A 142,988-nucleotide genomic window follows, 5' to 3' on the forward strand; every position below is an offset into this window, starting at 1 on the left:
TTATTCTTTACATTCACCGTTTTAAGTGTTTGAAAGTAAAAATAAAACAGTGTAAGCAGAATAAATGACAAAGACAGAAATCGCATGGATTCAGGTTGTGGTTATGTAAAATCTATTCAGTGTTGAAATACATCTCAGACTGAAGCAGAGCGATGAAGTTGTCTGTAACTACAGAGTGATTTATTTCCAAAACATGGATGTTCAAAGGGACGGGAGATTGTACATTGTGTGTCTCTGTGTGTGTGTGCTCTTATGTGAATCATTAAATACACAATTGTACATTTGTATTCAGTAAACACTTAAATGCAGGTATTTAATGCACCACAATGAAAATTAATAATTTTGAAAATCAAGATGAGCATCCTTTTCTGAGAAAAGATTATTTTTGTAATCATTGCTTTACATTGGGTAAAATAATACGATGGTAATTCACAGATACTAATAATATACAGGAGATGCATTTTCACTTACCTAGAAAATCTGACTGCAAAGGAAACTTCATTGCAAATAAAGAGTTTGCTTTTTTATATTACGCAAGGCTTTTTCTTAACTCTTTAATTAATGATGTCTTTAATTAAGTTGAAGCTGCAGCATGACAAACACTTGCCACAAGTCAAAATGGTCTTGCTGTGTTTTGAAGGATTCCCAGATTGAACTGGTTCTATTTATTGGTCACCTCAACATGTTTTGCAGTAAATGCACATTTTCTACACAGTTTCACCTCAATATGAAAGCATGACATCTGGAACATTTAACAACTTCTGGGAGTTCCTTCCACTTGAAGGATTTGCAAAGCTTTATTCTGCACACTATATTGGCTTAAAATCCCTCTCCTGCAGCTTTGACCACTGGACAACAAAATTGTACTTCCCAAGAAGAGCTGCACTTCCATATAGAGCATGCTATGAAGTTACAGTGACAACATTGCTTGTATTATTAGACAAATACCATTCAGAGCTGTGGCAGAAAAGGTGACACTTACCTCCTTCAGGCACTCGCCAAGTCAGCAGCAGTGACAAGTGACTGACGCCAGAACTGCAAAAAAGCGTGACTTTATAAACAGCAGCTCTTTAAAACTGCCTCTCTATGTATTTGTGCAAGCAGCCTGGCAATAGGTGGGACTAATACACACGCACACACACACCAGAAAAGTGGACACGAACGCTCTAGCTCTCCGTGAAACACACATCCAAAAGTGACCTGCTCTCGCCCGTAATATTGACAGTAAATACAATGGCTTGATATGTGCTGGAAAAAGGTCCCATGTGTCATTATCCTGCCAGCATCTGGTATATATCATATTTAATACCTGTGTTTGGAGGAAACAAAGGCTTGGACTTCAATGTCTTGCCTGTCTGCTCACCTCCAACATCACCAGGATGGACAGTGAAACTTTGTTCAGCTTCCATCTTCTCGTTGTCTCTTTTTAAGACGGTAAACATCTCGGATCTATCAGTCTCCTGAAACCAAGGCCTGAGATATTACAATTAAATATCTAGCTACAACAGGAATAGTCTTTGTGTATAGTTAGTATACAGTATAGAATGGTATGAATATAGATGTAAATAATGCTGCTGCTGGTAGGATAATACAGCCGATCTAAAAATCTCATAGGCTTTTACTTTCTTAGATCTAGTTTGCGCTTCATTCCTTTGAAAAAAAACTTAACAACTGTACAACCATCATTAAAAAAAGTCAGACAGACAGACAGATATATACTGTACATGCAAGTAAAAACATTACTTCCAGATGGAGGTATGTAAATGTACAAGCATCTGTGTGTTTCCATACACTGATAAGTCAACAGGCCATCCTATCCCACATCCTCCGCTGTCTCTACTTGAGGAGCAATGAAAGTGACATATAACACATGACAGCATGTAATTAATCCCTAAATACATCTGCAAAAACCGAGGAATCAGGTGTGTATAAAAACATTTATATTAAGACTCATGGCTATATTAGTTGTTGCCGTTAGCCATCTAATGAGCCAGTTGTGATAACCTGCTCAAAGCTTAACCTTGTTTAATGTCATACAGTGCGAAGGACACTTGTCTGTTTGTTATTAAGAGCTAGGTCTCTTCAAAGCTGATGATCAGAGTGTCTGGAAGAGATTCTCAAGGTCAAATGAAGGGTAAAGTGATTACAGCTGACATCTATGTCTGACAATAAGTACAACAATCCGTCCTCTTTCATGTAATTATTATATATGTTTCATATTTAAAAACTTGATTCTTAATGCTTTCATAGAAATGTAGTTAATTAAAAAGTATGAAATGACAAAATACACAAAAACAAAGAGTACATTACATTTATACACAATCAAATGAATATTCTCGATGTGCAGATGTAATTGACCCGACCCAATTCATTACAGTATATTGTGCAACATAACATTTTATTTATCCACACACAGTAAATAAAGGCAAGCTCAGACTTCTTTACTTGCCCACATAGAGAATTTATGCATGCATCAGCAAATGTAGAGTGTTTAGTATTAAGTATTGAAACAGTATAAAATGCAACCTGAATGCAGGTGTGATCTGTCATTCATTCACTAAGCAGAACAGGAAGATGAGGCATACCATATAAAATCACAAGAAATATTACAATGAACTGGACACTATTCCAATGCCTCTATCATTTGCTTAAACAAATGAAAAAAAACTTGCCCATGTATGAGGCAAATATTTAGAATAATCAGCTGATCATAATGACAAAAACAAATAATGAGAAGATTAAAAACCAGAAGAAACTGAAAAACAAGAACATAGCAAACAAGAAGAAAAATAAGAAACTGATCAGGTATCGCTGGAGCCTATATCTGACTCGAGGCGCGGTACACCCTTGACAAGTTCTTTGCAGGGCCACACACACCCACTCACGCTCAATCTCATCCCTACGGACAATTTATAGTGGCCAATTCACCTACGTTGTACATGTTTGGAAGTGGCAGTAAGCCGGAACACAAAGAGAACCCAGAAGCAAAGCAGCACAGAAAAGTCCCAGTTCTGTTGTTTGCTGCTGTTTGTGTTTAGGGCCTGTCCGTGACATAATTGCGTGGAATTATATATTTTGAAGTATGTTTATCATTTTTACATCCCTAGCCCATGTGTTGCTGGATACTTTTTAAAATGCGTCTGAGTGTACATGAGTCTGGGGTGTAATAGAACACTAAGACGTCCGACACAATGATGAAATATGAAAAATACATTCAGAACACCTTCTTTGAAGAGCAACCCCATAGCACCGGCAAAAAATAAATACATCTCTGGCAACGCTACTGCTTGATGTTAGCTGGCTTTTATTTATTTTTTTAGATATGTCAGACAGGATAATGGTCAGCAGGGGGCAGCTTTGTTTCAGTCTGCAACCTGATTATAATTAATGAGTGTAGACCAGAAATCTATTGACACTGAATAATAATTTGACACATTTAGTTACCAGCTCCTATTGTGATATTAATATTTGACAGAAAGTGAATTAGCAGTTTTGTGTGTGTGTTTTTTTTTACAAAGTACCAAACATTAATTACTCAAAATAATCAAATGTGAGGATTTACTAAGTTCTATCTATTTTGGCTGTTTTAGTTCTGTTTAATTATTTCAATTTTCTGATTCTTTAATTGATTAATCTGAAAAAAAAAAAAAATTAGTTTATTCAAAACTATGTTACCCAACTGCAAGATTTTTATTATAAAGTAAGTACTTTAAATGAAATTAAATCATGATCTGATTTCTATACAGCTGCCTACCCTACACAGCTCTGACAACATCCCCTGGCACAAAAAACACCACACATCTTTATTATCAAAAATAAAACCAGAAATGAAATGCATTTGCACTTAAAGTCACACATCCACCTAAATCAAATACAGGATGGAGAAAGAATGACTTAAAAACATCATCCCTCTAAGGTAGCCTCTTCCCAGACTTCAATCATCTTTAGATGCTTTGGTTGAATCCAAGTTTGCTGTGATACAGTACAACAAAACCTCGAGTCTGATTCCAGTAGATTAATATTGTGGCCAGAGTACTTACATACTGTATATTAGATTCCCATCAGGTACTTCTCAGTGTCTCTAAATGTATAATGGACTGCACTGAGCATCAAAAGCCTGAGGCTAAATTTTAGGTCTAAAATGGGTCTGCTCAAATCTGATCAACACAGGCCTGTTTAAAAACGACCTTCAATATCTGTGGTGCATCAGAAGTCAAAAAGACATTTGAAATCAATAAATTCATTGTTGTTCCATTAGGGACAAACATATCATGCACAAACATATGGGCATCAGTTTGATTAGAAGAGCAGCAATGATTGCTCTAATTATGTCAAGATGCCTTAATCAGGAAGTAGAGCTCATATTGTCTCTGGGCCGAGGACACAGTTGAAAGGTCATATCACAGCTTCAACAGGGAGACACAATCATTCATTCATTCATTCGGTGTATTGGGAATTAGTAAAGCTTATGGCAATTATTTTGGAACAATTTTGAAGATGACTATTCAAGAAATGAAATCTCAAATCATGTTCGCCTTTGTTTCAAACACATTTATTGTATTATGTAGCAAAAATAATTGTAACCATCAAATTTGTCTTAAAATTAATCACTCTGGCCAGTTCATTTCTGGTGCATTTGTGGAACCAATAAATGTACATGGAAATGTTAAACACCTCATTTGGTCGGATGTAACAGTGAACAGGAAAACAAATATTCAAAAAATTCAAATGTACCCGTATTAATGAATCCGATTTTTCAACATATTCAACACATTCTAATGTAATGCTCTGTAACGTGTCTGTGGAAAGCAGTAAACAGAGTATGGAGCTGAAGATAAGAGAGAAAAGAAAAGAGGAACTGATCAGATCAATAAAACTCAGAAGAGGGACCCCCGAGGGAAGAAGAGGGGCTAGTTGCCATCTGGCATGTCCAAGGTTTACTCTGTCACTGTAAAAAATGAAGACAATCTTTTCATCTCCACAGTGTGCAAGGAGATTGGGAATATCTGCACATACCTAGAAGCTTAAACCTTTTCTGCACATAGATGTCACTTCTTTGAACTTGTTTATCTCTTACAGTACGTTAGAAAGGAACGTTTGCAGGGAGATTGTGGATCACATCCCCGGGTGGTTCGTGCTCCTCTGCTGCTGCCGCTGCTGTGTGCCTGACAGGTGGTCTCTTCTTCCTCCTCAGAACATCACTGGTAAAAAAAATAATAAGTAAAACAATGGTCACATGTTGAAGGTGAATGTAAGATCATGCACAACGCTGTGAAATATAAACACGGGGCATAAATACACACACACACACACACACAAAGACCATCTGTTTTAGTGGACCGAGGATGGGTGGTCTTGGAGATTCACCGTCTCATCTCAGGTTCCGAGAAAAGGATTGTATTCCAGGTGGCTGGCCCTGTGGATAAATGTGTGTGCGTGTCTGTGTGTGTGCGTGTGTGTGTGTGTGTGCCCATGTGTCTGAGTACACAGAGTATGGAACTGAGGATACGAGAGGATGTGAACTGTGTCAAAAAAGTAGACAGTTCACATCCCTCTTTCAGTGAAATATCTATACATTTTTGTTTCTCTTTTTCATTATTGTGAGAAAATGCCGAATATTAATAAAAAAAAATATTTTATCATAAAATCAGCAATAGTCATGTTTCCATTTATGTTGCTGCTCTTGTATTTAATGTGTTTTGAGCACCTCTGTCCATTCTGTTTTCCTTTCAGTTGATATTCGAAATCACCTTCTTGGTATCATCAGCTTTTTTTAAACACTCGATTTCAGATGGAATTAATTGCACTCTTTTTTTGGGGGGGGAATTTAAGAGGCCATTCTGAAAATCTATTTTTGGCTTTAATGGTGACTCTAAATATGATTTTCTTTCTGTCTGTCTGTCTGTCTGCCTCTCTGTCTCTGTCATTCATGCATTATTTATCCACCCACACCAGCTCCTCTCTCCTGCCTCCTTTGCCCTACAGTCCTTAGTCCTGAAAGGGTTTATCTAAATCACTGTCTCATGGTGATGATACAAGCAGCAACATTATTCAGTCTTAAACACACATGTGCATAATGGTCAGATAGAGAGCAGCACCCACCGTGTTTGAGGGACTATTTTTCCGGGATGATTGAGGCGCAACTCAAATTTGGGCACAAACGTTTCCTTCATGAGGGCAACAACAATTTGGAATGTTTTTATTAGCAGCGAGGGGTTGAATGGTTCACCGAACACTCTCTCTCTTTATCAAATTTTATAATTTCTGACTCATGAAAATGATCTACCGGTACCTGATAATAATCTGAGCCTGTTTTCAAGGGGGGGTGAAATAAGAAAATATTTAAATGCAAGCCGGACAACCTGGAGAAAACCCACGTAGACACGGGGAGAACATGCAAACTCCTCACAGAAAGGCCACAAGTAGGATTTGATCCTGTGACCTTCTCGATGTGAGGCAACGTCACAACCTGCTGCGTCACCGTGCCCAGGTGAGCTCAGTTATTATTATTTTTTATAAAAAAAACCCACACAAGAGAGAGAAATTCACTCAGTGACGACCATGCACAAACATGACAGACAGTCACAACATTTGCTCGTAAACCTTGTCATTTTTTTTTTCCGATCAACCTGCTGCTCTTATGCACAAAACACACCAAACATGATCAGGCATGATCAGACGTAGGACAAGACATGCTGCTGGGGTTATATCAGGCAAACATTTGGCCTCAGGTGTTATCCCAGATTAAACTGAGTTGCTTTTTATGCATAAAGGCAGCAGTGTTGTCTTGTGATGTCTCTAAATTTGTGCAAATGAATGATATGTCTGTGTGCAAGAAGAGTGAGCACAGCAATCACTTTTTTATGAACCCTTTGGGGACTGGGTTGTGATGGAATGAGGAATTCTGGGCTAGTGAGAACACACTCTTATCCAACATTTGCTTTTCACTTGGCTCTTGAATGTGTACTGCTGCAAATAATTGGATCCAAACCTGTGTGGTGTTCAAATGTATAGATAAAATGTACATTTGCCCGAGACTGAACTATAGAGAATTAATTAATCTCATTGTTTGAAGTTGCTGAAGAGAGGGCGATATTGATAAAACATATTTAATCAGGATTAAATGCATTTGCTGAGGTCTGTCTGCTACATCCTAAATCGATGATTACTGCAAGACTAAATTTGTCAGGATAAATAATATATAAATTATGGTGGTATGTTCGTCCGCTCACCAAGAACATCCTGGGATGTTATGCTGATAAAGAGAGAGGCTCAAGTGTGTGCGTGCGTGCGTGCGCGTGTGTGCGTGTGTGTGTGTTTAGTGGGCGTGGAAAGGGAGATGGTCTCTTCCCCGACGCCTCTGAGGTGAGCGTGCCTGACATATGTGCCCAATCGGAGAAAAGCGCACGGAGCCGAACATCCAATCGGCCAGTCTCGGCGAGTTTGCTCCCCGTTTGGATTCTGCTGGCGATCACAGAATTCGGATTTGCAAAAGACATTCAGTAACGACAAGTCACTTGGATAATTTCTTTTTTTTTTTTTTCTAGAAGTAATCTCAGAAGAAGCGCAAGGACGCAGCGATGAGAGTCCGGTAGGAGCCGCATCCTGCTGCGCTGCATCCGATCTGACTCTCCATTGAAGACACAGGGCAGATACAGGATGAACTCCGTCTTCATAGCAGTGTTACTCGGAGTGGTGAGTAACCTCTTAAAGTGTGAGTTTAATGTTTCTCACACATTTACCGTGCGTAAATCCCTCCAGTGTGCGGACACTAAATGCTAGATAGTGCAGAGAGTTTGTTATAAACTTCAAAAACAATGTGATGATGATGATGATGATGAATATATTTATTAGAATGTTAGAGTACAAGTACAGTCACACAGTAGCATGTATTACAGTACAAGTACAGTCCAGCATACTGTCTCAGAGGAGCATTTCAAAAAAGCCCTTGCGGTCTTATTTCCGTTGAAAGTCCTTCGTACATAAATCATCGACAATTAACAATACAAATAAAACGAATATTAAATTACTCAATTGATGCAAAATAACAATAAAATAAAAATAAATTACGCCACAGGTGCAAAATAATTAAAATTAAAAAGACATAATATGTACAAGGTAGGTGGACAAGAAAGGGGGGGGGGGGTTGATCCGAAGAGAGTCGTGATGACTATCTCCGTTTGTGCCCCCCTGAAAGGTGAATTTTAGGGCCATTTCGAATGAGGCCAAAGAGGTGCATGTTTTGAGGGCAGTTGTAAGTTAAGTCTAAGTGAATTTTTGTACCATAACTGACTTAAAACTCAAATGTTACAAGTTTTTAGTCCATTTTTGACACACTAACCTGAACCTGCACCTGTCCGGACGTTGATACTTTATATTTGCACTTGCTGAGGGGTGCAGTTCCACCCTTCTCAGTAACACATGGTGCTACAGGAAGGACAATACCTCAGCAGTCTCACCAATAACCCGTTCGTTCAGCGATGAGGCTTCCAGTGACCTCCCTGAATTCTTCCAACCAGTCGAAAGGTACAGCAGGAATCTCAAGAAGACACTTCTAATGAGTCACATGCTGATCTGTGTACGATTCTCTTGCTTTGATGCAGGCCCAGGAAGCAAAAAATATTTTCATGCATTGTCTTCTATATCTCGCAGGACGTGACCATTCCAGGCTAGGCGGGGCTGCAGGCCCGGCTAGGTTCTGGTTTAGAAACATGGCTGCATCCGTGATACATGACAGCTGCACCCACTGATGGATAAGCATCGCCTGCTGCCTCAGCACATGCAATATTTATACAGGTCGAACACCACCCCCCTCCTTCCACCTTCCACCTCACCCTCACATCGTCTCCCCCGCCCCCCCCCCATCCATCTGTCTATGCTTCACACAGTTGATTAGAAGAGTCAGTCCATCCATCTTCAGCCACTTACCGGTATATGGATCCGGGTTGCAGTGCGCCCCAATCCACACCTCCTGGAGGTGGTGGATTGATTTGAAGGGTGTTAGCTGCAAATGCCTTTGCCACCTGTGTTATAGCAGCAGTTTGAGTTCACTTTAAATTGGCCCAAGCTTATAGGCGGGCTTGTATAGTGGAACTCTAATGGCTTAACGAGTGCCGACAGCTGAGGTCCAGAGGTTAAGTGCCTCCAACTGAAAATTGACTGAAGCATTAGTGAGATTGGTTGGAGCAGAGAAGTTATGTGTCCAGATGCTTTTGTGCATGACTTTGCATGCACTTGCCGCCCTGCTATACACAATGACCTTTGTGTTTTAGCTTTGGGGCGATCAGTTGACAAAGTCGAAGATCACAGTTTACAAGATCCCCGTAAAACCAATTACAGGAAACATTCCAGTAGAGCAGCAACTCTCTGGGCACCCTGTTCTTTTATTGTGCGAGTTTTAAATCCTATTACCAAATAATTAATCTGTATGGACAGCTCAACGTCTCTGGGACGTTCTGGTGTTGCACCCACACCTGGAGCTACGGTGATGGGGTCAAACAAAACAAAGCAGAAGCCAAAAACCTGACAGCTCCAAGACATTTCAAAGGTGTCAGACAGACATTTTGGAGCAGGTTTGTTCACATGTGAGGTTGTTTATGCACGTGTGAGAATGCATGTAGGCCGATGGGTGTGGACAGTGTGGGCCTATAAGGGGGCAGCTCACACAAAGTGAGAGAGGGGTTAATGTGTGTGTGGTGACAGATTCGATTAACCTCAAACTGTTCATTGCCTATACAAGCCGTGTGCAGGAGAGAGTGCTGCAGTAAATTATCAGAGCAGTCTCACTGTTTTAAAGATCTTATCATCAGTCGTCAGGACAACTAAATAAATATCACGTTTTCATGATTCACATTTTTATTGGTCATGTGAGATTTTGTATTAAAAACCCTTTTTTTTTGCAATAATACAAAGGTTTCAGGGAACAGCTAAATATTAAGACGGGCATGTTGCATGAAACGTCCAAATCAAAGGCCACTGATACATTCTTGAATATGGACCGCATACTTAAACAATACCATAGTGAATGTAAATGGGCCATACCACCATCGAGATCCTAGGAGGGTGTTTGTGATTATATTAAAGCTGACTCAGAGGAGCCTGAGGGGACACTTGATGTTCTTTAGAACATTCCAAACACACCGGAAACCCGATGGTTTAAAGTTGAGTCCAGCTCTCAATGGATACAGATACTCTGAATTGGAGCTGATTGTGTCGCTCTTACAACTTGAAAAGCACGCAGAGAGCGCTGACCTCTGCCAAGCAGGTCATTCCCCTCCTAATTGGATTTAGACCATCCACATGGTGATCTGGATCATCACCAAAAGGTTCTAAATTGTTCTTATTATCTTAATTCACCAACCATGAAAAGTAAAAGTGAATCAGAGTTGATGTGTACAGTATTTGTAACATATTTTTGAATCTGTAAATGGAGTTTTCAATGTTAAAATTTAATATTTTTTACTGACTCCATTATGGATCCGATCCGGATGGAATTCGGTGGTGACAGAGATCCCCACCCTACATGACTGTGTCAAATTCCATAAAAAAATCGTCATTAATCATTAGTCATTAACTTCTGATTTGTCTATGAAAGCAGACCTCTCTGGTTTGGTGTCAGAGGGCGCTGCAGTTATCACGGCTTCCTTAGGGGATAAAGGTGTGTTGAAGGTAACAAAGACCTGTTATTAGCATGAAGTGATATAAAGGTCACGTCAACTCAAAGGTCTCAGGTGAAGACAGAAGGTTGCTAAAGGCCAAAAGTTAAAGCACTCAACAGGTCAATGTTTGAAGAATGCAGACAAGACATACTCCATCTTTCGCTGGTCTAAGTGTGTAATACTATTTGCTTTTATTACTATATCCGTGTGTGTGACTAGTACTTATAAAATACACATATTTGATGCAGGATTAGAAAATGATTTCCAAGCTTTTTGTTCTGCGATCATTTAAAAATGACAGGTCCCAGGCATGTTCTGATGGGTATAAGCAGCAACTAAAGTGTGACTTTTCCTCCGTGCTTTTAGGAAACTGATGAGGATTCGGCATTTAGTATATATTTACCTCCACCAAGGTTATGTTTTTGATGTGTTAGTCTGTTTATATTAGCAGTATTACAGATAAACTACTGGATGAAGTTTAAAAATACACATCAACATGGGAATTAAGCTGGAATAACTGAGAATTCTGTTTTTTTCCCAGCCCACCATTCATTGCACAATCCTTTATATCTGTCTTGCAGCTTTTTGCTGGCCGGGAATGACTGAGCTTGTGGCTCCTTAAATAAATTTAAGGGAATGGAATATGACTCAAGGAAGAAGAAAAGAAGAAACAGCCTTCTTCACTGAACTCTGTTTATTTAAGTGCATTTTTTTATTTTTTTTTTACAATTTCAGGCCCAAGAAAGTGGTGAAAATAAAGGAAAAGCACTTATTTGTTGAATTGCTTATTTCAGAGTGGTATAACGTTGTTATGATTATGACAATACATCCATGTCAGCAATCCTTTGTCCCATTTTAAGTTATTTCTCTGGTGTTTGGCAGGTTGGGGTTCTGGCCAATAAGGAGGATTGTTTGTTGGGCCAGTACACAAGAAGCGGTGAATGCTGTCTGCAGTGCCAACCCGGTGAGGGCGTCATCAAACCATGCGGAGCCACACAGACTGTCTGCTCCCCCTGCCTTGACAGTGAGTCGCACACAAAAAACAACTGTTTGGTTTTCATGTACACAATTTATAAAGTCTGAGTGATGCAGAAGCACAAGAAACGATAGGTACATTTGAAGAGAGCAGAATAAGTAAGTAAGCCCTACGCCTAGATTCACACACACATGCTCATCGCGTCACGTGTGTTTTGAGGTTTTGGTCATGCGGCCGTGATTTAATGCACAAAAGCATTAAATTGCTTAAATTGACAATCTATCTGTAAGTTATTTCTCCTCTCATATATCTTCTCTTGTACTTTCGGGTCAAGCAACAGTTTTGATATTTTATGTCTGAGTCACAAGAATCACGCGGGATCGTAAATTACAATGATTCTTCACGGGTTACGATCCAGAAACCGTGTTGGATTGTAAAACCGTTTATAAATCCAGCCCTTGATGGTTTATGTAGTTTTTGGCAAGCGTCTTGTTTTATATGACATTAATAGTTTTATTAAGTTAACATTTTCTTTCCTGTAGAAGTCATAGCCATTATATTTGTTGAAGGAAGCACTTTATTCATGGCTGTTGGCGGTGTTTTACACAATCCTCTACAATAATAAATGTTAAATGTAACTTTGACTTACTATCTTAGAAACAACATTTTTCTATATAGTAGTTTGTAGTCAGCTTTATAGCTGTCAATGATAATAGTAGTTGCTGCAGTATATTGGTCTAAAGCAGATATCACAGTGATGTCCTTATCCTTATCTCCCAAAAGTATTTGGGATACAGGTGGTCGTCGACTTTGGGCATTTATAACATTTTAAACTGGAAATCATTATTATTATTAACTAACACAGACGAACCTTATCTAGCATAAACGTACAGTGTTTAACTGATTCGGCTGCATGCTAGCAAGTAAACTAAATGCCAGACCTAACTGTTTCAGCATTACTGGCCTCTTCATGGCCCTTACCATGTAGGGAGAGCGGCTGTGTTGGGCTGCAAGACTTCAGGAGAGCGATGTTAAGAGGATAGTTCAGTGGGATTAGTTCCAAATGTTGTTGCAGAGAGAAAACCGCAGAGGAGATAATTATAATTAGATAATCAGGCACATTGCATCACAGTAGTTAGGTTGGTAAGCAGTGACGATTTTGATTTGGCCAAAAGTCACTGAAGGGCTCAAGTGGCTATTTAAGGTCTTCTGTCAGAGGTATGCCTCTGATTGAGTTGAAAACAAGTCCAGGGACCAATGGAGTCTGCAAATGTCAGACTCCACAGCCAGGTCGTGTATGTTTCATAGGGCTTTCCTTGCATAATCTCCCACACTTTCCTGAACCCAGACTAGGGAGTAGTTGTAAACCTCTCTGGGCCAGTGAAGGATTGCAGATCACAAACCAAGCAGCTCCAGAGTCAGAAAATGATTCAGAACCAAGGTCATGGGAAAAGTCAAAAAGAATGTAGAGATGTAGGAAAGCAAAATAATGTTTAGTCATTTTCTTGTATTTGATGGAGCTTCTTTTGAGATTATATCTGTTTAATTTCTATTAGACCTTCAGCTACGGCTCAGAGGTTGTTGTTTTCTGTTGCATGATATGGAGGTTTTCAGTGTGGCTATTTTTCAGTCTCTGTGCTTCTTCTGTCCAGACATGCACAAACACAGTTATCGATGTGCTCTCAAAACTTGTGAGGCCAGACAGGCTCTCCAGCGATATTTTAAGAACACATCAAACATATTGATTAGATTATGATGCAGACTCAAGCGGAACTCTCTCTCTCTCTGTGTGTGTGTGTGTGTGTGCAAAAGCATTTGAACAGCTGCATATTTTGTATCTCAGACATCACTGGGTTATTTAGTCTGAGACTAAACTTCACCTGAAACATTGTAGTTTAGCAACTTTGACTAAATATAAAAGTTCTGTCTTGGTTTTAGCATATCAATGATGAATTGTCTGAGGTTGTAGTAAGGATGGTAAATAAAGACTTTTTAAAGTGTTTTTTCCCCTACAGAGATTAAATTGTATTTCTACAAATCTAAAGAAGAGATTAGAAAGCCTTTTTTTTTAAGAAAGCTCCAAACATAGAATGTGTAACTTATGTTGTTTCAGACACGTAGCCCATTCTTAATCTAATCTGCTCATACATCCATTTTTAAGAGATGGATATTTAGTTTCCAAAAGGCGTTCAGGCTGCATCTGTCACAGATAGTTAACAGGGGTGTGACTGATGTGCTTCAGGGGACTACTATTTTAAACACATGGAGGAGTCTGGATGGATGAACAGATGAGTTGAGATGAAACAGAGCATGTACAGCTGTGCCGCTGGAATGAAGACATGGAGAACTTCTCAGCTGACAGTTAATGGTTCATAGACACACAATTGTACACACAGAAGCAGACACAAAAACTCACGTACACACTAACCTCACGCTGAGTGGGTAAAGTCAAGAATCCTTTTATGGGTGTTGAAAACAAAGCGAAGGGGTGGAAGTTAGGCCAGAGTCTAAAGTACAGTTATGATAGTGTATGCTAAACCCGCAAAAGACCATCTGCCTTCCTCTCCTTCAACTCCCATCCATGCTGCAGGCTGGCGTTATTAATGTATTGACTTGCATTATTGATGCATGGCATTATGATAATGGATCTCAGAGCACTCTTGGGTAGGAGGGGGTTAGGGCAGTTTTAAGTGTGTGTATGTTTGAAGAGAGGGAGGGCAGAAGATAACAGGGAGGTGGGGGTAACACTGTGACTGGACAGGCCCACATACAAGGTTAAGGTCAATAGATTGTCCACTTCCTAAAGATATAGTTTAGAAAAAGGAGAAAAAAGATGTGGTAGGTTCCAAATAAGCATTTGCTTCAACCTACCCCCTTTCGGTTTATCAGGGTCAAAAAGCCTTTGAAATATTATACTTTGTCTCCGTTTCATTGAAAAGTGAAGTGAAATAAAATTCATTCATTCAAAAATGTAAAGAACTCTACCAAGATGCACAAATAGATTCAGCTCGAATGACACAGACTCTCATCATCTGCCCATTTGTCTCGGAGTCCATCGCTCTTCATCGCTGTTTTAATCTCTGCATCATCAGAGCGCTGGTAGGCTCATGCTACACACTGGAAACATGATATGAGACACCGAGCTACAAAGGGTCTAGACCCCCCCCTGTCTCCTACCGCACACAGTTATGGTTGTCTCCTCAGTTTCCACAGTGGTTGGTTGGTTGGTTGTTTTCTTTAGAGTCACTGATGCCAAAATGTGTTCCAAAAGAGTGACCCTGCATTTTGAATGGAATAATGTGATTGGAGGCATGCGACTGACCTTTATGAGTGCTGATTGGTATCAATTGTCAAACAAATCATGAGTGAGATTAAGTTGGTGGTGAGACATTCTAAATGTTTTAATGCATTTTTCATCTATTGTTTAGTTCTACGTATGAGTTAGGAAAACCTACATTTGAGAAAACTGTGAGGAACCTGACAAAGGATCAGCTGTAATTGAAGGACATGGAATTTTAAAAGGATTAAAGAGTTACTGTCAGAGCTCTTTTTTCAAGCATATAGAATGTTATGTTACTTTCATATTATATCATTCTATTCTCCCATCTCTCTCTCTCTCTCTCACACACACACACACACACCACACACTGCTCTTACAAATAGGTCTGTTGCATAATTTAGTGCGTTTCCCAGTTCTCTATCCAGCCGAAACACAATTCCATAAAACATGCAATATTGATTGTGTCCTCTACAGACAAATGTGTCCGAGGAAATCACGCAGAGCTACAAAATATTTATGAAATATATGTGATATATGCAAATGTTCAACAAAAAAACGTAAAAAAAAGATTTTAATACGTATGTATGTTTTTTTTGGGTTCCTGACCAACGTGAACCCACTGCAGCTACATACACACAAGGAAATTACACTAAATACGGTAGGCTTGTTGGATTTAAAAATAAATCACATGCTTTTAAATCCAAGTAAAGATGCATATATGATGTATTCTAGTATCTGAGGCTGGTAATTATTAAGTTATTATTTTAAAAGGGGAAAATGTGTTTGTGACTATTTTATGTGTCTTGTGACTAAGCCAAAAAAGTGCAATGAAAGATATAGACTGTTTAATATTTAAAATGCAATTGCAAAAATTAATCTGAAATAGAAATGTCTGGTTTGTCTGTACGCAGCTAAACTGTGCAGGCAGTCAATTTTCTTTTTTCAAACATCTCTTACTTTATGATAAGTTGAACACAAGATAGAATAAATGCATTCTCCTCTTGAAACACTTTACAAGCAAACACTTAAGGTACTGGTCAAAAAGCCACCATTAGAAAGTCATTAAGAGATATCATCTCCTGACCTTAGATGGATTTGTGGGTCTTACTGATGGTAGTTTAATGTATACATAAATGGTCCTCTATTAAAATATTTAATATCACTAGGCTCAGATTATGAGAGGACAGTCAGTAAAGGTGAGGTGTTTAATGCAGCACAGGTCTTCTGAGTCTGGCCCATTCTGTTCCAGCTGTGAAATTCATGCTGAACTGATGGATAAAATCAACCCAACGCTTCATGTTTCTTAATCTTGTAAAATCTGTAGTCTTTTGATGTAATGTTTTTTTTTTTTTTCATATTTTACAGTCAAATAGACAAATGAAAAGATTCTTGCTCTCTACATTTTTGCTCAAAATGACATGACCGGTGTTTATTCTGCAAATGTGTTCTACAAAGGATGGCTAGTAAAACAGAAGTCTGTCAGATGAAAAAGTAAAATATCTATTTTCTTTCTTTCAGGTGAAACCTTCTCGGAAAACTTCAGTCATACAGAAAAATGCCAGCCCTGTACAGTATGCTCAGGACTGATGCGCATGAAGGCTCCATGCACAGACTCAAACGATGCCACCTGCGTGTGCAACTATGGCTACTACATGAATGAACTCTCACAGCGATGTGAACCTTGCACCAAATGTCCCAAGGGCCAGGGAATGTTGTACAGCTGTGATTTTGACCATGACACGGTGTGCGAGGAGTGCAACGGGGACACGTACTCGGACCAGGAGAGTTCACGAGAACCCTGCATCCCATGTGGCACCTGTGATGAGGGACAGATGTTGAATCTCTGCACCTCTGTCACCGATACGTTTTGTCAAGGTAGGACAGTACGCTCACAGGTTCAATCGCGCACTCTCCTAGTTGAGCTTTGCTCTGTTCAAATATGGGGGAGCTGGTCAAAGAAAAGTGTGATTTTAAATATACAATACATAAAACAGGAAACTTCAAAATCAGGGCATCTGATCTGTCTATTTTAAGATGATAAATGACCTTGTCCTTAGATTTAATTGGTCAGCTATTCAGCAAACGACCGTGGTATGACCGTATCTAAACACTGTGAAAATATATCACGCAGAGGGGCCCACAATGATCCGCGTAGAATCTAGAGTACGTGAGCACATATTCACTATTGAGTATGACAGAGACAGTATGATTTACTGGGCTACCACATCGTTTTTCGCATAATCAGATAATCTCCGTCCAACATTGTACAAATGATTGACCCATCGACATAAATGCCACGGCAAAGCTGGTCTCATTGTTTTCATGGACTCATCCCTCCCAGAGATACAAAGACCACACTCTTTCTACATCGAGGCTTTCGAAGGAGGTCATATCTCCGAGTGGAGCTCTGAATTTCTTCTATATCATTGCACCCTTTGGGTATCATACGCCGAATCACAAATTCCTCATGAATACAGTCACTGCTCATTCCAATGACCTGATGCCTCACAGATTAAATCAATGCTTTTGTGTAAAGACAATGAAAGGATTCTGTTGATCAGCCATGAAATCTGGCAGGGCAGCGGTTTGAGAGATGGTGTTATCACAGTGGGGCAGAGAACAAGATTCAGGCTAAAGGGATTCTTTTGTGCCTCTCCCATGGTCCCATTTGGCCTGTGGGGGCTATCACTTTTGCCCATGAGGCTACTCGAATGAACAATCAATGAGGAAAACAGACAGGGAAAATCGAAAAAATATGTTTTGACTCTTTAAACTTTCTTCTGTTTTTGTCCCGTGTTGAGCATCTGTGAGTTCACATCCAGTAATCATGTAAAGGATGTTATCTTATAGATAACAATGGAAATGTTGCTTCTTGAGCTAAATCTGTTTGTGCATGTGTTTGAATCAAGCTTAGAGATCTACTCTGGAATATATCTCCAGTGATAGTAATCCAGGACAAACTGGAAGTCTCCTGAATTGGTTTGAATTCAGAGGGCTGTGACACTAGCTTAATGGCTTTCATTGATTTATAATGATTTATAACGCTTGCTCTTCCAGAGACAGTTGATAGATGATTCACCCTAGATGGAAATATAAGGAGCCAGACCTCCAGTACTAAAACATCCTTTAGATAAATCCAGTTTTCCTCAGGGTGAATTGCTTGCATGACGGCTCGTGAGCTATTGTGTTTGGGCTCCATCATCATATGTTATTCCTCACTCTAACCTAATCATGGGCTCTGTATTTCTAATGTAATGTTTTTACTGCATTATCAGTACTTACAAATCTGTAGAGCTCCCAGATGTCCATATCCATTAGTATTGCAGAGTCAGGCGACACAGGGCCGAAGGCTAAAAGCTGTCAGCGGGATGAGGGGAGAGGGAGGAGCATACAGAAGCAACTGCCTGTGAGGACAAGTTGTAACTTGAGATATTGGAGGCAGTCAAGGGACGTGAACTTCACCTTAAATGTACCAGAGATGATCAGAAATTATTACTGAAAAGAATCACATTTGAATGTAGGCCTTGGATAACCCCTATGTGCATTGTAAGGTGAAAATGGTGAGATCTCTGGTTTGCATTTTGCAAGTAAAGATAATCAGCAGCTTCATCTCTCAGAATGTAAAGCATGCTTGCACTGCCCAGACTTTGATTTAAGGATCTGAAGGCAAGATGCGTATCTAAAGAAGTGCAATATGACTTCCACGCTTCTGCAGGCCGGCCAAGCAGGGCCAGGGGTTGGAGGTCATGGGAGTCTTGTATTTGGAGGGGTTCTTTGTGGGAAGATCAGTCGGTATGAGTATCCTCTGGGGATTTGCACTGATCAACATGGCATAATTCCCACAATTCCTCCAGGGGTCTCAACAACACAAAACAAGTAAAGTTGTTTAACCACTTTAAGAGTGATGTCTACTATGTTATTGTGTAGTGATACAATCTAATGTTGAGTGGGCCAATCATGTCTGCTCGAAATTATGAAACTACTTAAGCATTTAATTTCTAGCTGATAATATATTTTGAATACATTATGATGTTGTCTGGGGTTTAATGAGGAAATGTAAACTAACATATCTGGAAAGTTGCAAAATCTTTATCTCCTATTTGTTTATATTTGTTAACTTGTATGTTTGACTATTAGTCCGATGCATTCATGCTTAGATCCTTTTAAGCCGATATAGTGTGCAGAATAAAGCTTTGCAAATCCTTCAAGTGGAAGGAACTCCCAGAAGTTGTTAAATGCTTTTTAGACTGCATGTGCTAACCTATAACCCAAAGGTTGGGTTGCAGCTCCTGTGGCAGCAAAGGCAGCGGGTTGCGGTTTGCAGCAGCAGCACATGTGCAGAACTTTGCATTATTCATGCACATATATGTTCCGAGCGAAAGTTTAATCACATGCATGCATAGAGACATTGCAGATTGCATTGATAGTCCTTCCTGGTCTTCTGGACCAGAATCAATAAAATTACTTACTGAACATTGAAGGTCTAACACACTATATGGATTATTGAAGGATGAGTGGGCATCTTTTTGTGAGGAAGCAAGAGGGGGAAGGGCAATATGGCCGAGTGCATTTGGTTATTGACTTGATAGGTGAGTAGGAGGTGGGAGCTATTTCCTTCCTGAGTTTGGTTGACCTTAACGATTGACAGGCTGCCCTCAATAAATCAGAAAATCCAATCTGCTAACCAACCCCATGCATATATCACTCAGAGCCAGGGCACATTAGATAAATTAAGACAGAACGATGAAGGACAAGGACATTTGGAAGGAGAGATGGTTAATTGGACAGTGGTTCTAAGTTTATCTTTTTGAAATGGCAACAGTCTGTTAGATTTTATTAACTAGAGCCAGAAAGATAACTAAAATAATGTTGCCTCTATAAATTGGTTGAAAACACCATCTCTGGCTGGCCTTCTAAAGTTTTCAAGTTCACTCCTTTTATAACCACATACTTTAATATGCACTTAATGGCTACTTACAGTATAAAAGACAGCAAATAAGATCAATACTCTCAACAGTAGATGATCCATGATGTGTAAAGACACAACTTTTTTTTTTTTTAAATGTACTCCAGGGTGCAGATTTCTGCTTTATTGCCTCTAGCGATTGAGGGCTTCATGTGATCAGTGCAGTTTGTTTATTTGTTTGCTATTGTGTTTGTGTGTATTTAACCAGGATAATGGCACAACAATTTAATGCATTAAAAACAATTGTAAAGGTGGGTCTTGTTGGAATAAGTGATCAGATTTTGATGCTTAGGTAGAAAATTGTATGGAACCTGTATTTAAGCATTTTTTAATGCTTGTACAATTCACACAAGATGCATGTGTTTGGAGGTGGGAGGAAACTGGAGCACCCAGAAGGAACCCATGTAAACACGGGGAGAACATGCAAACTCCACATGGCCTCTTTTCTCTTGCGCTCGATGCACACCACTACCAAGTTTGCTGCCCAAAGAAGGGGCTTAATAAATTGCCAATTGCAGCAAGCATCTGCCAGACAGAAAAAAAGGAGGCGACAAACATGAAAAATGACGAAGGCTAAAATGCTAATGGTTTCTGGTTTCCAGCATCCGAAGCATTTCCCCAATAGCTGTGAAGAACCCCCAATCTGAATGTGCATAAATAATTCACTGTCTTTGTTCTGCACAGTCACTCATTGTTAGACTACAGCTTGGTCAACACACATCTCCTGACTAATATCTCTATGACTTGGCTCTATGGGCTCAGTTGACCTTCTCACTTTAACCCATTTGCTCCCTCCTCCACACAGAATGGTCATTGTAATGATGACTGAAGTTTTAAAGTTGACTGTGTCTCTTTATGTGCTGCCAAAAAAAGAATCGACCCCTTGTGGTCATGACTCATTATCCTAAAGCAGTCTGCCACCCCTCGGGAATTCAACCCTCAACATTCCGTTGGAAATCTTCGAAGGTGATTTGGCCAAGGGTGACCACAACACTTGCACTTTCGCTCGTGCCGTTCATTCATGGCCACAAATTATGTTTTGTCACTCGAAGGTTTGTCCCATAATGTATTCACAATTGATATTGGAGGAATGTGCCTTGGCAAGCCAAGTCTTTCTTTGGGCATAGTTTGTCTTTTTATCTGCCATAGCAGTCAAGTGTACAGAATATTTCATAAAATAAACAAACAAGAAAAAAAATGAATTAAAAACAAGCTATATATATAGTCTGTAGCTGTATGATTAATGGTTTTGGTAAAATGTTACAAGTTATTTACAAATGGGCCATTACGGTGACGCAGTGCGGCGCCGTTGCCTCACAGTAAGAAGGTCACAGGTTCGAATCTGACTTGTGGCCTTTCTGCGAAGAGTTTGCATGTTCCTCCTACCGTGGTCTCCTACCGGTGGGACGTGCCTTGAACACTTCACCAGGGAGGCATCCTAAATAGATGCCTGAGCCACCTCATCTGGCTCATCTCAATGCGGAGGAGCAGCGGCTCACCCCATCTCTAAGGGCGACCGCCAGCCATCCTACGGAGAAAGCGAATTGGTTCTTGACTCCAAAATAATCCAATGATCAATGCTTTAAATCTGATCTATAGGCTACTGCTGAATTTAATCATTCAATATTTAAAAATGTCACACATATTCCTTGTTAGAAAGTGAAAGTAACTTCAAAATAATAACAAAATAAATCCATCGTTGAGCTATGCACCCGATGGTTGATAGTTGAAGAAAAGAATTTGACAGATGAAGCTTGAGCGCCGAGAGAGGGAACAGATGCTGAGAACGTGGCGTGGTCGATAAGAGCGATGGAGTTACTCCTCTGCACTCTCAGCTTTCTCTGGTTGACCTCTGCGAGTGCCGATCACATTCTGCCGCAGAGCAGGCACACACTCACACATAGGCGGGTGCACACATGCACGGTGCATCTAACCTACAAACATGCATCCACTTTCAAGGGTGTGTCAGAACTTGTGGCTACAATAATGAGATGGGTCATGCAAGGTAGGAATCGTGACAGAGGCACCGAGAGAAACTGTGGGAAGAGATGGTGAAAGGGAATCAACGAAACTGGGGCAACTGCATTCTTTACTCATCTCTGCTTGTGCTTGTTGAAACAATATACCGGTACCATAAAATGGGTTGCCAACGGTGAAGGCATCTCAATGTTTTTTGGGCAGGGATTGGCAGCAGTCACGGCTGATCTCAGGTGTAATGGCTTACATTAAAGACACATCGTGGCATGCATCGGAAGCCCCCCCTTCCCTCCCTCTTTGAGTCAACCTTTAAAGCACATGAAATAGCAGCAACACCTGTTTTCAAGAGGCTGGAATGGTGAGCTAAACCCAGGCGTGGTTGCTACCCCACACATACAGTACAAACCCTCTCCTTGAACTCAAATTGCTGAGACACACACTCCCACTGTTTGCATTTGCACTCATGAGAGAGCACAGTGCAGCATGTCTTTCTTTATGAGACTTTGATGTTGACAAGTAAACACATGCTCAGATTTCCATCCACAAGGTAATTCTTAATAGACAAAAGTCATGAGGAAAATTCCCGTAATTCCCCCAACAACCGAATAATGCTTAATATTAAATATAGCTAATGGTTTGTTGACAGGAGTTACATTTGTCATTCATGTAGAATGGACACAGAGCATTCAGGTTTGCACAACTATAATTACTTCCACCAAGGATGTTGTGTTTTCATTGCAGTTTGTTTTGTTGTTGGACAATTAGCAGGACGATACTGGATAGATTCCTGTTGGGGTGTGGTGGATCGTTTTCTACTATCTTGAGCATTGTGCATTTTTGATACGTTTCCATTGTATCAAAAAACAATTGTTCTGATTTCCACAGAACTTTGTGGAGGGGTGAGGCATGGGAGAGGCAAGTATGTGTGGGATGGTTTGGCCTGAGAGTGAAACTATCTAGTCCCCGAGTGTCCATATTTCAACATACTGTTTCAAGTTGTGATGTCTGTAAAAACCCGTTTCAGTAATCACACCTTCAGTACTTTAGTAGTAGTAGTAGTAGTAGTGATTTATTTCAGTCAGTATCTTAAATGAGAACAAGGAATTTAAAAAAAAATCAACAACATAACAATGACTGAAAAGGTATTGGCGGAAGTGAAACACTTATTTATGCCAACCCTTATTATATCTTGAATGAAAACACCCAACTTACATAGTAACCTACAAAATGAACTTTCACCCCTAAATGTCTGAGCCACGATCCGGACAAAGATTCCAGCTTTCATTACATTCTCTATCATTGATCCAGTTTGTTTTGATTTGAGATTATAAGTTTGCAAGTGTACTGTAGAACCTTTCGAGACATAGCTACATTCTATTGTCATCATCCACTTGACGAGTGACTGACCAGAACGACGGTCAGGTCATCATATAAGGGAATATTGTCCTTCTCATTTTCTGATGGCATCACATATTTACATTTGACTGCTGCAGGCTGTATCCTCCCCCCCCCCCCCCCCCCCCCCCATTCTTTAAACCTGACACTCTCATCCTCACAGGATGTCAATAAAGGTGTCAGCTTTCATGTAATTTATTTCCTGTGGGATTTTGATTTCTTATTGGACTATGAAATGCCTCATCTTCCTCTCCCAATGGCTCATTTGTAACCCTTTCCTTTTTTTCTTCTCCTTTTGTGGCTTTCTGTTTCTTCCTGTAATTGATCTGAAAATGTGTTTCACACTTGGAACAAATTGAACCAAGGTTCAGTTTTCTGGTCAGTTTCATTCAGATATCCGGATCACTTATGTGTCAGATTGACCTTGGTCCAGGGACGTTTTAGTGCATGAAATCTTTGGTCCAGGCAAAACAAGTTACAAACCGTAACGGCTAAGCATCCTTAGTTGAATGAGCTAAAAGGCTGCCTTAACCTATTCAGAGGAGAAACATCTGATGAAAGAACAAAATAGCTTCCCAACTAGAGTAAATCATGAATGAAATTCATCTAAAACTAAAAATGAATGGCCATCACCCCCAATTGCCTGCGGGCCCATTTGATGTCAGCCAAAAACCAGTGGCACCTGCAGGAAGGAAACAAAGGGCACATGAAAAAAGAAGGATAGAGAGAAACTACTTCTTTCAGATGACTGTTACCGGCTAAAATGGAATCAGTGTGGAAAGTGGTGCTGTGGATAGAAAGGATTGAATGATAAAGAGAGGGAGGAGGCATTTGTGCTGGACAGACAAGATTTCTGTCAATGAATGGATGGTATCTGGTTTCCTTTGTGTGTGTGTGTGTGTGTGGAATGGAGAAAGACAGACAAGCTATGGTGATGGTTTTGGGTTTTTTGTATGGATACGTGTGGAAGGACAAGAAGCCATTTGAAGCGCATCATCAGCTTATTTTTTTTACTTAAATGTATGAAAGTATTTTATGTATTTTGCGTTGCAGTACTTCAACATTTTCGGAAGATGAAGAGACAGTGTCAGAAAATATAAAAGTTAATATAGCAGAACCAAATGTTTTATTTTTTTTATTTTATTTCTTTATATAGGCCTATTTCAAAACCCGTCCAACTAGAGATGCAAGTATGGAATGCTATTAGCAACCAACATAACCTTGAGCCACGAGCTTTGAAACAAGGTGCAGGGTGAGCTAGATCCCTCTGGATCATAAAAGCCAGAGCTCAATAACAGGATGTCATTACGTGTAAAACGGTGGACAAGTCCAGAGTGCAAGCTCTTTGAGGTAATCTGTGAGGTCACTTAACACATCATGAGGAGGCTTCACTGGCCTGATAAGTCATTGCAATATAATCTAGGCAGGCTTTGATGCTAATTACCATGGAGCAAGTCAAAGTATGTATGACAATACTTGACACCCAAAACAAATGTCACATCTAAAAAAAAATAAAAAAAAAACAATTCCTGTAACAGCTTTTAGACTTCAGTTATTGAAATGGCATAAAAATTGCTCGGAGGCATCCTGCTTTAATGGATTTATAGGCAGCCAACTGAATTGGTTCCCTGAGAGAATATTTATTATACTGTATTTATATTGATAATAAAAGTTATTATCCTCTAAATTCATTCAGCTAAAAGCCTCACATTAGCTCGTACATCCGTTTTAAATAAGCCACAATTAAAAATGTTTTTGACCCATGAGTGAAAAATGGCCGGTTTGCATCCAGGGGCTACCCTTGAAAACCAGCAGGAGAATTTCCTGTTGATGATGTGAATAACTGTAAGTAAGTGACAGGCGAGGATAGGTTTCCACATCCGCGGTCAGGAGCTAATATGTTTGCTTAGTGTTGATGGTTGGAGGAAAGTGGGTAGGACTAGATGTACCAACTTGCTCTTTCTCTCCTTAATGGGTCGCTGGGGAGGAGGGCAAACGACCACGTGATATGGGATCTAATGCATGTTGGTGTGTTTGTATGCTTGTGTGCTCGCTGTACGTGTTTGCAGCATGAGTTATATTCATTATTTAATTGGACATACTGTTTGGAAGCTAAACAAAATGGTGATTTGAGCTTGAAAAGAGATGATTTGTCATGCATTTGTTGCCATATTTAAATCTTGGATGCCATTTTTCATTCATGTTTTCAAACTGATCTCCATCTGCTGCTGTCTCAATTAGACAGGAATGCCAGTCTTGTAATTTTATTGCTCGTCTATTGGCATCCCGATATTAAATTGCTATAAGCCGGTTTTAAGTACTCCGTACTTAAAAAGTGAAGATGTTTATACTACGAACAGCAGTGTATGCAGTAACCAGTGCTTGAATTTTTAGTGTCATCTTGGTGTCAAGACTACATTATTTATACATATCCCCTTAGACTCTATAGCCTTGAGCAGAATTGAGGAATTAGCAAATGTCCTGGTCCCGTTTTTAGCATTTGTCAGCTTGTGGTTTTCAAACTAAACCTTATTTTTATAGGTGACTGATAAAGCTCTGATTGGTTGTTTGCCGCAAGAACTCTAACATTGCATTCACATTTTCAAAACTTTAGTATGGTTTCATTTTCATTTCAGTCACCAAACTCTGGTGACTGAAAGCAGTTTATTCAGAACTTGAATATGTTTTGTCTTTATACTTATCGATAAAGGCATTTAAAAGCTGACAAAAGATAAATAACTGATGTTCTTTATTAATATTTACAGGCTGCAAATCGACCACGTTATGAATAATTTCTGCATTAATGTGCACAGTAATAATTATTACTGTGGGACCACTGACAGACTCAAGAATAATAGAGGCACAGCAGTTCTAATGGCTTTTGACCCATTGATTAAGACCAAAAAAACACTGCCAAATAATTTAAATAAATATATGTCATTTATATCCATCATGCACTTCAGGCTGAGTTCTCAACAGTTCACAGTAATTTGAAATTCTGTCTGCTTTGTGTGTGAAGTTTTGATATGAAAGCACATCTCTGAATCTCAGTGTTGTGTTTAAGAAGCTCTTAATAGTTTGAATGTACAGGAAATGATGCAAATATTGAGGAAGTTCATAAAATTGTCCCTTCATGTCGATTCCTTCTTCCCAGTTACTGGTACCGACATTCCGGTGTCCGTCACGCCTGACTTCATGCCCCCCTATGAGGAATTTTCACCAGATAGCCTCCCACCTGAAGGCCCTATGGACAGCACCACCACATCCACCACAACTACGAATGGCGACTCCCAGGAGCGGCTCTATGATGGTCTGAACGACAAACTCATACCCATCTACTGCTCCATCCTGGCAGCAGTTGTGGCCGGCCTCGTGGCCTTTATCATCTTCAAGAGGTAAGGCTAGAAGCCAAATGATGAATGGAAAAAATGTGCAACCCACACGAACAGGATATATAGTGGAAATCCAGGTGTGAACAGGTGTCACATGCATGCTTGTTGTGGCTCTTTATTAGCGGACAGGTGTAAAGAGTGTTTCATTTATGCATTTTATGGATGTTAGAGAACTCAAACGATGAAGAGTCATGATGGTTTCATCTCAAGGGGTTTTATCCTTTCAAATAAATAAATAAATAAATAATATTTCACAGAAGAAGCGGGAATTTTGAAAATAATTAGTTTTCAAGCATTTAGTTTGTTAAAAAAATCTTGGTCTTTATATCAGTGTACATCCCAGTCCTAAGGCTCTGGCCAGATGGTTTAAATTTGTTACTCTGTCTATTTCTAATTCTGTAAATAGCATTTTATAAATGATAAATTCAACACTATAAGGGAAGAGAGATACTATTGGATTCTCATTACAAATTTATATGGACAATGAAATCCAATCAGATTTTGAAATTCAGCACTTTCATATTTAATGAAGTCATCTGCTGCTTTTTTGGATGACAGCTCGACGTTTTCCGGTGGACAACAATATGGTCACATAATAGCGTTCTGTTTCCTAATATACAGTGGCTTTCAAACGTATTCATACCCCTTAAACCTTTCAACAATTTTTCACATTAGGACCACACATATAAATATATTTCATTGGAAATTTAAGTGAACATGGGACACAATTGTGAAGTACAAAGACAATTATTCCTGATATCTTTTTTTTAATGTCTTTTTTTTAACAAATATAAAACTGAAGTGAAGTGTGCAAAACAAATTTTACTGATGTTTTCACCATCAATCTTTTATGATGCCGCTTAGGTGACATATTTGTGACAATGTGATTATTGTGATAATAAAAACAAATCCAAAGAATTGTAAATTGTCAATAATTACAGGTTAAAGTTATATTGTTATGTTTTCTGTTGGACTACAAAAATAATTATGTATAATTAGAACATTTTCTTTGCACAGTTTAAGGTTTGAACATGTGGTGGCTCGCTCTATCCCCACAATATGTTAGGGTTATTTTGATCATTCTCCATTTAATTTACAAATTACAACACAGATACAGATTGGTTAAATTAACAAGTTATTTGGGCATACATTTTCCAATAAGGTACACACTTTGGTTAATGTTTGTCTAAATCATTTACTTACACTGGTTTCTTTCTTGTGAGGTTGGGAAAGAACCAGAGCCAGGGGTGGAAGCCATCTTTAACAGCATGGACTCAACCATATACACATTGACCTGAGGGGGGAATACTATTCCTAAATTAACTTTTGACAAGTTCATTTGTTTAATCACTTTAATATTCACTTATTAATTTTTGCTAAGTTATAATTATTTTTGCTTTGATTACTTTAAGAGCTAATTTCTCTAAATTGGTTGTGTCATGCCTCCCTCTTGTGTTAATTGAGTTACTCCACCCCTATTTAAGAATTCTCTTTGTTTTGTTTTTTTGTCTTCAGTCCTTGTTAAGTTGACCTCGGTTGGGTTGGGCCCATTCTTCGTTATGTATTATTTGAATTCATTTTTGACTTGTTTGCTCACTTGATAAATATTCTTAAAATGCATTAAATTAGAAAATTCTCAACTTTTTAAACACCTTTGTCCTTGCTTTTTTGAATGATCCACGATGGAACGCACAAACAATTATTATCTAGCTGCCAGTACTAGTTCTTAGTTGGGTTAAGGTAAACATCACAACAAATACTGTGCTGAGCTTAAGTGACCTTCTTCACTGTAGTGATAATAACCATACAAATAAATATTGACTGATAGTTCGAGGTGAGACATGGACAATGTAAAACATTTTGCTGACCTGTCAATGATCCCCACTTCCTGTTGTTCATCACTCTATAATAAAGTTGTCTGATGGAAGTCTAGAGGGTATTGTTACTCGAAAATAAAGTTCTCATTTTGAAAGTCAAAAGTTCACATGGCAAGATTAGAATCTTTTTCCCTTGCTTCATGGCTTGTTTTTTTCCCAGATGGAACAGCTGCAAGCAAAACAAACAAGGAGCCAACAACTGTACAGCTAATCAAAACCAGACTCCGTCACCTGAGGGCGAGAAGCTGCACAGTGACAGTGGCATTTCTGTGGACAGCCAAAGTCTCCACGAGCAGCAAGCCCAGACTCAGGCACAGACAGGTAATACGCTGCTACCTGTGCATCAACAGAAGCCACTCCATTCACACGAAGGCAGATTGTTTATTAAGATGTAGCACTTACAACTGGGTTGCAATCACAATTTCATCATTTAAACTCTTTGTTTATCCGGTGCTTCACTCCTCTGGTAACACGTTACTTCGAATCCACAAATCCATCTGTTGGATTTTTGTACTAATGTGTTCTATAATGGGAACGCACCATGTAGACTGAACTGTTCCACCATATCAGTCAAAAGAAAAGTATTCCCCCTTGGGATTGTGGCCCCTGGCGACTCCATCCGCTCCACCAAGAATATAACCTTTCAAGTGTGCGAACAACAAACATAGATTGCAAAACCAACAGGGCTAAACTGTTTTGTTTTTTCTGGCGGCATACGGTGTTCTCGTCCTGTCTTGAAAAACCAGTTTGAGAGAACGTAGGACATTTAAAAAATCACATGTTTGCCCAGAAGATAATAAAGGAAGACCGCAAAGTGAGGGAGGAAATAGATTGTGGAAGTTTTCTCTCTGAGTTTGAACATGATCTTAATGAAGAAATACATGGAATGTCACAAGACTACTATTAACCGCTTAACATGGTTTCTGTTGTTGTAAATACACCCATTGCGTTTTAGTAGTAATTACAGGCAATTAAAAAAATCTAAAGAAGATGAAGGTAGAACCTTTCCCATATTATGTTAGTTAGTCGTCATAGAATGCCTGTATTTACAACATAAAATATGTAATCAGATAATTTCTTTACGTGAACCGTAGCTTCAAGGTAAACATTGTTGTATGGTTTAAATATCACATTATTATCACATTGTTATCACTACATGTTCTTAGAATTAGATAACACATTAAAATATATATATAACCTGAATTTGTTCTTTTAAATTTGCAGTTGTCACCATAGATGAAGAGCCTTGTTTGCTCCTTCCTCTCCAAACCAGAGAGAAAGTAGAGAAGCTGCTTTTCAGGGGTAACGAAGGAGACGATTGCAACCACATGGATGACAGCGACTGGTGCAACTTGGCGGGCCTCCTGGGATATGAGGAGGAGCGGATCACAACTTTCCGGCAGGATGAGCATCCCGTCTGCGCGCTCCTGTCTGACTGGGCAAGCAAGGACAGCGCCAGCATTGACACGTTGTGCACGGCGCTGCGTAAGATCAACCGTGATGACGTCGCCCAGAGCCTGGTGTTAAGCCCAAGTGCTCCAAAGCCGACCGCAACTTCTGTTGTGTGACTTATGCTTAACAGCGAGCAAAACTCCTGAACCTCATCCTTCATAGCTTTCTGTGACCTCCTCTTACTAAACACGTTATGCTTCAACCGCTTAAAGCTATTCCTACTTGATGGCAGCAGACACACGATCAAATATATAAAATATCATAAATCCTGAAGAATCATTTCATATTTAATGAAGGGATAAGACAGGAAGATAGTTGAAAAAAAAAACCCTGAATGATAATGAACTTTTGTAATCAAAGGAAAAAAACTTCACTTAAACATCAGGATTTGCCTAAAATCACTTATCCGCCACACAATGCAAGGTAGCCTGTAATCATTTTATTCTCAGCCAAACTATTTAGCGTCCACCTTACTGTTAGCTGACTTTGCAGCAATGGGCTTTGGATGGAATTTATCAGACATTCCTCACTCTTTTATTCCTACAGCTTGTTCCACTGTATATCTTTATTCTCAAACACGCCAGTCCCCTTTTACTTATAGTGTTCAGATGCCTGAGTTGTACCACTAAATAACATTTCAAAAGTCTACATTACTGAGTGTCTCACTGCCATACCTGAAAAGTGACATTATTAACATGCCGCATTGTGTTTAAGTGTCCATTCCTGCTATGCGATGCGGCCTGCGCCCTACAGCGTGTCAGGCCCATTGATAAACATGACAACCTGATGAAGCGAGCTTGGATGTATTTCAAGCGAAACTCATCTCCCTCAGCTGTGTAAAACCAAAGCTAAATACTCTTACTTTAAAACTTGTATTCGTTTAAAGACACTCAGATGAAGCTCACACGAAAGTAGTTCCAACTTCGGGTTCATCTTGACTGATGTCTGCATGCCTTGCTAAAAGTACTGCTGGCTGAACCCTGTGGGGAAGGTCATTGATCCAGGCAACATGAGACACTATTCTATGTGAGCAGGCCTATCTGCATAAGACAACAGCTTCCACACACATACATGCACGCACACGCACACACCTGTTCCTACCGACCCAGAAAAGGGAAACATTTGGAATTCATAGTTGTCACCCAGTGACAACACTGTATGCAAACAGACAGACACCAGACAGAGACATACACATGCTGTATATACATACCCACATAGACCAATAGTATGTAACCTTGCATGCACGTACTATACAAACAGACAGATTATGTATACACTCACATTGTCATTCATTCAGATCCTGCCATATAGTGTTGAAAACTCTCATGAGGGGACCACTGGTTAATCTCATTGGTACAAGCGGTATAAAGTAAAATCTATATCATTTGCAATGTTTGAAATGATGGTGATATAACAGTAAACAGCATGCAGAAGCTAACAACTACCTGTAAACCAGTGCACACATTCCAGCACAGGATGCATGTAAATACATAACAATCAAGATGTAAAACAAATATTCAAGGTTTTCTTCTTTTTTTTTGCGTCTTTTCTCAGGGCTCCTTGAATGATCGATGTGAATTCACAAATATTACACTTATTAACTCACCCTGTAGAATCCTATGAACAGTCTGTAGACTTTCAAGTGGAGCCGCTTTTCGAACTCAGAGCAGTGATTTTTGCGACCGACAATCCTTCGATCAGGTGCATAAGAAAGCAAAGCAGGCCTGTGCCTTGTTTCCTCATTGTTTGCAACAGTGACATTTGAATAAAAAGCAGTGGAGACTTAAGTCAAAGAAGGAATAATGAAAGCATGAATGCAGACGAATGGGAAGTGGAAACGGTTTGGGTTAAATAAATGTTAAAGCATCTGTAATTTGCAGTAGTTAAAATAGAATCATGCTTTGCTCTCCCAGTGCTCTGCACCTATTTGGTTTTAATATGTTACTTAAAAAAACTACTTATGTCAAATTATTATTAAAAACGACCTCATCACACATTTAATTTCTTTCTTTTTGTTTACTTTTTGAATTCTTGGAGGAAAGTATTTGAAGGACCAAGTAGTTTACGTGCTGCTTCCTGTAGCTTCATCTGTTGCCTTCAGGTATAGATTGTTCCTGTTGTTGCTTTAAATGAAGGTATTTTCACTATAGTTCATTGTATTTTAATTCTAAAATAATTGAAAATGATATATTTCACTTATTGTCTTAGATTGTAGCACTAACCTGTGTAATTGTGTGTGTGTTTTGCATCACAAGTGCCTGGGAACTATTTCAGGTGTCTGCTGATGCTGATATTGTGATTTTGTTTTTGGTAAATAATTTGTTTTTTCTATGTTTTATTTTAGTTAAAGCCTAGAATGTGCTACTGTACAATATCTGTATGAATGGGACATTGTTACTGTATTAATGCTGTCCTAATTTAATATTGTAAAAATGGTAAATGGAGTTGAGGTTCTTTTGTGAGGTACTAGGTGCAATTAAATTAAGCACCTTTAGCAATGTAGTGCATGATTAAGACGGGACATAAATAGGTAAGACACATTTAAAATAACTTTTTGGAAAAACAAAACAAAAGAAGCTTAAACGATCCGTTAAAATAAACAACTGTCACCAACCTCGGACACAATAACACAATTGTATTATTCAAGACCACTCAGAATTTGTATTTGCTGATATGATCAATGTGTCTGCAGGCAGGAGCAGGTTATCTTAGCTTAGCATAAATACAAAGAAACAGCTCTCCTGGTTCTCTCCAAAGTTAACAAAATCAACCAACCAATACCTCTGAGGTTGCTTAAAATGTTAATGAGTGTTAGATTTAGTATCAACCTAAATGTTGGCAATGTGCGTTTATGCCAAACCGTGGTTATGTTGAAACATTGATAGCTTTTCTTCATTTTCAGTTTCATATTATCTCTGTATTGTGCTTAAGATCTGTTTCAGCAGTGAAACCACGCGGACGAGAAAGTATGTTTAGGCTTACCTTGATTTGTCATTGCAAAAAAGGCAGAAAATTGTCTTGTAAAAATCACAGTTTGAAAATGTGTCAATAGTTTTGTTTGCGAACAGTAATGTGTCTCCTCTCTCAGGACATGAGATGCATGAAACGTTTAAGATCAGTATTTAATTGTGCCATCCACAAATATAAAAGCAAAAGCTTATGGTGATACGGATACATTAAACGTTATGTCCCATAGTATAAGAGCATGTCACATAGATTTCAATACACTGTAGGCTACAGTCGGTCTTAAATATGTCCATAACATACAACCCTGAGCACTTGAACTCAACATTAATTGGTAATATGTTTTAAGAGAGATCCAAGTGTCATGAATGTCTGCAAATGATCCACCAGCAAGAATGTTAGTATGTGTGATGTAATGATTATATTGGACCTGTCTGTTACACAAACTGATGTATCAGTGTGACTGTCTGATTACATTTGTGACATTTTGGCTGCTGCAGGAATCAGGGCTGAAAAAGACATTGTAGGGCTTCATCTCCATTTTTGTTTATGACCGATAACATATTAATTTTGTTTTCTTATGGAAACTCAATTTAAGCCATTACCACGGAGCAGCCTTCCCTGAAAGCCCTTTGTTTAGTGTATTATAGCTTAATCAATACTACTTTTAGGGTCACTTATCTAGTCTGGAACTTGGACTAAAGATTGAGGCTTTTCTTTTTACATTTGGGACAGTCTTTGTTTAGCTTCATTGATATGACAGATGCATAAAACATTGACGAGACATTGACTTGTACAGTAAATTGAAGATGAACACCATGTTATTGCACTTGGTGGTAAAAAAGGAAACATGTAAACTGGGGATTTGACTGTGGTGACAAGAAATGGAATGCAGTTTTTGGAAAAGAAGTCCTGGTAATGTAAGAATGAGAGTGCAGCAGGACTAAAATGTATAGATCTATGGAAAACACTGAATGTTCCTTGTATAGTCCTACTAATACATATACTGTACTATACCTAATGTGAACTTACTTCACTCTTACATCAGACAAGCTGTAAAACCAAGAATAAAGCTGAACTCCACTCATCTTCTGTATTGCTCTGATAATGCATCACATGAACCAAAGAATGGATGCACGGGAACATAAGGACACACACACACACACACACAGTAACATGATTTAGTATATGTAATACAAAATAAGTCTAAATGCAAATAAGAAATTGTGAAATCATTTACAAATGATAAATCCAACTATTAAGTAAATTGTTGATTATATAATGCAATCAGTGTTATTAACACTGGCACCAATTATTTTATTAGAACTAAAGTGCCTTTTTACATCATGTTTTTTGTTTTTGTTTTTGTTTTTACTTGCAGTTACCACCCCCATCACATTTCAGCCACTTGCAGGCCCACAGGCTATCTTGAGTTACCAGTTTTAACATGTTAGATCATGTCAGCTGGCGCAACAACCGTTTAATGTTATTTTGAGCTGAGCAGCTACAGGCTGCTGTAAACAAGCACAGCATCCAAACACATTTATTAACTAGTCCTTTAACTGAGCTGAACACGGCAGGAACAGGTTTGAGTTTATTCATGCTGACTTTAACACTTTTAAGGAAGCTTTTTTATTGATACAAAATATAATGCAACATTTAATTACCGGCGGTCATGAGATGAGATGCATTGTAGTGTATTTTCCTAAAGAATCCATCTGACATTTACTCCAAATCAAAGTAGACAGACTGATTAGTGGAAGCTTCAACGGTTGCAGAGGAGAGACTGAAAAATACGGTTGAGTAGTTTTCCTTTAGCTTTATCAAACTGTCTGCATGACTTATGGCATCATGTGTGGCCAATGCAGCAACAGAAACCCAATGCCATTATAATAGATACAATTAATAAATAAATTCACCATTCTTGAATATGTTATCTTGGTATGTGCAGTGTGTCTTGTTTCTGCATCAACAGGCTCTGACTCGGCCCCAGTACCAGAGATCTCCGTTTGTCAGTGAAACTTTTTAAATGGAAAACACATTCCCCAGCATCCTGCAGCTGCCTCCAGTGTGTTGTTAGTAAGGAATGTTTGATGTGTGAAGGGAACCATGTGAAAGAGGAGAGGCCATGTTGAGTTTCTGTTACTCCACTGAGTGTAACTTTGGCAAAGTGAAGAAACATCCACAGTGATTGACCTCCAGTGACTCCCGTGAGTCACTGGAGGTCAATCAGCATTTGTGTGTTCATAGAAAACAAAATCAAAAAAACGGCTCATACACTTCCAATAATGATGGAGATTTGAAACTTTAAAATAGAAATACTTCATTTTAAATACAATTATGATATAAATAGAGTGGGAAAAAAGGAAGAAAAGTAAGGTGCAAATCAGACATCTATCCTGCATAATTAATAACAACTGCAGACAATCTGAATTTTACATTTGACCTTAAAAGCATAGCAGGCCAGAGATGTTAACACAAATAAAGCCACTTTTATTTTGGATCAGTGTCTAAGCTCAGTTTACGAAAGACAAAAACAAAGAAGAGTGATGATACGGTTTGTGTCTTTTTATTTAGACGAGGCTGTAAATAAGGAAGAGAAAACAGGCAAGGTAGTAATCACGCAGTTTAAATATAGGTGGGTGGAGGAAAATGTTTTTTTTATAACAGTGAATATTCATCCCTGCTGCACAGTTCACATGATAACGCACCATTATTAAATGTCCGTGTGCTCCTTCGTTGTACCAGGAGCTCATGGAGCGGGGTGGGTGTTGTTGTTCAAGATGCTTCTCAGTTTCTAAAGCATCCTTCTCTCCATCACTGTCTCTAAGGAGTCCAGCTTCACCCCTACAACATCACCTGCCTTACCGATGACCTTATTGAGTGTCTTTGAGTCTGCGACCCTAAGTCTGCTGCCCCAGCACACTACAGCAAACAGGATGGCACAAGACACCACAGACTCATAGAACATCCTCAGCATCGTCGGGCAGATGATGAGAGACTTGCGCCTCCTCAGGAAATAGAGGCGGCTCTGGCCTTTCTTATAAAGGGCGTCAGTGTTCCGAGCCCAGTCCAGTTTGTCTATGTGTACTCCCAGATTTTTATAGCCCTCAAATCAAAAGTGAACAAAAAGTGTCTACATGAAATGTTATATTTTCCGTCCTGTAGCTCCAGCTAACTGAGTCAGATACAGATATTTTCTTTAATTGCAAATCAGTCCTGCATGATACACTCAGTTACCTCTCAGTCTTTTCCGCTGTGTTTACACTCATTCTGTGAAGGGAACACATAAACCTGTCACGTGAAGTGTGGTTTCCCACTCTGTTCTAGCATTCTGCTCTTCGTCCTCCTCCTTCCCTACATGTCTCTGTTTTCTGGAACAGAGAGAGTGAGGCTCCGCCAGCACTGCATACAATTAAGTGAAGAGTGATGAAATTATATCTCTGGCCAGGGCAAATGGCTGGATGAAGAGGCCAAGTGGGAAGGAGGGAGAGTCCATTCTGCCTCCCTCTGGGGCCAAAGGAAATTCTATTAGTCTGATAATAGAGACATTTTTCACCTCCATCCACATCAGACTGTTATACAATTCCTTCCTCTATCCTGTCTTCTCCGGATGATTGAGAGCATCGCTCCTATTCCTTCCTGAAAGAAAAAAACTTTTCCTTTAACTCCTGTTTCTTCCTGTGTCAACTGAACAAATGTGAGAAACAAAAATTAAAATGGAGTCTACATTTTGATGAATGAAATCAATCAAGCAGTTAATGCATTCCTCAGAAGCAATGTCTTTGCTGACTGAAATGTCTGCTGCTTTGAAGTAGGTGATTAAAACTTAATGAAGGGATTGTGCCTCAGAGAGCATTAATCGCATTTAATGATTCCATTTTCCGCTATGATGAATGTGTTTAGCGGAAAGCGACAGAATGATGAAAATTTATACAATACCCACATCTGTAAAAAGTTTGTAATTGGTGAGGAATTCCAGCCTGTGGCTTTGTGGTGAACAGGAAAGCGTTTATTTGTTTGTCTGAGGGTGGTTCAAGAGGGAAATACCATTAAAATGCTGGTGGTTTAATTGTATTTGAAGTGAAACCTCCCATGTTCCCTGTTTCTATTTATGTATACTGTCTGGTAACCAGGTGTATGGCACATAAAAGTAATCTGTCATCAGCCACTCTGAAGTCAGGGCAAGAAATCCTGGGAATCCGCCGGTTTTAGGAGAACAAATCCAACCATTTCTCACTCCAACAGTTAACCAGGTTGCAGCACGGCGTTCAAAATAATAACTTGCTTATTCATACATGCAAACATTTTGTGCATGCTCCCTTCCTTTGATTTCCTTTCCTCTGACAGGTGAGCCAGTGAAACCAACTGACCCCACATGTCATGTCAATTCTCCAACAACACAAAGTGCTAGCTGGCTGCCTTGGGCCAAAGAAGACTTGTAGTTATTGCCTGTGAGTAAAAGCAGACAGATATGAATGCAGGTCTTGTTGACAGGAGATGTTTCAATTCTACATGGTGATGTGTGATTTTGATCAATACTTTAAAAGTATCAAGTACCACTTCCCAAATTCAGCATAGATCACAGAGGAAACTGTCCTCACATTTAATTTAATGAAATCTTATTAGCCTTCCGAATGCTTCCAAGGACAAACATTGATGTAGTGCGTTGCATACAATATACTTGAGTTTCATCCCAGCCAGCCTTCTCTGCGGTGACTGAAGGTGTAGAGTGATGGTCATGATGTCATATTGATACGGTCACTAAATAAAGGAGTGATGTAATGTTGCGCTGTGGATGTGGAAAAGGACAAAGGAGCAGATTATTGTTCTTCAGAAAAATAATACAGCTCTCGTGTATGACATGGACCTTTCCCACATCTAGCTCGACATTTAAGAAAAAGAAAAGGCCTGTGGGTTTTGATATTTCATCCCTGCTTCTTTTCTTCTTCTTCTTTTGCAATAAAGAGTTTCATACTGTGTTAAGTAAGAGTTTTCACGAAAACATCTTAGAGGTATGGAACGCATTGTGCTGCTCTCTCTCTCTCTCTCTCTCTCTCAATAAGCACTCGCTTCCCTATATGCTCATGGAGCCATCATGCTGTAACATTTTTGGCATTAATTACTCATTTTAAATGGAACTTATATTACAACTGAGGAACATGCACCCCGTTACTCTAACAGATGAACTACTTAAGGATATAACAGTTCGAAGGTCCTAAATATGACGAACCAGAGTCAAGAATCCCAAAAACGGACATTCCTAGTTTCTTTCCACTGTATTGAATAAATGAATCAATCAATCAAAGAAGTTGTGCATGTCATCTGGTGTATTCTGTCTATTCTCTCCAGTATCTAACACCTTAATGACCTTCTTTCATCATACACATATAAAGGTCATATCACTATCATGGCAAAATGATATATATGTATTTATTTGCACGCAAGTGAAAAGATGGAAGTCGCCAAGCATCTGGAGTTTACCCTCCTCTTTGACCTCTGAGGCTGAGTTTAAACAAGATGGTCATAATGCCTGTCTGGCACACAAAACAACAGATACTTTGGCATTCAGCCCTGCTCTTCTTATTCCCATTCTCCTCTTCCCATTCCAGATTTCTACAGAGGCCGCACCAAGTCTCGGGTTCAGCTACAGTATCAGCTGTCAGGGATCGGAGTCAGATCAAAGTGGGATTGTGAAAAGACTGAGATCCACACCCCGACTCCTGACCATACAAAGAAGCTAAGGAGCAAAGCCCCCTCCCCTGGGAGTTGTAATGGGAGCGGCTGATTACCCCTGTTGATCATGGCCATTTGGGTCAACCTGGGGGAGCAACGGTGATGCAGCTAATGATTGCACTATGCAGCGTGGACCAAAGGTAGACGACACCAAACATTTGCAATCGTGGAAATATTGAGTTATTCGGACTGCATATGTGACCTTCATGAATGCTTAATATGTTGTGTCACCAAAATACATGCAGGAATTTGTAATATTCACTAATTTTAGCACACACAACTACAACGCATCTACGTTCACCTCATCCTTGTCCTTGGCTGTCTTGTATTATTCTGTCGGCTGCATCTTGACAACTATTCTTTTTTCTCTCCCTCAAAAAACAAGGAAAAATTGAATTAGGACCGATCTGCTGCCCAATTTATCTCAAATCCTCCGTGATACAGATCTAATTTCAGCCTCTTAGTACCACAAACAGGAAGAAGACGCCAGTCGATAAACAGCCCATGGTCACTGTTGGAGAGAGTGATGTTTTGATGGTGGATTAAGGAGAGCATGGTGAATAAGGAAAGGCGGAGGGTTGTCACTATCCTTTGTCCAGTTCATCACTCTATCCATCAACCATCTAACTCTTGGGATAAACTTAATTAGAGTGTGTAGGCAAATTAGCTAAAAGCATTTCAAGTAAATTGAAAAGGACATATAATCTGGTTTTACCAAATGAGATGAGATTCTGATTTTTCTCACTAAGCACCGATATAAGTTTTGTTAATGCAACAAGAGCCTTTGGAATTTTAAAGGAACATTACCGTTATCTGTTTTGCTGAGTTCCTTAAGAAGATCGGTGTTACTCTTATGTCCACATCGTAAATATAGAGCTGTTGCCAGAAACATGCATCACAAAAAAATGGATCTAGGGAGAAAGAGAAAGCCTGGCCCTATTCAAATAATTATACTTGCATGATTTGTTTTTACACTTTGATTCTTTGATTAAACAAACCAGGGGAAAAAAATCTTAATTATTGAGTTTAAAGACGCTGGTAGATGGAATTTATTACTGATGGACAAAGCTATTTCTGTTTCTAGTCTTTGTTCCAGATATTTTATATATTATATATTACTTAGTATAATATTAGTAAATGAGAATATTTACAAAAAAGTCAGTTTGGAGTTTGCAATGTAAATTCTATGGGAACAAATTCCTGCAGCCAAAATGAATTAGCTTTAGCACATCTGAGGTCTGAAGTCAGGATGAAAACCCTGCAACCATAACTATGGAACATAAACTGCAAATGGGGGGGGGGGGGGGGGGGGGGGCAGGTGGCATTACAAATGTTATGTGAGACCCTGTACATCTGTAAGTGATAAAATGTGAATTAAAAAAAATTGTTTACTCATAAACCAATTGTATTCAATAATCAGCTATTTTTTTAATCACTCAAGCTGAGTGTCAGTTAACTGAATTTGCTTCATAGACATCCTCTATTCCTCTGTAATGGAAAAGGTTCTCAGGTTTGTATGTAATTATGCTGCAGAGCATTGTGGTCACTCATGCTGACATGAAGGAAATAGGAGAGGTCAAAAATCAGATGGGACCATTCTTGACCCCTCCAACACAACCCACAGGGGACTTCTTGAGGAAATCCAATTTAGCACACCAAGCCCTCAGCATCTTGTAAAAGTCAACAAGCTGTCATTCATATTTCCTTCTCTTTATTCTCTTTCTTAACTCCTGGCTGCAAACGCCCTCGCCAAGCCACAGCTCTTCTTAAAACAGTTCAGTGTCTGAATTAGAGGAATGAGTATTCGAGATGAGGAAAAGGATGACCCAGATGACAACAGATTGAAAGTGAATTTTTGACAGACATGCATATCATGTTTTGTGACAATTAGGCTTTTATTTTCCTCTCCTCTAGTGCCACCGTGAGGTTGAATTTTTGCTACTGAGTGCTAGGTCTCAATACATTTGCCAAAGGACTGGGTACACTGGGTAACTTCATTTTTAATGATGAATAATAATGAATCTATGCATATATTTACTAAGCAACAAACTTTATACTAATGCTGGATTGTCTTAATATTTGGAATATATTACCATATATTTGGAAGTTTGCTTCAGAGCTTGGGCATGACATTAAATTAGCTGTATATGAGTTTTTCTTAAAAATTGATATTTGTTAAAAGAATGTGTTACATATACTGGCTCCATTGTGAATTATCAAATGTATATGTGTTCTAGTATATGTGTTCAAAGATTGACTTTGAAAGCCTGCAAAGGATGCATAAGACTCAGGATTACCCCCCTAGTGGTAAACTGTTGGAGGAGCTTAGGTACATCATGAGACACACGGTGTCTGTGATATTTAAATTTTCTTCCATGTATTTCTAGACTCTTGCATGCAATTATAATGTCATGAATTAACTTTGATTAGAATCTATATTTATTGAGAAAAAATTAGAACATTATTTATAAGAAAGACAATCAGCAGTGGAATCCTCAAAAATTCTACAGTTCAGACAATAGTACGAGTTGAAAACACATTCTGTAGGATCAATAGTTTATCCGTTTACAATTTTTGGCTTTACATCAATGTTTACACCACATAAAATATTGATTCAGCAGTTATGAAAAGAATGCAGTAAAAACCTGGAGGATGAAACAATATATATATATTGATATTGAGCTCATGCTGTCCTCTAGTGTTGTAGAGAAAAACTACAACATCCTTCACCAGTTTGACGTTTGATGGTATTGGAGGAGCAAAAATCAGGAGCAATTTACAGAAGGCATTTCTCAAGATGGTGGATCATTTTCTGGCCTACAACAACGCAATGCACGTGTCTCATTCTTCCTTTAAACAGATCACAGCAGGGAAATACAAGTTAAATTTTAAATCAATAGACAGTGTTTTTATTATTATTATTATTCATTTGTTGTGGAGTGATATTTATATGCTCATTCATTTACTGATTCTCTTCTTTGATGCCTCTAGGACAGAGCTTTGGAAGTCAGCAAACTGACAAGCACCGTCACCACAGATATCAACTGCGCTGATGGCGCACTGCTCGTTTTGCTCCTTTCGTATTCTAGAAAACAACCACAATAGGATGTAATGATGATAATGTAAATCAAGCAATCGATCAATCAATGAATGATGTGCTCCGTTACCCTAAATAATGCTTTTTATTCAATGTTAGGATTTCTCATAATCCACTACTGTGAAAAAATAATTATTATTTACCTGATGGCACGAAAAGCGGTCCCAGTGAGATAGCTTCAGTGTCCGAAATGTAAATATCCCTTGTCATTCTTATGTTATAACCCGGATAGCAATGCTGAAGGAAACAACATTAAAAGTTATCAGCTATAGCTTTTACCCAAAGGGAATTACAGCAATCATTTTAAAAGTGTAGGTAGTTCCCCCCCGCTACAAATATACACAAGTAGTACTTACAGCTGCACAGCTGGTGTGGCTGAAAAGACAGAGGTGGACCTTGCAGTGCAGGTAGATGGATGTATAATTGATAAAGGCAAACATACTGAAAGAGAAACGAGCCACAGTGGAGACGCCATTCTGAACCATTTCTACGGTACCATCTTCTGGATTAGGACACCTGGAAGACAGGTAATGTTATAAATTATAATTTGAGATGAAAGAAACCCTGTACAAATGAAGTAACTCTGGGATTACTTCATATGCATATAGCAGATTGAGTGGGACTTGAGGTAATCATTGTCTTATCACAAGGTCAAATTGCTTTACTCTGCAATGATGAGGTCCCAGTGCACCGGATGGCTGGCGTCATTGAAAGGTGTTGCCCAGCATGAATCCAGAACAGTGGCAATCTGCCTTTCATCAACTCCTTTTGTTTGCACCTCGATATACATCCTCTCATCCAATTCCATTTCTACGTTCCTTTTTCTGGTCATTGGGAAGCGGAACTCGCTGTCCTCGTATGGGATCATCCTCAAATGATAACGACCTTGGCCAGATGGAAGATTCTTCTTCACAATACTAACAAAATTAAGAGAGAAATAATAATAATGGGTTTTTAGTAATTTAACCACCAGAATTTCAGTGACGTGAAACATAATAAGAAATATGCAAATGAGACTGGGTTGAGGTTAGCACCTTTCAACAGGATTGATGCCCACATCCATGGATAGCGCTTGAGACAGAGGGTATTCACAGGAGAAGTGCAGGCGGATGCTCTTCTCACGAGTGATGATGTCATCATGAGGGTCCACATCTGCCTGAATGGTGTTCTCATAAATGAAATGGGTCCCATTGCTCTATGAAAGTAAGGCGATAACTTGTTAGTATAGCCTTAAACATGCTTTGAATCAATAAGCTTTAGACTGAGTCAAATGAAGCAGTGCACTGAAGAGCTTAACGTTAGCGTTCCTCAGACTTTTCATCAGATTCACTGACCGTACCCTCAGAACCGTCCCACACAGCTGGTCGTCATTGTTAAAATGGAAGAGCAGCCGTCCGTCCTGGACCGTCCCATTGCAAGAGGCATCCCGGAGATGGAGGACACTAGAATGGAAGCCTGCTTCAAACAGCTGGCAGCGTGACAAAGACATGGTGCCTGAACTACTGACGCAAGTGATGGATGAGTCTGTGAAGGAGAAACGTAAGAGTGACAACATGATACGTTAAAATGCTTGTAAATGGAAAAGGTAATGAAACCACAAAATGAGGGAGATTATTTTAAATGGGAAAAGCATTGCACTTCTCTTTTAAAGTTATGTTTACCATCTTTATCTTTGCTTTGTGCAGTGTGTTACGAGAAGCAGCCCTCACCATATGTCTCATTGTTGCGTCGATGGTGGAACTCATCACAGAAGCAGCCGTAAACTCCGTCTTGCTCACCGCACCACTCAAAGTCTGTGCAGTCCAGCTCTTCACAGGGATCTGACTCGGCTATTTAAAAAAAAATGGTGGGAAACAGATTAATATAGAGATTTGAAATTAAAACCAAAAAAAAACTCTGTACCTAATATTTATTAATTCATCTCCGGTTGCTTTTCTGACATACGAGTTACGGGCTAAGCTGGTGGATATCCCAGCTGACTATGGGCAAGAGGTGGGATACACCCCAGATGAGACGCCAGTTCATTGCAGGGCCACACAAAAAGACAGACAACTACTAATGCTTATACTCACACCTACGAACAATTTAGGATCAAGAAATTCACCTAATTTACATGTTTGTGGAGTTGGGAGGAAGTCAGAGAACCAGGTGCGAGCCCACACAGACACAGGGAGAACATGCAAACTCTATGTTCATACAGAAAGGAATCAAATCCAGAACCTTTTTCCTGTGAAGCAACAGCGCTACCCACTGTGCCACGGTGCTGCCTGTACCTAATACAGTGGTACCTCAGCTTACGAATTTAATCCGTTCCGGGACTAACCTCGTAACGTGAAAACTTCGTAAGTAGAGACGCATTTTGAATGTAAATGCACTAATCCGTTCCAAGCCCCGCAAAAGTATTGTAACGGTTCATGTTTTAGGAGTGTTCATTATTCCTACGCTGCAGAGAGTCCGCAAAGGCATCCAGGGAGGAGGGGCGGTGTGTGTGTGTGGGTGCCGCGGGGAGGAGGAGGAGAACGGGAGAGCTGCGGGAGCTACGCAGCTCTCCCGTTCTCCTCCTCCTCGCGGCACCCACACACACAGAGAGTTACCCGTCGTGTGCTTATTCCAGCGTCCGACGGACGCTACATTATGATATTTTTTTTAAATATTAATCTACCTGTTAGCTGTTACTTTTTGTCCTCTTTGTTTACTGGTCCTTTGCGGTGTTTTCTGCCTCGCGTTTCTTGAAAAACTGATCCGATGACGTCTGCTTTTGCCGGCTTTTGACAATCCGTCGGAAATGTGCGAGGCAGACGTCATCATAATGAGCAATAGCCCGACTTGTCAACACTTTTTCCGGGTGACACGAGGGGGACACGAATAGCATGCTGAGATACACGCATACGCAACGGGTTGCCAGGCAGATGGCAGAGCAGCTACAAGTTTGTTTACGTTCGGTGAACTCTGGGAGCGGCGAATAGCGCTATTCGCCGCTCCCAGAGTTCACCTCGTATCCTGAAATGCTTCCGTAACAAGAGGCAATATTTTCCCATTCAGAAACTTCGTAACCTGAAAATTTCGGATGTAGGGACATTCGTAAGTCGAGGTACCACTGTATATTATTGGTTAAGTGGCTGTCCATTATCCGAGTGCAAACATACCACACTTCAATGCCAAGCGCCACTCAGGGATGTTCAACCCCAAGACTGAGCAGGTTCTCTCATAAGCTGAGACAGCAGAACACAGGATGCCATTGGCTGTTGTATAATGGCAGAGATCATAGACACAGGAGCTGAAAAATGGCCGCGGGTCAGAGTGCGCATGACAAGCCCTGAAAGGACCACTAGTGTTGGTGATGACGCTGCAGAGCTCAGAGTATTCAGCCAAAAAGTGACAGTCGTCCAACCCATCTCCTATCTCTTCATCTGTGGATCCACATCTGGAAAAGTCACACCATATATGCTTCAATATAATTTGATATATAAAAATGTCAAAAAAAATTTTATATATAAACAAAATTATATATAAACGTCTATCCCATATTCTGATTATATATGAATAGCTTTTCTAACAGCTCACCCTGGCAGACTTGTGGAGGCCTTCCAGCTATGTCCAAAGTCAATGTCAGTTTGTGCTGCTGTGCCATTGGGGAAAACTTTGTCATCCGTGGGGTCGTGGTTAAAGTTTCCACACATTCCTGTGACTCTGTTTTCACGGTTTTGTTCCACTCTGACCAATAAAATACTTCGACCATCAAACTGGACAATCAAGTCAATGGCATTGACCACTACGTTGCTTCCCTCAATTTCTATCACAGCTAAGGTTCCGACAGTGGTGGGAAGAGACACCTCACTTCCATTTACCTGGAAAAATAAGAGATTAGAAAGAGAGATGGACAAGCGGTCAGAAAGTTCTTTTTGCTTCAAATATTTAGAGATATAATATAATAAATATAATTTTTTTTTTTTAAAGGACAAGATGGGAGTTTATATTGAACAAACGTGTTCATAGGTTTACCATTGTCCTTTTGCTGGGTCCAATCCAGATGTGAGCACCCTCTGATGGACGTGAGAGGTATATATCCACAGCTGATACAAATGACACACGGTTGTTGCCACGGTGATTATTGGTGGCTATTACCTGAAACTGGGTTTCACTTGGGCTGTGGCTCACACTCTCAGTAATGGTGTAAGCACATGTGCCCTGGAAATTAACCAGTATTCCATCAAAGGTAATATAGTGTGGGTCCCCCCACACAGTGCAAGTGGACAGTGAATCAAAACAGCCCAGCTGTCCATTTCTGATGATGCACTCTTGTGCAGGCGTGCAAGATGCAGCAGAACAGCGCAAGTCATTAGGAGCATGGCACGCACAGCGCTGAAAGCAACCCTCTGTCCAGAATGACTCTCCTGCCTTTACCACACACGTACACACACACCAAATAGGCAAAAAAGAGTTAATATAACATTGGCATTTTAACATGAGAAAGCAGGACATTCATAGAATAATTTAACAGGATAAATAATTGCTATACATGATTATTTATCACTATTCTATCAAAATAAAATGAAAATCTTTTCATCTCATGTCTATTGATGGTCAAGTATAGACTTATACTACATACTTACATCATAGTAGAATCCATTATGTTGGCAACCACACATTTCCGTGGGGACACACCTTGTCCCACTCCGAAGGAAGCCTTCGTCACAGAAACATCCCTCAGAGCAAACCTGCTCACAGCTGGCATCAATGCTGCTGGAACAGGTGTGTCCACAGTCGGTGCCACAAAGCTTATAATGGCTGTTGGCTGGGCACTCAAGTCCTTTCAAGTGAAAAAATAAACGGAACTACTTTTAGCCATAAGTATACCAGACTGAGCGCCCATCGAAGCTGACAGTAGATTAACAGAGACTAGACTTTTTTTTTTTTAATTCTTAATTGTATGTATGACTTACTGCAGGGTATGAGGTCTCGCCAGGGGTAGATTCGAACATTAGCTGATTGACAAGCACTGACATACGCCTCAATGGCCCTGCAAAGAAGATCTTGGCCCCCATTTCCAGACACACAAACGTCGTACACACAGTCATTGAAATATGGAGCTGGATCCACCACATCATGGCAGAAGCTGAATGGTCCATTATTATCTTTAATCACTTGACATTGGGCTCTAGCAGTTTGGTCATCGGTACATTGTGGACATGAAGAGCCACACCCATCACTGCAGGTGTCGTTGTCTGCCACCTTCCAAGCTGTTCCAAACTCATCTGGTGTATTGACGATCATTCCAGACGGGGTCTTGTACTCATCATCAGGGTTTCCATTGAAGTTTCCACAAAGGCCACATGTTTGTCCTCTGTAATGATGATAAAGAAATACACGCAGTGTCTTCACTGAATCAGACAGATTATTATTAATTGACTTTTCAGCCAATTTGGTAAAGTTGTGTAATTGTTTTTGACATGAATGCATTTGAACAGATGGTTTTGTGAATGACACATACCTATAATTTGATGGTACAGATACAAAAACTGTACTCCATCCATCATAGGTGACAGTCAAGCCGAAATCAGCACTGACAAATATACGAGATCCACTCGCATAGATAGATACATGACCTCCATCTAAGAAAACTGGTAATTTTTTGTTTTCACCATTCACCTAAAACCAGAATATTGTGTCCAACTTAAAATCTTTTATGTTTTTCTCCTGGCAGTCTTGAAAAAAAATACTTTTTCGGATAATTATTAATATAGAATACTTGGAAATGGAAACAAAACAATATAACAATAATAAATATAACAATAAATAATAAATGTTCCTATATGATTCACTTAACCACATTAAAATTATTCCTTAAAAGTCAGGCATTAATTGAAACAACTTACTTGAATCACACCACTTTTCTCCCTTGAGATATGTACTTCATGGCCCCAGACTTTCACAAAAACCTCAGCAGTGATTGAAACTGGTAGCCCACTCATTTGTTGATTCTTTGCTTCCACTGAAAATTGCTGTGAACCCTCAGTGCTATTACAAAGTGTCACCAGAACATAACGACAGGTTCCCTGGAAGTCATAGGCCTTTCCATCAAAGGTGAGGTAGTGAGGGTCTCCAGAGGCAGAACAGGTGCCATGAGGGTTGGGATGGCAGCCATACTCACCCTCCACCACACGACAGGACTCCTGAGGACCACAGGAGCTGGGAACACAACTGACTGTCGCAGTAGTGCCATCACATGTGCACAAGCTCTGACATTCGTCTCCATCCCACAACTGTTCACCACTTTGCAAATAACGCCCTTGGTGATAGCAACCACAACTAGTTGGCGGTACACACTGGTTGCCATTGAGGATGAATCCACCATCACACTGGCAACCCTCCTGGCACACAGTGTCACAAGTGAAGGGGAACGACAAACTGGGGCAGGCAGAAGGACAAGAGCTTCCGCAAGGTTGATAATGGCTGTTTAGAGGGCAGATTTGTTCTAGAGAAACACAATCATGTTGGTAAAAAAAAAGGTAATTTCATACTTTTATGTCACATCTAAAACAAGGTTTCTTTTTTATTACTTACCACAACCTGTAGCATCCCTCCAGTGGGAGAGGGCAACACCTTTCTGTTGACAGATTAGGACATAATCTCGTAGGACCTCACAAAGTGTTGATTCTGGGTCTCTAGAGTCTTTAATGATCTCCACGCATGCATCAACATGTGGTTGTGCGTCAACCGTGGACCAACATTGGGAGAACGGCCCAGTCGGAGACTTCAGAATAGCACAGTGTTCAGTTGCATTGTTATTTGTTGTAGAATTAAGTCCACTTTCCACACAATGTGCATTGAGGGAACCATCTCGCCAACTGTCCCCAAAGATCTGGGAGTTGTTTACCAGGATGCCGTTGGGTGTGCGAAATTCATCTTCTTGGTTACCATTATAATCACCACAGAGTCCACCTAATGAGCCACTGTAGACACTAGGGGCAGTAATGCGTATAAAGTGAGGCCAAACTGTTTGCACAGTTACACCAAAGGAGGTTCGAAGGATGACACTGTGAATGCTGCTGTGGTAGATTTGTATCCGATTGGATGCTGAATTGTATGGAAGTCTGATCCGCTGACCATCCACCTAAAGGGACATTGAATTTCTTATTTTTAGTTACAAAGGTATGCACACTTAAATATTTAGGGGGGGGGGGGGAGTATCATATAATAATAGCAATAAAAAACAGGACTCCAGACATTCAAACACTTACATGCACTCTGCTGCTATTTTCCATCTCAATGGACACATGTATGCCCCCGGCCTCAAACCTTAGTAAACGTGCAAAACCTTGTTGACCTCTGGGTATCTTTTCTGCCGTCAAGACAAAGTGTGGGTGGCTTGACAACCCCATTACTTTGGTAAGAGTCAATTCACAGGCTCCAGGATATTGGTACGATAGTCCATCGAATGTGTGATATGACCCGGGGCCCCTTATCCAGCATGTTGAAAAGCTGTTAGGTCTGCATCCTCTCACTCCTTCCGCAACCCCACAAGACTCAAATGGATCACAAGCATGGGAGCTACAGGTCATGGAACCATGGCTGCAGCTGCATTGTCTCCCACAGTCATCATCGAGTATTACAGTTTCTCCAGAGCTGTAGTAGCGACCCTCAAAGATGCAACCACAGTCGGCGAGAAGGACGCAAACCCCGGCACTCAGGACGTAGCCTGAATCACAGATGCAGCTCTCCTTGGGAAGGAGGGGGCAATTTTGAGTAGAATTTGGATTGACACATGTAGCTGGACAACCTGTGCCCTGGGACTCAAAGTGGCTGTTGGGTGGGCAGTTGATTTCTAAAGAAAATAAAACACATTGATTTTGACATCAGGGAATCATTTTGGTCAAAGGAGATTCTAAAACTATGTTGTTTCACTGACAGACATACCACAGAAGCCTGGTCTCCTCCAGCTCGGCAGCTGCACACCATTTCCTTGACACTGACTTGCATATGCATGTAGGGCTTGACAGAGAATGGGCTGGTAACCTCCTGCTACACACAGATCAAAAATACAGCTCTCTACAAAGTCCTCTGGGGGAAGTACTGCATGGCAAGCAGAGAAAGGGCCTGAAATATTCTGGAGGATGCCACAATGGTCATCATTGGCATACAAAGTTCCTTGTTCCTCCGTGCATCCAGCACATTCCAGACCTTCGCACTGTGGCTCACAACCAGGTTCATCATCCCCTAATACTTGCCAGCTGTTTGCAAAAACCACATCGGAACTCACAATCTCCCCTTGACGAGTTCGGAAGTCATCGTGACGGATTCCATTGAAATTTCCACACAGGCCACATGTTGCATTCCGGTAAACGAAAGGTAGACTGATCCAGACATAATAATTTGTATCATAAGCTACCTCTAAGCCAAAGTCAGTACTGATGATCATAGAAAATCCAGATTGATAAACATGGATAGTGCCATTGTTCAGATAGAATGGGGTGGCTGCAAACTCTCCATTAACCTGTAAACACATCAGGAAATATGTCAAAAGTGACAGACATATCTGGTCTAATCAATAATGATATATTTAATTCATGCATAGTCATAACTGCTAACCTTAACCTCACCACGATGTCCTTTCACAAGCTCAATTGTGTCATTATAGATAAATACTTTGACCAGTCGTGTCCAGGAAACATGGGTGCTGCCTCTGTGCTCATTCTTGCCCTCTACACGATAGTAGGGCAGCTCTCCTTCACATTGCTCAGAGAGAACATAGGTGCATGTGCCTTGGAAGTGAAACACTGTGTCATCAAAGGTATAGTAGTGCGGATCACCACTGATAGTGCAGGTGCCTTTCTCCACCGTCTGACAGGAAAACTGAAAGGCACTTGGTTGGCAGATTTGGGAAAACGAGCAAGGTTGGCTAACACATTGCAAGCCGGTTGAGGTGCAGGTACACTTCTTTGCACAGGTACTGTCACTCCAGAATGAATCACCCAGCTGTATGGATTCACCTTGAAATGAAGCAAAGGAAAATGTGTCTTAAAGGTAGGGACATTTGCATGCTAATATCATTATCTTCAGTCCAATACAGCAATGAAGCAATCGGTTGTAGGTTTCCTATGTGTCTGATTTTACCATTAAAACTACAGCCTCTTGACCCTCGATCTGTGCGGAAAGCCCAGCGACCTGGTACATTGACATTGCTGCGCAGGCGGAAGGTTGAGTTACTGCCTGTGGCAGAAAGAGTGAAGGATCCTGGGATGGTATAATAATAAGTGGAGTTTTTTGTATCATAACCAGCCTGCAAATCCAAGTAAGAAAGAAACTTAGATTAAAAGTTAGAAGAGTTGTAAGTTAAATGTACAGATCATTATTTTTATAAGGTAATATTTAGTCATAGCAGTAAATATACATCACTATTGCTCTACATCTGACCTGCACAATGAGAGACGTCTTGTCTATTCTCCCATAGTTCATCAGTACAAAGGAGTATTGGCCTCCAGAGATCAAGACTGCTTGGACAGTTGCGTTCTGGAAAAGAATTGGTAATCACATGCTCTTTTTCTGTGCTCCACTGTACTGCAGACACACAGTGACTTCAGAGTGACTTCAGTTTAGAGTTGTAAATTGATCTGCTATCAGAATCAGAATACTTTAATAATCCCATAGGGGAATTATATATACAGTATATAAAGCATTTTCTATTTAACTTAGTTGACTTACTGTTCTTGAGGTTGGATAGTAGGCCACCTCATACCAAGTTGCAACAAAAACCCAGTTTGCATTGAAGGTCAGGCTTGGAAAGTAGTTACTAATGTCCAATGTAGCTTGATTGAGGACGTTGCCACTTGTGTACTGGTTGTAGTAGACCTGACCAGTTTGTCTGTTGTCAAGATCTGTCCAGAATGGAGCAATGAAGTCTTGTGGTCCATCAAGAGGGAACCTTTGAGGTGAATATGCACTCTTTGGATTGTCAAATGTCAAGTGCCCATTGTGGTTAACCTGGAAATAATAGAGTAGTTAGTTAGTCTCTCTCTCTCACTCTTACACACACACACACACACACACGCTAAAATCTGCTAAAGTTATTCTATATATAGTTATTCTCTCATTTGTATTCATTTATTTCTGTTAAAAGTAGTTCATTTGTTTATTTTTTTTTGTCAGTGATTCATCATACATAAATCTGATTGTATGTTTGTCCAAAATAGAAAAAAGGTTGTTGGAGCGCAATCCGTGGAGAACTTCCATCATCTGATCGAGAGCTTGTGGTTCCAGATACTGGGTAGAGGGGACCTGGGATGGATATTAGGTCAAAAAAAAAAAACATAAACTTTACATGCCAGAAAAAATGTTATTTGGAAAACTTGTATCCATATATATTTGGTTGATTTGTCTTATAAGAAATATTGGAAACACCTCTTAGATTAGTGATAGTCAATGCCTAACCAAGACCATCTCAAATAAACATTAAGGTGCACCTCATTTATCAACAAACCTTTACACTTGATATGTTTGTATTGTCATTGTAAACACAATGAGCCTGCAGAGCAAAAACAGGCTTTAATAAATTTAAACTTACTGGTAGCCTGAGAAGTCACCACACCTGAATGAACACATAGCAGATAGGTGCATAGAATCAATGAACAGAGAATTGCTGTCCAAACTCCAAGCAACATTTAACTTCCATCAAGTATTTAAGAGTAGTCTAGTACAATTAAAAATAAACTACAGCAGAATAAAACTTACATAGGACCTCCAAAAGCAGCAAAAATAAGTTGGTTTGAGTCGTCATTCTGTCAGGCACCAAGATCCCACCTGCTGATAAAACATAATGAATTTAATTAATGAGGAATGAGGAATTTAATAGTCAAAATAAAAATCAGGAAAATTGACGTCTTTGATTTAATTAGCTCTTCCTACTTGATATGCTGCCCTTTTTGCATCTCATCCATTTGGGAATTCAGGTTGGCTTAATATACTAAGAGCTGGCATCATAAACATCATTTATTACTTGGAGAGGGCTGCTCTGGTCGTTACTTGTTTATTTAATTATATATGTCCTTTTTACAGTTAAATGAGCAAATTCTAACTTTTCTCTTATAACCATGCGATCATACATAGATTCATTATACCATGTTCACGATAAACATATTAACAAGCAATATGATAGCAAATATTTGAGCCTGTAACGTGTTAAAAAAGATGTTTTGCAATATTGGTTTATGGCAAGGCAGAATGATGTTAGCTTCTATTATGCGTATTCGCTATGCAGTGAGCTTGACTGTCAAAGACAATATATTATATTACACCCTGTGTAATAATTTACTGCTGGAACTGCTGAAACGATTCTCTACATTTTCATGAAGAGAAATAATAAGGTACTCGCATTCTGTCGTAATTCTTCAAAATCATCATGGATATTATGGCAGTTCACATTATTTGTTTCTGATCATTGCAAGATCTTTCAACCTTACTGTACTGTAGGCAAACACCCGGAGTTACAATGATCTGACTTATTTGTTTAGTAACTGCATGATGCAAAGCAACATTTATAAAATGTTGCTGGTTCTTGAGGTTTTCTTTTTATAGTATGGCTCTGAGATTAGGGAAATAATTTAAAACAAATAAATATTGTGCCATCGATTGATCTACTGGTTTCCACATTGGATGCGCTTTTCTTCACAGACAAAAAGAATACTGAAGCAACAAGAACAGGTATAAACACACAAATATTACCACAAAGAATGGTATTGAGGATGATGATGTCATATACTAATGTATCATTATAACGATATAATGTTCTTTGTCACAAGAGCCCTATTTGGATTTTTTATCACGTCTCTTGCATTGCCTTTATTTGCTTTACTATTTATTTCATTATTTTACTGTTTTATGTTCTTATTGTTTTTATGGTCAAGTTTTTTGGACTGGACTAACTGCCTTTGATAAGTTTCTGAAGTAGTCCTTCATAAAAAATAATATAGCCTTGAATAGACTTTGGTTTCCAGCTATATAACTTCCTTTATTATGCAACAACAACAAAAAGAAAACTACAAAGTGACTGGAGTCAGTAAAAGAGAGGATTTATAACATCCCCAGAGTTAATCAAAAACCAAACCTTATCTTGTTCTCAAAGACGTCGATTGATTCCTGACATTTTAAAATAAGTGAAATAGTACTTCCTGTAAAATATATTGTGCGTATTAGGCCATAAAAAACTCCTTCTGTTCGTACCTCCACATAAAACCTGTGGTAAATTTCTATTGTTATGCTACCGTTATGGGTCAGAGGGAAGTGGTAGTCAGGATCCAAGAAGGGAATCATTCTGATCCAGCATTGTTCACGGCCACATGGAAGCCTACGTCTCAGCATGCTGTAGAATAAACATGTAGCACTTGAATTTATTAAGATACATATTTTGTACTAGTCCGTGACACATAATTTTATAAACACATTTAAAAAGAAGAAAATATGCAGAAATAATGATACTGTTACCTCTCTAATGGATGGATGCCCACACCCATAGACATACCTTCGCACAGTTCGTATGTACAGTCAAAATATAGGTAAAGTTTCCTGTGGCGGCTGATTAGAAATTCATGGGGTTCTCCTTGCCCATGGATGGCATTCTCATAGAAGAAATGTGTACTGTTACTCTGTGATATTCTAATCGTTTTTGACGAAGGTATGTACTCTAGTCTCATTTGGTGGTCAAACAAGTTCAAAAATGTACCTGATGTTCACAAGATGTCAGAATCACCTTGAATTGATGTCAAACATTTGTCATGTCCAATAAAGCCTAAACCTGATTGTTGTTGTGATTGCAGCAACCTCAGAATCATCAACAATGTATTAAATAAAAGCCTCATATTTTACATGCAAGTCTGAGAATGCAACGTTTTTATAAAAAAAAGAGGTCCGTATTGCATGCACACCAAAACTTTATTTGTACTTGATTCATTGTACACAAGTCATAAGAGACACCTTAATTAGGATTGATAAACCATAAATCACTGAATGCATCAGAGAACAAATCACTTCTTCACCACCACCTGTTCACCAAACAGACAAAACAAAGGAATTGATTTTGTAATGATTCATATTCCCTACATAATGTTTTGCTTTATTTATCACTTCCACCTTCTTATGACATATGTGCCCTTGTTAATTAAAGTGTATATAGTATGGAAAACATAACAGCAAAGAAGATACAACCACACCAAATCCCAATATGTATCCCAAGTCAATGGCATTGACCACGACGAAACTTCCCTCCCTGACTATGTCAATTATGCTGCCTCTGTGATTTAAAACAAAAACTACCACAAAAGAAGAAAGGCCACTCAGATAGGAAAACAAATCAAAAGACGGTATCTTGTGCCACTTTCTTAGTCGATGCGGTGGATCCTGCTTCCATGCTTATCTCCCATTAGTTTAGAAGTCATTTGATCTGAAATACTCCTTTTCACTTTTCCATCTGCAAGAAAACAGTCAGTGTGTAAGTGCAAACTGGTTTAAGAGATGGATTTTAAGAATATTCATACAATGACAAGAGGGTGCGTTACATAAATATGCCGATTTTCATTTTTGGTCAGAAATATCGTTTTAACATGGGATCGTTGTGGCACACCTGTGTTCAAGTCTAAACTTCAAGTTCCACTTTTTTCTATTAAAGTAGAAATTGTATGAAACGATATTGTGAGCCTTACCAGTGCTTTTGCCGATCATGGGTAGTGGTCCTATAGACATGTCTGCACTATCGTGGTAGGTTACATCCTTTCTAATTCGCCTGTTGTGACTTGGGGAGCAATGCTGCAAAAAAAACAACATTGGATGCTGAGATTTCATACCTGTTGATATGGTAGGTATCTAACATTCATAAGCACACACACACACAAAAACACACAGATATGTACACACACAAACACACACATGAACACAGTCATACTTACAGTTGAACAGTTGTTGTGGCGCAAAAGACACAGGTGGACCTTGCAGTGAAGATAGATGGATGTAAAGTCATTAAATGTGAACATCTCGAATGAGAAACGAGCCACAGGGGATACGCCATTCTGCACCAAGTCCACGGTACCATCTTCTGGATTAGGACACCTGAAACACAAGTAAGGTATTAAATGTTATGAGGCAGACTCTGAGTAAAGTTATCAAGGTTATGGAATAAAAGCGAGGTTCACATTTTCAACTTATTTTGGCGATCAAGAACAAGAAATAAGCATGCAAAGACAAAATAAAGTTGCAGTTGCTTCTTTACCCTGCAGTTATAAGTTCCCAGCGTGTCGGGTCGTCTGGATCATCGATTGGTGTGGCCCAGCAAGATTCCAGAACACTGGAAATCTGTTGTTCATCAACTCCTTCTGTTCGTACCTCCACATAAATACGTTCCGAAATTTCTATTGTTATGCTACCGTTATGGGTCAGTGGGAATTCAAAGTCAGGATCCAAGAAGGGACTCATTCTGATCAGATATTGTCCATGGCCAGATGGAAGCGTACGTCTCAGAATGCTGTAGAATAAACAACATGTAGCACTAGTCTGTGACACATAATTTTACAAACTGATTTAAAAAAAAAAATAATGATACCGTTACCTCTCCATAGGATTGATGCCCACACCCATAGACGCAGCGTCCCACAGTATGTATACACAGTTAACATACAGGTAAAGTTTCATGTGGCGGTTGATTATAAGTTCACTGGGTTCTACTTGCCCATGGATGGCATTCTCATAGTAGAAATGTGTACCGTTACTCTGGAAATTAGAAATACATATAAGTTGATTAAAGTTCTATCATCCCGTTCAGAGAAAATTGACACTAAAGGCATTCTTCTGTCTGTGCACTGTACCCTCAGAACCGTCCCACACAGCTCGTCATCATTGTCATAGTGGAATATCACTCGTCCGTCCTGGACTGTCCCTCTGCAAGAGTCATCTCGGAGATGGAGTAAACTAGGATTGAAGCCGGCCTCAAACAGCTGGCAGCGGGATATGGAAATGTAGCCGGAACTACTCTCACAAGTGATTTGGGCATCTGTGAAAGAAAACCGTACGTGTGAGCTGAAAAATATTGCTGATGCCCAATTTATCTCTTTTGCCATTTTATTAATTATCAATCCATTGCTGCCTTAACTTTGGTTACCGATTAATCAATTCTGAACCTTAATAGTCAGAAAGAAAAATGTTGCCGTGTTTTTAAAAAAGCTGCCCTCACCATACGTCTCTTGTGTGTTTTGACTGTGGAACTCATCACAGTAGCAGCCGTAAACTCCGTTTCTCTCACCACACCACTCAGAGTTTGTGCAGTCCAGCTCTTCACAGGGATCTGGCTCAGCTATGACAATAATGTTGAAAAGGATGGGAAAATCAATGATTAAATTCAAACATAAAAGTAAATTGTTTTGCCACAAGGAGAGCAAATATGAAGATTTGTAATCTAATGACTCATTCTAAACGTGTCACCCTTGGCTAAAACATACCACAGTCCAAGGCTGGTCGCCACTCAGGGATGATAATCCCCTGTCCTGAGCAGGTTCTCTCATAAGCTGCCACAGCAATACACAGCATGCCATGAGCTTTTGTGTATTGGCAGAGATCATAGACACAGGAGCTGAAAAATGGCCCCGGTTCAGAGTGAGCGTGACAGGCCTGGAAGGGACCATTAGTGTTGGTGATGATGCTGCAGTGTTCGCGGAATTTGTCCACATAGAAACAGTTGTCTAATCCTTCATCAAAGTCTTCATCTGTGGCTCCACACCTGGAATATAAACTTTATGTTAAATACGAAAGCAGAATGTGTTTACAACAGATTTATTTTATTGTTGTCATTTGTTTTAAATTAGCAAACCAGAATGGACAACAGTCAATATTTTTGCTCTGTTGCCTGAAATCTTACAGAAGGAGAAAATGCAACAAAAAACTATATTCTCTGTGTGACTTGAAGTTTACCCTGGCTGACTTGAGGGTGCCGTCCAGCCGCGTCCAAAGTCATTGTCATTGAGTGCTATTGTGCCATTGGGGAAAACTCTGTCATCCATGGGATCATAGTTTAAGTTTCCACACATGCCTATTACTCTGTTTAGACGGTTTCGGTTGACTCTGACCAGCAAAATGCTCCGACCGTCGAACTGGACAATAACGTCAGTGGCATTGACCACGACGAAACTTCCATCCCTGACTATGTCAACAAAGTTTCCAACAGAAGTGGGAAGAGACACCTCGGTTCCATTTATCTGGAGGGATAAGAGAGATAGAGGAAGTCACAAGGTGATTTCTCTTTCTGAGGATGGCAAACAATAAATAATATTATATGAAATAAAGTTTACCGTTGTTCTTCTGCTGACTCCAATACTAATGTGAACGCTGTCTGGTGGACTTGAGACATGTATATCCACAGCTGACACAAATGAAACATGGTTGTTGCCACGGTGATTATTTGTGGCTTTTACCCCAAACTGGATTTCATTTGGGCCGTGGTTAACACTCTCAGTAATGATATAAGTGCATGTGCCCTGGAAATTAATCAGCTGTCCATCAAAGGTAGTATAGTGTGGGTCCCCCCAGACAGTGCAGGTAGAAAATGGCTCAAAACAGTCAAGTTGGCCATGTCTGATGGTGCATTCTTGTGCAGGCGTGCAAGATGCATCATAACAATGCAGGTCATTGGCAGGACGGCATTCACATCGCCTGGTGCAATCATCCAACCAGAATGTTTGACCTACCTGTGAGTATAAAAAAGAATTCATAATAATAAAATTAACTGTTTGCTAAACAAATAAAAACAAATCTGCAGGGAATACAAGAGTGAAATACAAGCTACATAGCTATAAGTTTCTTTCACTGTTTTTAATCTTTTCGGACAAGTTGTCCTAAAATATGGATTCTCTAAGTGTTGCCAGAATGATCATTCAACGAAATTCAATTTAGTGAGAAAAAAGTCTCCTTTCTTGTAAACTGTAGTCAGAAAGAAAAAAAAACATTATTTTTGCTGTTTTCTGATTTTTGACTTGCAGCTTTTGTCCCTTTCAATTTCTTCATCAACGTTTGGAACAAGGTCACCCAAAAAATATGTCAAAATTCTGATTCTGTCTCTGCATCTATATCAGATCAAATAATCAGGTACAGTGACATAAATCTGGTGCTTTCTTCAACTTACATTGTAGTAGAAGCCATCAAGTTGACAGCCACAACTTTCCACAGGGACACATGTTGTCCCACTTCTGGAGAAGCCTTTATTACAGAAGCATCCCTCATAGCAAGGCTGGTCACAGGTGGGGTGTGGGCTGACACAATTCCGATCACAGTCAGTACCACATAGTTCATGATGGCTGTTGGCTTGACAGTCAAGTCCTTCAAAATAGAGGAAAAACATGATGAGGTTTTTTTTTTTTCAAAGACACTTGTGTCTGTTTCTTTGCCTGTGTTTGGATGATCAATAGCACACTGACTTTATAACTTACTGCAGGGTGTGAGGTCTCTCCAAGGGAAGATTCGGACATTAGCTGATTGACAAGCACTGACATACGCCTCGATGGCTGCACATAGAATGTCTTGGCCCCCATTTCCAGACACACAAACGTCATACACACAGTCATTGAAATATGGAGCTGGATCCACCACATCATGGCAGAAGCTGAATGGTCCATTATTATCTTGAATCACTTGACATTGGTCTCTAGCAGTTTGGTCGTCGGTACATTGGGGACATGACGAGCCACACCCATCACTGCAGGTGTTGCTGCCTCCCACATTCCAAGAGCTCCCAAACTCATCTGGTGTATTGACGATAATTCCAGAAGGTGTCTGGAAGTCATCATCAGGATTTCCATTGAAGTTTCCACAAAGTCCACATGTTTGTCCACTATTAATGATAAAAGTTGCAGAAACATTAAGAATCATTAACTGGGTTATGAATAAAATCAGACAATATTAAGAAATGAAGGAATCCTAATTAGATTGCAAAAACAATACATTGGGGTTAAAATACAATAACAATATATATATATATTTAAAAAGGACTACATAAGACCCATGAAACAGATCAAAAATCAGGACAAAGACAGGTGTTTATCAATTTAAAGTGGACCTGTAATTAGACGGCACGTAGATAGTCACTGTACTCCATCCATCATAGGAGACACTTGGTCCATAGTCAGAAACAACGAATGTGCGGCCTCCACTTATAAAGATTGACACTTGACCTCCATTCAAGTTAGCTGGTAAATTTGTTGCGATTCCATTAACCTATAGTATTGGGAAAAAAACAAAAGAACAGGGACATTTTATGAGTAATGTAACGTTGGTGATGCTGTATTTTAGGAGCTGACATGAGTGTTGCTATGTCAACAAATCTTTAACTTTAATAAACTCTGGTGAACAATTTTTAAACAATTTCCTTTTTTTTAACATGAAAAATTAATACTAACGGTTGAAAAATGATTCAACTCACCTCAACCATATGGTTGTGCCCAGACATATGTATTTGGTAGCCTGACACATTCACATGCACTGCAGCTGTGATTGAGACTGCCAACCCTAACCATTGCTCATTTTCAGCTTCCACTGAAAATTGGTGAGGATCCTCTGTGGCATTACAAAGTGCCACCAGAAGATAGCGGCAGGTTCCCTGGAAGTCATAGGCCTTTCCATCAAAGGTGCGGTAGTGAGGGTCTCCAGAGGCAGTGCAGTGGCCATGAGGGTTGGGATGGCAGCCAAACTCACCCTCCACCACATCACAGGACTCCTGAGGACCACAGGAGCTGGGGACACAACTGACTGTCGCAGTAGTGCCATCACATGTGCACAAGCTCTGACAATCATCACCTTCCCAAAACACTTCACCCGCTTGCCAATACTGTCCTTGATAATGGCATCCACAGTCAGATGGTGACACACACTGGTTATCACTTAGGGTAAGACCATCGTCACACTGGCAACCCTCCTGACACGCAGTGTCACAAGTGAAAGGGAAAGAGAGGCTGGGGCAAGTAGAGGAACACGACGGTCCACAAAGTTCGTAATGGCTGTTGAGAGGGCAGTTTTTCTCTAGAGAAATACAAAGAATTTGATGCAGTAAAATTCAATTGATCAAGACCTGTATCAAAGGGGTGAAAAATACTTACCACAGTCAACAGCAGCCCTCCAGTCACCTATGGCGATGTCCTTCTGTTGACACATTAATGCAAAATCTTGTAGGACCAAACATAGCGCTGATTCTGGATCTTTAGAGACTTCAATGATCGCCACACATGCATCAACATGTGGCTGTGGGTCAACCGAGGTCAAACAGTCAGCAAATGGCCCAGGCACGGCGCCGATAACATCACAACGCCCAGCCAAGTTGTTATTCATTGCAGAGCCAAGATCTACACTTTCCACACAGAATGGATTTAGAGAACCAGTTCGCCAACTGTCTCCAAAGTCCTGAGCGTTGTCTACTAGGATGCCATTGGAGGTGCGGAAGTCATCTTGTTGGTTACCATTTATATCACCACAGAGTCCACCTAATGAGCCACTGTAGACACTAGGGGCAGTAATGCGTATAAAGTGGGGCCAAGCTGTTTGCACAGTTACACCGAAGGAGGTGCGAAGGATGACACTGTGAATGCTGCGGTAGATCTCGATCTGGTTGGATGCTGAATTGTACGGTAGTCTGGTTCGCTGGCCATCCACCTAAAGGGACATTCAAACAGTGTGTGAGATTCACTAGGAAAGAACATTGTTTTAGGGTTAACACATCAGATTAATGGTTTTAATTCAATATTTGTATAAAAAAAGAAGCTTTTAGCATGATGGACATAAATAATAAGTTTTCATAAACGTTTTATGTGGTGTTAACACTATTTCTGTGACATCATCTTTTGAAATGCTGCATATTTCACCAACTTACATGAACGATGATGCTCTTTGTAATTTTAATAGAGATACGTGTGTCCCCAGTCACAAAATTTAGCGCATGGATAAATCCCTCCTGGTCTCTCGGGACTTTTTCTGTTGTCAAGATAAAATGTGGGTAATCTGACAATCCTGTTGCATTCACGAGGATCAATTCACAGGCTCCAGGATACTGGTATTTCAGTCCATCGAATGTGTGATACAACCCGTGGCTCTTTTTCCAGCATGTTGAAAAGCTGTTAGGTCTGCATCCTCTCTCTCCTTCCACAACCCCACAAGACTCAAATGGACCACAAGCATGGGAGCTACAGGTCATGGAACCACGGCTGCAGCTGCATTGTCTCCCACAGTCATCATCGAGTATTACAGTTTCTCCAGAGCTGTAGTAGCGACCCTCAAAGATGCAACCACAGTCGGCGAGAAGGACGCAAACCCCGGCACTCAGGACGTAGCCTGAATCACAGATGCAGCTCTCCTTGGGAAGGAGGGGGCAATTTTGAGTAGAATTTGGATTGACACATGTAGCTGGACAACCTGTGCCCTGGGACTCAAAGTGGCTTTTGGGTGGGCAGTTGATTTCTAAAGAAAATAAAACACATTGATTTCGACATCAGGGAATCATTTTGGTCAAAGGAGATTCTAAAACGATGTTGTTTCACTGACAGACATACCACAGAAGCCTGGTCTCCTCCAGCTCGGCAGCTGCACACCATTTCCTTGACACTGAGTTGCATATGCATTTAGGGCTTGACAGAGAATGGGCTGGTAACCTCCTGCTACACACTGATCAAAAATACAGCTCTCTACAAAGTCCACTGGGGGAAGTACTACATGGCAAGCAGAGAAAGGGCCTGGATTGCTCTGGAGGATGCCACAATGGTCATCATTGCCATACAACGTTTCTTGTTCATCCGTGCATCCAGCACATTCCAGACCTTCGCACAGTGGCTCACAACCAGATCCACCATCCCCTGATACTTGCCAGCTGTCACCAAAATCCACATCAGAGGTTACTAGCTCCCCTTCAGGGGTTTGGAAGTCATCCTCAGGGATATCGTTGAAGTTTCCACACAGGCCACATGTTGCATCCTGATAGGTGATGGGTAGATGGATCCTGACGCGATGATTTGTGTCATAAGATACCTCCAACCCAAAGTAAGTACTGATGACCACAGAAAAACCTGAGACAAAAACGTGGACTGTGCCATTGTTCAGTTGGAATGGAGTGGTATAAAAGACTCCGTTGACCTGTAAGACAAAAGACAGTTGTGTAAACATTCATTCATCTTCTTTTACTGCTGGAGCCTATCTGAGCAGTCAACGGACAAGCTTCCAGTTCATTGCAGGGCATTGTATAAATCTACAAATTATTTATTTGATAATAATTCCATGTGCATTTTGAAATACTAACATGTATATGGTATATGAATATGAAAGTAGAAAAAGCCTGGGTCGTTGTAACTAACCTTAGCTTCACCAGGATGTCCCTTCACAAGTTCAATGGCGGTATTATCTACAAAAACAGTGACCTGTCGTATCCAGGAAACACGTGTGCTTCCTCTGTGCTCATTGTCTCCCTCTACTCGATAGTAGGGCAGATCTCCTTCACATTGCTCAGAGAGCACGTAACTACAGGTTCCCTGAAAGTGAAACACTTTGCCATCGAATGAATAGTAATGTGGATCACCACTGATGGAGCACGTGCGTTTTTCCACTGTTTGACAAGAATAATGAATGGCATTTGTCCAACAGACTTGGGAAAAGGAGCAGGGTTGATTCTGGCATTCCAAACCCTCTGAGGTGCAGGTGCATCTCTCTCTACAGGTGTTGTCAGTCCAGAATGAGTCACCAATCTTTACTTCGCCACCTTTGAACAAAATACACATTTCTTAAAACAGAGAGGAGGATTATATGCAACCTTGAACTGGGGCCATTAATAAGTGTTAAGTGTCTTAACTTGTCGGACGCCAACATAGAAAAACTATTTGACCTTCAAGAATAACTTTGGCACACCAACAAGGTGCAAATGAGTATTGTTCACTGTATTGTAATCAAATAGCCTCCCAATGCACAATGTAATCAAATTACATGAACATACAGTATTAAACTTAAATTAATTCATTATATAATAAATGTGTAGATTATTTTATTATTATAATTATTATTCATTCATTATTAGTTGTAAGAAAAGCACAGATGATTCATGTTTTATATGTGTCACCATGGAGTGATGATCACATGATCACATTATTGTAAAAAAGTGTAGTGACGCCCAACTGGGTCAGTCTTACCATTGAAATTGCATGTTGAAGATGTTTGTCTTAAAGATGTCTTGAAAGCCCAACGACCATCAGTATTGACATTACTTCTGATTCTTAAACTTTGGAATGATCCACGGATATTGAAAAAATTGGTAGAGTTGATGGTGTCATATCCAGCCTGAAAATGCATTGGCAAAATGTATTTTATATATTCTCTGTTTGTTCATTTTCAATTACGGCATACAGATTGAATTAAACACTATAGTAAAAAAAAAAAAAGAAAAACATAGTCTGAAGGAAACGCCTAATAATCTTAACAGCTCTAACCTCTAGTCGTCCTCTTCTGCGAGATATAGTCGAATAGTGAAACAGAGTAAAGGACTGCTCGCCAGCGGTGATCAACACTGCTTGGAATGTTGCTTGCTGAAAAGAAGAAATACATATATGGTAAATGAAGTAATAAGTTAAAAGTGTTAACATATACATTTAACATTAACAGTATGATGACTTACCCTTCTTGGCCGGTCATTGAAGGGCACCTCAACCCAAGTCACAACAAAGACCCACTCGGCAGTTGCATTACATTCTGGAAAGTGCTCTGCAATGTCATCTGTAGCCATGTCGATAACATCTCCGCTGGAGTACTGTCTGTAGAAAATATCACCAACACCACGGTTGTCTAAGTTTCCCCAGAGTGGAGCAATGATATCTCTTGGTCCATTCAATGGAAATCTTTGAGTTGTGACGCGTGAATATGGACTGTTAAAAGTCAAGATTCCATTGACATTCACCTAGAAACAAATGAAATAGCGCTTAGAGAAAATAATTAATAGGCATCGGCTCAAGTCATTGAAAATTAAGTACTCAAACACCAACATATGAATTGCTCCATTAAAATTATTACAGCTAATTTCAGAGTTTTAATAACCCTCACTAAGATGAATGTATTTTGTAGATATTTGAAATTGTTTCTACGCACATATAGCCGTCTATATTGTCGTCCAAAGAACCAGAAAGGATGTTCGAGTTGAATTTCAGGAGAACTTCCATCATCTACTTTTGGGACTAGTTCTCCATCATCTGGATAGAAGATATCTAAAAGTACACAATATGTCACAGTTAGTTTTAAATGTACGGGATATTGTGCTTATATGTCAGTTTCAGAGATCAGCAAATTAAAACTAACAGGTTGTGTTTTTCATCTCACCCGTAATCTGAGGAACCGCTGTGCCTAAGAAAAGAAATAAACACAAATTTTGAGACACACGTCATCAAATAGAAGTCAGTTATTGTTTTATATTAATGCATCAACAGAAAAGAAACGTAATTCAATCTAATTGAATACTTACTGATCATTGACAAAAGCAGCACAAGCAACAGGATTTGGCTTGCCATTCTCGAAAGGCAAAATGTCAGATCTGTTGAACAAATATTATTTATTTATTTCATGGGGGAAAAAAATAACAAATCAAATTTTCAAGCCAAAGAAAACCCCAGCAGTCCTGCTTTTTCTTACACCCAGACTGGATAACAGATTAACTTATTATTATTACCTGTTCTTATGTGCTTCTGTCCATATGTTGCTCATCCATGCCTCACGGTAGGGCTGCAACGTGGCTTTATACAGTAAAATCTGGCAGAGTCCCATGAATCTGTCATCTTCATTGTTCAACACAGTCATTCAGATAGAAAAAGCTTCCTCGTAAAAAGTGAACCAACCCTCCTCTGTAAATTAAAAATACATTCATTAGATCACATTCAACTGAAGCAAAAGAGTTTTCAAATAATTTGTGAAAAGGTGTTAGGATTTTGTTTAACTGTCTACTATTAGTGTAACCATAATGATAAGGACTATATCCGTCAAGGCATATGGAATTCATTAATGGCGGAAAATAACACTAACATATTTAATTCACAAACTTTTCACAGTTTATTTGATCAGTTCCATATTGTATGCTGTATTTATCGAGTTTAATCTTTAGTTAACTATTTTAATATATTCATTGATTTCCTGTCCATTTAAGGCTGATGATTGTTCATTTATTATAATTTCTATTTAAGTACCCTCAATTACAGAACATTGTTTTCATTCCCCTACCCCATTTCAGAAAATGGAGATAAGGGAATGAAATCAATCATTGATTGGTTTTGTTTGGCTACAAACTATCGCTCATTTATTGATTCTTTGAAAAACATCTATGGAGTAGTATTTGGAGTATATTTTGGTAACTTTGCAGTAATGTTTAGGTGGGTGGAACAAGTTAAACAACAACCCTATATACTTTATACATTTGTCTTTGAAATACTTACCTATTACACAAGGATGTTCCGCAACTTTCTTTTTTTGGTTTCCAAATACTTTGATATATTTATATTCATGGTGAACAGAAGGATTTTGTTCTTCGACCAGAATCGAAAAATAAAATATATGACAGTGTCTGTAAAAAGCTGCACTATCAAATGTACTACTTTGGCGCTTAGAGGGATAATTATTAATATACCCAAAATTGCATGAAACCCTTACTCTAGAAATATATTTCATATTAAATTGTGTTATTAATTTACTTAATGCAAAATTAACAAACTGAAGAAACATCCAAATCAGATCAATGAATAGCATGTATTAAACAGGAACATAAATAGGGAGATAAATCAAAATAAAATAAATGTGTAAAATGAATCAAATGCATGCAAATTAATGGTAACATCAACATAGAGCCAAACACACACACACATGAACAGAGATGCAATGATGATGAACTTTGCAACAAAACTCAACAATCTGTTCCTCACCGTTGTAACAAACGAATTGATAATATCTGCAACAACACGGGGGGCACATGAAACACCTTCAACTCTGCATAATGCTGCAATGTGCCTTTAGTCCAAATCAATTAATTCTGAAAATAAACAATCCAGTAAAGTCTTATGTTATTTGGATTATGTTTGGTTAAATACGTAAAGGAATCACCCAGACTCTTGTGCAACACTGTATATGGACACTCCTTATGACTCTGTGACTCCTCTTCAAACAATGTTGTTTGCAAACATAAAGTGGTGATGCCAAGGCTGTAAAAGAGAATCCTCACATACCCTGAGGTGTTCTGTAACCATAGCAGAAGTGGTGTACATTAATTGATGATGATGAATGTATTTATGAGATAGAATGTTAGAGTACAGGTACAGTCACACAGTAGCATGTATTTCAGTACAAATAAAGTCAAACATCCTGTCTAAGAGGAGCATTTCAAAAAAGCCCTTGCGGTCTTGTTTCCGTTGAAAGTCCTTCGTACATAAATCATCCACAATTAACAATACAAATTCACAACTGACAGTTCTGAATCATTTCACAACCATTGATTTAAAAAATAAAAATGCTAAACCGATTTTATATTTGCCTCACTAAGGCAAAAATGTGAAGCATGATTCCAATAGAGGTAATGATAAATGACTGAATGAATGAATGAATGTTTTATTTTTTCCATCCATCCATTTTCTTCCACTTTTCCGCTTTGCGGGTCACGGGGGTTGCTGGAACCTATCCCAGCTTGCTATGGGCAAGAGGCGGAATACACCCCAGACACGTCGCCAGCACATCACGGGGCCACACAGAGACAAACTACCATTCGCGCACATACTCATTCACTATGGACAATTTGGAATAAACAATTCACCTAATTTGCATGTTTTTGGAGGTGCGATGAAACCAGAGAACCCGGAGAAAACCCACGCGGACACGTAGAGAACATACAAAACTCCGCAGAGATAGGACAAATCTATAGAGCAATCTAATCAAATGAACTTTCAACCTCCTGCTGTATTCCAGTGAAAACATATCAAAGTGCAGATTTACAGGAGTCCCAGCTGACTTTGGGCTGGTGCAAAGTTAGGACAAGTCACCTGCTCAACAGAGGGAAGACACTTGTTCACTTGTAAATGCACATCTATTGTCTTCACGATTTACAAGCATGAGCTCAATAAGTTTGATCAAAGTGTGTCTGTTTCCAATAAGGCAATAAAGTGCTAACCTTAATATAGATTTTATTTATTTATTACTGTATTTATATTTCAATATAGACAGTATTGTGGCCAAAATCTGGACACGGTGGAGAGACTATGTCTCTCAGCTGGCCTGGGGACACCTCGGGATCCCCCCGGAAGGGTTGAAAGAAGTGGCATGGTATGGTATAGACTTTATTGGCATTGCCAGCACAGTACAACAAAATTAGATTCGATGAGTGAGCATCGGGCTGCAGCGAACGCTTGTCGTGCTGCCATTACTGCCTTCTTTCGAGAAGTTACAGAAAGCAAAATTGCGGTATAAGCACAATCAGTACACGTTAAACACACATAAAGGAATGACACGCTGGACTGGAAACGTGCAGGGATTTTTTAAATGAGGAGTAGGAACCTGCCAAATCCTGAGAAGTAGCCATTGGTGGGAGCGACAGAGTAGGAAGGATGAGAGCAGAAGAGCAAGCATGAAAAGAGAGAGAGGAAAAAACGACTGCTCTCCTCCGGAAAAAGACGTGTCCGGGAGAGGGAAGTCTAGGCAACCCTGCTTAGGCTGCTGCACCTGCAACCCGACCCCGGATAAGCGGTTGAAGATGGATGGATGGATGGATGGATGGAGAACATATTAAAAGTTTTATCTGGCATAGAAAAGGTTGGGAACTCCTGATCTGTTGTTTTCACTTCAGTTTCAGAACAAATGTATTGAGTGAGCCTGTTTTTAATTTGAACACATCTGAAAGAGTACCGGTAATACATTTATCTTCCTGCTATATTCCAATGAAAACGGACCAAATTGCAATTTTATTTTATTTTTAAAAACTGACATTTATTTTTTCCACATTAAAACATATGCCGTGATATATTCAAATATTATTTAGCATAAATCACTCATCGATCCATCATAAACATGATGGGTGAGCCTGGGCGTTTCAGTCTTCTTTTTATTGTTTGCATGATGTTTGTTCTTCTTTTTAAAGCACTTCCATTGTTAGAATATATTTAATATTTACAAGCAGTAGTTGAATAGTTTGGCATTTTGGGTGTCTATTTACAACATAAAGAACATACGCAGGCAAAATCCAAGACAAACCAGAGCAGTGTATAAAAAGATTAATGACATTTAATATTCCACCTCGTAACCAAGATGTCTTGCATGACAAAGGAAAATATAGAAAATAAAGTTGCGTAAAATATCTTTTTGGACATTTATTTTTCATGGGTTGTAATGTTTTAACTTCAAACCTGGCAACACACTGAGACAGATACTGGTCCGCCTGAAAGGCAAAATACCCAGACACAAACAGAGGAATGTAGTGCATACTGTCCAGTGCAGTGAAGAACGCAGCGACTTTGGGGAGACCAAACAACCGCGTATTCTTCAGCACAGGAGAGACAACTCCTCAGGACACGACTCAGCAGTCAACCTGCACCTGAAAGAAACGGGACAGTCCTTAGAGGACAGTAATGTCCAGGTTTTAGCCAGGGAAGACAGGTGGTTTGAGAGAGGAGGGTTTTTATTTTATTTTATTTTAAACTCTTTATTTGCATTTGAGGGTTTTTATTTTTACATTACTGTACTAATCTTTTAGAACATTCAGATCTATAGCAGGTTGCATTACTTTTTTCTTTTGCTTACCGCCGTAGAGGGCTGTGCACACCGCAGTGAACATACAACACGGACAAACAAAAATTGTCAAATACACAGTGTTCTGAAAAGAGAGTGCAATGGATTTATTTGTGCTCCTTAATTCTATCCCTTCCACCATCACCAAGAGTTGTCCCAATACATCAAGTTCTCATCAGCCTCTAGAGGAAAGTCTGGATCGCCAAGTTCTCAGGAGATCTGAGGAAAAAGAGGGAGAGTCTCATAGTGAGAGCCACAAACACTGACCCAGCAACTACCACTGACTCAGAGATCTGTGGGCGGAGTTAACTCTCAAATTGAGTTTTGGTGCTGGTGTGGTGGATCCGGCATGCATGAAACCTCCACCTAAGAAAGGGGCAGTCATCCCGGGTCCAACAATGGCGACATGATCGCCCAGATCATGCCAGGCCGTCACAGCAACCCGGAAACGACCCCCACGGCCCCACCAGAGCCACACGCAGAACCAGCCCAGGGCCTGGGAGCGACAAGTTGCATTACTTTAATTACCTGCATATTTTATGTTTCATTGGAAACAGACACGCCTAAATAAAACTTATTTAGCTCATGCTTGTAAATCTTGAACACAATAGCAGTACATTTACTAGTACAGTAATTATTGCCTTCCCTCTAATCGGCTGGAGCCACACAATCATTCACAGACAATTTTTAGTGTAACCAATTTGCACGCTTTTGGGAGGTGGGAGGAACCCAGAAACAACCCACACAGACAACACGCTAACTCCTCACAGAAAAGCCCCACGTCAGGTTTGAAGCTGTGCTTTTCTTGCTGTGAGGCAACAGCACTTACCACTGCACCACCGTGCTGCCCTAGAGTTAAAGATACTATTGATATTATAGGTTGCTTCCTCTTAAAGTAGCATTCTGTTCCCTATTGCAAGCCGTTGTTGGTACTTCTTTATTCCCATCGATGTCTCATTATGTTAAGAGGTTAATTACATAAGTTCTCTTGTATTGGAAATAGACACACCTAAAGAAAAGAAAATCGGATAATTTAAGATAAGGTTCACACTCCTTCACACTGTTAAAGAGGCTAAGAGGGAATATTTAAAAAACAATATTGTCACATCTTTTCATAACCCTCGTGAGTTGTTCAAAACTGTTTGGCCACCGTCCTGAATGCCTCACAACCTTTCAGTTTGGAAGCATCTGAAATGTGCTTTGGGGGGGGGGGGTGCTGCTGATGGTTTCCCCATCTCAGCTCCGGTTGCATTTCATTATATGACCACAGGGTGTCAGTATCACCCTGTCTGCTCACCATTAGTGAAAATATTGTACATTCTAATAAAAATAGCAATATTCATCCCTAAAATAATGGGAGATCATAGGGAGAGAGAGAGAGAGAGAGAGACTCTCAGTAGAATATACCATGTGTTGAGATGGGGGCGTTTTGGGTGGGCCGAGGGGTGAGTTGGAGAGAGAAAGAGGGAAAGGGAGGGCAGACATAAAAACTGGGATTTAAAAATCTGGAGATCTGAAAAAGCCTCTCAGTGTGCGTGCTGTGAGTGGATGCTGCAGAGGCGTTCCTGTCTTTTCCAACATTTAAAGATATGGATACCAAAAATTAACTCCTCCTGATGAACTTCAGGTGAGAGTGGAAGATCATCAAATCGCAGCTGATGCACTATGGAGATGTCACCCATGCGCTGCTTTGTTTGGCTACTTGTGGAAGGGACGTTTTGGGTGAGTATGAGTTCTAAATACTAATTGGATCCAGGTGACAGTGAAAATGTCAAATTCATGCAAAAGTAGAACAAAAGGAATGAAGATATTTAATCAAGAATTTGTTTTGCATTCATCCAAATAGTTGAACTATAATGTAGATTTATCTTTCTGTCTAGTTGGCTCTGGGACAACAACGTGGGAATTTTACATTCAGCGTTATACCGCCTCAACACAGAGATCAAGCTGCTTCTCCACAGAAAGGCTGGACGTCCCAAACTGGAAGTTTGATTCAAAACACCAAACTACCCATTGACCCTTTAATTCCCCTTTCAAAGCGGGGATTTCTGGAAATACAGTCATACTCCAACCCACCCTTAAAGACGAAGCTTCGTCCCATCATGAATGTTCACGGAGCATCTAAATTCTCCAGGATGTTCAGTTGGGGGGACTTTTATTCAAACATCAAAACTGTCAGATTAAATTTGCTGATAATGGGAAAGATTGTGGATCATGGGAACGGCTCTCTCAGGGTCTACTTCCACCATAACTCCACGGGTGTGGGCAACGTCTCCGTCAGTCTCGTGCCACCGATGAAAGAGGTGGACTTTGATCTGGATCGTCAAAGCGTGGTCAACCCCAAAGACTCAAAGACATTCAACTGCAGGGTCGATTATGAGAAAACTGAATGCAACAAAAAGGTAATGCTGTGCAACTATGATCCATCCAAGGTGTGTGCTCAGGAGCAGAGCCAGAGCCACGCCACGTGGACGTGCTCCAAACCCTTCCAGGTGATCTGCATCTATGTGTCTTTCTACAGCACAGACTATAGACTGGTACAAAAGGTCTGTCCCGACTACAGCATCCACAAACCAGGAGCCCGCCCGCCCACAGGTTAACGGGAGGTCAGGCCAAGGACGGCAACGGAGGATAACGTTGGAGCGGCAATCACGCATGAGCTGTGGAAATGTTTCAAAGTTTCTCTCGAAAGATGATCTTTACTGCTGTAGTGTAAAGCATGTGCAATATCTTGCTTGTAGACTTTTTGTGAACTGCATACAATTGGCGCTCCTTCTTATGTGTATTAATTAATGTGATTACTGTTAGTTTTACTTGATAAAATGACAAGGCTGTGAAATGTAATTTATCACATGAACTAACCAGCAATTAACAAATTAATAATCATTATTTAACCATTCATTGGGGACATAGTCTGACATACATGCCTCATCTTATAGCGGCGGAACAGTTTTATGCTTTGGTGAGAAGAAATGTGAACTGTATCTGTAAGAATTAAGAGATTATGGAGATGGATATAAACATTACATGCACTAACAAACAATTTATTTGTTGGGAGGGGGGGGGGATCAACACAAGATGCAACAATATTGGAGTTTTATACCGTCGTAAAGTAAATTTAGTCCGATTTCTAAAACTACAAACATCTGTCTCCCTGTGAAGTCTCGTGAACAATTCCGATTGCAACTCTTGTTTTATGCGACATCTGGAAATAAATAATTCAATACAAAGTTATAATCAGTATAAAAACACCCAGACAACGTTTGCATTGCATTCAATACAAAATAGTTGTGGTTTATTCGTTTGGGAACAAAAAAATGGCAACAACTAAGTGTCACTTCTCAAACCCGGCATTATCTACAGGAAAGAAACATCGGTTCCTTCTATCAATTACCATTAACCCCCAGGTTCAAATGATAACTGCAAATGTATTCCATGTGATTTGCCTTGGTGTGCATTTTTCCCCTCCACATTCTGAACAATAAAACGTGTTCATTTCAATTCCATTTCCCCTCAATCCTCATGCCTGCAAAGATCTTCATGCCTGCAAAATATCGTCAACATCTGTTGACGATATTTTTTTACTGTGGCGGTTGAAAATATTTGTTTCCACAGCTTCAAAAACCACTGGCGTCTGTACACACTCTTATGAAAAGAACAAATCGGAGTTCTGTGGAATAAAATAAATCAGAAATCCATTATAAAAGAACATTTAACATGTCTGATTTCCTCCTGGTTGTTTTGTCTGTTGACACTTTGGATTTAAATTTCTCTCAAGGGTTACAAAGACAAGTCCATACAATATCGTTTCCCCATGAATGACATCCAGTTGTGCGTTGCCATTTCCTGTATCCTCGATGTTTCCTCCACGACTATTAAAACAAAACAAAAAGTTTCGCATGTGGGACTTTGTTTTTGTCACCAATAAATCTTAAAGGGTATTTGTTCTTGGTGGTCCAGCCGGGTCTTGGTCCAGGACGCTTGCTTCAATCTGTGCTTGCCTGCAGTATTTTCTTCTTTACTGCTGGTAAGGGCGTGACGACAGGTAACCTGTGACTTTAGTGCAGTGTCTCCCAACTTTTTTTGGATGATTTTGTGTCATATCCGCTTTGTATTGACTAGCCCTTGGTTGTCTTTCTCGGGGGGGGGAGGGGGCTGTCAGTTTGTAACTGACAGGCCCGCTTCCTTTTCTCCTTCAGTCCCTCGCACCCATGTGTCCTCTAGTTTGGGGGATTCTCCGGGCCCTTGAATCCGAAATGATAAGAACAGAGCAAAAAGAAGCCTTGTGATAAAACAGACGGACGTTTTCTGCATTTGTCCTCCCCGACAGCTGGCTCTGATCGGGTTGTTGTGTCCAGTACCTTCCTTCGGAACGGATTCCAGTATCACAAGTAACAGGTTGTCGAAGGATTTAGCTCCACGCACTGGACAGAGTACAATGTCGGACACGGGCGCTGTGATTTCTTTGTAAACAACAACTATCCACTTCACCAGCCCACCTACGCCTCTCTTTACAGCCCCCCCCGCCCCCCCCCTCCTTTCCTCCACCTTTAGGAGAGACTAAATACAGCAGGTTTGGATGGGGCAGAAGGGAGATTTGGGGGGAGGCTGTAGGTAGTGTCGTAAGTAACAGCAAGGTGGGAAGTTTCCCCTGTGTTTTTGGGAGGGGGGGGGGGGATAACTGTGTCATTTTTATGTGTATACATGTGTGTATGATGTAGAGGCCTTGTTGCGAGGCTGTTAAGACTGTTTGAGACGCTTGCGTGGGGGTCCAAGAAAAGGGCACTGGGCTGAAGCCAGGGAGCGATAAGCTTCGGCCACCAGGTGTGGATGAGACCCCACCATGGACTTCCAACCTGCCGTCTCCATCACCTCTGCAGCGTGGCTGGAGGACAGAAAGAAAGAAAGAAAGAAGCAAAGTACTCATTTTCAATAAATCTCAGGTCACCTTCTTGATATCCAATTCTCACAAATTCAAATACTGTAGCTTAAATACAGAGTATATATATATACATAATTACTGTAATATAAAATGTGGTTTTATTACGAGTTTTACCTTCGAGACAGACAATAGGAGGAGGAAAGGGGGAAAGAGGGTTGGACGGTACGTAGACACTTTATACAGTAATTGTACCTTTACATGTACACTTACATAAACTGAGACAGAATAGTTGTGCCTTTGGAAGGCTTCATGCCCTTGATAGCATCCTTCTGTTTGAGGATTGTACATATTGTCGATGTACTCCGCTCGTACTGGCGTGCCAAATCACAGAGGCGGACGCCACGGTCATATTGCGCGATAATTACATGATTAATTACCGTTGTCATCCTTACCACTCGGACTCATCACTCATTGTAAGAAATATTCACAAATACAGCGAGAATCACTGAATGAGTATCTCGGAGTATGTCAAAGTGCTTGTACGTACATGCGCGTAAACACACACACACTTTTGAATGGTAGTATATATATAAATAAAGGCACCCCTCACTCTACACATAATTTATCTCAGTAATTATTTTTCCAAAGGTGCTACTGACATGATTTTGGTAACAACCCACACATGTAAAGAAGTCCAGTTATGTGTTAAAAAAAATGTATATTCACTGAGCAAAATGGTGGCGAGCTCAAAGCTTATTTTACTCTTCTGTGAGCTGAACACTAGCACACAGACATATTCAGTGCTATTAACACAGAAGGTGGCAGTGAACCCAGTCGAGTCGGGTTGCCCTGATCTTTCAGCCATCGCTCCCCGGGGAAGACAACGGAACTTTAATTAGCGGAGACAGACTGGCCCCTGGGATTCTCAGTACCGACGGCAAGACAAAGAACATGCAACACAGAGACGAAATGTCCTGTGGGTTCTTGAGGATCGCCGAGTTTGTAAGAAGGTGCCGGCGACATAATGATAGAGATGACGAGCTCCCGTCTGCACGCGAACTCACTAGTTAATGAAGTCGACAGCCTGAGTTTTCAGCTGGTCGGCGCTGTGAAGGTCCGCCAGGATGAGGATCTCGGCAGCGTTTTCCACAGACAGGCTGGTGCACAGCGCGTCCTCGCACATGACCTTCAGTCTCTCCAGCGCATACTGAACGGACACAAGAGGACACAACACGGCTACACCCCCCCCATCTTCTTCAGTGTTCAGCATTTACAAATCATTTCTATCTCAAAATGACAATGAGACGTCGGCTTTTAATGTCACACGCCTGACAAAAAGCAGCGGTGAAATGTTTTGGTCATGTATGTTGTCCTTTTACCTTGTCAGCCGCTGCCAGCAAATCATCGGCCATCTTGTCCAGATTGGGAGCCTTGTCCGTATAAATGAAGCACATCATCTCTTTGAAAACCTCCGGCTCCACATCGTTGATCTCCACTCGGTTCTGACACGGGGAAAATTTAGATTAGAGCATTGCACCTGAACTTGAGATTCAAATATACCACGTCCTCCAATTTGCAATGCTGACAAAACATTTTTTTTTTAAATGCATCATTCATATCTACCCAAGTCTTGGCATCAATCAAAGGCGCTTACTTAAACACAATAAGTGTAAGTAAATAAAATAAGTACGTAAACAGATATTATTTGCCTGTTTTTACTCTAAACAAATGTTTTATATTTCAATTATCAACCTGGAGTTCATTCTTAATTGTAAAACAATAGAGCAAAGCACTTGTTTAAAAAAAAAAAAAGAAACTGGGAGAAACTCCTGTGACTCCAAATTGTATTTGCTGGACGGTATTACATTTTGAATTCATGTGTTTAATGGTGACAAGCGATCACAACAAATGATGATGTTTAACACAATTTGAAAAAGATGAAAAACATGTTGACCTTAAATTTGCAAAAGCAAATGTCAAATGGGAAAACAACAACAACAACATGTGAGCTGCTTCTCCTGCAACTTCAATTCTGACAGAAATATTTGCACAATTGAGAAAAAAAAAAAAAAAGTCATTCTCTGCTTCTGCAACTTTGTCAGTGAAGGATGAATCCCAGGCCTCGAGTACGGCAGGACAATTTCGTTACGGTTCCCTGTCGTCATTAAACGGCTCTGCAGTGCAGCCTTTTGACAGAGCAATCCTTCACTCACTTTAAACCCTCAAAACAGCTGGAAAAAGAATGAGCCTCTGTACCACTGAGGAACAAAATCAATTGAATTCCAAAGATTTAAAAAAAAAAAAAAGCCTTTGGGACCTTGCGCTCACCTTTTTGCTTTCTTCCATCTCGTGCTCAAACATGGCGCTGAACACAGGGGAGCGTGCTGAAAGCAGTGACGTGAAGGGATGACAAAAAAAACATTCATGTGAGTAATCCTGGGACCAAGAAGCAGTCCAGACTAAAGGTAATAAATCTATACACAAATGCACACACACACACACACACACACACAGTCAAGCATGTCAAACTGCCGGAACAAAGACAGAACAAAGACAGCGTGTGGGGTGTGTCTGAGTCGTGCCTCTACCTGCTAGGATGGCTTTGTGGGCCTGAAACTCCTGGCCGGCCACACACAGGGAGCAGTCGGTGAAGCGGGAGTTCTCCCACAGGCCCCCCAGCTCGTCTGCTAACCGGCAGTCAGGAACCTTCACCATGTTCATGGTGTTCTGCCCAGATATGTTAACAGAGTCCTGCACCACACTAACCTGCGACAAAAGCAACGAAATAATGCCACAGCTTCACGGAAAGCGTCACTGCGTCACGAGGACGGGCAGAAACCAACGTGGGTGCGCAGCGTACCTCACAGAAGAGCGTGAGCTTGTCATCGGGCAGGAGCCCATTGGCCTCATCGAGGAGGAAGTCTCTCCGGATGAACTTCTTGAAGCCCCAGTCTTTCCCCTGGACAAAGCGATATGCTCTCTGGCTTTCTGCACACATCCAAGTCCACACAGGGAGCGATTTGAAATCTTAAAAAGGCGACTCTTTACTGCCGTTTGTTACAGCGACGGGTTTCTATTACCCAGCAGACTCACCCATGGCTTTGGTCTCCTCTCCCTTGGCATTGAGGATGGAGAACTTGAACTTGGCACGCACCTCTGCCTTTGGACAGCTGACCAGCAGCAGGTAGAGAGACAGGTAGTCTTTGCTCTCTTCATCCAGGCCCTTGGGGTTCACTCTCAAACACCTGTTGATGGAGGAGGGCGGAATCGGTGAATGATTATTACTGATCGGGCAATTTTATAAAAAAAAAAATTTTTTAAGTACAATTTCACAAGATTACAAACAGTGATGTTTAAGCATGGCGAAGCGTAGCGGCTCTCTTGGCCACCCACCATTTCAACTTGTCATTGGCCCCAGAAGAGAAGGTGGAGCTTTTAATGACCTCGCCCATCTCCTCACGACAAAAGCTGAAGTTGTTGATGGTCCACATGTAAGAGAACTTCACCACTTTGATCTGGCGAACGAAGAAACTTTGGGTAAAGCTCAGAGTTCCGACATTAAAACGCTACCAACGCACGTCTCGCTTTACCTGTGTGTAACACCAGCTCTCAGCCACAGGCCCGCTGGACATTTCCGCAGGGGGAGGGGGACTTGGGACTCTTGACATTGCCAGCGTGACAGAAGGTGTCAGGGGCGAGCGTGTGAGGAGAAGGAATTTGCCACTGGTCAGTGTTCGGTCCTGAGGTCCATCTGCATTAGAGCACAGCAGACGGAAGCAGTTTGCCCCCTAGGGTCAGAAAAAGGGGAGGATAAATAACAACTTTAAAAGACAATTTCGACGCCAATTTTCATGAAGATCCGGAAACATTCTTCTAAAAACAGGAGAGCAATCATCCAGAAGAAAAGCACTTTTCAAACAAAGCTCAGCTCGCGGCGATGCAACACGCATGTACTGCATCTTTCATTTGTCCAGTTAAGACCCTACATCATTTATTGCACTCTGCCATTCTGCATGCCGTTGGAAGTTTGTGATAGATGAATCGTCCCTGACCCATTAGGGGACAGCAGAAGATCGATGGTCCACGGCTGGCTGCCCTGGGATCAATACCCGGTGCGATCACAATTAAGTCTCCAAAATGAACTGCGAACAAACAAGCTGCCTTCCAGGACTGCAGCGGGAGTTTGAGCAAATGGCAAAAATCCAAAGATCCTAGATTGACTCCAATTCACGCCGGAGCACGGTCCAGATATTTGACCCTCCATCGCTCCTTAGCGGGACTTAGCGTGTCCAGGTATGACAACCTGAACAAACCTTTGCTCAGTATGAAGCCTATATAAATTATACAAGCTGTGCATAACAAGGCTCTGCCAGGAATAAATGACACTAGTAAAACACAGCTAAATACCCGCAGAGGAAAATAACCTGTTCCAGAGGCTATTATGGATCTGACAAGGAACAATCTGTGTACCTAATGAAGTTTAGTTATTTCCGTGTACCTTGTTATGAAGTCAAATATTTACTTTCGTGTGACTTCACTGAACTAAAAGGAATAATTGTGCTATCAAAGTTACCTACTTAATCACATTTATAAATCCAGCCAGAGGCGTGTTAACTGTTCCAAATAAAAAAATCCAGTGAATCAAGAATCGGCCTCTCTTCTTCGAGACACACAAAAAGGAAAGGGGTACAGAGAACGAAAAAGGAATGAAGGCAATAGAGAAGCCAAATGGAAAAGCAGGCAGCAAATGAAAGATGGGCCACAATCTGTGGGGCCATTCGAAGAGATAGATTACCACGAAAAGTGGCTCGCTGGAGACAAAGGAAAATCAAACAGCGGCATGAGAGAAAAACTAAATTGATTTTTGGACAAATGTACTCGGTTAGAGAGCTGAGGTGCAAACTGCATGGGAACAATGGAAGCACATTACTAACCTTTTTATTTTTTTTACAGTTTCTTTCCTACTTCCTATGGTCCAATTGTTATATAGAAGAAAACAGATTTCAATGAACAAAGATTTCCATTCAAAGAATTTACACTCAACAATGATCTGATTAGAGTGGCTCGGTAGGTTGGGCCTCGGGTTGGGAAGCGGAGACAAGTCCCAGCCGTTCACCCTATGCCCTCTCCATCCATGTTACCGGGCCCCTACATGCTGTATATGCACACCCCAGCAGTAGCGTGTAAATGACTTCACGTGTGTGCATTGATAGAAGAAAGAAAATATCATTTATGTGTATACTATGTTCAGTCACCCATTGACCACAACGCTTTCCCCCTCATATTTCACTCCCTCACGGAGAAGAACAAGAAATCAATCTCTGCTCTAAATTAAAAACGAGAGGCACAGAGGCATTCCAAGCAGCTAGATCCAAAGGGAATGAAAGAATTGCAACCCTTGTCGAAGTGCCAGTGAACACAACGTCTAATTCCAAAGCCTTGGTCTTTGAGGACCGCAGTAAGCTACGGACGAACCTTAAACATTTAATTGGTACAGGGGCCGGGGATCGATTCCTCAGCATGTGTTGACCTTCTGTGCGAGTGATTTCATATTCTGCCCTTGGTCATGGTGCTCGTCCTCTTCTAAAACCGCAATCTCAGAGAGGTATGAACTATTGATTTTTGCCATCTCTGGCTTTGTGCAGACCCACAATTACACAGAAAGGGATTTGAGAGGGCAGGAGAGCATTAGCACCCAGGCTTCAGATCCTACCCATACTTCCACACTAAAACCCTCCTCCCCTGGCCGGGTATAGAAGGTTAAGGGGAAGAGGGACCTCAATGCATCGCTAATGTCTCCAGTTCCAAACTACTGCAAACAGTCACACTTGACATATTCATCTAATGCTAGACACTCCTATGGGCTCCAGGACATTGCACAGAGACCAATGGTTAGAATTTCCACAGTCGAGCGGTGCTGTATCACCATGTTTTATTTGGTTAGTCCATTAGAATTCTGTGCTTAGCCAGCAATCTGAGAAAGGACGATCACACGGCTTTGGGACAAGACGCGGAGCTAGAAGTGGCGGAAATGAAGATGCTGAGGTTCTCCTTGGGAGTGACCAGGTTGGATATGATTAGAAATGAGACAATAAGGAGGGACAATGTTTTGGAGACAAGGTCAAAGAGGTGAGACTTTGATGATTTGGACATGTCCAGAGGAGAGACGGGGACTTTATCGGTAGAAGGATGCTGAGGGTGGAGCTGCAAGGGGTAACAGGGCTAGAGGACGACCCAGGAGGGAGGACATGGGCGTAGTGAGGGAGGACATGGGCGTAGTGAGGGAGGACATGAGAGTGGCTGGGGGGAGGACGATGCAAAGGACAGGGTGACTACGTTGTGAGACATCAGGGAAGTCCTTGCTTCTAGCTCTATTTGGCAACTTGTCGCTGGGTTGTAACGATGCAGACAATCCAAGACACTAAACAGAAAATAAGAACATCTCGAAGGTAAAGAGACTAATTTAGGAAAAGCTGACCTGAATACTATGTTACATTTGCTGTGTGTCAGCACACCAAATTGAATTGACTTTAAAATGCAATGAAAAATATTGCAGGACACAGAAGAAAGCCTCGTCTATACGACAACAATAAAGAAATACAGCTATCGTCATTGCAGTCTACTTTGTACTTTCTCTTTCGGCGCGTCCCGTCCGGGTTCGCCAGAGCAAATCAACCTTCTCCACTTCACATTACCGGAGAGAAGAATGACTTCTAGCAACATTAATCGCTGCCTAGATGTGCAGTACAGTGGTAGACAAATGGAAATATATAGTACATATAACTACAACAATTTGTATGGTAGAAAAAGAAAATGCCTTTTCCAAATCATTCAAAATATTACCTTTAATCTTCAAGATAAAAACACGCCAGCATTCATCCTGCTGCCCATGCGAGCTGCATATTGCTGCATGAGACGTTCACAAAACTGTCGTTATTAGTGGCGATCGGCTTGTTTTCAGTGACTCAGCGCCATGAACTCATCCCTTTCAATCAGGCATTGACCAACATCTGGTTAATCTGCTCAAGGCTTCACAGCAGCTCAATAATAGATATACAGCAACTTCACTAAACCCATTCAATCATACAGTAAATGATCAATCACAGGATGTAATGCATCAATCAATCCATGGATGGATGGCAGTGTGTGGCTCACACTGAACCGTTTTATTCAAGAATACTGATCGGGGGGGCCAAACAGATGCTCGAGCTTTGCCCCCGAGTTTATAAGTAGCATTAGTCAACATGTTTCTATTATTTAAATAAGCTTCTAATGGTAGTTGTAACATAGTGAGGCGACAGTAGCAGTAATCAGCTAACAAACCAGCTCCAAGTAATGAACAATATACTCACAAATAACAATAGTTAGGATATATACACAATGCCTGGTACTCCTAAGCGTGAATAAACACTGTAAACACAATCTGATGTTAGCATGTCAGCTACCTGGTTAAAGCTCGTTCGCTGCTTAGCCCTATTAATGTAGCAGCAAAGCTTGGACAAACAAAAAAAAAAAAGGTCGGGTGAATTGCCTGAAAAGCTGCGACTAGAAGTACGATATGTCAGCTTCCATCGTGTGATTGTGTCATTTTAATAACTGTGGTACCGCTTTATATTTCGCATATCGACAAACTTACCTTTGTGTTAGGTTGAATTATAGCACTAGCCGTCCGGGAGCCGTTGTTTGCTAGCAGGCTAGCTGTTTGTAGAACTGGCAGCCCCAGACGGTTTGCCCAATGGCACCCTCTGCTGTTTCGGAGTATTTTTACAGGCTAAAGTAAAATAAAAAAATATGTTCCCTTAACATGGTCTTTTTTTAAATTTCATTTAAATATGTAGTTTCAAAAATCATTTTCTTCTCTTTTTGGCAATATCCCTCACGAGGGTTTAACAACAGATTGTCTTACTCTTCTTCTCTTGCCCAGCAGCTCCATCCTCAGCATCCTCTTCTCTACAAACCCATCATGTCTCCTACATACCGGTCCAAACCATCTCAACCTCATCTCTCTCCTTTCCCCACCAAACTGTCCAATGTGAGCTTTCCATCTATTGTAGTCATTATTAATTCCATCCATTCTGGTCACTCCCAGTAAGGCTTCACGTCTTCGAATCAGTGTCTCCATCTCTAAACCATGCACACATTTTTTTATTTTGTTTTGTTAACTATGGCTGTTTACATTTTATTCACATGGATGTTGGGGCCAGTGTTAAATTTGACCTGTTTTTAAAGTCAGTTTCGTAATTTAATCACAAGACTGAGCTATTGCCTTTTACCAAGATTAACAGATATCAACAAATGAAGATAAATTAATATCTGGATTCATTCACTCAGCTTTTAATATATATTTTAACACTCGTGTTTTTGTAACAGTGCTTTGGCAATAAACATCAAACTTAAAGAGTATCAGGAAATGAATAAGTTTATCAAGGTAGGTTATTATGAACGTTTAAGACCGTATCAGTCTTCAAATGAGTGAAGAAAGCAACTCAGAGGGGAATTAAAGAGTCAGACAGCACCCAAGTGCAGAACTTTGAAGCATAACTTTATTTAAAGGTGTGTTATTTATGTCCACACAAGCTCCTTCCTTTGTAACTAAGAAAATATAGTAAGCAAGAAAAGTAAAAAACAAAACAAACGGTGACTCACATGCTTGCATTACGTACAGATAAGTATTCACTCTCAACCCCAGTATAGTAATGCAGATAAAACAAGAAAAGAGAAAGCATAAGTCATTATAGAGGATATGTTTGCATATTTACAGGAACGTCTAGATTTAGAGCATTTAATGGAAGTGTCATTTGTTTAAATCAAATATGTAGCAGTCAAGGAACAAAAACCAGATTAAAGGAGAAGACACACAGACAACTCTTATCTGCGTGGCACAGGAATAACAACATTTCCCTGAGTTGCAACGGGGATTAGGAGCCTACGTTGGTCCATACGAAGATATTTTTCTATAAGGACTTCCACTGGCACCTTGTCATTCACATGACCCTGCCTGCAAAGCAGAAGAAACACACTGGTTAAGGATAAGAAAATAACATTCACATATTCTTTCCTATATTTCCTCAGAGCTGTAGACGACTTCTGAATGTTTATCTTTTTATTTACTCCTCACGTCTGTGCTTGTTATCTAGATGTGGTGCATTTAATTGTATTATATAAAAGTGACTCTAATGCATCGATCATCTATGCGATGGATGTACCGGTAATCAGTCTAATATTAGGGATTACCGTACTCAAGGTTGAACTCAGTTTAATCTGCAGTTCCTTTCATCGCTAGAATCTTTACAGCATCTTATAGCTCAGTGTTTTGGTTTGTTGGCTGTGAAGCCGTATTAATTCAATCTCATTCAGTTTTTTCTATCCGGATAAACTTAACTACAAGTGAATGATGATATTACCAATGATCTTTCCGGTTTCAACTGAAAGCTTAGTGTGAACTATTGTGGGACTCGGTGTTCCTCGCATTGAAAGGAGCACATGGTATATTATGTGTGGCATACAGACCTCACAAAAGGTATCTAGCAGGTCATTCCAATCATCTCGATGCCGCAAAGAGATGACGGGTCACATTTAGAAACTTTTATTACGAGAAGTCATGAATGTTTTCCCAGAATCGCATACGAAACATACCTTTTCAACAGAAGTACAGCATCTTCGACCTCCAGGGTTTTCCTCTTAGCATGAAGAGCATATGCTTCCAAGTCCTCGGCCAGTCGCTCAAAGAACTTGTCCATTCTGTTGAAGAGAAAACGCAACGATGCAGGGAGTGAAATTCGGGCTGAGCAAAGCACCTACCGGTACGCTTTTTCCTTCATCAGTTCCAACAGTCAACAAAGTAACGATCTTGGCCGTTATAGTTACTCACGTTTCTTTCAGGACCGGGTAAATATCTGCAGAGACCTTCGTTTTGGCAAAGTGCTTGAACACATTCATGAGGTAGCTCTTAGGAAGCCCTCCTTCCTTTGCAGCTGGCCTTGACCTCTTTCTTGTCGTCTTGGGTTTAGGTGCAGGCAAACCATCACCAGTACTACGATTGGCCAAATGGATAATGGAATAAAAAGGAATATAGAAACATGTTAAGAATTTATAAATCACTTTCTGATGCTTTTCACAGAAAAACTAGCTAATAATAATAATAAATAAATACAAATATCCAAACTTCAGGTACTAATTTTCAGCATGAAACCATGCAACTACTGTCTACAAACAGAAAGGCTTTGGATCAATAACTTACCTTTTAAGCACAGAGGGTGAAGCCAGATGCTGCACGTTGAAAATCTTCCTTTTTTCTCTGACAAAAGCTGGAGTCTTGCTCGGGACTTCTGATGATTTTAGAAGAATTGCTCTGCTTTACGTTGCCCATATTAATAAAAAAAAAGTAGAAAAAAAAAAACATTTGTGATTAGAGACTGACCTTGATTCTCTTCATCATCTTCTCCATCCTCCCATTCTTCCTCCTCTTCCACAGCGGGGTCCTGAGCAGCAGCTTCTTCAGGGAAATCGTTGCCCAGGTTCCCACCATCTTCATGAGATGCACGGAAGGACTTCTCATCACCAGCATCTGATTCTTTTCTGGAAGCATCTCTCCGTCCTTCAGGGGAAGACGCATGACTCCCACGACTTCCCATTTCCAGGCTGTTGTCTTCAGTCGACCTCTGTGCTTCGGCCTCGTCATCAAATCCTCCTACTTGCAAAATAACAATACATTACGAGTTAAATAAGAACGTTACCATTAAAATACCTTCCTGTGATTGAGCAGATATTCTGTAGCCTAAATAACGAAAACATTTTTGAAGGCCTCACCCGACTCTGTAATCGGTACAATTCCACTCCCAGAACGATGAGCTCTGCGAATGACATTTTCCAAGCCCTGCCCCGACACATGCTCGTCATCTTGCTCTTCTGGCGCTCCATCATACGCATCTTCATCTTGAGAATCAGCAAAATCACCTCCTGCAGGATTCTCTTGATCCATTTGATATTCTGCAACATCCATCTCTTCTTCCGCCTGAGAATCAGCAGCTAATTCTTCGGTCTGAGTGTCAACTCGAACATCCTCTTCAGTTTGAGTGTCTCGGTCAACCTCTTCTTCATCAGACTGAGATGTGGCTGCAGCATCTTCTTCAGCCTCTTCAGCTGGAGGGCCAACTGCATCTTCTTCATCAGACTGAGACGTGGCCGCAGCATCCTCTTCAGCCTCTTCGGCTGGAGGGCCAACTGCATCGTCTTCTTCGGTTTGAGAATCTGGTAGATCCTCCTCCTCAGACTGAGACATGGCAACATCTCTTTCAGACTGGATATCAACTTGACCCTTGATATTCTCTTCAGCTGAAGCGTCACCTACAACATCTTCCTCTTCATCGAGATAAATTGGTCTCTCCTTCACCAGCTCGTCGCGCTCAGCTTCCGTTACTTGCCTCTGTTTAACCTCCACCTGTCTCTGAAGCTGAGGCGCCATCACTGAAATGTTGGAGGTCATGGCATCAGGCTTGGCATACAGAGCCGTATTACAGTGGAGGATATCAGTAGTGAGATCGGGCTCATTGAGTTTGCTTAAGCCCAAAGTGAAGCCCTCAGAGAAGGCAGTGTCACTGGGGCCTTGCTCCACGAAGCCGCTCACTTCTGGGTGACAAATAAGGAGAAAGAAATTCCATGAATGAAGCACAAAAAAACAAACGAAAACAATAAGCTGCGTACGAACTATATGCTACACTATTATCCGCTTTCATCTGAAGAGTAGCAGCTACATCTTTTTCCCGCTTGTCCCGCAGCTGAGGGGGTCGGTTTTTATCTTTGAAGATTTCCTTTTCATCTGGTTATAACTACAATATTCAGTTACAGTTTAAATGATTTTAGTAAAAGTTAAAATAATAATCAGGTGCACAGACCCCAGTGTCGGTGTCCTGATCTGTTATACATACGATAGGGTGGTAATATATTAACAAAAGAAAAAGGAAATGCTTATTTAGAGTATATTAATCATCATAACTACCTCCCATTTGTCTTTTATTTACAGCAGCGCCAAATTCGTCCACCGTCATTTTCTGGAGGCGAGTAACTCTTCTCTGCAGGCCCCTCTTCTCAGTTTGAACATCCACAAATGGTGTTTTTAGACTCAGAGAAGTGGATCTGGAAACACAGATTGGACAGGACACATGTCATATGTTCTGCACTATGGACCCCCCCCCCCCGTGCATGTCTTGAGTAAAGTTTTAATTGAATTGACACCTTGATAAGGAAAGTGAGGAATGGTCATCAATGGATTTTTCTGTTTCCTCTCCAACATCTACGAGCACAAAAATCCATATAAATACACGAATTTACATTTTTAAATATGAATAAAACGTTAGAACAAGTTGAAGGGTAGAAGTTGTACCGTCGAGATGCCTGAGACGTTTTTCAAAAGCCGTTACATTAAGGCTTCGGTGAGGTCTCTTTCTGCTCAGGCCCTTCGCCGCACTCGCAACATTGCCGATCGTAAGATCAGGCAGGTCCAGTCCTGACAGCTCAATGCTGAAAGTCAAGCAAACGCAAACAGTCACGCAAAGCAAGGATAAGGATTCTCAGCTTGTGCGACACGGAGCTCACCTTTGATGGCTCCTAGTCATACTGGAATTGGCTGAAGACGGCTGTGGCTCTGCTGACTCGGCATGTTTATGAACCGCAGGAGACCTGACAGGTTCTAAACGAACAAATTCAGAATACTTTATGAATCCCAAAGGGATATTCCTGCACATGCGCACTAAGTAGGCAGCAATGCGACTTTAGCAATTACAGAATGGAAAGTAAAGGCAAATTAGATAGGAATAATGACAAAAAAACAAAACAAAGTTACAGCTTGAAAATAAAGGCAGAATCACGCATGTACCTGTCTGCATAATGTTCCTAAGTATGCATCTTGGTGTGTCTCCATCATTAAGCAGCAGAGCAGTTGGGCCAGGCGTGTGTGTCCGTCTCAGCAGCGATTTCCTGGTTATACTCTGAAAAGTAGCCAGACGCTCTAACTTTAGCAGCCTCAACGACTTCCTGCCCATCACTGTTAGACCTGCTCATCGTGCTCACCTCACTGATTTTATGTCTCATGCTCCGCCTCAGGATGTCCTGCGGGCTTTGTGCACCTGCGTCTTTGCTACTAAATCGACCGCTACGCCTGGGCAGGGTGGTAGTCCGTGTTTTGGTTACACTGGGGAAAATAGTTATTGATTAATAGCATTATTCGCTTCTCTTACTTGAATGTTAGCACCGAATTTAGAGACGAAAAACGAGGCTGACGTGTTGAAGTACGCACCTGCGGGTGACTGGAGTCCTGGGTGTCTCGGTGCTCAGAATGTGTTTCAGCAGAACCCGAGCAGACAAGTCCTCAGTCGGGTCCATTTCGAATTTGCGCTGAGGCAGACAGAGCTCTAGTGTTAGCTAGCAAATGTTTTCAAAGGGTAAGTAGCGTCGAAGACGTTAACCTCCCGATTCCAATAAGTCAGACGAATTTATCAAAGCGAACAACTGGATATAAAAGGAATAAATTTAGGTTTGTAACAGCTTTCATCTACTTAATCTTTGTTAAATTGTTGTTGACAGCCGAAGTCACTGCTGTTTGTTTTCACACTGTCCCGCGTTATTTTGAAGTGAAACCTCGCGAGAGGACGGGTTCTTCTTCTATTCCAGTAAATAGCGGTTTGTTACCAACTAGAACGCTTTCGCCGCCTACTGAAACTATCCGGAAACAACAAGAGGTTGAAATGTGAAAAGTATTTAAATATGCAGATTGTTTCCTTGATTGTGTATTATTATTGTTATTAAATACATTATTTATCCTGCTGTTCGTTTGTGTTGATCACTAATTTCTTCATAGACAATACAAATACATACAGGAGAATTAAATACAGATGGCTAAAAAATAATTTAAAGTAATTTCTAAAAGGGTTGCCTTTTGTTAATGCAACTGCATACTCTGGAGATTAAAAAGGAATTGTATTAATACATTATTAGATGTCAGCTGTTATTGTCAACAATTTATAAAATTTCAAATTCAAGAATTCAGAGCTTTGCACTTGCGGACATACAAATAAGACCTTTCTGAATAACTGTTACCAGTAATGTTAGGCTATGTATTCTATTAAGTCACCCTTATGATCTTATAATGATCAATGGTCAAGGATACAGAGCAATAAATATTATTTATTTATTTACAAGTCAATCATTATCACAATAAGATAACTACTACTACTATATGCAAAGTACTGGACAATCTCACTGCATGCACTGTTTATCACTTTAAATTTGTGTCGTTTAGTCTTCTATTACTTGAATTTTATGTTGTTACTAAACACCAGACGGAGCAGCGCTCCTAATCTCATTGTGTAGCAACTATGCAAGGACAATAAAGGCCCTCTATTTCTATTCTATTCTATTCTATAAATACATAAATGTGCCTGTTTCTGAAATCGTAAAACTCATTTTAATCAAATGTGTCTCAGACAAAGCAAAGCTGCTATGGCCTGTGCAAATGAGAGCAGTGTTTTTTCTTAACAATTTTAATCATTTACAGCAAAAATAGACTCAGTTAATAAAATCATATGCTTGCCTGTTTTATTCATTTGTAAAAGAATGATCCCCTGCACTCTGGAAATAAAATGACAGAACAAGTGCAACACAAATAGTCTGATTCAACTTTATTTCAGCATCATATATTTGTTTAACATATGGTAAAAAGTGCAAAGTCTCCTCCCTCTGATGACTGAAGTGTGAACAAACTTTGACTTAGAAGTCAGGCCTGTCCTTCTTCAGCTTGGAGTAGTCCGTGTTAATTGAAAACATCTGAAATACACACACACACACACAGTCTAAGGGATACAATGTGGACTTTGAGGCAAGATATGGCCTCAGCCACAGAAATCTTTTCCATTCAGATCTAACTAAAAAGCCATGTGAAGAAAATAAAGGAGCAAGAGTACATTTTCAAGGAGTGTCAAAAGGTTATTAGTTATTTGTGCAAACTGTGCATGCAGAGGCTCATACTTTGTATTGTTGATTGTGCTCCAGTTTGTTCCAGGGCTCAGGGTTGTTCTTACGATCCCATCTGAGGGTGAAACATAACAAAACATTTATAATGATTACTCATAAAGCTTGACACTTTGGCTGATGAGAATAAGCAAACCAAATAATATCCCTTCGTCTATCTGCATGTACTTTCTCAGCTGTGATCCAGACTTACGAGACATCAGGGTTTTTCAGCGCTAACCGACCCAGGTACAGCACGCTCATGGTTGCCCCAGCACCGATGAAGATGAACAGGGGGATGAGCTAGTGGACAAAGAAAATAGCAGCCTGAGCTAAAAGGACTGGTGTTGTGCCAATATATAATTTCCCTCTGTGATCAATAAAGTAATCTGACATCAGGGATTCTGGTTAGCAATGAGCCGTGGCTTGAGCCCCAAAGACAACCCGTGGGGTTGGTTGATTGAGTGAACGACATCATGAACAGCCCCAGCTCTGATTGAAGGGAGGGGAACCATCCCATAAGAAGACACCCACAGGTTGTGGAAGTCCATGAGGTTTTTGCTACTTATATCAAAATTGAATAAAATTTACAACACATTTTTACCTCCTGGATTGGATCCAGAATGACTTTAGGACAAAAATATATTTACGGGTTCAAAAATCTGTTATAAATACACATCAACACCGATTCACTTTTACTTTTCACAGTTGGTATATAAAGATACTAAGAACTATCTAGATTGGAACCTTTTGGTGATGATCCAGATCACCATGTGGACGGTGTGAATCCAGTTAGGAGTGGAATGAGCTGCTCTCCTCGTGCTTTTCTATAGTTTAAAATCATTTTCAGATCAGTATCATATACAGCATAATAATAATGTCCCAGTTTAGTCATAACGATATTCTCTTATGATTATCTTTGAATTTTGTTGACCTTCTTCATAACTATAGTGATGGCGACAATTTCACCATACATTATTTGAAGTGAGTATTTGAATTGCTGCCTCGCCTTCAGCTTAAGCCCAAAGCAATGTTCAAGTACCGGTGATGGCATGATGAAACAGAGCCTCCAGTCACGACTTTCACCAACTGACAATGATGGATCATTTTACACACTGCCAATTCCAACTTAAACGAACAGCGGTCACAAATATACCCGGTGATCTATTAATACAGAGTAAAGTAAGACGTTTCACCTCGTCGCCTTCGACTAGACAAGTCACGCATACCATCATTGTGATTTGTGACCACACTGTGTACTCTACGTGCTGCAGCGTGCAGCAGACATGGCAGAAAGCAGAGGTGTCCTTCCCATCAGTTTAATCTCGACCCGCTAAACAAATTAATATCAGCTCTGCGTTGACTTTATGCCGCATGTACCGCTTATCAGCAGGTGACTTTGAGAACTGCAAGATAAAATTAATTAATAATAATATAAAAATACTTTTTTTTTTTGTAAAACAACAGAATATGGGTGGAAAGGAAGGAATTTAAAATTGTAGTCTTTAATTTTCCACCTTCATCATCTATTTCATACAGAAATCCGCACCTGTAAGGAATCAGACAGCGATTAAAAACACATTTTGTCAACGCGCTTTAAATATCCCAAACATTACAATAATTACTGCACGACTAGAGAATACTATAAATACTATAAATACCAACAGACAATAATAAGGTGAGATAACGGGCGCACCGCGTCACCGCACCGCGTCCCCGCACCGCGTCCTCCGCACCGCCTTCAATGTCATCCGGTCGTCGGCGCGTCACAGAAACGATTAACGCGGAAAACTCACGGCCGGGTGGTTCCTCAGCTGCTTGGCGACGACCCCCAACATGGACATGTCGCCGACGGACTCCGGTAAAGCGAATAGACGCGGGATGGGACGCGCTCCTCTCTGCGGGGTCTCCGTGCGGGTTCACACAGGCCTGAGCGCGCAGCGAACCTCACGCCGCCTCCCGGACGTCAGCCAATCCCACGACAACAGCTGTATGCTGGGGGGGGGGGGGGGGGCGCTGGACAAAGTTTCATCATGGACCGAGGTCTTAATGGAGTCTTCATGGAACATCTTCTCCAAGAAGCAAAGGCAGGAATCCTGAATTACAGGATCGAGTATTTGCCAATCAATCAATAGACTTTAAAAAAACGGATGTAAATTGGCAGATGGACGGAACTCAACAATTCCTTGTTTTTCATGGGAATAAAAGGATGATCTGCAACAGATGTGTGTCAGGTAATCAGTAACATTCATATTAGATCTGAAGGATGGATAAATCAAAACTATTCTCTTTACCCTCTGATCGCACGACGGCCTAAAACCAGACCAGGGCACATTGTCCCAATGGTGGATTGAATAAATCACAAAGACAACAGTGTTGCGTCATATATTTATGTCGACAGAATACAGAACCTGAGATAACAGCATGTCCAAAGTCTCCACACCAATCCGTCTGATCCACTGGAACAATGGACGCTTATTTGGACGTTATTCCATCTTGAATATTTGACCAGAATAACTAAACTAGGATGAAAAGTTAAAACAATCCAATAACCTTTCCTTCCACATGAACACATCTCCTGTCAGAGATCAAAAACGCTGGGCTAACGTATGGAGAAAACATCCGTCATACAACCCTCTCTGGAAGTGCATAAAAATCCACTCGATACAGTATGTCGCGTCGCTCCTGCCTACATCACACCGACGGAACAAAACCAACAGGAACAGGTTGGGGTGGTGTTTTTTTTTTTTTTTTTAGCTTATGTTTCGGGTGATTGAAAAGATGTAGAAAATACATATTACTACTCTTATAATACAAAAAGTGAATATAAAAATAAAATGCAAAAAGTAGCAGTTCCATTTGTGCAAACATGTCTACCAGAGATAAAACTAGCTGAACGACAACAACAACTTGTCAGTTTGGTAGAAAAAAATAATAAAAAAATACATCTGCAGGAAACAAATCTATACCACTAAAACTGGTCAGGTAGTCAAACTAGGCTGTGAATCCTAAAAAAAAATCATAAAGCATGCGTCTAAACAAAGACAGGCGTTGAGCCATCAACACACGCACAACTTACTTTTGCAAGTAAACAACAAAAATAACCTCTCTATAATTTTTAAAGCAGGAACGCATGAGCTAAGTCTTTAGGTATTGATGCTACCCAAGTCCAACTACCGGAACCCCCCCCCCCCGGTATGAAGTAATCAAAAAAGTGAATTCATGGTGGTTTCTCTTTTAAATCTGGTAAATAAAAAGTGATTTGTCATGCTTTGTACACTACCAACCGCTGCGAGGTCAAGCTAGCCAAAACATTTAATGTGTACTATAAATATATTTGAATGCATAAAAGCCAATAAATGATTCGCTCTCGGTTGCCCGAGTCTCCTGACCGTTCAGGCAGAGATGATGTGCAGGAATGGGAGCTTAAAAACCGGCTCCTACAAACAAGTCGCTGCTTCTTTGGGAAACAAATTGTGCAGCGAGTGAAGAATCACGAAGTTCTGGAGCAACACACTTGAGTTTGGTCAAAAAATATATCTATCGATTATGAAAACCAATTTTCTTTTTTTTTTAAAGTCAGAATTGATGAATTTCAAAATGCCCTGAAATCCAAATGAAGTAGCTCATTAGGCATATCCACTGGATGTTTGTCTTTTCACTAGCAATCCCTTTCAACATGAGATCATTCTTACTCTGTATGGAAAAACAACCCTTCTCTAAAATAACGCAACATCTGCAAACGTCTCTAATATTTACATTCCACATTCTTCACAGTGAAGGATCTGCCGCTACGATCAGAAAGCGAGTCCCTCAGAGTTCTCTCCCATGACCGCCGTGGCGTCATTAGGATCTGCAGGAGCTGCGCAGCCGCTGGGGGACGTTGCCTGGCGAGGGCTCACACCCTGGCTCAAAGAGCCGCCCGTCGGGGAGACGCTGAGGTTGCTAAGCAACAGGTCGATGGAGGGGAGCAGGGGCTTGAGGAGGCTGACGGGGCAGAAGGCCGAGATGCCATGAGGAGCGAAGTTTACCTTGTTGGGGTCTGGGCAAGAGGAGATGAGGGCTGGCTCGAGCTGGTGTAGGGAGCTGCAAAATGAGAGAAGGGGTAATGACATAAGTACGAGACACCCCTACTCATTTATTACCACCATCGCAACGATATTACAGGCAAAATTAAGACTAGGAGTCATTAACTGCAACTCCAGGTCAGATAAAAAAGGAAAATCAGTACTTTGACTCATTGAATTAATGACAGGAGTAAGAATTTGTGAGGGGTTAATAACTCCATTTGTATTTTGTTGTAAATTATCAGAAACTTAATTTCTCAAAGAAAATGTAAGCAAAACTATAGTGTAAAAAAAGCTGTTTTATATACCTTGTCACATATTTCTGATCTAAACTAAATGTCCGGTTGTGCCTAATTTGGTTTAGAAACAAAAACACTTTACTTGTATAACCACCAGAGGGCGTCCTCACTGACCTACTTTTAATTCATTCACATTATTCCAATTATAAAGGCTTCAGTCACATCACTGAAAAAAAAAACCTTTAAAATATCTCTCTCTAGAGAAAGAATATAATAAAAATGCTCTAATTTGTCTCGTTAAGAGTTTTAACTGATTTTATGTTCGCAGATCAAGCCTGAATTATTACAACTAATTCGCTGAACCTCCAACCTGTGGTCAGATTCCATCTGAAGCGCATCCTCAACACTAATGACTAGCGTCCGCCGGTTTGCTTAAAAAGAACAGCACACCTGGTCTCCTCACTGACTCGGACTTTTTCACAGCCCTCTGGAGGTTCCCTCTGGAAGCAGCAACTTTTGTTGGGTCCCGGGGAGGACGACATCTGCAGAGGTAGGAAGAGGTCGGCCTCATTCTGGTAGGCGAAGGGAGACGGGAGGCACGACTCTGTGCCGTCCGTCAAACCTAAAAAGGATTCCAACGTTTATGAAAGACAGAAACGTAATTACGGTACAATCTTGTTCATCTCAACTCCTGCTAACCTTGCTGTAGATCGGGAAGCGAATTCTCAGGGTTGGATGGGGAGGCGGCGATATCGATGGTAGGGGAGCTGGAGGAGGAGGAGGAGCAGGAAGATGAAGACTTGGGCGTGGAGGCGGGGTCGCTCTGAGATCCGCTGCTGCAGAGAGGCGGGACTGGAGCCCTGTGACCATCAGGAACCTCGAGGAGCTGCGGAGACGGAAAACGACATCCTGTAATCCGTGTCGTCCGCGTTAGCCGTACACGCAGAGCTAGCTTAGCTTCATTTAGAAAGCCAAACAAACAATCTATCCAGGCGCTGCGCACCTTGAGCTGGGGATGTGGCGGCTGGCAGACGAACATGCCTTCCAGCTCCTGGTTGAGGCCCTCCACACTGCAGCGCAGGCGAGGGACCAGCGTGGACAAGGGAGCGTGGGGGATGGGAACGGGCTGCGTCTGGAAAAAAAAACAAGTTCAAGGGAAGTCATTAGTAGCAACTCGGAGCACATCAGAAAGCATGGTCTGTTCTCCTGAGGGGGTTTCTGCTCCCCTCTTATTGTGAAGCACTTAAAACACATTCTTTGTACAATACGACAAGTACTGCATTAAAGTACTACATTAAGTACATTTTACTGGACAAAAAGAGGAGATCATCTCAACTGTATTTGGTACGGTTCGCCTCGAGACCCTCCTTTCGGTGCGAAACGGGCTCAGCCCAGCGGCGCCGTAAAAACGAGACGGCGAAGAGCAGCTGTGAAAAGCTGAACCGCACATTTGCTACCTAAAGCAGAAGCAGTTGGACTTCCTGTTGCTGCTGCTGCGTTTTATTTCTCGCTCCTCCTCCGATGAGCGTCACCGTTCGGTTTTCACACGCGCTGCAGTTGCCTTTAAGAACTGCACGCGCGCACGCACACGCACACACACACACACACACACACACGCACACACACACAGGCATGAAGTCATCGGTTTGTTTATGAGCGACGCTACGGTACCGGAGTCGTTCCTAAGCTGCAGCTCCCCGGAGGATAGCCGTGCTGGCAGTCTTTATCGTGCCCCCCCGAGGCTGGAGGTCTGCTGCGCTGCTGCTGCTGCTGCTGCTGCAGGTGTTGCTTTAGCTTAGCAATCTGCAAACGAAGCAAAGCGAAAACAGAAGTTACTCGTTCAGAAGGCACAGACACAGCGAGAAGCGGAAACTTAGAAATGCCACACCCTTAGTTAAGAAAAAAGGGGGCAATGTTTAAGGGTGCGTAGCTGACACTCTTAGTGGTGAAGTTCTGAATAAAAAGGGGGGGGTTGAGAGTTCGATCACTTTTACAGGAAGCTGGCTGAACTCGACGGAGAGACATTCACCTCTCGCAGATTCTCGGCGCTGCCCCACGACGCAGACCGTTTGTGGCTGCTGCCGCCTCTCCTGCTCTGAGATTCATCGGACCACGAGTCCGGAGTCTGAGGAGGAAGGAAGCAATCGCATGAATTAAAATGTTTCAAATACAACCCCTATGTAAATATAAATACACACACACACACACACAAGTACACAGTCACGTTTCAGCCCACAGAGGCTCTCTAACGATCGTTTGGAAATATAAGTCCGGGCAGTGCGAAACTCAATTCACGCATCGCATCAGGATTTCACACATACTTTAGCAAAGGTTGCTAACCTAGCGCAACCTTCGCTCTGGCCCGCAGACATGACACCACCCGCACCCACAGGTGTGCAGCTAAAATGGCCTCATCCCATCCGCTTTTGCAGAGCGACAACAGTTCTGGAAGAACCAGGCTCCTCCAGAATCCCGGAGTCCCAACATTTAAACCCGTTTCTGATGATGCTCCTCCACCTCAAATCGTCCCCCCCTTTCAATAACAGTCGCACCAAAGCGAACATTCTCCATCCGGACCCGGGGCTGACCTGGGTGGATTTGTCCTTGAACGAGAGGCCGCTCTGGCCCTCCGGCTCTTTGGGCCACTGGCCCTGCAGGTACGGCCCGATGATGGCCTCCAGAGACATCGTCCGCCTCATGCCGGAGCTCAGCTGCTGGACTTTGGACTTTCCAGCTGTTGGATGCAGACAAATATTTATCTTGACGTGCAGCGACAGTGACGTCACACCTACAGGTGTCGCGCTCATACCTGACTTCCCATCTCTGCGGTGGAGTCGATGCTTGCCGGCCAGCTGATAGGGAACAGTCGCCTTCAGGGGCTGCGGACCCAACGTGGCCGCCCGGATCTGTCCGAGTCCACTCCGGCCGGACATCCTTCCAGGGGCGGACCTGGAACTCTTCGGATCCCAACTAACTGAAATTAGCTAGGGGGGGGGGGGGGCTGTGCAGACGCACTGGATGGTCGTGGCTGGCGTTTCCAGCTGCAGCCCTTCCTCCACCGGTGATGACAACTCAAAACCGTTACAAAATGCCCCCCCGGGTCGTCGGAGAAGAAGCTACCGATGTCAGAAACGCGTAATCCGGCAGAGGAGGCGATGCTAGCAGACGAAGAGCAATTATTCGGCGTTGATCACACTTTTTTTTTTCTCCCCCCCGCCCCCCTCTGTGTGTGTGTGTGTGTGTGCGTGCGAATTAGCAGCCTAGCATCAAAGTTTCTTTGTGAAGATGTTGAGCTACTTCAGCGCGTTCTCGAACAAGGAAGCGGCTCCCGTTCGCAAAAGTCCCATTAAAGACGAGCCCCGCGTCTCCGGAGGAAACACAAGCGTCCGTTCCGGAACGGTTCCTGCGCCGCGGCGTGTCCTAGCTGGCCCCTGGAAGCCACGAAGCGCTCATAGTTTCTCCTGGTCGCCGCTGTAACACAAACTCCACTCCACTCCACCACCACCACGCTGTAGTGGATCATGTAATTATATGCAGGGGGGGGGGGGCGGGACCCTGCTCTGGAGATACGCTTTGATTGGTTCAAGTCATCTAAGATTTCAATGCTATTGGGCAATCCGACATCAATCTGTCAAACTTCTGACAATTACATTTTGGTGTCACCGCCCCGCGATTAAATCTTTTTTTTTCTTTATGGCGTGTATAATTCTTTACCTTAGTGTTTTAATTCTACACTTGATGGATTTTTGTTATTCCTCTTTAGCATGTTTGTCTGTCATTGTTTGAAGACGAAAGAGATGATTTAATGAAGTCTGTCTCATCATAGAAAGATCTGATTTGACAAAAACTAATGACTTGATATTTCTTAATGGTTGCAAAAATATCAGCAGGCGTTTTACCATCCAAAAAAACACTTAAACTGTGTAAAATTACATGTTTTCATTTACAAATTTGCTCAGTTAGTACTAAAATTACAGCCTGTATTTTATCCATTACTAACTGTTAAAAATCTTGTTTTATTCCGTAATAAACACAAAGAAACCAACATAGAAAAAAATGTCACCAAACCAACATACAATATTTTCATCACTCGTGGCGTGTCCTTCCATTAGTGTCGACTGCAGCAGGAATCCTCCGTCTCATGGACTGGCATGACCTCTAGAATGTTATGGGACGGGATGAGTCTTTGAAGGAGATTTGCAGTCATCCACTCAAGCAAGCCCCACAAGGTTTGAACGGCGTTCAGGTGGAGTTTAGGTCTCGGATCTGATCGCTAATCTAGCTGGTTTCTGAGTGGACCCTCAGGAGTGGCTTTGGGTAGTGAGTGTGTATTCTGAGTGTGAACTGTGGAAGATAAATGTTGTGACTCACTGTAAAAGGGAGTGCCAGTGCTGGGCCTAGAGTAGGGGCTAGAGATAAAACGTCTTGCATATGAAGGGGCAGATGCTAGAGCAGTGGCGAGCCTCCCTCCATAACATTTACCAAAGGCCCTTCGGCTGCTGTTTGTTTAGCCCTGCGTATTTGTCTGTGTTAATGAAGGATTGTAACCTATGACCTAATGGTAGCAATTTCAAACCAAAAAGAGAGGCATGAAAACAAAAAGTGACCTCAGAGCATCATAAAAATATGATTTTTTTGTATTTAATTTTTGGATATATTTTACTGCCAAATTTAAGTCAATGCACTTTAGCTATTTAAAATAAAGTTACTTTATTCAAGTTCCATAAAAGGTTATGATGGCTCGTCCAACCTGAGGTACCAGTGTTGTACTGGAGTCCGAATAGACTGATAAGACAAAACCCCACACTTCTTATGAATGTGACCAGTACATATACACGACTGTGGGCGCACAAAATATTATTTATTTCAATGTAAGAGAGGTCAAAGTTAAAATAAATCATCTTTTTAATTAAATCAATATAATATAATCTGGGAACCATTATTATTATTATTAACATTTCATGTCAATACATTTTGTGAATCTCTGAAGCTGATAATTGTAATTTGTTTTTAGGCAGTCAGAATGGAATAAAATCATTTTTATTTTGTAGCAAACTAGGGTGCGTCCCCAAAACCCTGCAACCCCAAGAAAAACAGTCATCGCACAATAGCATTAATGTTTTTTAAAAAAAAGGCTGTTTTATTGAAATATTTTAATTACATAGCCTACCCCAACTCTCATCAAAACGGCATGAGATTTAAATAAAAAAGTAGAAAAAATAAATAAAAAATGGCAAAAACTAAATCAAATGGCACATATAAACAATACACTTTCACTGTTTCTCTCCTGCTCAGTCTACTCTATCAAGCGAGATTCAAGGAAAAAGACAATGAAAACATTCATTCTGCATAGTCACAAATGCATTTTGGATTCATGTCTTCATTTTATGTTCACATTGTACCGGCTCTGCAAACGTCTGTAGCAGGGCAGGTCTTTTATGTCACAACCTACGGTAGTTTGTTTGTTTTTTGTATCTAACCTACTGTATGATTTAACAAGGTTGAAACTGTCGTTTGCAGCTGCATCTCTTGAATTTGAAATGGTCATTGCCATAAAAATAAAAAAAATTGCTAATCTCTTAACTTTTCAGTCATGTAATGTAATCTGACAAAAGACTTTATCTCCTGTACGGTGTAAAGTGGTGCACAGTGTTCCAAATGTCATTTTACACCCAGCACCCGTGACGTTCAAGTCTTAACTTGAGTCCATCTGTGTGCCTATGGGAGTGTTGGTCTTCAAATGAGGTGCGGTCACAAGCGTTGCTGCTTTGCTATCTTGACAGAGCAGAAAGTGAATGCTCCCCTTACCAAAAAAAAAAAGAACGATTTAAATTCAATGCTGCAGTGTTATTCATGTACATTTACATTCACTTGCAACTAAAACACATTTCAGCCATTTTAGAGACTAGCACCCATATGGGCATTTCACTGCACCTGCATTTCTGATTCACTCAATTCCAACAATTGCACTCTGTGCAACTCTGAGCTTTACATAATTAGATATGAAGCCATTTCTATTTTTGCATAAATGAAAGTGTGTGTCATTTCTACTGCTCGAGGATCACAACAGGCAATGTATTTTAAAATGTTTCCTCATTAATAGTATACTATTTCAGTCGTCTCCATTCTGTCCACGACTAACGAGAATATGATTTTTTTTAAACTTATTTTTGTATCCTTTTTTTTTACTGCCAAACATAAGACAATGCACTTTAACCATTTAAAATAAAGTTGCCAGTTTCAAGTTAAGTTCACCAAAAGATTATGATGGGTCATCCAACCTGAAGTACCAGCGATGTGCTGGATTCAGAATAAGATACACAGACCGATAAGACACAGACAATTGAACAAGTACATGGGAACTGGGACTGTGGGTGCACAAACTCTAATAGTGCGATGTCAGAGAGGCGAGAGAAGAAGAGCGAAGTCGAACCAACTGTTTGCATTTGAAGAGGCGTAATCACAATTAAAGAGTGAAACTGAGGGAGGTCATCAGGCAGGACAGCAGCTATTCCTGCATCATTGTAGGACAGTCCCCAACACAAAGACTACTTTTTCACTTTAAGTTCAGCAGTGCTCAGACTATAAAGGTGAAGGGACTCGCACAAGGGCCACGAAAGAGTCATTTTTTTGCCTACCAAAAGCAGTCTTATGGTAACCATGTCTTTCGAGTGGTTGGTAGAGTGTCTTTGGCGCCCCCTAGCTGGGAGAGATGGCAGGACTATTCCCTGTGCTGATATTGACCAGGCACTCACTGGACTTGAGGCTAGCCAAAGATTTGCAGCTCGGGAGGGAGACCAAGGACCCACAGAGACCCATCATGGAGGGGGTGTAGTCTTTTTCTGGAGGGGTGGGGTACACATACACAGGGAGAGTAAATTAAACAGTCTGGGTGTTCTTATTCACGTATTATCTTAACAAAACACTGTGCTCTAGACGTGTTAAAAAAAGTCACCTGTGCACCAGGCTTCTCCATTCTGTTTCAGATGTATCCCCCGGGAGTCTGAATCCACGCTCAAGTCACCTGAGAGCAACTCTGTGCTGGGGAAACTCCTCCTGCAGATCAACAGAAGTTAAGGGTTTTTGGTCAGCATGCAGTAAAGTTGCATGCTTCCAGACAGACCTGAGAGTTTATTAATTAAAAAAGCTGATTATTTAAACTATAACAAAAAATACATTGCATGGATGAAACATCATTTAATTCTTTAGGTTATTAGAAGGCAAGCAAGCAAAAATAATGCAGTGTTCCACATGTATTATTATTTAGATATGTTAGATGTATTAAGTGTGTGCGCATGCATTCAGTAAAGCATGCTGCTTGTACACTCAAATACAGGCCAGGTAGATAGACAGGCGGTCAAACCTGCGGAACAGCTGGACGCCTTCTCGGTTGTTGTACGGCTGGACCGTCGGCCACTGGTTGATCAGAGGGATCGAAAGATTTTTGGCAAGGTGCTCGGAGTCACACGGAACCAAGCATGTCCTGAAAAACATGAGAATGCAACAAAGGACATATTCAAATCCGCCCGGTATCAACAAACCAACACCGAGGATGAACAGGCTTTATATTCAGGCAGTGAGGAGTTTTTTGCTTCCCACATTGTTCCCATACGGGTGAAACCCGAACGCTAGCCTCTCTCCACACACTCACAGTTGCTCCTGAAGCTCCAAGACGATGGCCTCGAGTTCTTTCTTCTCCTGCAGGCTGTGACTCTGGAGTTCCTCCAGTCGGGCCTTCAGCCTCTTGTTTTCCGTTTCGGCATTTTTCAGCTGGGACTCACGCAGGCGTACAAGCTCCTCCAGGTAACCCTGACAACGCACACTAAATGACTTACACCATCCTTCCTCGGATACTCTCATCATTCAGCGTCCATCTATGATACTTTGGCATACTGAATATATTATTTTGGGATTTTCCGATTTAGGGTATAGATTTAAGACAAAGTTCATTCATCATATAAGCCTCCAAAAGCAATAGCTTTTTAAAGTGAAGCCTCCCCAATGATTCATTTAAAATGGATCTATAGACTTTTTCAGAAATAAACTTTTCTTCTTCCAGAGAAAACGCATGAAAAGATTGTTATCACGTATTTGTTGATTTAATAAAATACGACAGGCCACAGCCTGTTAGCGTAAAATAAAAAACAAGATAAACATAGCTTTGTGTTTATAGACCTAGAACTCCAGCTGTTTTCCATGTTTATAGTCTTTTTGCAAAGCTATGCTAACCACCTTCTGGCTATAAATGTTTTTAACTCCATTAAATTCAAAATTTGTGTTAAACTTGTCAGAAAGTCAATCCGGCCTTTTCCCAAAATATTGCACCACTGCAAAAAGATGGCGGCGCACCTTCTGAGCATTGACTATCTTGAATCTCTGCTCCATCTTGCGGCACTTTGTGCTCCAGCTCTCCTCGTCGGAGACCAAGGGAACGTAGGGGTGCTCAGGGACGCTGTCGCCGCTTGTGCTGCTGTCGACACTCTGCCGATCGTCGTCATCGCTCAAGTAATCATAGCTGCAATGGAAGAAGACAAATTGTTGCTTTTTCAGTACCCAGCATTGCGATTCACATGATTGTGCTGTGCATAGTTGTTTTCTGTGTTCTGTGTTTATTCTCAGAGAGAGAGAGAAACACGGTTTTTCGATTTTGCTGCTATGCATATGAAAGATTTATAGGATAATTGACAATAAAGGAATCTTGAATAAGTGACTAAAAAGACTTCAACTCAATAGTAATTTACAGTAGTTTCTATTTGTAAATGATATACAGCATACAGTACATCAACACGCACACGCACACACATTTTTGTCTGCAACCTCACTCAGGTGAAAAATAGGGACATGGCGATGTTCAACTGAGCAATACCAAAGAGAGAGACATAAAATAAGTCCTAAATTACCTTTGTGTGAATTTCAAGTATGGGGTGTAGTCAATCACAGCAGGAGATTTCCCATCCAATGCCTCTCCTTTCAGACAAAAACTATGGACGAGAAGCCACATGACGCGTGAGTTAATACGCACCCATCCATCCAAAGTGTCTCAACATGATGCTCCTCCTCACCTGAAATCTATGGCTCCGAGGCCTAGAAGCATCCCGGTCAGGACCGTGGCTTCCTCCCTCAGCACTATGGCTCCTTCTGCGTAGAACCTCCTAAAGCACAGAGAAAAATACAACCAGATTGAGCGCACGGTACCCGCAGGGCTGGATGATACTGTACTGTATGTGACATGTGGGGACTCTAACTTGGTTGTTCTGCTGTCCCTCAGAGCCGTGGCGATGTATTCAGACAGCCTCTTCTCCATCAGGGCAATTCTCATCCAGGCTCGCCCCTGAAGGAAAGAGCAGAGCTTCAGTTATCTCAGTATATAGTATATACAGACCGACAATCAAATGAGAACACTGCATACTCAGATGGAAATACTTATTTCTGATTAAAAACATTAACTTTGTAGCCAATAACCTTCATTATTGATAACATGGAGAGTTGCCTTCAATTGCGATGATCAATTAGAGAGACCAGTCCAATAAAGGCAGTGAAAATAAATATCAGAATCAGAATCAGAATACTTTAATAATCCCATAGGGAAATTATAAAGGAGCCACCAAGTAGAGGAATAAAGGTCATGAAATTAAAGATCTGAAATTCAAGTCAGTGGATATCAGATGTTTTCCGTTTGGCCTTTCTGAAATAAAAGTCTTCCCTCAGGTGAGTATCGGGACGATTGCTGTGTTTGTGGACCAGGCTTGCCTTGGCTCGTGAGGTGCTGATGTTTTCCATGCCCTCGATGCTGCTGATGCAGCTGTTGGGGACTTTAGCACAGGCAAGACGAATGTAGTCCCAGTAACTCCTCTGACCATCAAACCAGCTCCCAGAGCCTAAAAAACAGTGACATTATGATGACAAAATAGCGATTCTCTTTTTGTTTTGTTTACAAACCAGCTTTGTTCATTTCCCACGCAGTCGGACGTTTACCTTTAAAACGATGGCTGAGGATGTGTTCAAGAATGGCCGCAAAGTTGATGAACTCCTCAGACGAATCATCGATGGGCTCTGCCGTGTATTTCTCTAACAGCGTTTTAACCGAAAACCTGAGCGTGGAGACGAGACGGGGAAGTTTTAAACAGTAATAAAGTCACCGAGGGAACAGATCAGATTCATGGATGACTGATTAGTTTGTTTCAGTTTGGAACCATCGTGATGAAGAAAACCAACACACACTGCTAACATCATAAATTAAATCCGACATGAATGATAATACGACTGATCAATGAGGAAATAAATCATACATATAAATAATAACTATATTTCCTAGAATAAAACCTGACAGATGCTATTAGTCCAGGCCTTAAAAGGGACACACAGACCGAACAATCCCGTCTAGACATGACATCTGCAGCGATGAGAGAATATTCTCTTATATTGTTTGTTTTGTTTGTTGCCGATTCCCAGAATTGACCTTCAATGGCTGAATATTTACAGTTTTTATTAAAGCACATAGGAGGACTCTAATCACACCACAGATCATTGAGGCCAGTGATTTCACCACCCATTGTTCCAAAGGCAACAATGTTCCATTCAGCTGCTCTGACTGTAGCGAGATGCTGGACAATAAATGGCTGCCTATCCTCAAAAGGCGCCTACCCCCCCCCCCCCCCCCATGTTTTATCTGCATTACAGATGAGACATTGGCCAGAAACAATTGCCATGCAGATGTCCGAATGAGTGTGTGTGGTGTTTGTCTGACAGGTGGTCTACTTTAGAGTCCAACGTGACTTTGCATGCATGCGTAGAGCAGACTCCTTTGCTGTTGCATCCTTTTAAAAAACAAGATAAAAGACACAAATCATGACAAAATAAAAGGTAAATGTAAAAAGCGTAAAACTACAAAAAGAAGTTTTTTTTTTTTTTTTTTATGTTATATTTTATTCAACCTTGTTAGAACTTTGGCTCATGCTTTGTTCGGCAAAGGGCGTTAAAGTGCACGTCTCCATCCGGATACTGTCTGATCAGGACTTGATGCAGGTCTCCCTGTTACCACGGTCCCTTGGGTGCCAGCTCTGCATGCTTGCCCTATTAAGGTTGTCGTCATAGCAACCAGGCCATCAGTGGGGTGACAATAAATCACTCTGACAAAGATGACACTGCTAAACTCACACAGAGAAACCAGTTTGCCTGCGGAAAGCCCTGCCCTGTATTCAGAGGTTATTATGGGTGTGACGTGAGGGCGCATGTTAGAATGTTTTATGAGCGTTCCTTCTCTGGCGGTTAGAATAAAACAGGACCAATTATGCGTTAACACACAAATAACAAGTAAACACGCAGCTTTACTCTCGTTAAATCTTTATTTAAATCAAGCAATAAACCGACCTGCAAACGGTGATGAGGTTTTGTCGCTCCGCCGCAACGTTCCGAGCCGACGCTAATTTCGAGGCGTCGTCCATCGCCGCTCGAACACAGCCGGACTCCACGCAGGAGGGGGCAGCCTGACATCAAAGGAGAGGGACCCCTCCCTGCAGCCCACCGGCCCTCCTCGGGATGCTTGCCCGGCCGGATCAGAGCCGCTGCACGCCGGCATCAATCATTTGTCTTCCAGCAGAAGTGCAGCGTGTCGGATGCGTTTTTAAAATGACTCCTACAAACAGAGATGATCTACAGCTGTGCCATTTCCCGTCCTCCTCCTGTCTCCTCTCCCCTCCTCCTTTTTTTTGACGCTATCATGACGTCACTGGACCAGCCCTCCAGAATGTATGACGAATCACCTCCGTGACTTTAGCGGTCGTCACGTTTCACAATTTACTGTTGGTTTTCTGACTAAGTCAGTTCAATAAAATGTTTACAGCCCTGATTAAAAAAAAATACAGTAAATTACACACTAATCATTTTCACAATTTTAATTTTTTAGATATTGAAAAACGGCTTCAGATTTACTGACCCGCTGATGATGAGGTCATTACGATGAGATAAACACATGCACGTGCATTTTATTATTAGTCTCATTACACGTTCCATTATTTGAACTTCTTTTGAAATCTATTGATCTTTGAACTTGTAATAATTACGCTGTTTCATGTTAATTATTCATTCTTGGTTGACAACAGCCTTTAGAATTACGGTTAGAGATCAATAATGGTGATCTCATCAACCCTGCTGTCATCATGCTGCATGGATCATTTTTGCTCTTGTGATTTCCGATCAGCATCCTCTCAACTCGTCTCTCTCCATCCCTTTGTTCTGCTCCTCCCACTACCAGAAAAGATCTTCTCTCTTCTGATCATGTATCTGGATTCTGAACTCTAAAGCATCATCAAATTATTGCATTCCGGTCGGCAATATTTTGCTTTCTCATAAACTGACAGTTGAGATATAATCACTCATGCATGTATAGCTGTGTCTAATACTCCATCCCATGAGGAGGATATTTATGCAGTAGTGAATGTCTTTAAATTAAATTCAAAAGTAAGCACGTGTGATATGCAAAGACAATAATGTCTCACATTATGGAAAAAGTCTTATCATCTATATGTTATTATTTCAGATTTTATTGGACATTTTATTAGTTTTTATTTACAATTTATGGCCTAAAAGTTCATAAATCCCAAATTTGTTGTTTTAGTCCTTTTGGGATTATTAACACAATACTAATTATAACACAAGTAACAAACTAATAGAATGCCTTGCAGTTCCACAATAATGCACTATATATACACTTCACATTTAAAAAAATAAAAATAAAAATTGTGGCTGGTGTATTTCATCATTTTTTACTTATTTATTAATCTATTGTCTCTGGTAGATTCCAATGTAATTTTAAACTACGATAAGTGACTCTATTTCTACCATGTTTTGATTTAGTCTATTTCTGCCTATAAATATTTTATGCCTTTGTCCTTTACCACTCATAGAGGAGATGTCCATGAGCAGCTCTGGTGCTTCTTGCTTTAAGATGAGGCTTTTAGGAATTGTGTGAAATTCTGGACAGCGTTGTAAAGGAATTTAGGTCACACACAGGAAGGGTCTGGGGTTTGGCCTCTGATGTTTAGAAGGTTTGTGCATCTGCCCTAAGGCTCCTGTCAGACTGATAAATAGGGCTAAGAAGCCAAAAGGCAACACACAAAATGTGGACAGAGGAATCCAGCCAGTGTAGACGTTCTGTCTGGAAATTACTGGCTGTTAATAACAAAAAATGCAGTTATCTTAATGCATATCATGTAAGTTTTTGAGGAAAAGTAAGCAACTTGAGGTGGGGTCAGTCTGTCTGGCCTGGAAAATCCAACACAGACAAAACACAAAGGATCGAGGAAACCATCCTTTGAAACATCCACATCTATCTTTTCTAAATTCCCTTTACCCTCGCGTCTACACAGATATTTAGCTTCTGTTCACTTTTACTTTAGCATTAAGAGAAAACAGAAAAAATAAGTACAATGCACAGGCATAGCCAAAGATTAAATAAATACACATGACATTCATAAGGAAATTGCTTAAAGATGGAAAAAGTTGACACAACAGGACACGCAACCCGACATAGTCCACATATTATTATGACGATGTCTATAGTCCAGATCTGATATTTCATCATGAGAAAAGGCCTTCAGTGTCATTTTATGATAGCGTATTTGATTTCTCTTATAACATGTCAAAGCAAACAGGCAGAAATGTCTAGCTTGGTAAGTTGCCAGTTTTGTGTTTGCAAATGCAAATTGAAAATGGAGGTTTATATGATAACATCATCACAAGCTGGTCTCCAGCTCTTTCAGAGATACGGAGCTGTTCGTATCTAATGCTCCAGGGCTTCTGTTTAGAGATACTCCCTGACATTTTTGGTCACGACTTCCTTTGCTGACTTTGACATGCCTGGCAAAAACTCCATGCTCTTTCCTCTCAATCTTCTGCACAACCTGCTCCTGTTGGGAGGCGCAGTCCTCAGAATCTCCTGGCATGTATCCCGGGAGGCTGGCTGGAGGGTGGGGAGAGTTTTGCTGTGGCAGCTTGACCCCTGGCCCTCCACTCGTAGGGCCCACTGCACCTCCAGTGAAGGGTCTGGCATTGGTAGCAGACGAGCTGACACTGTGGGTGTTGGTGTGTGACATCATGCCGCCGTAGTAGCAGCTGCCCCCACCACCGCTGCTGGTCATTCTGGCTTTGTGTTTGAAATCCTGCGTGAGGCTACGTCTTAACCATGCCTTCTTCACCTCCGCCTGCACCTGAGAACAGGAAGAAAGTTATGGTTCTCTTTTTTTAAATGAAAAGACGAAGTGAATTTGTGTGACTTCAATCAAACTGAATTGTAGCTTCATTACCTCCCCATTGCAGAAACAGTAGATAAATGCCACAAAGAAGCCCTGAAAGATGATATTGACATTTTGCACCACATTAATGTGTGTAAATAATAAATGTTAAAAAAGCGTTTTGTTACCTAAAATAATTGAGGTAATTCTTCAACATTCAACAAAATAGGTGTTTGCTTGTTTTAGCTCCAGCAACTCCCATGACAATGCAGAGAAGCGGAAGAAAATGGATGCATGAGCTCGTGCTACATTCTGACCTGGGATGAATTGAAGAACATTTCATAGTGCATTTGCACCTGCCACAGAAGCCCAGTGACCTCAGTGTAGGGAAGAGCCATGAACACCATGTAATGAACTCCAAACAAGGGCATGAGGACTAATGTGGACTTTAGAAGTTTCCTGCAAATTCACAGAATAAACATTCACGCAGCAAATGAATGCTCAACTGTCTGAGCCAATTATGAGGTGGTAAATAGACAAGTACCTGTATTGCTGCCGAGGGTCCAATTTACCAGTGTTTGTTTCCCACAGCTTAGATGCCAGCACACGTATTATGTTGACAAAAAGGAGGAAATTCACCTGCAGGGGCAGAGGTGTACAGCAAAAACGCTCAAGTGTCAAATATAAGTTAACAGTGTAAAGTCTTCTTACAACAATGGCTGCCAAAATGGGGACTTGATAGATCCACTTCAGGTTTCCTGCACTGATGTCCCAGCATCTGGCCACAGGAATGGAAAAGTTGAAGAGGGCACTATGTATGTATTAAATGAGCAAATGCAGCACAGGACTCACTGTGTGTCCGCCAACGACGCCCGTGCGCTGACCCAAATGGACACAAACACAGCTGGAACACCTACGATCATTTGAGAGAACGGTAAGGAGATCAGCCACCGTTTGCCCCATAAGTGATGAGTGTATGGTACGATTCTTACCCCAGCCAATGATGATAAGAGCGCAGAGGTAGTTCTTGTCAGAGAGGAAGGCCATGAAGATGAGGCTATGTAAGTACAAGCCCTCCACCAGGATCCAGTAATGATTGGTCGCCAGGAAATAAAGGAAAACTGTAACAGCGACTTTACATCCGGCCTGAGGCAAAAGGTGCAATAGCATTCAAACAGGTCCTACAAGACCATATAGTGCATAAAAAATACAATAATATAGTATAATTAGGGATTTATATTTTGTTCTATATTAATTTGCTTGATTTTTGTAAAGATTTTACACATTAATCTTACATTGCTCCATTTTTTATTTTATTGTATCTGATATTGAGCTCCTTTTTGGCAAGAATACAATGGGCGACATTAAGTTTAGAAAAGAAACAATGGGTAAATGGTAATAAAGGTAACAATATAAAGTTTACCATATGGGGCTTCAGTACACTGAAATCTGTCTTTGCATTGTGGTCATCAGACATGGCGTTGAGAACAGCATCCTTCACGAAAATACTGACAGCCCGACATATGAAGGAGGTGAAGAGGTGAATGTGGATGTAATTACGTGTGCAGTGGAGACGCCTTAATAGGACAGACAGAGAAAAATATGTTAGACTTTAAGAAAATTCACATCCTATCTTGGTGCAAATTACATTCCTTCCTTTTTTCTAGTTTATGAATCGACTGTTAATCTGCTCTTCACATCTTTCATCTGAATATGAATGAGGTTTTCTCTTTCTTACTTGAAGTAGCTGAGGATGGAGACAGCCGCCAGCAGCGATGCCAGAGAAACTGAGTAGCCAACGGTGTACATGAGATGAAGTCTCTCAAACACCTTCTGGAGCAAAACAAAAACATACGTAGGGTGCACAGATCCAATAGACAGAGCATATTTATAGATCATCTTTATAATAATGTATGAAATATAAGGTATATACAGTATATAGAGCATATTGCACACTGATGTGTCTTTTAATGCAAAGATCCACGTAGTACTACACAGCAGTGCAGACATCAAGACAGTCAAACCCAATCTATGCACCTCCTCTTGGCTCCTGTGGTTGGAGATCAAGAAGGTGGTGCACTCTGTGTAGTTAGCCCAGGTACGGTTGATACTGAGGACCTGCTCCCAGTTCCCCGATGCATCACACTGGCGGTGGGCTCGCCCTAAATCGCAGAGCACACTCCCAAGTTTATCATATGCGACGCGGGAGCAACAGCACAGAAGTTGGTATAGCATGTTCCATTTCTCTCTCAGGTTTCAGGACCTATCAGGACAAAGATAAAAACAACACTGGTGCATATTAGTGTCCCTTCCTACCTCTGTGGTTGAAGTCATAGATGTACCCTGGACACATCACAGAAACCAGCTGACCCGCTCGGCTCTGCGGCCAGCAGATGATCCCATCCCACTCCGGGAGGCAGTCACCTTCTGCACAAAGTGTGGGAAACATCTCGATTCATACCGAAGCTGCATCTGATTACATTTCTTTGAAAAGGCTAATGAAGCAATTTATCAGTTTTAATGAAATATTCCACACAATTGTGTGCACTCAACTCCTCCACTGTAATTACAGAGATAACCAGATGCAGGATATTGGCCTAGTGTTGCATAATGTATGACTGATTGTCTGATTGTATATTTAATAGTGCTTTACTGTGACCCTACATTTACCAAGCAGCAGAACACAAACCTTCAACAAGGGTAATCTGTGCCTGGATCTTCTTTTCACACTTGACACGAGCGCCGATCAGGACGTAGATCTGCTCATCTCGTGTAATGACATCATCGGCGTCTATCTTTGGCAAGTGGATCAAAAAAATGAGATGTGAAATCAAGATAAGAAGGCAATAGATGCAATAAAATGCTAAATTTGGCATACAAGCGTTAAACACATCTTACTGTGTATGTCATAGAAAGGGAAAAGTACGAATAATATGAGAATGTCAGAATAATATAAATGATATTAATTTTGCTGGACATTTTATGGATTTTAACTACATAATGACGGAACATTTTAACATTGTTGATCAGTAATCCAAAATCTTGTGATGTAGTTTAAGAGTTATGATGCATTCCAGCCATTTATAAACAAAATAAAAGGACCTACCTAAATGTAAAATGGATTTCAAAAGACTCTATCCCTTGTAGAAATCTAATCAAGACAAAATCGGTTGAATTATATATTTTTGAAATTTCTCCACAACCAAAAGCAACTTTCAAGTCAACCACAGAGATCAAGATTTTCATGATAGAAGTTAATTTGATTTGATGTGCCTGATTAACTGATCTGTCAACCCCAAAAACTCCCTGGGGTTAAATCTGATATGCTGCCTCCAGGTGTTGTGAAATAGTTGTGTGAGGGTGTAGTATGTGATGATCCCTCGCCAAACCCCTTTTTCTCCAGCGTTGGAGCTGCCATTGTCCTCTCAACCTCAGCCACGCTGCTAAGAACTAGTCTACACAAGTGCCTTTGTGTTCCGAGGTACATTTCGCAACAGAGCAGCAGAAATTTATATAATTATTATTAGAAAGTTTATTATGAATTATTATAGAAAGTTATATAATTATTTGGACATATTTTTGCAAGCAATTTAGCAAACTGACTTTTCTGTTGGTTCTATTTTTTTTCTTTACAAAGGTTTGTACAAAGATAATTGAGTGATATTTAAGCTGCCTTTTAAAAGTTTGATTTCAATTCGTTCTACAATTTGGAAATACAATAAACATAAATGTAAAAAAAAGCACTGCACCTCAATCATCTGACAGTCAGTCTCCCTATTTGACGAGTATGTTCACCAAAGTGTAACATAAATCTATGTGCAGAAATGAAACAATCAAAGAAGTGACAGATACGTGAACCTTTTCTGGCCCTAAGTGCAGCAGAATGGAGCTAGTATTTCTGACGTAGTGTCATCCATTACATTATAGTGCAAGATATGATGCTACTGTGTGAAAAGTTTAAATTTAGAGCATGAAAACGTTTACGACTGGACTGGACCTTATTAGGTCGTTGGTTTCCCAATATCACAGACAAATCATTCTAATGATTCCAATGAAATTTACTAAAGAAAAGGTTTAAAAAAATCATAAAAATTGCTCAAGTAAAAATGATTAAAATATTAATTATTTTGTCGACAGAATGAGGAATATTTTTGATAAATTGATAAAAATGTTAATGAAATTATTACTTGTTATGTTATAAACAATTCAACTGATGACGTAATTGTGAAGATGTTTAGGATTAGTATACTTACCAGTGCAGTCGCTATTATTACACCGTTGAAAAAAGCCATGCAACCAATTCCTTTTACAAGCAGCATGATGTATTTCCAACTGCCGATCAAAACAGGATGTGTAAATCAGATCATCTTGTCCTCCTCACTGAAGGAAACTGCATCCCAGAATTAAGAACTATTCGTCTGTGGTGTCCCATCAGTACTCCTTGTATTTTAAAATGATTATTTTTGTTTTAGTAGTCAGTTTGCTGCTTAGATTGTCTGGAACTTTGACATCCCTTTTATAAACACCTCCTTTCTGCAGTTCTTCCATGTGGCTGATTGGACATCCCTGATCATGTTTGAGGGACGAGTCACTAACGTGAGTGTGCAGTGTGAGAAGGTTTCTGAAAGGGAGAGAGAGAAAGGAGAGCATTGTGGAAGGAATCTCCTCCTTCTAGAGTCCTTTGGACTGTTGCGTATCAGAAATGGGTTGGTGTGTGGCTTCCACCTCAGTTAACTCTTTGTGCTCCTCAGCCCTGTTGTCTTTTTTAACATATTCTGTTATATATATATATTCTATAAATACATATCCTATTTTGTTTTTCATCCACTATATCAAATTGCAAACTATTATATTCCATCCATCCATTTTCTTGTAGATGAGACGACCACATTCTCTCTATCTGCCTTACAGGTGTTGCTGGAGCCTATCCAAGCTGACTACGGGCAAACATGAACATGAACAAACGCATAAAAACGCATATAAATATATACTATAATCTATAACAACAGCAAAATTATTCAACCACCATTGCATGTGTACTGTGTATTGCTGTTTAAAATCATTAGATCCAACAAGAACAAAATAAAATATCTAAATGCAAAAAAATAAATAACTGCTTGCCAAAGATATTGCAAAACAGAATTAATTTTCAATTAACTTACCTGGTTAAATAAAGCTTGAATAAAATCAAATAATCACTTCGAACAGTAGCTTGACTGACATTTATTTTGAAAAGCCAATTCCTGACGTCATTGCAAACCAGGAAGTAAGAGCGCCTCTCAAAAGGCTCGTTCCGTGTGGCTAAAGGGCATGGTGTGGCGGACGGCGCTGAGGATTCTCCCCACCCCATGCCCCCGGTCTCTGGCGGCGAGACTAGGAAGACTCCTGGCCTCGGCCGGGCCCTCCCATCCGCCGGCTTCGTGCGCGCCGTCCGCGCCGTGGAAGTCCCCTCCTGCCCGGCCGCTGCAGCTCTGCTCCGCCCGATGTGCCGGACACAATAAGTGGTCAAAAGTGAAGCACGTCAAGGGTTCTAAAGACGAGGCGAGGAGCAAGACATTCGCGAGGCTCGCCGTGAAGATAAAGATGGCCGTTAAAGGTGACTCGAGGAAAGGCGATTCATTTTACAGTAGATTAGATTCCTTGTCCGCCCATGGCCAATGCTAATTGTCTCTTCGTCTGCAGAGGGGGGGTCCAACCCAGACTTGAATGGAAATTTAGCCCAGATACTGGAGCAATGCAGAGCAAACCACATGCCCAAATTGTCCATAGAGAATACCATCAAGAAAGCTGTAAGTTTAAAGAACTTAAGTGAAGATCGGCCCATTGGAACATAAGCTTGTCCGATTCTCTCTTTGTCTGTTCTCTGTACGAAAGACCAAACCGTTGTCCCAACAAATGTTTGAAGCCCGGGGACCTGGGGGATGTCTGCTCATCATAGAGGTGTTGACTGACAACATCTCACTCTGCCACCACGAGATTAAACATCTGCTGGCCAAGAATGGGTGAGGACTGGCTTCCTTTAACTCGCCTCCGTTATGACTGAAAGTATTCGCTCGGAAAATCATTGAATTTAGGCGTTCCGGTCACTTCCATGGCCACATATGCATTAAATTAAGCACCCTGTCATGCATTTCGAATTTAAGGGTTTCATTGAATAATAATAATAATTTTTAAAAAAAGTAAATACGCAGTGCTGCGCTGCCATTTTTGAAAGTGATAAATAAGTAAACTCCTGTAAAAGTTCCCAGTAAAGCTACACGTGTGATTTGATGTCTACACCCAGAAATCTGAATCTCTATTCATCCACAGAGCGATGCTGTCAGAGGGAGCGCGCCGCTCCTTCAGTCAGAGGGGGGTGGTGGCGGTGCCGGCGCGAAACGTCTCAATGGAGCGGGCTTTGGAGCTGGCCATTGAGGTCGGGGCCGAAGATGTCAAGGAGACTGAGGATGAGGAGGGGCGGCCAGTCCTGCAGGTCGGTTTGATCTTTTTTGAAGACTATAATGAATAGTACGGTTCAGCCCTGCCACTAATAATCTCATCTGGGTCTCTTCCCTCAGTTCATTTCTGACATGAGGAACACGAGGAAGGTTGGGGCTTCGCTGGAGGATTTGGGGATGCAGATAACGTCTTCTGGGTTGGAGCTCTTTCCCCAAACCCTCATATCTTTGAACCAGGCTCATCTGGATGCTGCGTCAGCGCTAATAGAAGCGCTCAATGACAGTCCAGATACAGTTCGAGTATGGGACAACATCCAGGCAGACAGCTGAGTCTGTCTCCTGGATGCTTGGTGGACAATAAGTATACTGAATGTGGAGTATTTGATTTTTGCAAACAGTGTTTGTCAATGAATACATATAATTATGGAACTGAATGGGGGTGGGGGTATATTGTTTTTGTGAAGATGTAAATCCAACCATCCAATAAACAAATGTGTCAATAACCCCGCTCGGCATGTCTTTCATGAATCTGAATCATTATTTGGGTCTGATCTGGATCTTCCACTAAAAGACCAATTTTCTTAACAATAAAATGACATCGCTTTTTTTGTCATAACCCAGAGGTTTCAGAATCAAGTATGTCTTAAATGTAGATTTAAAGACAGAAACTTCCCCCTTCAGCGGAAAAACTGAGAAACACTTGTGTCTGTTTTCATAAATGTCCACAAACAACCTTGAAAACTATTTTATGAAATACTTATTTTTTTAAAGCATATAGCTGAAGGCCATTTTGAGCCAGTCGCATCAAAGGTCATAGCAATGATACATTACTGTCGATATTATCCCACATTAACAGTATCCATGCGGTGAGTGAGTGATCTACCTGTTACATCAGTGAACTAGATTTTAGCCCAAAGCTAAAAAGCCAAGCTGCATACTTTGAAACTGTGAGCTGATGCTAACGGGGAATTCCAAAGTAATGGCTTGGAGCCCATTTGCTGCGATGCTCGTCATTGATTTTCCTGTCGCTCCTGCTCGGTTACAGCATGACATTGATTATTTTCCCGTGATGCTGAATGTCGCACGACAACATGCGAGCTGCAGGCCAGTCCTATGCCTGTGCTAGAGTGAAGGAGTTCAACACTGATGTCTGAATGGAAAAAATGTTGTTGTTTTTTCGGCCGAAATATCAATCAGGAAATTGAATATTTTTGAGAAGCTAAAAAGTATCCTGAAGGATGGCTATTTGACGCATGGCTGTTGATTGGTCAAGTCTGAGAGGGATCTGAAACATCTGGTTTCAAATCAGGTATGTTTTGCATATTTATTTTGACTTTGACCAATCAATGACAGCAACACTGAGTCGGGTAGTGAGGCAGTATTTGAATGCAGATTCTTTTTTTTTGGGAGGGGCGCTATTAGATTGACATTTTGGGAAGAAACAAACAAAATAAAAAATCTGTAAAAACATTCACTTTGAAGGATCTCTTTAAGCTAAATGTAAATATCAACATGCTTTTCCAATCACCTGTAGCCCAGCAGAGCTCCATGTCTGACTCTGAACTTATGAGGAACGTGGGACCGTCCAGCAGGGGCCCAGAATGCCGTTCGCCTCCGACTCCCCGGTTGGAGCTTCTCAGTCCCTCAAAGGTGAAGGAACGCTCTCAGAACATCACAGAGAAAGTCACACAGGTACGGGAGCCCAGAAGCTTGTGGGCTGTGGCTGAATTAGATCCACAATATCCCATTTAACATGAATGTACACAATTAGGCATACACAATTAGGAAACAGTGCATTTATACAGCAAACAGCTGTTTTCTGCTATATTAATGTTTAAAGATCTTATGCTTTTCATCTTTAAAGAGCACCACATGGTCACCGGTGATTCTAGCAGTCTCAGAGAGGACTGTGGCTATAATCAACTGGTGGAAAAATCTTTATGTGCTTTTGGTGGCTGGATATGAAACGTAATCGCATTGAACAACAGTTCAATCCAGACCCGCCGCTGCCTGAGCCCAGGGGCTCGGCGTTCTGCATCACTGCCTCTGTAGATGGTGCTGGCATGCACTCAGTTAGCGAGCGCTTGTTTGATTGCAGCACGACAACAGAATTGTCTTAGCTTCTCCTCGAGACTTTTTTTTTTTTTTTTTAATTGTAATGTCTGGATGCGCCGAAGCCTTTTCCTACGTGGCGTCTCCACTGACAGGATGATCAAGGATCTGTCGGCTCTACAGGGTTGAACCAGAACATCCCGTCTCTATCAAGAAGTTGGTCAGAACAACATATGTCTTCTAGAAAGGTCTGTTGGTCAACAGTAGTTCAGGGGGGGAAACACTTTTGATAAAGCTGCTGTCTGTTTCGGGAGATGGTTTTTGCCATCACACGACGTTTTACAGATTAAATTTGTCTTTTTAGATTTTCCCTAAATGACGTTAACGTTCATGTGTGCACACTGAAACACTCTTTATTTATGTCTAGGTACTTTCTTTGGAGTCTGACGTACTTCCTGAGTATAAACTTCAGGCTTCAGAGACAACGTGGTGGATCTTGCTTCACTACAGCCCCTTCAAGGCCTTTTGCGACTGGATTATTCTCATCCTTGTTCTCTACACGGCTGTGTTCACTCCTTACTCCGCCACCTTCCTCTTGGACGAGCACAGGGCTTTACGTCACAGGAGCTGTGGCTACACATGTAACCCTCTGAATGTGGCAGACCTCATGGTGGATGTGCTGTTTATTGTGGACATAATCATCAACTTCCGGACAACGTACGTGGACCACAATGACGAGGTGGTCACACAGCCGAGCCGGATCGCCAAACACTATGTCAAAGGCTGGTTCCCGATAGATCTGTTTGCAGCGATCCCTTTTGACCTCCTTATTTTCAGATCTGGATCTGATGAGGTAAGAATTCTGCTTCTCTTTATATTTCAGTCAGCTGAAGACCCCACATTAACACTGCGTTTATTCTAATATTATCTTGTAGGTAATTGTCACATATATTTGGAGTGTCTGATTAAGTTCTCCTAAGCTGTTTTACATTGCATGACCCTGATTAACATGATCTTCCCTTTGTTGCTGGATACCAAAGATGGCCACCTTAACCATCCTGCTGAAAACAGCTCGCTTGCTACGATTGGTCCGCGTGGCGAGAAAGTTGGATCGATATTCTGAATACGGGGCTGCTGTCCTCTTCCTCCTGATGTGCACCTTTGTGCTCATTGCCCATTGGCTCGCCTGCATCTGGTATGCTATCGGCTTCGTAGAGAGGCCGTACACAGAGACTGGTTGGCTGGACAACTTGGCTGAACAACTGGGCAAGTCGTACAATGACAGTGACTCCTCCTCTGGTCCGTCAGTTAAAGACAAGTACGTCACTGCTCTGTACTTCACCTTGAGCAGTTTGACGAGCGTCGGCTTCGGAAATGTCTCTCCAAACACCAACTCGGAGAAGATCTTCTCCATCTGCGTCATGGTCATTGGATGTGAGTTGAAAAGCGATGCAAGGGGGCTGTGGGAAAGGTGGGACGGGGTGGGGTGGTGAGATCTGAACCACATGCAGTTCATAAATCCTTTGCTAATTTGCAAATTGAAGACTATAATGTTGCAAACCACGTTCTCATAGCTTCTTTTATCTCAGCCCTCATGTATGCCAGCATATTTGGAAATGTGTCAGCCATCATCCAGCGGCTGTACTCTGGTACAACCCGCTACCACACCCAGATGCTACGAGTCAAAGAGTTCATCCGATTCCACCAAATCCCAGGGAGCCTTCGCCATAAGCTGGAGGAATATTTTCAGCATGCCTGGTCCTACACAAACGGCATCGACATGAATGGTGTAAGGAAGAGTGATACGATTTCACGTTTGTCCTACTTTAACTTGTAGCTCCTGCCAAGGTTGTTCAGTATTTCTGTTTTGCATGTAATCTCTTGTCTTCCTCACATTCAGGTGTTGAAGGGGTTCCCAGGATCTTTGCAGGCAGACATCTGTTTACACCTGAACCGATCTCTCCTGCAGAACTGCAAGGCTTTCCACGGTGGCAGTCAAGCCTGTTTGCGTGCCTTGGGTATGAGGTTCAAGACAGTCCATGCTCCTCCAGGAGATATTTTGATCCATTATGGAGACATCCTGGACTCTCTGTTCTTCATCTCTCGAGGTTCCATTCAGGTCATAAGGGACGATGTGGTGGTAGCCATATTGGGTATAGTGAATTTGGCTGTCTCGTAAATGCTCCAAAAGCATACTCCAGTAAACACCGCCCACTGAAGTGAGTACTTTAATGGTCTTGCAGAAACGAATGACATCATTGGCGAGTGCATCCATCTGTATGATGAACCAGGAAAGGCCAATGCAGATGTCCACACCATCACCTACTGTGATCTGCACCGCATCCTGAGGGAGGACCTGTTGGAGGTGCTTGATATCTACCCCAGCTTTGCAGACAACTTCTGGAGAAACCTGGAGATAACGTTTGACCTGAGAGATGTAGGTTGGCAGTCAACGATGAGAAAAATGGCATCTTGACTGAGTTGGCAATTTTTTTTCTCATCGGGTTATGAAAATAAATTCTCAGTTGTCCTAGGAAAGCGTATCTGGGGCTACGTCTCTTCAAGATTGATGCCATGTAGACTCGAAGGACAATCAGACAATTGCCAACAAATCTCATTCTTAAAGAGTTCTCTCATACCCATTTAGAAACTGAATGCTATCTTGTTTTCAGGCTGATCAAATTCCGCAAATGATAATAGCTGATAACTGTGGTGACGACTGTGACTGTCGCCACAAGTCCAGACACAGAATACCCACCGTGGACTGCCGAAACAGACCAGGTGAGACGTCCAGAATATCAGTCAGACAAGGTGCTACCCAACTGACATATTTTGTAGAACTTACTGAAGGGGCAGGTTGTGTCTTGACACCCTGATTGGGGTTCAAATAAAAGAGTAAGTGAATGCTCTACTTTGAACAGATGGAATTGATCATGAAGACCCAACCTTCTGGGATGACTGCTGCAACTGTGGATCTTCCTGTTCCCAGTCGAGCGAAGACCTGGCGAAGCATCTTTCACACAATGCCAAAGTAGAGCTTTACCCCCCAGAGGATAACAGATGGGAATACCCCCCCTCTGTGGTGCAGCTTCTGCCTGCAAGTGGTTCATCAGCGGGAAGGGAAGCTATGTTGGATGTCAACCCGCAAGGTCAGAGCCGGCCCTAGCCATTTTGGTGCCCTAGGCCTAGGCGAGATTATGATTTTGCGCCTCCCCCCCCACACACGGCAAACATTATATGTATAAAACATTAATAACAACAGCCATATGACAGACCTTAAAAGTTTAATTATTCTTCAAAACAACTAGCACACGCTATACAATACAAATAATTAAATAATAATAAAATAAATAAATAAACAGAAATAAAACAGGGTTACTGTTCAGATTAAGAGGAAATTAAAAGTCCTGACAGCTTCCACACAAACAATGCAAAACAGATACATAGCAAATAATTTCGCCATGATCACTGTCGTGTCTTTATGTTTCAGTAAAGACTCGCGTGGAACAAACTGTGAGCTGACGTGATAACTATTTTATTGAACAACCTCGCGTTCCCCAACCTAAGTCACATGACCCTCTTGGCCTCATCCCATTGGTCCTTAACCATTCAGCGTGCATCAGCTTCAAGTGACGTTCAAGAACACAACTGTCATTTGATAACAAAACCCCAACACCACAATCACGTCACAGTTAGCGCTTCCACTGCGCATGCGTGTGGCTAAACAGTCTAGCATCTAACAGTTATCTATCACTGTTACAATCATTGAGGTATCACATAAACATATACCGTATAACAGGAATCACGTTGTAAAACAATTAGAGACACCCGTCGACTGCAGAGGCTACGGTAGCTGCTAACAGCGGGAGCTAACGGTACTTAGCATTCACTTTTAATACAGAACAACGATCCTACAACGCAAGATAATTATATACAAAATGTCTTGAACATGAACGAGTCCATTCTAGTGCTATCCAACATGTGCTTATGTACTGAACCCAGTGGAAGCGACGCCGTCAGTGGAAGCGTCACGAAGCGACGCCGTCAGTGGCGCATTCGTGTGACGTCACCGGATGCGCTGCGGAGTCCGTCGGTGAGCCACTACTGCCACTTACTGGTGGCGACTGGGATAACACCAGAACGTACTGTTCAGTCAGTCTGCATGCACAACGACAATGAAAACCAATACAATAAAAATATTGGGGGGTGCTTTTCTGACTGAAATAGTCATGGGTGCCACACCAGCTTTAGTTTGGAGAAGCTCCTCTCTGCAGCAGCAACTGTCACGGTCTAGCTGAGGTGCGCACTGATAAATCGCCCCCTCCCCCCTTTCCTCGGACGGTCAAGGCATTGTGTTTCAGGTCATACCAAGAATGACAAAATACGAGGGGGGGGGGGGGGTTGTTTTTAATTTTTATCTGTATTTGTTTGTTTTTTATTTTCTAGGCAGAGCATGAGAAAAGGGCGCCCGTTGGGGCTATAAATTAAAACTATTATTATTATTATTATTTTATTTATTTTTTTCGAGGCTTGGAGTGGCGCCCCCTCCAGCTGGTGGCGCCCTAGGCAACCACCTAGTTCGCCTATGCCTAGAGCCGGCTCTGCCCAAGGTAGAGGATAAGTCTTACCTGAGGTCTATTCTGGAAGCACGCGATGGAATGATAGAGTCAACCTGTTGAAGGCTTAAATGGAAAAGGTTATATATGGAGTAAAATAAAGGGGATTTTGTTTGTCTATGGATCTGTACAAAGCCATTTCTCAAGGCTATCAAAAGTTCCACAATGTTTCTATGTTCTATTTCTATTCCCTATTTTTCCTTTGCTTTCTTTCTGAATCTGCCAGGAATGTATCGATACTGGCCGGACCAACAGTCACAACAGTTTTCAGATCCGGCCTGGCGATCTTCCTCTGTCCGGAACTCCTGCCACCCTCCGCCATTTACAGTGGAACGACCCGGTGAGCTGGAGTCTCGGCTCGACGTTTTACATTCCCAGCTTAATAGGTGAGTTTTGCGATGCCCTCAGCTGGATTTCAATATTGATATTGACTGTATACGAAAGATGCAACAGTGAAGTAATTCAACTTTGTTTGCCTTGTAGTAGTCGTATTGGTCCAATCGTGCAGAGCCCACCTTGTCGTTCATTTCCGATTAATTTTATGCACCGGACCGGACATTATCGGTATCGTAATCACCTAAAGGCCTGTGAATCTCATTGTTTCTTGGTTCCTCAGGCTGGAGACTAGAATGACAGCCGACATCAATGTTATTCTCCAGCTTCTCCAAAGGCAAATCGCTCCTGTACCTCCGGCTTACTGCACTGTATCATCTAATACCCTTCCTACTGACTCCCCTGGCCTGTATGGAGCTGGAACACAAGTGCTGCACGGCATGTACCCCATCTCCTCTATTCAGATGGACAGTCGGGCTCCAACACAGGTAGAGCATAATGGCAAATATTACAGTGAACGTTGTATGCATAGATCTTTTCATGCATTTGCTTAATTCAGAGCCCTGATCAGGCTGAACTTCAAGTCACCAACAAGTCCCAGGAATCGCTGTCCAGCGGCCTCCGTGTGACCGTGGCATCAGGCGACGCCATGTCCATCACCCCTGGCACAGAGACACGTCAAGGGTCGACTCCACAGCTGCCACGGCCATCAGTCAAATCCTGTCTCATGGAGAACCCAAGAGCGGGCGGCAGCCTCCGCTACCCTTCGCTGCCGGGGAACCTGGACACCACCTCAGGACCTGCTGAGATCCAGAAACACCTCTCGGACCCCGTGCTGCCTGTCATTTGGGGATCAGAATGAAAGCATCTCCCTGACATACAATGCTACCTGCAGACTTTCTGAAGGAGCCGTTTGACCAGTCCAGCATTCATGTGTAATTAATTACACAAAATCAGATACTGGAATGCAAGGAGTTCCATTTAATCCTTGTGTCTTAACACAGGTTTTCACCATTTAATTTATAACAGTAAGCCTTCTGTTAGATTGTTATCACTTTGTTCAGAAATAGTCTCACTCTAAAACAATTTAAGTTGTTGTTCTGACACAAATGTATGCGCAATTGTTCCGTAAAGGACTGCATGTGTGTAATAGAATAACCTGGCTAAATAAAACATTACATGAATACAAGATGTGAACGTTTCCTACCTTTAAATGACTGTTAACAATCATTGAAGTATAGAATTCATGAGCAACACTAATAAGCAGCATTACAAGTCTGCCATTATGAAAGCAATAGCATCACCCAGTGGCAACAGCTCACACGAAGGCTACACTTGCTCTTCTCAGCTGCTGCTTCGGCCTGCCGCTTGGCTTCTTTACAGAATTCCCCTCTTGACTGCATTCACCCAGCAAACTCTTCTTAACCTCCAGTAATATCAGGATACAAATGACATGTCAATCAGCAATGACAGCTCTTTTGAATGAATGATTAACATGCTTGACACCTTATTTGCCTGCACTGTATGGATGGGTCAAACATTGTTTTGTTTTTTTCCACTTGCTACCAGATGACACAAGATCTGATTGTCCAGCCAAGGATTTTATAAATTAACTACCGTACTTAAATGCATTGTTATTTGCAATCACTTGTCACCCAATGAGAGGAAAATGCTTTCGACAGATTGTTGTCATTGCTCACTTCCTGGTTTGAGACAGTGACAGTGGCAGTGGCAGACCTACATTTTCCATTCTGGCTCCCTGAATTGAATAAACTTAATGTATGTGCACTCAACCAAACACAGGAAGCATTGGTTTTAAATTTTACATCTTAGGCGGTCTCTGTTCACACCCTTCTCATTTATCCGGATTCTGTGGGTCAGCTCATTTCCATTTTTATGCAGTTTACAAAACTCCGTCTGAGACCAAGTGATTGTTGTTCGGACGTGACGACTTTAAGCTGCTCAGCGGATGCTTCAGTCTACTGTCAAGACACAGCAGCATTCGTGTGAGGAAACCAATTGGTAAACTACAGGAAGAGGTATGTGCCCATATTTTCCAAGTAGAATCAAAAATTCCTCTTTCAAAACAAATATATTTTTGTTTCTTCCATGTGTTTTCTTCCATGTGTATTTTCCATTCCAGTATCTGTTTCTCTCAGCTCAATCGTCCCCCAAAGCCATCAGCACCAGAATGCTTCTCCAGGAACATCTTCGATCCAACCTGTCCAACAGCTCTGCCACGTCGGGGTCATTCGAGACCTCTTCTTTAACAGCCTGTGATGGCTTTGAGAGCAACGCGCTTATTTGGACTCCTTGTATGATATTATGCTTTGCTATTGGTTTTCCTTTTTGCATTGTTATTCTGTGGGGCATATTTAAGAAGCACCGCAGAGGAATTCCATTAGTGCCAAACAGCTTTTTCATACTGAACCTGTCCATCATGGATTTTGTCTTCTTGTCCTTCATCCCAGGTGGAATCATAAATCACTACACATGGAAGGTTTGGCAGTATGACAATATTTGGGATGGCTCTTTTGCATTGAGTACATGTGGGAGACCCCTCCTGGTGGCTTGCATGTGTCTGGACTGTTACGTGGCTGTGGTGCATCCGATCATCTACCATAAGACAAAGACTCTGACTCCCAGAGTTGTGATGGTGTGCATTGTTTGGGCTTTTACAATTGCATATGGCATCTCTTACTTTATTAATTCCAAACTATTAATCTCGTTCGTCACCATTGCGCCACTCCTAATAGCTCTCGTAATAATTGCCGTCTGTGATTTCTTTATTTTATATGCACTATTCAAATCTGACCCCGGCAAAAACAACATCCACCCACAGAAACAAAGAGCTGTTCAGACCCTCACCAACAGCCTGGTGGTGTCAGTGGTCTCTTACCTCCCCCCAGTCATTATAATATTAATTGGGGCAACTATGCATGGCAGTAGTTCTACCTTCTTGTGTACCATTGGTTTGCCTTTAAGCTTTATTGCCATTTTGGGATCTGTTGTCATGCCTTTGCTTCACCTAAACAATGAAGGGAAGCTGAAGTGTTTGCAGATTCTGAATTCTTACAAAACAACATGCTGCAGACGCTAGAAAATATGGGCTTTCAGGTCCGATGTGATCAGCCACATTTTCATTGGATTTTCTTTGTTTGACTGTTTGATTTGTGTCTGAGCGACTCTTGACATAACTGTAGATAACATTCTGAGGTACATTAGTTCTCTGTCTGCTTTCATCTTTAATAATGTTATGTTATTTTTGTATGTTTGGTACATCAAATGAAACATGTAGGGAGACTTCTCTGTGAATCGGTGTGCTTGTGGGAGCTTTTAACTTTGGACTTCAAAACCATACCACATTTTTTTATTTGAACATTAATATTCTTTTTTTCTACTTATTATTATTATTGTAAATTTTAAATTATACCGTTTTAAGTCTAAGAGCGGTTTTCCTTATCCTTTTATAGTTTGTACTGCATAGCCCTTTGTTTGCTGTTTTATTGTTGTTGTTGTTTTAAGATTATTTTAAATTGCAATGTTAATGTTGTTACGCTGTTGGGAAATAGTTAAATGTCTTAGAAAGTCAAACTAAATCTGTTTATGAAGATGGATTCTGGATTAGATTTTAACTTGATTAAATTAGTCATTTTGTAATACCAAAGACTTATTTTTTTCATAGTAGATTTGCATGGTGGCCTTCGTGTACCGTGATCAATTACACATGTAAATACTGGAGGCAGACGGCTCATCTTTCATGACAATTGTGAGTGTGCAGGTGCAAACAAATCATTTCTGCCTGTATTCTGTGATACTGCACGTCAGATGAAAAAAAAACATATGCAAATGGGACGTTTGTTCCATAATTTCTATTTAAATCCTAACCTCACACAAAGGTTTAGTGATTATTTATGTGCTTTGTAACTCTGCTGCAATTAAAAACAACAAAGAAACTGTGTGACTTCTCTTCTGATTGTTCAGCTGTTAGTAACATTATAATGTATTTTCCAAGCATAAAACATAAACAGTGGTTATCAGTTTTTCCTAACAAGAAATAGAGCATCTATTTCTAAGGCATTCCCATCCCCACCAAGGAGGCAAACATACCTGCTGCTCCATGTGATGCAAGTAGTCCATTTGATTTAATTTAACCCCAGAAAAGTTTTGAAATGACTTAAAAATTTATTTTGCCGCTGTGATATTCTCCACATATTTAGCGGCAAAAGCTTTTCTTCACACAAGTTCCAATTTCCCTGCTGACAGTTTAAATCTGGAAGAAGTAATATGATTGGAGGATGCGAGAACGATAAGATGCGGTGATTGGCTGTAGCTTTTTAATCACATAAAGGACACTTGGAAAACCAGCTGAAAACACTTGCATTAATAAAGGTTAACAAAATATGATTCTTAATTTAGTGGAGGTAGCTTCTTTAAATCTCTTGCTATTTTTCCTTTATTTTTATGTTTACTTAGATACTAATTATATAGTATAATATTTGTAATTATCCTGTAAGTTCTAAGGTAGCTAGTGAAATGTAACGAAATAACTGGTAGACATTTTTCTTAAAATATCTCTTATATTTTCCTGTTAACATCACAAAACTAAAACTAAAATCATCGCAGACACACATGATCATGAATTTTGTCCCACTAAACAGCGGCGGCCCCGTAGAATGACAGCCGAGATCAATGTTATTCTCCAGCTTCTCCAAAGGCAAATCGCTCCTGTACCTCCGGCTTACTGCACTGTATCATCTAATACCCTCCCTACTGACTCCCCTGGCCTGTATGGAGCTGGAACACAAGTGCTGCACGGCATGTACCCCATCTCCCCTATTCAGATGGACAGTCGGACTCCAACACAGGTAGAGCATAATGGCAAATATTACAGTGAACGTTGTATGCATAGATCTTTTCATGCATTTGCTTAAATCAAATGTCTTTACTACAGAGCCCTGATCAGGCTGAACTTCAAGTCACCAACAAGTCCCAGGAATCGCTGTCCAGCAGCATCCGTGTGACCGTGGCAGCAGACGACGCCACAGTCATTTAATTTATAACAGTAAGCCTGTCCGTTAGATTCTCATCACTTTGTTCACAAATCATCTCACTCTAAAATAATTTAAGTTGTTGTTCTGACACAAATGTCTGCGCAATTGTTCTGTAAAGGACTGCATGAGTGTAATAGAATAACCTGGCTAAATAAAACATTACATGAATACAAGATGTGAACGTTTCCTACCTTTAAATGACTGTTAACGATCATTGAAGTATAGAATTCATGAGCAACACTAATAAGCAGCATTACAAGTCTGCCATTAAGAAAACAATAGCATCACCCAGTGGCAACAGCTCACACGAAGGCTACACTTGCTCTTCTCAGCTGCTGCTTCGGCCTGCCGCTTGGCTTCTTTACAGAATTCCCCTCTTGACTGCATTCACCCAGCAAACTCTTCTTAACCTCCAGTAATATCAGGATACAAATGACATGTCAATCAGCAATGACAACTCTTTTGAATGAACGATTAACATGCTTGACACCTTATTTGCCTGCACTGTATGGATGGGTCAAACATTGTTTTGTTTTTGTCCACTTGCTACCAGATGACACAAGATCTGATTTTCCAGCCAAGGATTTTAACTACCGTACTTAAATGCATTATTATTTGCAATCACTTGTCACCGAATGAGAGGCAAATGCTTTTGACAGATTGTTGTCATTGCTCACTTCCTGGTTTGAGACAGTGGCAGTGGCAGACCTACATTTTCCATTCTGGCTCCCTGAATTGAATAAACTTAATGTATGTGCACTCAACCAAACACACGAAGCATTGGTTTTAAATTTTACATCTTAGGCGGTCTCTGTTCACACCCTTCTCATTTATCCAGGTTCTGTGGGTCAGATCATTTCCATTTTTATGCAGTTTACAAAACTCCGTCTGAGACCAAGTGATTGTTGTTCGGACGTGACGACTTTAAGCTGCTCAGCGGATGCTTCAGTCTACTGTCAAGACACAGCAGCATTCGTGTGAGGAAACCAATTGGTAAACTACAGGAAGAGGTATGTGCCCATATTTTCCAAGTAGAATCAAAAATTCCTCTTTCAAAACAAATATATTTTTGTTCCTTCCATGTGTTTTCTTCCATGTGTATTTTCCATACCAGTATATTTGTTTCTCTCAGCTCCATCGCCCCCCAAAGCCATCAGCACCAGAATGCTTCTCCAGGAACATCTTCGATCCAACCTGTCCAACAGCTCTGCCACGTCGGGGTCATTCGAGACCTCTTATTTTACAGCCTGTGATGACTTTGCAAGCAGCATGTTTATTTGGATTGCTTTTATGATATTATGCTTTGCTATTGGTTTTCCTTTTTGCATTGTTATTCTGTGGGGCATATTTAAGAAGCACCGCAGAGGAATTCCCTTTGTGCCAAACAGCTTTTTCATCCTGAACATGTCCATCATGGATTTTATCTTCTTGTCCTTCATCCCAGTTGGAGTCATAAATTACTCCACATGGCAGGTTTGGCAGCTTGAACAGATTTGGAATGCCTCTTTTGCATTGAGTACATGTGGGAGACCCCTCCTGGTGGCTTGCATGTGTCTGGACTGTTACGTGGCTGTGGTGCATCCGATCATCTACCATAAGACAAAGACTCTGACTCCCAGAGTTGTGATGGTGTGCATTGTTTGGGCTTTTACAATTGCATATGGCATCTCTTACTTTCTTTATCACCATCTATTAATCTCGTTCTTCACCATTGCGCCATTCCTAATAGCGCTCGTAATAATTGCCGTCTGTGATTTCTTTATTTTATATGCACTATTCAAATCTGACCCCGGCAAAAACAACATCCACCCACAGAAACAAAGAGCTGTTCAGACCCTCACCAACAGCCTGGTGGTGTCAGTGGTCTCTTACCTCCCCCCAGTCACTATAATATTAATTGGGGCAACTATGCATGGCAGTAGTTCTACCTTCTTGTGTACCATTGGTTTGCCTTTAAGCTTTATTGCCATTTTGGGATCTGTTGTCATGCCTTTGCTTCACCTAAACAATGAAGGGAAGCTGAAGTGTTTGCAGATTCTGAATTCTTACAAAACAACATGCTGCAGACGCTAGAAAATATGGGCTTTCAGGTCCGATGTGATCAGCCACATTTTCATTGGATTTTCTTTGTTTGACTGTTTGATTTGTGTCTGAGCGACTCTTGACATAACTGTAGATAACATTCTGAGGTACATTAGTTCTCTGTCTGCTTTCATCTTTAATAATGTTATGTTATTTTTGTATGTTTGGTACATCAAATGAAACATGTAGGGAGACTTCTCTGTGAATCGGTGTGCTTGTGGGAGCTTTTAACTTTGGACTTCAAAACCATACCACATTTTTTTATTTGAACATTAATATTCTTTTTTTCTACTTATTATTATTATTGTAAATTTTAAATTATACCGTTTTAAGTCTAAGAGCGGTTTTCCTTATCCTTTTATAGTTTGTACTGCATAGCCCTTTGTTTGCTGTTTTATTGTTGTTGTTGTTTTAAGATTATTTTAAATTGCAATGTTAATGTTGTTACGCTGTTGGGAAATAGTTAAATGTCTTAGAAAGTCAAACTAAATCTGTTTATGAAGATGGATTCTGGATTAGATTTTAACTTGATTAAATTAGTCATTTTGTAATACCAAAGACTTATTTTTTTCATAGTAGATTTGCATGGTGGCCTTCGTGTACCGTGATCAATTACACATGTAAATACTGGAGGCAGACGGCTCATCTTTCATGACAATTGTGAGTGTGCAGGTGCAAACAAATCATTTCTGCCTGTATTCTGTGATACTGCACGTCAGATGAAAAAAAAACATATGCAAATGGGACGTTTGTTCCATAATTTCTATTTAAATCCTAACCTCACACAAAGGTTTAGTGATTATTTATGTGCTTTGTAACTCTGCTGCAATTAAAAACAACAAAGAAACTGTGTGACTTCTCTTCTGATTGTTCAGCTGTTAGTAACATTATAATGTATTTTCCAAGCATAAAACATAAACAGTGGTTATCAGTTTTTCCTAACAAGAAATAGAGCATCTATTTCTAAGGCATTCCCATCCCCACCAAGGAGGCAAACATACCTGCTGCTCCATGTGATGCAAGTAGTCCATTTGATTTAATTTAACCCCAGAAAAGTTTTGAAATGACTTAAAAATTTATTTTGCCGCTGTGATATTCTCCACATATTTAGCGGCAAAAGCTTTTCTTCACACAAGTTCCAATTTCCCTGCTGACAGTTTAAATCTGGAAGAAGTAATATGATTGGAGGATGCGAGAACGATAAGATGCGGTGATTGGCTGTAGCTTTTTAATCACATAAAGGACACTTGGAAAACCAGCTGAAAACACTTGCATTAATAAAGGTTAACAAAATATGATTCTTAATTTAGTGGAGGTAGCTTCTTTAAATCTCTTGCTATTTTTCCTTTATTTTTATGTTTACTTAGATACTAATTATATAGTATAATATTTGTAATTATCCTAAGGTAGCTAGTGAAATGTAAGGTAGCTAGTGAAATGTAACGAAATAACTGGTAGACATTTTTCTTAAAATATCTCTTATATTTTCCTGTTAACATCACAAAACTAAAACTAAAATCATCGCAGACACACATGATCATGAATTTTGTCCCACTAAACAGCGGCGGCCCCGTAGAATGACAGCCGAGATCAATGTTATTCTCCAGCTTCTCCAAAGGCAAATCGCTCCTGTACCTCCGGCTTACTGCACTGTATCATCTAATACCCTCCCTACTGACTCCCCTGGCCTGTATGGAGCTGGAACACAAGTGCTGCACGGCATGTACCCCATCTCCCCTATTCAGATGGACAGTCGGACTCCAACACAGGTAGAGCATAATGGCAAATATTACAGTGAACGTTGTATGCATAGATCTTTTCATGCATTTGCTTAAATCAAATGTCTTTACTACAGAGCCCTGATCAGGCTGAACTTCAAGTCACCAACAAGTCCCAGGAATCGCTGTCCAGCAGCATCCGTGTGACCGTGGCAGCAGACGACGCCACAGTCATTTAATTTATAACAGTAAGCCTGTCCGTTAGATTCTCATCACTTTGTTCACAAATCATCTCACTCTAAAATAATTTAAGTTGTTGTTCTGACACAAATGTCTGCGCAATTGTTCTGTAAAGGACTGCATGAGTGTAATAGAATAACCTGGCTAAATAAAACATTACATGAATACAAGATGTGAACGTTTCCTACCTTTAAATGACTGTTAACGATCATTGAAGTATAGAATTCATGAGCAACACTAATAAGCAGCATTACAAGTCTGCCATTAAGAAAACAATAGCATCACCCAGTGGCAACAGCTCACACGAAGGCTACACTTGCTCTTCTCAGCTGCTGCTTCGGCCTGCCGCTTGGCTTCTTTACAGAATTCCCCTCTTGACTGCATTCACCCAGCAAACTCTTCTTAACCTCCAGTAATATCAGGATACAAATGACATGTCAATCAGCAATGACAACTCTTTTGAATGAACGATTAACATGCTTGACACCTTATTTGCCTGTACTGTATGGATGGGTCAAACATTGTTTTGTTTTTGTCCACTTGCTACCAGATGACACAAGATCTGATTTTCCAGCCAAGGATTTTAACTACCGTACTTAAATGCATTATTATTTGCAATCACTTGTCACCGAATGAGAGGCAAATGCTTTTGACAGATTGTTGTCATTGCTCACTTCCTGGTTTGAGACAGTGGCAGTGGCAGACCTACATTTTCCATTCTGGCTCCCTGAATTGAATAAACTTAATGTATGTGCACTCAACCAAACACACGAAGCATTGGTTTTAAATTTTACATCTTAGGCGGTCTCTGTTCACACCCTTCTCATTTATCCAGGTTCTGTGGGTCAGATCATTTCCATTTTTATGCAGTTTACAAAACTCCGTCTGAGACCAAGTGATTGTTGTTCGGACGCGACGACTTTAAGCTGCTCAGCGGATGCTTCAGTCTACTGTCAAGACACAGCAGCATTCGTGTGAGGAAACCAATTGGTAAACTACAGGAAGAGGTATGTGCCCATATTTTCCAAGTAGAATCAAAAATTCCTCTTTCAAAACAAATATATTTTTGTTCCTTCCATGTGTTTTCTTCCATGTGTATTTTCCATACCAGTATATTTGTTTCTCTCAGCTCCATCGCCCCCCAAAGCCATCAGCACCAGAATGCTTCTCCAGGAACATCTTCGATCCAACCTGTCCAACAGCTCTGCCACGTCGGGGTCATTCGAGACCTCTTATTTTACAGCCTGTGATGACTTTGCAAGCAGCATGTTTATTTGGATTGCTTTTATGATATTATGCTTTGCTATTGGTTTTCCTTTTTGCATTGTTATTCTGTGGGGCATATTTAAGAAGCACCGCAGAGGAATTCCCTTTGTGCCAAACAGCTTTTTCATCCTGAACATGTCCATCATGGATTTTATCTTCTTGTCCTTCATCCCAGTTGGAGTCATAAATTACTCCACATGGCAGGTTTGGCAGCTTGAACAGATTTGGAATGCCTCTTTTGCATTGAGTACATGTGGGAGACCCCTCCTGGTGGCTTGCATGTGTCTGGACTGTTACGTGGCTGTGGTGCATCCGATCATCTACCATAAGACAAAGACTCTGACTCCCAGAGTTGTGATGGTGTGCATTGTTTGGGCTTTTACAATTGCATATGGCATCTCTTACTTTCTTTATCACCATCTATTAATCTCGTTCTTCACCATTGCGCCATTCCTAATAGCGCTCGTAATAATTGCCGTCTGTGATTTCTTTATTTTATATGCACTATTCAAATCTGACCCCGGCAAAAACAACATCCACCCACAGAAACAAAGAGCTGTTCAGACCCTCACCAACAGCCTGGTGGTGTCAGTGGTCTCTTACCTCCCCCCAGTCACTATGATATTAATTGGGGCAACTCTGCAGACCAGTAGTTCTACCTTCTTCTGTACCATTGGTTTGCCTATAAGCTTTATTGCCATTTTGGGATCTGTTATCATGCCTTTGCTTCACCTAAACAATGAAGGGAAGCTGAAGTGTTTGCAGATTCTGAATTCTTACAAAACAACATGCTGCAGACGCTAGAAAATATGGGCTTTCAGGTCCGATGTGATCAGCCACATTTTCATTGGATTTTCTTTGTTTGACTGTTTGATTTGAGTCTGAGCGACTCTTGACATAACTGTAGATAACATTCTGAGGTACATTAGTTCTCTGTCTGCTTTCATCTTTAATAATGTTATGTTATTTTTGTATGTTTGGTACATCAAATGAAACATGTAGGGAGACTTCTCTGTGAATCGGTGTGCTTGTGGGAGCTTTTAACTTTTAACTTTAAAACCATACCACAGTTTTTATTTGAACATTAATATTATTTTTTTCTACTTATTATTATTATTGTAAATTTTAAATTATACTGTTTTAATTCTAAGAGCAGTTTTCCTTATCCTTTTATAGTTTGTACTGCATGGCCCTTTGTTTGCTGTTTTATTGTTGTTGTTGTTTTAAGATTATTTTAAATTGCAATGTTAATGTTGTCACGCTGTTGGGAAACAGTTAAATGTCTTAGAAAGTCAAACTAAATCTGTTTATGAAGATGGATTCTGGATTAGATTTTAACTTGATTAAATTAGTCATTTTGTAATACCAAAGATTTATTTTTTTTCATAGTAGATTTGCATGGTGGCCTTCGTGTACCGTGATCAATTACACATGTAAATACTGGAGGCAGACGGCTCATCTTTCATGACAATTGTGATGTGCAGGTGCAAACAAATCATTTCTGCCTGTATTCTGTGATACTGCACGTCAGATGAAAAAAAAAACATATGCAAATGGAAACGTTTGTTCCATAATTTCAATTTAAATCCTAACCTCACACAAAGGTTTAGTGATTATTTATGTGCTTTGTAACTCTGCTGCAATTAAAAACAACAAAGAAACTGTGTGACTTCTCTTCTGATTGTTCAGCTGTTAGTAACATTATAATGTATTTTCCAAGCATAAAACATAAACAGTGGTTATCAGTTTTTCCTAACAAGAAATAGAGCATCTATTTCTAAGGCACTCCCATCCCCACCAAGGAGGCAAACATACCTGCTGCTCCATGTGATGCAAGTAGTCCATTTGATTTAATTTAACCTCAGAAAAGTTTTGAAATGACTTAAACATTTATTTTGTCGCTGTGATATTCTCCACATATTTAGCGGCAAAAGCTTTTCTTCACACAAATTCCAATTTCCTTGCTGACAGTTTAAATTTGGAAGAAGGAATATGATTGGAGGATGCGAGAACGATAAGATGCGGTGATTGGCTGTAGCTTTTTAATCACATAAAGCACACTTGGAAAACCAGCTGCAAACACTTGCATTAACAAAGGTTAACAAAATATGATTCTTAATTTAGTGGAGGTAGCTTCTTTAAATCTCTTGCTATTTTTCCTTTATTTTTATGTTTACTTAGATACGAATTATATATGATAATATTTGTAATTATCCTGTACGTTCTAAAGTAGCTAGTGAAATGTAACGAAATAACTGGTAGACATTTTTCTTCAAATATCTCTTTTATTTTCCTGTTAACATCACAAAACTTAAACTAAAATCATCGCAGACACACATGATCATGAATTTTGTCCCACCAAACAGCAGCGGCCCCGTAGAATGACAGCCAACATCAATGTTATTCTCCAGCTTCTCCAAAGGCAAATCGTTCAGACCCTCACCAATGTCTTTACTACAGAGCCCTGATCAGGCTGAACTTCAAGTCACCAACAAGTCCCAGGAATTGCTGTCCAGCGGCCTCCGTGTGACCGTGGCATCAGACGACGCCATGTCCATCACCCCTGGCACCGAGACACGTCAAGGGTCGACTCCACAGCTGCCACGGCCATCAGTCAAATCCTGTCTCATGGAGAACCCAAGAGCGGGCGGCAGCCTCCGCTACCCTTCGCTGCCGGGGAACCTGGATACCAACTCAGGACCTGCTGAGATCCAGAAACACCTCTCGGACCCCATGCTGCCTGTCATTTGGGGATCAGAATGAAAGCATCACCCTGACATACAATGCTACCTGCAGACTTTCTGAAGGAGCCGTTTGACCAGTGCAGCATTCGTGTGTAATTAATTACACAAAATCAAATACTGGAATGCAAGGAGTTCCATTTCATCCTTGTGTCTTAACACAGGTTTTCACCATTTAATTTATAACAGCAAGCCTGTCCGTTAGATTGTTATCACTTTGTTCACAATAGTCTCACTCTAAAATAATTTAAGTTGTTGTTCTGACACAAATGTATGCGCAATTGTTCTGCATGAGTGTAATAGAATAACCTGGCTAAATAAAACATTACATGAATACAAGATGTGAACGTTTCCTACCTTTAAATGACTGTTAACGATCATTGAAGTATAGAATTCATGAGCAACACTAATAAGCAGCATTACAAGTCTGCCATTAAGAAAACAATAGCATCACCCAGTGGCAACAGCTCACACGAAGGCTACACTTGCTCCTCTCAGCTGCTGCTTCGGCCTGCCGCTTGGCTTCTTTACAGAATTCCTCTCTTGACTGGGATAGTTCATTTCACTAAGCAAACTCGTCCTAACCCTAACCCTAACCTCCAGTAATATCAGGATACAAATGACATGTCAATCAGCAATGACAGCTCTTTTGAATGAACAATTAACATGCTTGACACCTTATTTGCCTGCACTGTATGGATGGGTCAAACATTGTTTTGTTTTTTTCCACTTGCTACCAGATGACACAAGATCTGATTTTCCAGCCAAGGATTTTATAAATTAACTACCGTACTTAAATGCATTATTATTTGCAATCACTTGTCACCGAATGACAGCTGTGTGGGTTACTGTGGATTTGGGAAAGCCATCCGAGCCACTGAGAGTGACTTCTGCACGAACAGCAAGTTTGCATCTTTAACTTTAAGTGAAAAAGAAATGATTAGCATGTTGCATGTTAAAGATACCCACGGCTCCCAAAGTGTGAACCCTGCACAACTTTGTGGTTCTCTTCATATTTACGTGAGTTAGAGATATCAATTGAATAAACTTAATGTATGTGCACTCAACCAAACACACGAAGCATTGGTTTTAAGCTTTACATCTTAGGCGGTCTCTGTTCACACCCTTCTCATTTATCCAGGTTCTGTGGGTCAGATCATTTCCATTTTTATGCAGTTTACAAAACTCTGTCTGAGACCAAGTGATTGTTGTTCAGATGCGACGACTTTAAGCTGCTCAGCGGATGCTTCAGTCTACTGTCAAGACACAGCAGCATTCGTGTGAGGAAACCAATTGGTAAACTACAGGAAGAGGTATGTGCCCATATTTTCCAAGTAGAATCAAAAATTCCTCTTTCAAAACAAATATATTTTTGTTTCTTCCATGTGTTTTCTTCCATGTGTATTTTCCATTCCAGTATCTGTTTCTCTCAGCTCCATCGTCCCCCAAAGCCATCAGCACCAGAATGCTTCTCCAGGAACATCTTCGATCCAACCTGTCCAACAGCTCTGCCACGTCGGGGTCATTGGAGACCTCTTATTTTACAGCCTGTGATGACTTTGCGAGCAGCACGTTTATTTGGAAAGCTTGTATGATATTATGCTTTGCTATTGGTTTTCCTTTTTGCATTGTTATTTTGTGGGACATATTTAAGAAGCACCGCAGAGGAATTCCCTTTGTGCCAAACAGCTTTTTCATCCTGAACATGTCCATCATGGATTTGATCTTCTTGTCCTTCATCCCAGGTGGAGTCATAAATCACTCCACATGGCAGGTTTGGAAGCTTGAACAGATTTGGAATGCCTCTTTTGCATTGAGTACATGTGGGAGACCCCTCCTGGTGGCTTGCATGTGTCTGGACTGTTACGTGGCTGTGGTGCATCCGATCATCTACCATAAGACAAAGACTCTGACTCCCAGAGTTGTGATGGTGTGCATTGTTTGGGCTTTTACAATTGCATATGGCATCTCTTACTTTCTTAATTACAAACTATTAATCTCGTTCGTCACCATTGCGCCATTCCTAATAGCGCTCGTAATAATTGCCGTCTGTGATTTCTTTATTTTATATGCACTATTCAAATCTGACCCCGGCAAAAACAACATCCACCCACAGAAACAAAGAGCTGTTCAGACCCTCACCAACAGCCTGGTGGTGTCAGTGGTCTCTTACCTCCCCCCAGTCATTATAATATTAATTGGGGCAACTCTGCAGACCAGTAGTTATACCTTCTTGTGTACCATTGGTTTGCCTTTAAGCTTTATTGCCATTTTGGGATCTGTTATCATGCCTTTGCTCCACCTAAACAATGAAGGGAAGCTGAAGTGTTTGCAGATTCTGAATTCTTACAAAACAACATGCTGCAGACGCTAGGAAATATGGGCTTTCAGGTCCGATGTGATCAGCCACATTTTCATTGGATTTTCTTTGTTTGACTGTTTGATTTGTGTCTGAGCGACTCTTGACATAACTGTAGATAACATTCTGAGGTACATTAGTTCTCTGCCTGCTTTCATCTTTAATAATGTTATGTTATTTTTGTATGTTTGGTAGATCAAATGAAAAATGTAGGGAGACTTCTCTGTGAATCAGTGTGCTTGTGGGAGCTTTTAACTTTGAACTTTAAAACCATACCACAGTTTTTATTTGAACATTAATATTCTTTTTTTCTACTTATTATTATTATTGTAAATTTTAAAATATACTGTTTTAATTCTAAGAGCAGTTTTCCTTATCCTTTTATAGTTTGTACTGCATGGCCCTTTGTTTGCTGTTTTATTGTTGTTGTTGTTTTAAGATTATTTTAAATTGCAATGTTAATGTTGTCACGCTGTTGGGAAATAGTTAAATGTCTTAGAAAGTCAAACTAAATCTGTTTATGAAGATGGATTCTGGATTAGATTTTAACTTGATTAAATTCGTCATTTTGTAATACCAAAGACTTATTTTTTTTCATAGTAGATTTGCATGGTGGCCTTCGTGTACCGTGATCAATTACACATGTAAATACTGGAGGCAGACGGCTCATCTTTCATGACAATTGTGATGTGCAGGTGCAAACAAATCATTTCTGCCTGCATTATGTGATACTGCACGTCAGATGAAAAAAAAAACATATGCAAATGGAAACGTTTGTTCCATAATTTCAATTTAAATCCTAACCTCACACAAAGGTTTAGTGATTATTTATGTGCTTTGTAACTCTGCTGCAATTAAAAACAACAAAGAAACTGTGTGACTTCTCTTCTGATTGTTCAGCTGTTAGTAACATTATAATGTATTTTCCAAGCATAAAACATAAACAGTGGTTATCAGTTTTTCCTAACAAGAAATAGAGCATCTATTTCTAAGGCACTCCCATCCCCACCAAGGAGGCAAACATACCTGCTGCTCCATGTGATGCAAGTAGTCCATTTGATTTAATTTAACCTCAGAAAAGTTTCGAAATGACTTAGAAATGTATTTTGCCGCTGTGATATTCTCCACATATTTAGCGGCAAAAGCTTTTCTTCACACAAATTCCAATTTCCTTGCTGACAGTTTAAATTTGGAAGAAGGAATATGATTGGAGGATGCGAGAACGATAAGATGCGGTGATTGGCTGTAGCTTTTTAATCACATAAAGCACACTTGGAAATCCAGCTGCAAACACTTGCATTAACAAAGGTTAACAAAATATGATTCTTAATTTAGTGGAGGTAGCTTCACTCTTGCTATTTTTCCTTTATTTTTATGTTTACTTAGATACGAATTATATATGATAATATTTGTAATTATCCTGTACGTTCTAAAGTAGCTAGTGAAATGTAACGAAATAACTGGTAGACATTTTTCTTCAAATATCTCTTTTATTTTCCTGTTAACATCACAAAACTTAAACTAAAATCATCGCAGACACACATGATCATGAATTTTGTCCCACCAAACAGCGGCGGCCCCGTAGAATGACAGCCGACATCAATGTTATTCTCCAGCTTCTCCAAAGGCAAATCGTTCAGACCCTCACCAATGTCTTTACTACAGAGCCCTGATCAGGCTGAACTTCAAGTCACCAACAAGTCCCAGGAATCGCTGTCCAGCGGCCTCCGTGTGACCGTGGCATCAGACGACGCCATGTCCATCACCCCTGGCACCGAGACACGTCAAGGGTCGACTCCACAGCTGCCACGGCCATCAGTCAAATCCTGTCTCATGGAGAACCCAAGAGCGGGCGGCAGCCTCCGCTACCCTTCGCTGCCGGGGAACCTGGATACCAACTCAGGACCTGCTGAGATCCAGAAACACCTCTCGGACCCCGTGCTGCCTGTCATTTGGGGATCAGAATGAAAGCATCTCCCTGACATACAATGCTACCTGCAGACTTTCTGAAGGAGCCGTTTGACCAGTGCAGCATTCATGTGTAATTAATTACACAAAATCAAATACTGGAATGCAAGGAGTTCCATTTCATCCTTGTGTCTTAACACAGGTTTTCACCATTTAATTTATAACAGCAAGCCTGTCCGTTAGATTGTTATCACTTTGTTCAGAAATAGTCTCACTCTAAAATAATTTAAGTTGTTGTTCTGACACAAATGTATGCGCAATTGTTCTGCATGAGTGTAATAGAATAACCTGGCTAAATAAAACATTACATGAATACAAGATGTGAACGTTTCCTATCTTTAAATGACTGTTAAGGATCATTGAAGTATAGAATTCATGAGCAACACTAATAAGCAGCATTACAAGTCTGCCATTATGAAAGCAATAGCATCACCCAGTGGCAACAGCTCACACGAAGGCTACACTTGCTCCTCTCAGCTGCTGCTTCGGCTTGCCGCTTGGCTTCTTTACAGAATTCCCCTCTTGACTGCATTCACCCAGCAAACTCTTCTTAACCTCCAGTAATATCAGGATACAAATGACATGTCAATCAGCAATGACAGCTCTTTTGAATGAACGATTAACATGCTTGACACCTTATTTGCCTGCACTGTATGTATGGGTCAAACATTGTTTTGTTTTTTTCCACTTGCTACCAGATGACACAAGATCTGATTTTCCAGCCAAGGATTTTATAAATTAACTACCGTACTTAAATGCATTATTATTTGCAATCACTTGTCACCGAATGACAGCTGTGTGGGTTACTGTGGATTTGGGAAAGCCATCCGAGCCACTGAGAGTGACTTCTGCACGAACAGCAAGTTTGCATCTTTAACTTTAAGTGAAAAAGAAATGATTAGCATGTTGCATGTTAAAGATACCCACGGCTCCCAAAGTGTGAACCCTGCACAACTTTGTGGTTCTCTTCATATTTACGTGAGTTAGAGATATCAATTGAATAAACTTAATGTATGTGCACTCAACCAAACACACGAAGCATTGGTTTTAAGCTTTACATCTTAGGCGGTCTCTGTTCACACCCTTCTCATTTATCCAGGTTCTGTGGGTCAGATCATTTCCATTTTTATGCAGTTTACAAAACTCCGTCTGAGACCAAGTGATTGTTGTTCGGACGCGACGACTTTAAGCTGCTCAGCGGATGCTTCAGTCTACTGTCAAGACACAGCAGCATTCGTGTGAGGAAACCAATTGGTAAACTACAGGAAGAGGTATGTGCCCATATTTTCCAAGTAGAATCAAAAATTCCTCTTTCAAAACAAATATATTTTTGTTCCTTCCATGTGTTTTCTTCCATGTGTATTTTCCATTCCAGTATCTGTTTCTCTCAGCTCCATCGTCCCCCAAAGCCATCAGCTCCAGAATGCTTCTCCAGGAACATCTTCGATCCAACCTGTCCAACAGCTCTGCCACGTCGGGGTCATTTGAGACCTCTTTTTTTACAGCCTGTGATGGCTTTGCGAGCAGCGCGCTTATTTGGATTGCTATTATGATATTATGCTTTGCTATTGGTTTTCCTTTTTGCATTGTTATTCTGTGGGGCATATTTAGGAAGCACCGCAGAGGAATTCCCTTTGTGCCAAACAGCTTTTTCATCCTGAACCTGTCCACCATGGATTTTATCTTCTTGTCCTTAATCCCAGGTGGAATCATGAATCACTTCACATGGCAGGTTTGGCAGTATGAAAAGATTTGGAATGCCTCTTTTGCATTGAGTATATGTGGGAGACCCCTCCTGGTGGCTTGCATGTGTCTGGACTGTTACGTGGCTGTGGTGCATCCGATCATCTACCATAAGACAAAGACTCTGACTCCCAGAGTTGTGATGGTGTGCATTGTTTGGGCTTTTACAATTGTATATTGCATCTCTTACTTTATTAATTCCAAACTATTAATCTCGTTCTTCACCATTGCGCCATTCCTAATAGCGCTCGTAATAATTGCCGTCTGTGATTTCTTTATTTTATATGCACTATTCAAATCTGACCCCGGCAAAAACAACATCCACCCACAGAAACAAAGAGCTGTTCAGACCCTCACCAACAGCCTGGTGGTGTCAGTGGTCTCTTACCTCCCCCCAGTCATTATAATATTAATTGCGACAACTCTGCAGACCAGTAGTAAAACCTTACCGTGTACCATTGGTTTGCCTTTAAGCCTTGTTGCCATTTTGGGATCTGTTATCATGCCTTTACTTCACCTAAACAATGAAGGGAAGCTGAAGTGTTTGCAGATTCTGAATTCTTACAAAACAACATGCTGCAGACGCTAGGAAATATGGGCTTTCAGGTCCGATGTGATCAGCCACATTTTCATTGGATTTTCTTTGTTTGACTGTTTGATTTGTGTCTGAGCGACTCTTGACATAACTGTAGATAACATTCTGAGGTACATTAGTTCTCTGTCTGCTTTCATCTTTAATAATGTTATGTTATTTTTGTATGTTTGGTACATCAAATGAAACATGTAGGGAGACTTCTCTGTGAATCAGTGTGCTTGTGGGAGCTTTTAACTTTGAACTTCAAAACCATACCACATTTTTTATTTGAACATTAATATTATTTTTCTACTTATTATTATTATTGTAAATTTTAAATTATACTGTTTTAATTCTAAGAGCAGTTTTCCTTATCCTTTTATAGTTTGTACTGCATGGCCCTTTGTTTGCTGTTTTATTGTTGTTGTTGTTTTAAGATTATTTTAAATTGCAATGTTAATGTTGTCACGCTGTTGGGAAATAGTTAAATGTCTTAGAAAGTCAAACTAAATCTGTTTATGAAGATGGATTCTGGATTAGATTTTAACTTGATTAAATTAGTCATTTTGTAATACCAAAGACTTATTTTTTTCATAGTAGATTTGCATGGTGGCCTTCGTGTACCGTGATCAATTACACATGTAAATACTGGAGGCAGACGGCTCATCTTTCATGACAATTGTGAGTGTGCAGGTGCAAACAAATCATTTCTGCCTGCATTATGTGATACTGCACGTCAGATGAAAAAAAAAACATATGCAAATGGAAACGTTTGTTCCATAATTTCAATTTAAATCGTAACTTCACACAAAGGTTTAGTGATTATTTATGTGCTTTGTAACTCTGCTGCAATTAAAAACAACAAAGAAACTGTGTGACTTCTCTTCTGATTGTTCAGCTGTTAGTAACATTATAATGTATTTTCCAAGCATAAAACATAAACAGTGGTTATCAGTTTTTCCTAACAAGAAATAGAGCATCTATTTCTAAGGCATTCCCATCCCCACCAAGGAGGCAAACATACCTGCTGCTCCATGTGATGCAAGTAGTCCATTTGATTTAATTTAACCCCAGAAAAGTTTTGAAATGACTTAGAAATGTATTTTGCCGCTGTGATATTCTCCACATATTTAGCGGCAAAAGCTTTTCTTCACACAAGTTCCAATTTCCCTGCTGACAGTTTAAATCTGGAAGAAGGAATATGATTGGAGGATGCGAGAACGATAAGATGCGGTGATTGGTTGTAGCTTTTTAATCACATAAAGCACACTTGATGATGATGATGAATATATTTATTAGATAGAATGTTAGAGTACAAGTACAGTCACACAGTAGCATGTATTACAGTACAAATACAGTCAAACATCCTGTCTAAGAGGAGCATTTCAAAAAAGCCCTTGCGGTCTTGTTTCCGTTGAAAGTCCTTAATACATAAATCATCGACATTTAACAATACAATTTTAACAATACAAATAAAAATAAAACCAATATTAAATTAATCAATTTATGCAGAATAACATTAGAAAACTAAAAATAATTTCCGCTGGAAAACAAGCGGAAAACATTTGCATTAACAAAGGTTAACAAAATATGATTCTCACTTTAATGGAGGTAGCTTATTTAAATCTCTTGCTATTTTTCCTTTATTTTTATGTTTACTTAGATACTAATTATATATTATAATATTTGTAATTATCCTGTAAGTTCTAAGGTAGCTGGTGAAATGTAACGAAATAACTGGTAGACATTTTTCTTAAAATATCTCTATTTTCCTGTTAACATCACAAAACTTAAACTAAAATCATCGCAGACACACATGATCAT

The 142,988-nt window shown here is 40.7% G+C and overlaps 11 protein-coding genes across 11 annotated transcripts; 4 read left to right on the forward strand and 7 right to left on the reverse strand.

Annotated features, from left to right (window-relative positions):
• Nucleotides 1–7,659: 7,659 nt before the first annotated feature.
• Nucleotides 7,660–30,089, forward strand: LOC137914306 (tumor necrosis factor receptor superfamily member 16-like). Its single transcript, XM_068757911.1, has 6 exons — nt 7,660–7,695; nt 11,541–11,682; nt 16,433–16,789; nt 26,407–26,647; nt 28,682–28,842; nt 29,746–30,089. Exons 1-6 carry the CDS (start codon nt 7,660–7,662, stop codon nt 30,087–30,089), a joined length of 1,281 nt encoding a protein of 426 aa, XP_068614012.1.
• A 5,645-nt stretch (nt 30,090–35,734) lies between these two features.
• Nucleotides 35,735–65,316, reverse strand: LOC137914291 (IgGFc-binding protein-like). Its single transcript, XM_068757896.1, is given in 47 exon segments — nt 35,735–36,046; nt 41,914–42,027; nt 42,029–42,072; nt 42,075–42,286; nt 42,436–42,687; nt 42,805–42,965; nt 43,110–43,294; nt 43,480–43,599; nt 44,917–45,194; nt 45,335–45,618; nt 45,773–46,168; nt 46,384–46,580; nt 46,714–47,114; nt 47,262–47,419; nt 47,647–48,245; nt 48,335–48,884; nt 49,012–49,595; nt 49,688–50,264; nt 50,360–50,760; nt 50,885–51,050; nt 51,185–51,280; nt 51,473–51,751; nt 51,930–52,045; nt 52,332–52,355; nt 55,462–55,564; nt 55,705–55,864; nt 56,025–56,276; nt 56,361–56,521; nt 56,617–56,801; nt 56,982–57,101; nt 57,247–57,524; nt 57,716–57,999; nt 58,093–58,484; nt 58,919–59,116; nt 59,227–59,627; nt 59,853–60,010; nt 60,216–60,811; nt 60,889–61,438; nt 61,656–62,239; nt 62,332–62,908; nt 63,127–63,527; nt 63,952–64,099; nt 64,249–64,344; nt 64,434–64,712; nt 64,901–65,016; nt 65,129–65,152; nt 65,271–65,316. Coding segments are annotated over 47 exon segments (12,615 nt in total).
• A 5,908-nt stretch (nt 65,317–71,224) lies between these two features.
• Nucleotides 71,225–72,159, forward strand: LOC137914292 (neurexophilin-1-like). Its single transcript, XM_068757897.1, has 2 exons — nt 71,225–71,281; nt 71,440–72,159. The coding sequence occupies exons 1-2, from the start codon at nt 71,225–71,227 to the stop codon at nt 72,157–72,159; spliced, it is 777 nt and encodes a 258-aa protein (XP_068613998.1).
• A 2,140-nt stretch (nt 72,160–74,299) lies between these two features.
• On the reverse strand, nt 74,300–78,109 carry LOC137914286 (speckle-type POZ protein). The gene is made up of 9 exons (XM_068757891.1): nt 78,032–78,109; nt 77,835–77,956; nt 77,535–77,686; nt 77,302–77,429; nt 77,030–77,207; nt 76,770–76,825; nt 75,821–75,943; nt 75,506–75,648; nt 74,300–74,444 (listed from the first exon to the last, which is right to left on the reverse strand). Exons 1-9 carry the CDS (start codon nt 78,107–78,109, stop codon nt 74,300–74,302), a joined length of 1,125 nt encoding a protein of 374 aa, XP_068613992.1.
• Nucleotides 78,110–83,309: 5,200 nt separating this feature from the next.
• LOC137914293 (centromere protein T-like) lies at nt 83,310–87,821 on the reverse strand. Its single transcript, XM_068757898.1, has 13 exons — nt 87,736–87,821; nt 87,510–87,630; nt 87,316–87,427; nt 87,036–87,129; nt 86,824–86,960; nt 86,676–86,733; nt 86,440–86,576; nt 85,251–86,069; nt 84,862–85,038; nt 84,683–84,769; nt 84,313–84,514; nt 84,078–84,182; nt 83,310–83,439 (listed from the first exon to the last, which is right to left on the reverse strand). Exons 1-13 carry the CDS (start codon nt 87,819–87,821, stop codon nt 83,310–83,312), a joined length of 2,265 nt encoding a protein of 754 aa, XP_068613999.1.
• Nucleotides 87,822–89,101: 1,280 nt separating this feature from the next.
• LOC137914302 (cytochrome c oxidase subunit NDUFA4-like) lies at nt 89,102–91,397 on the reverse strand. The gene is made up of 4 exons (XM_068757907.1): nt 91,241–91,397; nt 89,659–89,747; nt 89,463–89,523; nt 89,102–89,261 (listed from the first exon to the last, which is right to left on the reverse strand). Exons 1-4 carry the CDS (start codon nt 91,286–91,288, stop codon nt 89,205–89,207), a joined length of 255 nt encoding a protein of 84 aa, XP_068614008.1. The 5' UTR covers nt 91,289–91,397; the 3' UTR covers nt 89,102–89,204.
• A 1,844-nt stretch (nt 91,398–93,241) lies between these two features.
• On the reverse strand, nt 93,242–96,683 carry LOC137914307 (protein FAM117A-like). The gene is made up of 8 exons (XM_068757912.1): nt 96,560–96,683; nt 96,335–96,484; nt 95,780–95,901; nt 95,422–95,553; nt 94,754–94,882; nt 94,450–94,636; nt 94,201–94,372; nt 93,242–93,530 (listed from the first exon to the last, which is right to left on the reverse strand). Exons 1-8 carry the CDS (start codon nt 96,681–96,683, stop codon nt 93,242–93,244), a joined length of 1,305 nt encoding a protein of 434 aa, XP_068614013.1.
• Nucleotides 96,684–100,449: 3,766 nt separating this feature from the next.
• LOC137914294 (RUN domain-containing protein 3A-like) lies at nt 100,450–105,328 on the reverse strand. The gene is made up of 12 exons (XM_068757899.1): nt 105,275–105,328; nt 105,121–105,215; nt 103,726–103,841; nt 103,501–103,628; nt 102,996–103,081; nt 102,813–102,902; nt 102,651–102,731; nt 102,100–102,265; nt 101,402–101,559; nt 101,114–101,233; nt 100,706–100,806; nt 100,450–100,592 (listed from the first exon to the last, which is right to left on the reverse strand). The coding sequence occupies exons 1-12, from the start codon at nt 105,326–105,328 to the stop codon at nt 100,450–100,452; spliced, it is 1,338 nt and encodes a 445-aa protein (XP_068614000.1).
• A 2,155-nt stretch (nt 105,329–107,483) lies between these two features.
• On the reverse strand, nt 107,484–112,321 carry LOC137914295 (parathyroid hormone/parathyroid hormone-related peptide receptor-like). The gene is made up of 13 exons (XM_068757900.1): nt 112,235–112,321; nt 110,671–110,776; nt 110,298–110,408; nt 110,019–110,143; nt 109,720–109,814; nt 109,405–109,558; nt 108,974–109,127; nt 108,834–108,894; nt 108,693–108,759; nt 108,526–108,620; nt 108,299–108,440; nt 108,054–108,095; nt 107,484–107,957 (listed from the first exon to the last, which is right to left on the reverse strand). The coding sequence occupies exons 1-13, from the start codon at nt 112,298–112,300 to the stop codon at nt 107,484–107,486; spliced, it is 1,692 nt and encodes a 563-aa protein (XP_068614001.1). The 5' UTR covers nt 112,301–112,321.
• Nucleotides 112,322–113,251: 930 nt separating this feature from the next.
• Nucleotides 113,252–114,921, forward strand: LOC137914303 (translational activator of cytochrome c oxidase 1-like). Its single transcript, XM_068757908.1, has 5 exons — nt 113,252–113,577; nt 113,664–113,770; nt 113,856–113,983; nt 114,291–114,453; nt 114,539–114,921. The coding sequence occupies exons 1-5, from the start codon at nt 113,292–113,294 to the stop codon at nt 114,746–114,748; spliced, it is 894 nt and encodes a 297-aa protein (XP_068614009.1). The 5' UTR covers nt 113,252–113,291; the 3' UTR covers nt 114,749–114,921.
• Nucleotides 114,922–115,966: 1,045 nt separating this feature from the next.
• Nucleotides 115,967–122,281, forward strand: LOC137914296 (potassium voltage-gated channel subfamily H member 6-like). Its single transcript, XM_068757901.1, has 11 exons — nt 115,967–116,110; nt 116,898–117,323; nt 117,511–117,904; nt 118,060–118,259; nt 118,371–118,623; nt 118,714–118,907; nt 119,143–119,251; nt 119,392–119,619; nt 121,313–121,472; nt 121,703–121,907; nt 121,979–122,281. The coding sequence occupies exons 1-11, from the start codon at nt 115,967–115,969 to the stop codon at nt 122,279–122,281; spliced, it is 2,616 nt and encodes an 871-aa protein (XP_068614002.1).
• Nucleotides 122,282–142,988: the final 20,707 nt, after the last annotated feature.

Source organism: Brachionichthys hirsutus, unplaced genomic scaffold (genome assembly GCF_040956055.1).
Source record: "Brachionichthys hirsutus isolate HB-005 unplaced genomic scaffold, CSIRO-AGI_Bhir_v1 contig_862, whole genome shotgun sequence".
In the NCBI taxonomy this organism is placed as follows: Eukaryota; Metazoa; Chordata; class Actinopteri; order Lophiiformes; family Brachionichthyidae; genus Brachionichthys; species Brachionichthys hirsutus.

Coding starts and splice junctions, on each gene's coding strand:
- LOC137914306 (XM_068757911.1), top strand. CDS start 7,660: ATGAACTCCGTCTTCATAGCAGTGTTACTCGGAGTG. Junction 11,683..16,432: donor CTGCTCCCCCTGCCTTGACA/GTGAGTCGCACA, acceptor TCTTTCTTTCAG/GTGAAACCTTCTCGGAAAAC. Junction 16,790..26,406: donor CACCGATACGTTTTGTCAAG/GTAGGACAGTAC, acceptor CCTTCTTCCCAG/TTACTGGTACCGACATTCCG.
- LOC137914292 (XM_068757897.1), top strand. CDS start 71,225: ATGGAGATGTCACCCATGCGCTGCTTTGTTTGGCTACTTGTGGAAGGG. Junction 71,282..71,439: donor TTGTGGAAGGGACGTTTTGG/GTGAGTATGAGT, acceptor CTTTCTGTCTAG/TTGGCTCTGGGACAACAACG.
- LOC137914286 (XM_068757891.1), bottom strand. CDS start 78,109: ATGTCAAGAGTCCCAAGTCCCCCTCCCCCTGCGGAAATGTCCAGCGGG. Junction 77,957..78,031: donor AGAGCTGGTGTTACACACAG/GTAAAGCGAGAC, acceptor TTCGTTCGCCAG/ATCAAAGTGGTGAAGTTCTC. Junction 74,445..75,505: donor GCTGTCGACTTCATTAACTA/GTGAGTTCGCGT, acceptor TCTGTCCTCCAG/CCACGCTGCAGAGGTGATGG.
- LOC137914293 (XM_068757898.1), bottom strand. CDS start 87,821: ATGGACCCGACTGAGGACTTGTCTGCTCGGGTTCTGCTGAAACACATT. Junction 87,631..87,735: donor AGGACTCCAGTCACCCGCAG/GTGCGTACTTCA, acceptor TATTTTCCCCAG/TGTAACCAAAACACGGACTA. Junction 87,428..87,509: donor TGAGACATAAAATCAGTGAG/GTGAGCACGATG, acceptor GCTACTTTTCAG/AGTATAACCAGGAAATCGCT.
- LOC137914302 (XM_068757907.1), bottom strand. CDS start 91,288: ATGTCCATGTTGGGGGTCGTCGCCAAGCAGCTGAGGAACCACCCGGCC. Junction 89,524..89,658: donor CTGAAAAACCCTGATGTCTC/GTAAGTCTGGAT, acceptor TTTCACCCTCAG/ATGGGATCGTAAGAACAACC. Junction 89,262..89,462: donor AGCACAATCAACAATACAAA/GTATGAGCCTCT, acceptor TGTGTATTTCAG/ATGTTTTCAATTAACACGGA.
- LOC137914307 (XM_068757912.1), bottom strand. CDS start 96,683: ATGTCCGGCCGGAGTGGACTCGGACAGATCCGGGCGGCCACGTTGGGT. Junction 94,883..95,421: donor GCAGCTTAGGAACGACTCCG/GTACCGTAGCGT, acceptor TTTTTTTTCCAG/ACGCAGCCCGTTCCCATCCC. Junction 94,637..94,753: donor CGCCACATCCCCAGCTCAAG/GTGCGCAGCGCC, acceptor CCGTCTCCGCAG/CTCCTCGAGGTTCCTGATGG.
- LOC137914294 (XM_068757899.1), bottom strand. CDS start 105,328: ATGCCGGCGTGCAGCGGCTCTGATCCGGCCGGGCAAGCATCCCGAGGA. Junction 105,216..105,274: donor AAGCATCCCGAGGAGGGCCG/GTGGGCTGCAGG, acceptor TCCTGCGTGGAG/TCCGGCTGTGTTCGAGCGGC. Junction 103,082..103,500: donor TCAGCACCTCACGAGCCAAG/GCAAGCCTGGTC, acceptor TCTTTCCTTCAG/GGGCGAGCCTGGATGAGAAT.
- LOC137914295 (XM_068757900.1), bottom strand. CDS start 112,300: ATGCTGCTTGTAAAAGGAATTGGTTGCATGGCTTTTTTCAACGGTGTA. Junction 108,621..108,692: donor CCATTTTGGCAGCCATTGTT/GTAAGAAGACTT, acceptor CTGCCCCTGCAG/GTGAATTTCCTCCTTTTTGT. Junction 107,958..108,053: donor ACTGTTTCTGCAATGGGGAG/GTAATGAAGCTA, acceptor TCCTGTTCTCAG/GTGCAGGCGGAGGTGAAGAA.
- LOC137914303 (XM_068757908.1), top strand. CDS start 113,292: ATGGTGTGGCGGACGGCGCTGAGGATTCTCCCCACCCCATGCCCCCGG. Junction 113,984..114,290: donor CATCTGCTGGCCAAGAATGG/GTGAGGACTGGC, acceptor ATTCATCCACAG/AGCGATGCTGTCAGAGGGAG. Junction 114,454..114,538: donor AGGGGCGGCCAGTCCTGCAG/GTCGGTTTGATC, acceptor CTCTTCCCTCAG/TTCATTTCTGACATGAGGAA.
- LOC137914296 (XM_068757901.1), top strand. CDS start 115,967: ATGTCTGACTCTGAACTTATGAGGAACGTGGGACCGTCCAGCAGGGGC. Junction 116,111..116,897: donor TCACAGAGAAAGTCACACAG/GTACGGGAGCCC, acceptor ATTTATGTCTAG/GTACTTTCTTTGGAGTCTGA. Junction 118,908..119,142: donor TAACGTTTGACCTGAGAGAT/GTAGGTTGGCAG, acceptor TCTTGTTTTCAG/GCTGATCAAATTCCGCAAAT.